This window comes from Vipera ursinii (genome assembly GCF_947247035.1).
Source record: "Vipera ursinii genome assembly, chromosome: Z".
NCBI classification, from domain to species: Eukaryota; Metazoa; Chordata; class Lepidosauria; order Squamata; family Viperidae; genus Vipera; species Vipera ursinii.
The window spans coordinates 27574728-27701274 of NC_139517.1; the positions used below are offsets into that span (position 1 = coordinate 27574728).

The 126547-nt window shown below is 41.1% G+C and overlaps 4 protein-coding genes and 1 long non-coding RNA gene across 7 annotated transcripts; 3 read left to right on the plus strand and 2 right to left on the minus strand.

The window, feature by feature from the left end:
- Nucleotides 1-654: 654 nt before the first annotated feature.
- BCL2L12 (BCL2 like 12) lies at nucleotides 655-19595 on the plus strand. The gene is made up of 6 exons (XM_083377564.1): nucleotides 655-1250; nucleotides 1643-2016; nucleotides 5256-5417; nucleotides 7869-7975; nucleotides 17663-17914; nucleotides 18840-19595. Exons 1-6 carry the CDS (start codon nucleotides 1096-1098, stop codon nucleotides 18885-18887), a joined length of 1098 nt encoding a protein of 365 aa, XP_083233690.1. The 5' UTR covers nucleotides 655-1095; the 3' UTR covers nucleotides 18888-19595.
- A 685-nt stretch (nucleotides 19596-20280) lies between these two features.
- Nucleotides 20281-34501, plus strand: RUVBL2 (RuvB like AAA ATPase 2). 2 transcript variants are annotated; one of them, XM_083376227.1, is made up of 15 exons: nucleotides 20281-20370; nucleotides 23145-23193; nucleotides 23736-23791; nucleotides 25468-25609; nucleotides 25763-25892; nucleotides 26975-27041; nucleotides 27182-27288; nucleotides 27794-27887; nucleotides 28238-28361; nucleotides 29801-29895; nucleotides 31060-31178; nucleotides 31708-31827; nucleotides 31987-32116; nucleotides 33083-33197; nucleotides 34176-34501. In XM_083376227.1, the coding sequence occupies exons 1-15, from the start codon at nucleotides 20356-20358 to the stop codon at nucleotides 34199-34201; spliced, it is 1389 nt and encodes a 462-aa protein (XP_083232353.1). In that variant the 5' UTR covers nucleotides 20281-20355; the 3' UTR covers nucleotides 34202-34501. The 2 variants fall into 2 exon arrangements, with proteins under 2 accessions (XP_083232353.1, XP_083232354.1); XM_083376228.1 differs by lacking the exon at nucleotides 34176-34501 and adding an exon at nucleotides 33800-34165.
- Nucleotides 34502-34888: 387 nt separating this feature from the next.
- PNKP (polynucleotide kinase 3'-phosphatase) lies at nucleotides 34889-60699 on the minus strand. Of its 2 annotated transcripts, none has more exons than XM_083378176.1 (17): nucleotides 60600-60699; nucleotides 58505-58644; nucleotides 49094-49140; nucleotides 48500-48943; nucleotides 47595-47674; nucleotides 46662-46719; nucleotides 46469-46576; nucleotides 43707-43778; nucleotides 43551-43599; nucleotides 43039-43109; nucleotides 41421-41513; nucleotides 40901-40997; nucleotides 39584-39645; nucleotides 39395-39504; nucleotides 39209-39296; nucleotides 36394-36455; nucleotides 34889-35178 (listed from the first exon to the last, which is right to left on the minus strand). In XM_083378176.1, exons 2-17 carry the CDS (start codon nucleotides 58641-58643, stop codon nucleotides 35058-35060), a joined length of 1701 nt encoding a protein of 566 aa, XP_083234302.1. In that variant the 5' UTR covers nucleotide 58644; nucleotides 60600-60699; the 3' UTR covers nucleotides 34889-35057. The 2 variants fall into 2 exon arrangements, with proteins under 2 accessions (XP_083234302.1, XP_083234303.1); XM_083378177.1 differs by lacking the exon at nucleotides 60600-60699 and adding an exon at nucleotides 59464-59625.
- A 165-nt stretch (nucleotides 60700-60864) lies between these two features.
- LOC310650389 lies at nucleotides 60865-77610 on the plus strand. Its single transcript, XR_014494362.1, has 3 exons — nucleotides 60865-60980; nucleotides 76735-76808; nucleotides 77497-77610. It is a non-coding gene; the product is annotated as an uncharacterized lncRNA (long non-coding RNA).
- Nucleotides 62989-113849, minus strand: TRPM4 (transient receptor potential cation channel subfamily M member 4). Its single transcript, XM_083378037.1, has 25 exons — nucleotides 113683-113849; nucleotides 113511-113578; nucleotides 111087-111264; nucleotides 110364-110544; nucleotides 107774-107940; nucleotides 107171-107348; nucleotides 100457-100521; nucleotides 99458-99640; nucleotides 95973-96072; nucleotides 93487-93602; nucleotides 91028-91372; nucleotides 89555-89683; nucleotides 86070-86199; nucleotides 83841-83986; nucleotides 81636-81748; nucleotides 79773-79871; nucleotides 78960-79316; nucleotides 78663-78795; nucleotides 77552-77726; nucleotides 75883-76051; nucleotides 74922-75103; nucleotides 74078-74210; nucleotides 71753-71825; nucleotides 67907-68003; nucleotides 62989-65351 (listed from the first exon to the last, which is right to left on the minus strand). The coding sequence occupies exons 1-25, from the start codon at nucleotides 113707-113709 to the stop codon at nucleotides 65347-65349; spliced, it is 3549 nt and encodes a 1182-aa protein (XP_083234163.1). The 5' UTR covers nucleotides 113710-113849; the 3' UTR covers nucleotides 62989-65346.
- Nucleotides 113850-126547: the final 12698 nt, after the last annotated feature.

Genomic DNA, 126547 nt, shown 5'->3' on the forward strand with positions numbered 1-126547 from the left:
CCCAAAGTAGGGAGGGGAGGGGCAAAGGGTGGGAGAAGAGATTCGGGCCGGGAGAGGCAATGAATGAGCCGCGGGAGAAGAAGCTAGAAATGCAGGTTTCATCCTGTCTGCTCTTCCCTAGAAATCCCGCCCGACTCATTTCGGTTTGCCTCTTAATCTAGAGGTTGCGTTTAAAGTTGAATTTCAGTTTCAGACTGAAACTGAGAAGTTAGGGATCTGAAAGTCAGAATCGAAAGATCTGATAGAAACCACCAGTTCCGGGTATTGTAAGTGTGATTTTATTGCTGCCGTTTCGAAAGAATAGGAATTACGATGACAGAGTTGAATTGTAAAGGAGGTTTTAAGAAATAGATGAAGGAGGCAAAAGAACAGATGTATCGGCTAGAGCAGTGTTTCTCAACCTTGGCAATTTTAAGATACAGGGATGTGGATGGACTTAACTCCCAGCATTCCCCAGCTAGTAGCTGGTTGGGGAATTCTGAGTGTTGAAGCCCACATATCTTAAAGTTGCCAAGATTGAGAAATACTGGATTACATGGTTGGACTGGAGAGGCCTATGTCCAGATCTCCCATTTGCTGTAAAGATAAAATCTAACAAAATTATGTAGCCCAAAATTATGTTTCCTGCTTTGGAAAAAATACAGGAAATAAATAAAAATCCTAAAAGAAGAATATCACGTGGAGCTAGGAAGGGTTCCCCCCCCTACCAACTCTTATTAAAAGTGATGTAAGTGTTGTTAACAGTATGTGTGTTTGTTTTTGTTTTGCCCAGCAATTATAGCATGATTCGATTCTGGATCCCACAGGATGGAAGAATAGATATGCCTGACTTCAGGCAGGCAGCTGAATAAGATTCTTGCAAATTCAGGAGAGAAAGGGAATATGACTGGTGTGTGAAGGACTGTCCAGGGAAAGAGTGAGAAAGCAGGTGCAAGGGATGATGAAAAAAGGCAGCCGGCAAAACAAAAGGCTAAAACAAAAGTATTTTCTGTGGGTTTATTTCCTTTTTTCTTTCAGAGGTGATGGTAGTTTCGAAGAAGAAAGGAGTCTTGCCTGCTTTGAAGTGCCAGCCCAGCCTTGCATAGTTCTAAGCTCATGGCTGGCAGTCCGGTGCCCCCTAGGAGGAAAGTGGTTGAAGAGACACGGCTGGTGTTGGAAGCATTCTTGCAAGGAGCATTAAATAGCGGAGAGGATGGGGCCCCGGGTCATGTGGGCCGTGGCTACCACAACCCCCAAAGTTACATGTCCAGGTAATGGCTTTGCAGTTGAAGATTCGGCTTACTTGCAAAGGAAGGAAATAAATAGAGCGGGATCTTTCAACCTTGGCAGCTTGAAAATGTGTGGCCTTAATATTATATGGCTAAAGGTTTCTCCCTACCTCAAATATTTAATCTTCCTAGCTTCATTTTTTAAAATAATTTCCCCAACCTTTTATTATATGTGTTGTTCTGCTGCTCCTCAGAAACAATTTTAGCACTTTCAGTTTCGTGGAGTCAATTAGCTTGGCTGCTCTGAGATACCTCTTACAGAATGAGTGAAGAAATAGGTGCAAATGAAAAATGACAAAAATCAGCCAAGGAGGTTGGGGAACAGAACAACAGATCATGGTTCTCATTTTCAGTGTGCTTTCTTCTGTCCACAGGTCCCCTGTGGAATATTTTCCGGAGTGTCCTGCCTGCAGCCCTGTCCATGAGGGAAGTAACTGTGCAGAAGGGAAAAAACATAACTTCCGCACTAGCATTAAGCACCTGTTGCAGAAGCGGTCCAGTTCTCGAGGACCCTCAGACAAGCTGCCCTCCCCTGGAGACTCCTTAAAGAAATCTAAGCCAGGACCTGAGGGGACCCATCGCAAGCGCCATTTCTCCTTCAAGGGCCTCTTGAAGAAGAAGACTGCGGCCGTTTCAGCAGAGATAACTGACCCCAATGCTCTCCCCAGGCGGCCTGACTCTTTGCCTCTCGTCACCTGCTATTGTAAAAAGCAGGCAGCTGAACCAGAAGAGGCCCAAACAACAGGCAGTACGAAGCTTTGCTACTTACTCTGTTTTCTCCTTGTTTCTTTATTGTGATGCTCAGTGCTTTTTTTGTAAAAGAAAAAGGTGCCGGAACTCACATGTCATACAACCCGCCTTGCCTACCCTACAAGGTTCCATCCAAAAAAGGTGCTGGAACTTCGTTCTGAGTGTTCTATGAGAAAAAAAGCCCTGGTGATGCTCAAGTCTCGCTTGGAAGGATGGATGGGAATATATCTTTACTTCTTGGAGGAAGAATTAGATAAAGTTATGTTTTATCTTTCCATTGTTCATTTTGAACAAAGATTTGAATCTGAGTGTCTCCAAGATGATTGCTATGGTCATTATACCACATTGAGCTATATGTGCTTACTTTTTAATATATTTTCAACTTTCTTGAAGCAATGGGAACTTCCTGACGCCAGGCTGGATGCAGCCCTCAGGGTCTTATTAGCCCCACTCAGGCCAAGGTAGAAGTCCCTCCCACTTTTCATAACCTATTTGAAGACCAGTTCAGATCATTCTCTGCATATACTCAGTTTTTACATTTTTTTTCACAGAATGACGGACAAAAAAAGCAGTTTTAAGCCTTTGGATTGGCTTAAGAATAGTAATTCCTCCACCAACCCTAACATTTGAAGTGTTGTCCCCATGCCCCAGTGCCCATGCCCCAGCTAGAAAAATTAAGAAATACAGGTAGTCCTTGACTTACAAGCATTTGTTTAATGATGGTTTAAAATTACAGCAGTAGTGAAAAAAGTGACCAGTTTTCACACTTATGACATCCCCACAGACGTATGCTCAAACTTTGGGTGCCTGGCAATCCGCATGTATTTACAATGGTTGCAGCATCCTAGGTCCTGGGATTGTCATTTGCAACCTTCTTAGGGAGCTTCTGACAAGCAAAGTCAAGGGGGGAAGTCAGGTTTGCTAAACGACCACATTATTCACTTAACAATTTTAGCGATTTGCTTAACAGTGGCAAAAAGATTGTAAAACGAAGCACGACTAACTTAACTGCCTTGCTTAGTAACAGAGACTGTGAAGATCAATTGTGGTTATAAGGCGAGGATTACCTCTAAATAAAATGTATAACCTCTTAGTATTCTAAAAATCATTAAAATCCTTGTTCTATAGCAAGATTGGATAGGTGCTAAATACAGATATTCCAGGAAATCTTGAGCTACAAGTAATTCTGTCTGTAGACTAAGAACAAAAACAAGTTTGATTTACTCCCTAAATTAGGGCACTGATGGACAACATGCAAGATTTTTGTGGAAGGATCAAATTCTTGGATTGAGGAAGTTATATTTAGGCAATCTTGTTCCTCAATTTTAAGTATATCCTTTCTACCTCTACCTCCTACTGCTTTCCTGGTGAAGCTCATACTTGGCAATACTAGTAGTAATTTATTAGGCAAATCTGAAGTCATTCAAAAATTCTGAGTATTTCCTAAATGTTGAATTTCCCCTTGACAATATTCATTTAACTTTTTTTTTAACCACTAGACCCCCCCAAATGATAAGCTATAATGTAAAAATAACATTCCTACTCCAATATTAAGATATTCATTCTTACAATCACTTCCCATCTTAAATATATTTTTATAATATGATATCCTGCACTTAGGACAGATTGATCCTTTGTTGAAATAAACATTTATTTTAGATTTAGAACTCAGGCCCATTCAAGAGCTCAAGATAATAAATAAGCACATCTTCCTCCTATATTTCCCCCCCAACAATAGTCTTATGAATTAGGTTGGGCTGAGAGAGAATGAGGGACGCGGTGGCTCAGTGGGTTAGGACGCTGAGCTTGTCAATCGGAAGGTCGGCAGTTTGGCGTGTCGAATCCCGAGTGCTGCGTAACAGAGTGAGCGCCTGTTACTTGTCCCAGCTTCTGCCAACCTAGCAGTTCGAAAGCACATAAAAATGCAAGTAGAAAAATAGGGACCACTCCGGTGGGAAGGTAACAGCGTTCCGTGCGCCTTTGGCGTCTAGTCATGCCGGCCACATGACCACGGAGACGTCCTCGGACAAGCGCTGGCTCTTCGGCTTTGAAACGGAGATGAGCACCGGCCCCTAGAGTCGGAAACGACTAGCACGCATGTGCGGGGGAACATTTACCTTTACCTTTACGAGAGAGAATGATTGGTCCAAAGTCATCCAGGCAGCTTCTGTAGTTAAGGTGAACTTTAACTGAATCTTTCTGTTGCAGTGGTTTTTACCCAACACCTGTTTATATACTAATCAAAAAGATAGGAAGACCATCCTTTTCCATGCTACTCTAGTTCAGGAATTCAATTCTTAAGTTATTGTAACAAGTAAATTCAAAACTGCTTGAAACACATTGCCTCTGTAGCACCCAACATGGTATCATCTTCAATATGTATTTGTTGTGACATTTGTTTAGTCACATATCTCATTGTCACTTGCATTTGCCTTTCTTCCAATTCTTTACATTTTCCTCAAAATCTCTTGCTTTCTGCACAGAATTTTATTTTACTTTATTTTATTTTTAATCCCATTTATATCCCGCCCTTCTCCGAAGACTCAGGGCGGCTTACAATTTAAAGCACAAAATGTGCTTAGCAATATTAGCAATATCAAATTTTAGCAATATCAAAATCTCTTGATATTTAAAAGTGAAAATCACCTCTTCCAGGTTATCCCCTCTAAATGGAATTTTCTATTTAAGTTCATCAGAAAAAAATACTATTTTCTCTTACATAATTCTAATTCTAATTGAAATGACTTTAAGTACAATTATTTCTGTATTATCAATTTTCAATGTAGGGTTACAATAGTGTTACAAAACTGCCTGTCTAGTCTTCTTCCTGATAGCATACAGTTTCCCAAGTGTTATATAGTTATTTGAAAAATAATCAAGTTACCTTAGCGGATGGCAATACTTAGCTGGTTTGGTTGATCTCAAAAAGCCAAGTAGGAGCTTAGTTCTTGATAGTAGCCTATCAGGACATTTCAAGTAAAATGGGAAGTAAAAAACATCCCAGAAGAAAGCAATGTAAAGATACTTCCATATTGCTTTATCAAAACTATACAGACTTATTCAGGTATTACTATGAATTGGACTGGATTTGATGGAATCTGTACTTTTATCATGTTAGTAGAGTACTGTATTCACCTTTTAATGTTTTACTGTTCATCTTATTTCTGTAACTTCCTTGATACAGGATTTGATTTTTTTTTGCACCTTGCTTGAATAACTTTGCATTCTTTATTCCAGATGGTGAAGCTGAGGGTGCTGAGTTTTATACTTTGGTGGCTCAGAAACTAGATTACTTGGTGAAACACCAACAACGGATCAGCCCTACAGCTGCAAAAAGCTCAGTTTCTCCCAAAGATCCAAATATTACAATTCCCACAGACAGAATCTCTGGCAATTCAGGTACTGCATTTTTTTTCTTGTGTGTTTAAGCTGCCTCATCCAAAAATTCTGGGTTTATAACAGTGATAACACAGAAATCCCTTCTTGATTTCTGAATCAGGTATCTCAGCTTTTCTGTACTGTATTGTAACCTTCCTGTTTTGTTGAGACTTTAACTTTCCAAAATTCCAGCCAGCTTTTTTTTTTTACCTGGACAGAGGTAGAATGAATTTTTCTTTCTTTTTCTTCCTTCCTTCCTTCCTTCCTTCCTTCCTTCCTTCCTTCCTTCCTTCCTTCCTTCCTTCCTTCCTTCCTTCCTTTCTTTCTTTCTTTCTTTCTTTCTTTCTTTCTTTCTTTCTTTCTTTCTTTCTTTCTTTCTTTCTTTCTTTCTTTTTCCATACATACAATAGTAATTTTACAACAAACGTGCTGTCTGAGTTTACATGCTATTACATATTTAATCCTGAAGTTGAAACTCAAATACTTTGGCCACCTAATGAGAAGGAAGGACTCACTGGAGAAGAGCCTAATGCTGGGAAAGATTGAGGGCAATAGAAGAATGGGATGACAGAGAATGAGGTGGCTGGATGGAGTCCCTGAAGCAGTAGGCATGAGCCTAAATGGACTCCAGAAGATGGTAGAGGACAGGAAGGCCTGGAGGAACATTGTCCATGGGGTCGCAATGGGTTGGACACGACTTCGCAGCTTACAACAACAACACATTTAATTCCTAATCCTTTTTTCTTTCCTCCAGCCAATGGTAAAATAAATTCCAGGTTTGATAATAGTCCGTTTCTTCTTTTTCTTTCAGTCTCATAGTCAATCTGTCCATCTCTGCGCATTCTAGTATTTTTTTAATTATTTCTTCATCTGATGGTATTCTTCATTTTTCTAGTGTTGTGCAAATATAATTCTTACTCCTGTTGTGACATGCAAAGTCAAGTATAAACTTCGTTTATTAATCTTTTCTGTCATTATACCTAATAGAAAAAGTTCAGGTTTAAAATCAACATGTTCTCCTAACATCTGTTCTAGCCAAATATGTATCTTTTTCCAATAATTCTTTACTTTATCACATGTCCACCAAACATGATAATACTTGCCTGACTTATGTTTACATTTCCAACATTTTTCTGACATATTTTTAAACTTTTTTGCTAATCTTGCTGGTAGCAAGTGCCATTTATAAAACATTTTGTATAAGTTTTCTTTATAGGAAGTCGACATTGTCAATTTATAGTTTCTTTCCCATAACTTTTGCCATTTTTCTAATTCTATATTATAACCAAAATTTTACGCCCATTTTATCATTGTTTCTTTAACATGTTCACTTTCCATTTCTAAAGCTAATAAAAAATTATACATTTTCTTAATTAGTTTTTCATCTGAAGTAAACAATTTCTTATCAAACACAGATTGTTTCTTATAAAATCCAAACATTTTAACATCTCTATCATATCTAGTTTGCATTTGTAAATATGTTCACCATGTTCAGTTGACACCCTGATTTTCCATTTCTTGTTTAGATTTTAAATTTAAATTTATTAAATATCTCTATATGTCCAGATTTTTTTAAAGTCCACTAAATTTGGGTGTACAAAGGCTTCAATTGTTGACAACCACCTTGGAATTTTTAAATATATTTTACTTTTTATTTTTTCTCATGTTGTTAACAGTGCATTTCTTATATAATGATTTTGGAAATATTTATGAACTCTATTTTTCCCATACCATAAAAAAGCGTGCCACCCCAGTTGTAAATCATGCCCCTCCAGATATAACAATCTTTTGTTTATAAGAATTATCCATTATTTTACCCATGTTAATACAGATGCTTGATAGTATAGAACCCACTCCGGTAGGCCAAATCCTCCATTTTCCTTGGCATCTTGTAACAATTTCCACTTAATTCTAGCTTTCTTTCCTTGCCAAATAAATTTCAAAATTAGTGAGTTCAAATCTTCAAAAAATTCCAGCCAGCTTTTGGCCAACATACGGAAGGCACCAGATTAGAGAAGTATGTTTTAGAGGAAGTACATGGTGGATCATATAGAAGGAAGGGTGACTCTGAATTTAAAATAATCTCTCCACCTGAAAAATGAAGCTTAGATGAAACAATTCATCTCCTTTTATAACAATCTTACAAATTTAAACAGATTCCTCCATTTTAAATTAAACTATTAATTTAATTCCATCTAAATTATTTTGGGAAAAGTAGTCTTCCTTTCAAGAATAGGCAGCCACAGGAGGATAGGGATCAAATGATGACAAGTACATCTTGGTATTATCACAAAATGATATGAATAAAATATTTCCATCAGATCTTAAGATGCATCTGACATTATAAAATCATACTGGTATTTCTGTGATGACTTTACAACACACATGCCATCATGTGGCTTAAAACTGATGACTGTTCTTTCAGGGAAATATTGTTTATATTTTGGAATCATAATAACATGTTTTACTCAGTTGCCTTGGAAAAAGTGCCAGAACAATTGGATGAGAAACAGAAAGAACAAATCCTTCAGAAATTGGTTGCCCTTCTGGAAGAGCAGGCTGCTGTCTTCAGTAAAAAGGTACATATGCAACAAAGAATTACCGCATGAAGTACTAACATTCAAACTGCAGAATCAGGCACTGGGTGTTTCGTGGCTGCTCTGCGGAATTTATCCTATGTAAGGTTGCTTTGCCAAAGATATTCTTCCAGGTTTTTTTTCCTGAATATGTTTTATAAATCTTGGATTTTTTTCCAAGTCTTCAAATAAGCTCTGTTGTCTATGATATTTCTGTTTTGACTGCATTTATTTTTATTATTTATTTATAAAATTTATAGCCTGCCTGTCGATACAAGGTTCCGTACTAAAGTTGTGTTAACAAGTATATACAAACTTGCACAGCTGAATCTCCTCACTTGCCTTTCTGTTTTGTGATCTATTGAACTTACCGTACTTTTAATTAGGTATGTGGAGTACTGCAGCTTAGGGCATTTTTTGGTAATATTTAGGCATTGGTTTCTTTTAGGGCTGTGTCTAAGGAGATTTTCAGTCACCCAGGTCATAGTTATCCCAAAGATGCTTTTTCACAAGGCAACTTGACTTTCGTGTTTTTCTTTTAAGATGTTTCGCTTCTCATCCAAGAAGCTTCTTCAGCTCTGACTGATGGTGGGAAATGGAAAGATTTATACTCTTGCAGACAGCTGCTCATTTGCATTCTTTTAGCCAGTTGTTAAAAGCTACCTGGAAGCTTATTTCTGTCTTCAGGATCACCTGAGTAGTGCAAATGGGTGTGGAGCCTTCTTGAAACTTTTGAGAGGACTGTGTTGTAGACTGGAGATAGATGATGTTGGATCTCTCCCCTTCTCTTGAGAGAGGGCTGTTCAATTTTGACATAGATGGCATCTTTGACCCCTCTTTCAAACCAGCAGTCCTCTCTGTCCAGAATGTGGCCTTTATAAAGTTGTTGTTTTGTTTCCCCAATGTACAGAAATTTGTCCACCCCAAGGATTAAACACCCAGACACAAATTGAGCAATGTGGTATATGCAGTACAATGCAGTGAGCCATGTGCAGATCTGTACATTGGGGAAACAAAACAACAACTTCATAAACATATGGCACAACATAGGAGAACAAACGCATCAGGACAAGAGTCAGCAGTCCATCTACATTTAAAAGATAAAGACCACTCTTTTACTATATTTTATTAATTTTTTATAATAATCTTTAGTGCTTAGTGAACAATGTGTTTTCTGGATTCATATATTTAAAAACAATAATAATTAATTTCTATAGTTGATTAATATGTTAGTTGATAATATATTTCCTTGACTTCTTCCAGCAATATTCTCATTTTGTCTACATTAAAGAAATATAATTCTTAATACTTTCAATACATATAGAGTTGGGTATAAACATTTTTCTAGTATTTATACATACGATAATAACATCAACATATAACATTTTTTCTAATCAGCTTAAGTTTCAATTGTATTTATAGAAGTCATCTTATTAAATCAGGTGTGTCAAACTGCCAGCCCATGGGCCGGATGCATCATAGCAAAACCACGTCCACCCCATTGCTAGCAATAGCAAAAAAAGCTGTGATATGTCGTGACATGTTATGTGATGTCACTTTAACACCTGTATTAAATCATTATATGTCCTGTTTTCAAGATTCTTATTTAAGCTTCATTTCCCCTCAGTATTGAAACCACTCTTATCAGTCATAATTTTCTCAGAATTCATTACTTTTAAATATCCAAACTTTTCATTCAAATACACCATCTCACCCCTTCATGGATTACTGCCTTGTCGTTGCGAAGGGGCTTGCGTAATTCAATGAAGCTATGAGCTATGCCGTGCAGGGCCACCCAAGATGGAGAGGTCATAGCAGAGAGTTCTGACAAAACGTGATCCACTGGAGAAGGAAATGGCAACCCACTCCAGTATCTTTGCCATGAAAACCCTATGGACAGTGTCCAAAAGGCAAAAATATGACGCTGGAAGATAAGCCCCTCAGGTCGGAAGGCGTCCAATATGCTACTGGGGAAGAGCAGAGGGCTAATACTAGTAGCACCAGAAAGAATGAAGCGACTGGGCCAAAGCTGAAAGGATGCTCAGTTGTCTTTTGAAAAAGCATCTTTGGGACAACTATGACCTGGATGAGAATCCCCTTAGATATTCCCACATTATTTAGCTAAATGGGATTCCAGCACATATAAAAGATACCCAGATTAGGGAAGGCTGATCTTTGTGACCTTTGTGAAAAGGTCAGCTTGTCCTTTTCTTTTGCTCTTTTCCCATTTGCTCAAGTTTCTGAATTTGCCTTTCTGTGCTTGCTTCTTCATCAGAGAGTCCCATTTCTTTGGCACCTTGTAAGACCCTCTCTTAATGCCTATTTTACTAAAAATAGGAATTTCTTAATCTTTGGGAACATAAACCAGGTCCTCCTAATAAGCAGCTGCTCAGACTAGAATTCAATATCCTCAAAAGAGCCAATCAAAAAGTCTCCCTCCCCCCCCAAAAAAAAAACCCCCCAGAAAGATCCAAACACTCCTCATCAGCAATAACACCTATATGAGCAGAGATTGACACAAAGATGAACATTAGACCAATAATCAAGAAATAAACAATACCCCAATCAAGGAACTATCAGCAAGACAAACAAACTAACAATAAATAACAGTCTAACCAAGGAATCACTAAGAACACTCTCACCAACACTGATAAGGCAAGTCACTAGTATATAAAAATAAGAGCAAACCCCACTCCCTCCTAGCATTGATGATGTTACCTAGTTTGGTAATGAAATGTCTGCAAGAAAGCCATCAAGCTCAGAGAGTGCCATAGATCTGTCAGGACCTGGAATTTAATATCTCTTTGAAGGTGCAACTACTGCACTTTCACTCTGCAAATAATCTAAGAATCTTTGATTCTGAACAATTCTAGCTACAATCTGCAATTCCCTTGCCAATGATCAGGGTTCTTAGCTAGCTCTTGGATCTCTGCTCATCACATGCAAAGCAGGATCTTTAGAGTAAAGTTTGCAAGAATTCCTAAACCAAGATATGAATGAGAGACAGGAAAGGATCAAACTTTCTGAGAAAATATCTTAAGACCCGTCACATCCTGGACATAAACTGCTTCAACTCCTCCCCTCAAGAAGCCATTGCAGGAGATTGCATGCCAAAACACAACTAGATACAAAGACAGTCCCACCATGCCATCACTCTGTTAAGCACCTAATTCTCACACCATTATCTTATGCCTAAGGATATTTACTCACTTGGTAGAGCTGTATTGTTATTCTTCTTCTCATCTTTCCTATTACCTTCTCCTACTGGTATGACTTATCACTTTGTATTTTATGATTTATGATTGTATCTTATGATTTACACTTTATTGATTTCTCACTTTGTATGCTGAAAGCTTATATACTGTATGCAGACTGAGAACTTATATTTGTATGTACATTGCATATTTGTATGTACACTGAGAGCTTATGGACCAGAGGCAAATTCCTTGTGTGTCCAATCACACTTGGCCAATAAAGAATTCTGTTCAGTTCTGTTCTCTTCTGTTCTGTTCTGTCCCATTCTGTTCCACCCCACCCTACCCGACACTACACTACAGTTCACTCCCATTGCACTCCACTCCACTCTGAAACATTTCCCACACCCTCCCTTCTGTGGACTGAGAAAGCTTCTACACACTAGTTGTCTATTCTGCAGCTCTGGTCTCCCAGAGTCATTCCAGCATACCATTATACAATATATTTAATCATTTCTCCCTTTTGCCAGATTAAAGTGTGAAAAGTATTCTTTTATAGAGAAAATATTTTAAAATCAAGCCAACTATTCCTGCATTATCCCTTAACCATTAACAAAATCTACAATTGGTAAGACTAGAAACAATGTGGAGAAGACTCCTGCGAGTCCCTTGGATTGCAAGGCGATCAAACCGGTCAATCCTAGAGGAGATCAACCCTGACTGCTCTTTAGAAGGCCAGATCCTGAAGCTAAAACTCAAATACTTTGGCCACCTAATGAGAAGGAAGGACTCACTGGAGAAGAGCCTAATGCTGGGAAAGATTGAGGGCAAGAGAAGAAGGGGACGACAGAGAATGAGGTGGCTGGATGGAGTCACTGAAGCAGTAGGCGTGAGCTTAAATGGTAGAGGACAGGAAGGCCTGGAGGAAGGCCTGGAGGAACGTTGTCCATAGGGTCTCAATGGGTCGGACACGACTTCGCAGCTAACAACAACATCATCTCAATATTTTTACACTTTATATATTATAAAAATATTATATATTTATCCCTCTTACTATAGGGCCCCTTTATGTCCAAGCTTTTGCTATTCTTTTGACCGTGTTCAAATAAGTATTTAATCATACAATACACCATGTGTACAATCTTACTATAGGGCCTCCTTATATCCAAGCTTTATATTTTTAACAGTATTCAAACAGGTGTTTAGTCATATAGTATTCAATCTGGTAAATTGAATCAAATCTCTTAAATCTAATTCTAATCTTTTGCCGGGTCACTTTCCACATCAATAGGAACTGTTTAGCTTGCCAGGTTGTATTTTTGTAGATACTGTTGGGGATAAAAAAAAGACAAAGTAGAATATTCCTTTTTTGTCTCACACGCTTTAATGATTCTCCTGACAGCTTTTTATTCCTTTTTATTAAATCTTCTTTTTTTGTGCTCATGTTTGTTTTGAAGTCCTGGAAAATAAAACAACTTTTTAAATTCCTTTGTTATAGCAAAATTTTGTGGATTTTCTTTCATATATTTTCTCCTGGAATATATTTGCTTTGTCATGAGTCATTCTTCCTGCAGATCTCTGATGTGCCATGCTGGAGTCTTCAGGAGGAGGTGTTAGATGTGGTTTTCTGTCACTTTTAGATAAATATACAACATCCATTTTGTCTCCCTCCTTTAAGAAGTCTCTCACCGGTGCCATAGTCTCTTTAATTAGCTTTATCAAACCAGCCAAACTTAAATTCCAAACAACTAAATCTTGTGTAGTTCTTATCTTTATATATAGTTGTTGTAATCCAATACGTTCTAATTATCAAAACACCACTGAAAACAGTGTTTTGTAACAGTTCTTTTTTTCAGGGATCCTATAGTTATCAGCCGGCCAAGTTTCCAGTCCAAAGTAGTAACTGTGAGAGGGATCTTGGAGTCTTAGTAGACAATCACTTCAATATGAGCCAGCAGTGTGCTGCAGCTGCCAAAAAAGCCAACACAGTGCTAGGCTGCATTAACAGAGGGATAGAATCAAGATCACGTGAAGTACTAATACCACTTTACAATGCTTTGGTAAGGCCACACCTGGAATATTGCATCCAGTTTTGGTCACCACGATGTAAAAAAGATGTCGAGACTCTAGAAAGGGTACAGAGAAGAGCAACAAAGATGATTAGGGGGCTGGAGGCTAAAACATATAGGGAACGGTTGCTGGAATTGGGTATGTGTAGTTTAATGAAGAGAAGGGTGAGGGGTGACATGATAGCAGTGTTCCAATATCTCAGGGGCTACCACAAAGAAGAGGGAGTCAAGCTATTCTCCAAAGCACCTGAAAGCAGGACAAGAAGCAATGGATGGAAACTAGTCAAGGAGAGAAGCAACCTAGAACTAAGGAGAAACTTCCTGACAGTTAGAACAATTAACCAGTGGAACAACCTGCCTCCAGAGGTGGTGAATGCTCCAACACTGGAGGTTGTTTTTTTTTTATTTAACCATCTGAAAGCTAATCTTCTAACTTCTCCTTTAGAAGACTAGCCAAAGGCCAAGGTTTTTCTTTCTCTGCAAACAGTTCTTAAACTTAAAAATGCAGTTCTGTGTGGTTATAATCCCAGAAGGTCAGCAGTTTCTAAACAAATATAGTTTCACTCTATATTGGTTAGCCAAGGGGTAGGCAACCTTGGTTCTTTTATGACTCGTGGACTTCAAACTCCCAGAATTCCTGAGCCATGCTGGCTCAAGAATTCTGGGAGTTGAAGTCCACAAGTCACAAAAAAGCCAAGGTTGCGTACCCCTGGGATAGCCCAATGCTTTGTTCCCAACTGTTTTTTGCTGTTTCTGGGTGTCTTGCCAAATTCTGAGTCAATGCAACTGTAGTTTTTTCTAGTCCTCCACTAGGTGTCAGTAGCCGTTCATTTTACAACTTTCAAAGCAAAGAGTTATTTTTATTTTTATTATATAATTTCATTAATACTTTTTCAGGTATGGAATTTTAAGATTTTCCTAGTTTTCAAATTTGTGCAGACTAGTATTTTAACCGCATTTTAATATATTTTTGTTCCCCATAAGAGTTTAATTTGCTGCTTCTGCCTATGGGAGGGTGGGGGTGTAGTTCCTCTCTTCTCACTTTGGAAGGATTTCTGCTTCTTGGGGATCTTCCAGGAAATCAGATAACAAGATAGGAGAGAGAAGATCGAATTCCTCATCCAGTTTCAATCACTGTGTTCACTGTTGTTCTGGTTGGTGCTTTTGGACTTCGGCTGCTGTAGTGTTAGAGGGCTTCCACTGGATCGAGCAGGACGACCGCTGTCGTTCCATGATCATTGGGGTGCCCCTCTTTCTTTGTTGCCTCTCTGGTGCAACTTTAGACCCTTTTAGGGTCCCCTGGCAGGGTGAAACTAGCAGTGGGGTGCAGACCTCCACAATCCCTCGGCCGTGCACTACAGCGCAAAATCGGAAGTCTCAATTTATTGAGTCTCAGACTTCATGCATTTCTACGTGTTCCAAAGCATTATTTTTTCTGAATCAAATTTGTAAAATCACAAACCCCTAATAGTTATTTAGGGATGATCCATTCTGAAAAGAGTACAGTTTACCATGGTTGCACTAAACAGATCATTTTTTCCTACCACTGTCTATCTGAATGTTAGTCTGCTTTTCAAGACTACCGTTTTCTCAAGATGGGAAAATAAAAAATAAAAATGCAATCAATTCAAGTCAGTTATAAAATGTATAGAAAGAAATTAAGAATAAGAGAATTAACAGAACATTACATGTAAAACTTTAAAAAGATAAATAGCGTTTGTGATAATAAAAAAGTACCTATCATAAAAATCTTTCCATTAAAATAGTTTACTTCTTAGTCCAGAATGTCAGAGTACAGGGCGACTTTGGTAATGTGTTGCCTTAGGGTAGGGGTGAGTTTGATTTAATCTCTTTCTCAATCACCTGGAGCAGGGGTGTCAAACTCAATTTCATTGAGGGCCGCAGCAGCATTGCGGTTGCCCTCAGGGGGCCGGGTGGGTATGGCCAGGTGGGCGTGGCTAGAGTGTGTATGGCCTACTGGGTGGGCGTGGCCAGCTCTACATCGTTCGCATCAAGGGTGCCTATGGGGGCCTGGGCAGGAGTGGGACAGATCTGAGGGTCTCTGGCAGAAGCAGGGTCTCTGGGCCAGGGCCAAGGCAGTGGGGGCCGTTCCCTCACTGTTTCCAGGATGGCTTCGCGGGCCACATGAAACCACTTCACGGGCCGGATCCGGCCCCCGGGCCTTGTGTTTGACATGTCTGACCTGGAGGATCTGGTATTTATAAATAAAGTTTTACAGTATTTAATAAAATAATGTATGAACGGATAACACGAGTATAAATGGCTTCAACTTAAAGAAACAAGATATGTTTATTTATAGATTGATTCTTTTCCATAATATTTATCAGTGCTTCTCTTCTTATATTGCAAAGTTCTCCTTTTAACTTTTTCCCCTCTTTGCTTTTGTTAAATGAGTTTTCTGCTGTCCGGCTGCCCACCCCTTACTGCTTCTCTCTTGTAGTTCATATAGCTCCCTGCCCTATTTGCTTAATAAAGAAATGCCCAGTTAATTTTACTTGCCTTACACTCAAGCAACAATATACCATATTATCACACCCCCAAAATTTAATATTCATAATAATAACCAGCAAATAGGGCACTTAAACTGAAGTTCCACATTGTATAGGGTTTGTATTTTTGCAAGAGACTATGTTTTATTTAACCTTTTCTCATCATTTTTAATAGTTGCATTATTTTGCACAAAGGACTATAGAGGCATGATTCAATATTGGTTTTTTAGACCTTTTCTGGAGCTAATGTGAATCCAGAGTTGCAGATCCCTTAGGAATACTCCAGTGTTCAAAGCGTTTAGGTAAAAAGTTACTAGAACTGAATTACATATGTAAAAAAAAATATATTTGTTGTGGCATTGATCAACTAGGTAATTGTGGGATCTTATGTTTTCTTCATTTCACATACACAATAAAAGTCTATCTTCATATAAATAAAGATTTCCCAAACATAGGTTGCTTAATTTGGGGATGAGAAATTCATCCCAAAATGTGTATATGCTACTTGGATTTTGTAACATTATAAAAGCAAAATATAATTGAAAATAGTAGGATTTATTGTATGCATGCTATTCAAATTCTTTATTTTCCTTTCCACTGATATGCTGGTTTTTTATTTGTGAAACCGTATTTTCCTACTCTCCAAGAAAGAAAAGAAAAAATCAAAGGGAAAAAAATGGCATTTTACTCCTGGACTAGATTGGACTTTTTAAATGATGACTCTTTGTTAAGTACATATTGTTTAACGAGTATGCTCTTGAGCAGGGCTTTTCAACCTTTTCACCCATTGTACCACTTCTAGGATATGGCAACATCTGAGTACCACCAGTTACCTAGCGAGGTGTCAAAAACTTGATGACCCCACCCCAAAAAAGAAAAAAAGTGAAGTACAGGTAGTCCTCAACTTACAACAGTTCGCTTAGTGACTGTTTGAAGTTACAATGGCACTGAAAAAAGTGCTCCCCAAGCCACAGCCAAGCAAGACACACCTGTCTGCCTGCCCAGCGGCATTCCTCCTCCTGTCCGATGTTTTCGTCGTTGTGAGCATTTCTGTTGAGGATTGGCAGTGGGGGTGGGGTGGGGGGTGTTTGGTTTTTATTCCCCCCCCATCTGCTGGGTGTTCGCAGCAGGTTTTGGTCACTTCACATGACCCTGGGACACTGACCATCATAAATATGAATCAGTTGCCAAGCATCTGAATGTAAATCACAAGACTCTGGAGATGCTGCAACATTCCAATTGATTGGCGCTTCCTCTGGGCTCAGCAGAAGTGCCGGGATCAGCTGGAGACTGGTGCTGATCCTGGTGCTTCCGCTGAGCCCTGACACCCCTGCAGCTCCAGCCATCTCTCGTTCAGGCTTGTGCGGTGCTGCCACCGGTTCAGCTCATTCCCCTCCCCCGCTACCATTTTTCTAGGATGGTTGCGTACCACCTGCCAGGTGGTACCCGTACTTCTGGTTGAAAAGCCCTGCTCTTGAGTTCCAGAAAGTTTCTGAGGAATAGCTTCCAAATGAAAGAAGAATAGTAGTAGAATGTTCCTAAGAAAGTTGTCTTATCCCACCCAGGCACCTCAAACAGATAGCTGTCCAGCCTTTATTTTTTTCACCTCTACCAAAGGAAACCCAAAGTCATAAGTCTCTATTGACAATAAGAAAATGATCCTATGTTTGTCTGTTCTTTTGCCATTGACACTCATTCTGTTCCTATCAGCAAAAGAAAATAAGTGTACTTCATCTTTGATGCAACAACTTTTCACATATTTGAATGCTGCTATTAGATTTTCTCTCAGCCTTCCAACTCAAAAGTTCATTATTGGGGGGCACAGTGAATCATTTCTGCTCAATTGCAGTTGTCCCTTTAAAAGGTTCCTCTAATATTTGAACTCTTGATATTCATCTCATTTTCTTTCATTGACAGATTGAAGCTGACCCACTGCTACGTAACACTATCTTCCGCCTCTCCTACCGCAGCTTTACTCACCTGGCTGAAGCCTTCACATCACGTACCCCACCTGGGGTTTCTAGCCCTCAGCTAGCCAAGCTAGCCCTTACCATGGAACTCACAAGGAAAGTGGCTGGCATCAACAGCCACGCAGTACATACCATCATGGGCTATAGTTTGCAATATATGGATATGTTCATACCTTGGTTGCAGCAGCAAGGTGGCTGGGTATGTGGAGAAACATGTGTTTTACATGCTAGGCCAGATCACATTAAAAAGGAAGCTGAAAAATGAAACCAAAAAATACTGATATTTTGCTTGAAATATAATTAAAATGACTTGAGGTTCTAGTTAAATACTTTGGGGGGAAAACAGTCATCTTTTCTGCAAATTGTCTGCTTTTGTGGGTTACAAAATTGGAATAAGACACCTATTTAGTTGAAGAGTTATACATTGTCTACAAGCTGTAACTAAGGGCTCACAGAGTACCATAAGAGCATCTTAGTTCTATGCTAGAAGAGAATCTGTATTATTATTTATTTATTTATTTATTTATTTTAATCCCATTTATATCCCGCCCTTCTCCGAAGACTCAGGGCGGCTTACAATTTAAGCACAAACCAATGTGCTTAGCAATAGTCTTCATTCTATGTATATGCCTGCTTATTAGGGCTTTCGCCCCCCCCCCCCCCAGCGGCATTATTACAAAGTCAGCTTATTGCCCCCAACAATCTGGGTCCTCATTTACATGTATAGTACAGGAACTTGTGTTCTCTATCCCTGTATTATCAAGTACAATTGTGTTTCTGGATAGCAGCTGACTATATTTTCCTACAAAAAAGAAAAGTTTCATTATTATATTTATATAATTATGAAAAGATGTTTTCTTGTGGCTGGGGGACTACATTTTAATATTTCTGGTCTCCCAAGGGGATAACAGTGGTGTAATTACATCACTGCATATATACTGGGCCATTTTTTTGTCTTCTAAAACCAGAGGGTTTCCCACACTATATGTCACAATTCTGTCGTCAGAGTTGGAGCATGACACAATGGAAAAGGGAGGGAAAGAAGAAAGCAAGCAAGCAGGGCTTAATGATGAAATGGAAGTGGCTATTCTTTATAATAACATGGGTTTTTTTTTTCTTTATAGGAGAACATTGTAGCCCAGGAGGAGATATTTGACTTGCAACTTGACTAAACAAACCCTTGTGCACCAGTGGCAATGCTCTTATGATGAATGTTTGCAGAAGACTGAGTGCTGGGTTGAAGTGCTAGCACTTAAAGGCCTTTGTGACTTTCCACCTAGGCTAAATCTAAAGGGACTTTTTTTTTAGTAGCCATGATTGGAACTAATTTTGAAATATTAAGAATTAGCAGAAACCAACTCTAATCTGTGCTCGGAGCAAATTGCAAAATTTGATCACAGTATGCCAAATTGTGTTGTCAAGTGTTCCTGCACAAGTGTGTAGTAGTTACTTCCTCTAAAACCTGCCAGTTGTCAAAAATATTTCTGAAAGGGCATTCTTCAGAGATACCTGCCACCAAAGGCAAGAAAAGTCATGCCCTTGGTGAGAACCTCTGTTCAAGTAAGCCCTGAGGAAGACTTGATTTTTCCCCCCCACCCAAGATGAACTTTTCTTTCCTCAGATTTTATACTTAAGATTAAATAGATAAACTGAAATCTTATTTTAATTCCTATTTTCCAATGGATAGATGAAATTTTCAGCTGCAATATTGTTAATATTTATTGTCTTTCCCTTTGCTTTGTTCTGAATTTTTTGTTCTGAATTGCTCTGAGAAATGTTGGGGGTTTTGAACAAGAATTCTTGATTTGCAGGATATTAATTTCAGTGGGAGTATGATTTGTGTAAATATGGGGAGAAAAGAAATATCAAACTCAGGGATATGGGAGTGTGTTTGTTTAACAGCAATAGCTTCCCTGAAGCACTGATTTTTTTTTAAAAAAATAAAAATTTAAAGATTCTTGTATTTTGGTGTCAAATACTTTTCCTAGCATCTGTTACTTTTATTTGGGCAAGCCTATTCTTTTGATTTGATGACACAAAACCAATTCTCCTTTGGCTGTGCTAATGTTCAACTGAAGTTTGGAAGTCCAAGCATAGCTTTAGTGCACCATATTGCAGAAGAAAAGTTAAACTGGTATTATCTAATGATTTAAAACTCGGGAGATCTTCGAATATAAATGTATATTTATTCAAAACACCGTGATAAGTTTTCCTGAAAGACGCCTGAATGAGTCCCCCCGATGATTGCGACTTGCTCCGTTCCTCATTTGATCCAAAACGAGATACGGGGCAATTCCATTTTTTTATTTTCCCCCCCCCCCGCCTTTCAGTACAAGCGGATCATAAGGCGCTTAGAGCAACGTCATTGCCAGGGGGCCCGAGGACAAGCAGGAGGCGGATTGAACGCAATCGTGCCTGCAAAGGACCAATGAAAGCGTTCAGAGTGCTTCCATAGAGAGCCGAGCTAGGGCGGTCGAAAAGCCACCCGAGAAGACCAAAGTGATCATAGAAACTCGACTGCAAATTCATCAAGCCACTTCCTGTTTCCGTCTTTTGCTGCCGGGCCTCCAGTGGTTTGGAGAAGGCGGAGCGGGCTGGAGCTTAGAAACGGCGCGAGAGGAGGGTTGCAGGAATAGCAGCATGGCAACGGCCGCGGTGAGCAACAGCCTCGTTTTCATTCTAGGAAGAGACACCATTAACTCTCTTTCCCCACACGAATACACTCCGGATCTTTGGTCATCACTGAGCTTCTGGTGGGGGACCGAGGCCGGAGTAACACCCGTGGGATGCATTAATGTGCCTCCTCATTCACTCCCTTCTAGAAAACACTAGGCTTCTCCTGCCTGCTCTGCTTCACATGCACTGGATTACAGCTCCCATCATTCACTCCCAGTCCACGTGAAACAGTAGTTCAGCTCGTTGGGAAGACAGCACTTTGCGGACTGGGATATATTTCCATATCGTGTGAATTGCATTTATATATAACTTTCCTCCGAGAAGTTTACTAGTTCTGTTTCACCACTTGCTAGTTTGTCCTTTAACTTCGCAAACTAGGCTGGGATTTCTGAAATAATACAGCAAGCTTTTTACCGGTGCGCTGACTTCTGTTAATCTGATTTCGTTTTGAGTTCACAAAATGTTAACCAGGTTGTTGAGACTTAGCAATAGTCTTTGCACAATATGTATAGCTTGACTAAGGTTATCCTTATGAATTTTTGCAAGAGTTTAACAATGGTTTAATGTATAGATTCTGAAGAGACATTAATTCAATTACTTGTTTAAGCATGTTGTATGAATGTAACCTATTGTCTTTTAGGATGGACTTCAACTCCCAGAATTCTCTGGTCTGCATACTGGCTGGGGAATTCTGAAAGTCCACTCATTTTAAAGTCATCAAGTTTGAGAAATACTGTTCTAGACTATATATCTACTGCACATTCTCACAACTTCTCTCTTATCCCCTTTCCTGAGTCAGTTATATCACTGCTGCTAGGAGAACGTTGAGACAGTGTTAACTTGTCTCCCAATGATTCTGATTAGTATTTCTACTTCTCTGTTATCAGAATGAAAAAGTATCCCCCAGCAACATCCAAAACAGTTGTTAGGTGGCTATCTGAGAATTCTTTTTGCCCCAGCAATTATGGGTCCTGTTAAACAACTGATACAAGTCTGACAATTTTGGGGGAGAAATTGGAATGCTATATAGTATATTGCCAGTTTGATGTAATGGTTAAGGCACAAGGCTAGAAATTGAAGGACTATACGTTTTAGTCTTGCCTTATGTGCAAAATCAGCTAGGTGCTCTTGGCCAGTCACACTCTTTCAGCCCTAAGAAGCAGGCAATGGCAAACCCACTTTTGTAATCTTGTCAAGAAAACTTGCAGGGATTTGTTCAGGTATTTGCCAGGAGTCAAAAAGTGACTTGGGGAAAAAAATGTCATGTACCTTGCCAAATCACATTTTGAACTATTTAGGAGTATTAATCTAGATTATCTCTGATATTAAACCACCACAATATTCTAAGCACATTGTTGTTTGCTCTGGCTGTCATGTTTACAAAGTCTTCAGCTTGTGTCCTTTCATTCAGTGACCATTTAAACTTATGGTAGTGCTGGAAAAAATAATGGATGTAGATCAGTCCTCAAAGTTCTGGCCATTGAAGTACCCCTATGGTCATGTGATCACAGTCCAGGCACCTGTGTGCTCTGCTTGTGGCAGGAACATTGCAGGGATCTGGAGTCACTGATCACAGTGCCATCTTCCCTTTGGGCTTTCTGCAAGTAAAGTCAGTGGGGAAGTCATTGGGAAAGGACAAAAATCATTTCTTGCTTTTTCTCCCTCTCACAGCACTTTCCTGCCCTTCTACAGCCTCTCCCAGCCCTCCATTGGCCTCCTACAACTCAAACAGAACCTGCAGTGGGCCTTCCCTGCCTTCTGTGACTTGTGTACAGCCTGCACTAGCCCTCCCCAGCCTCCCCACTCACACTCCTTACCGGGAACTCATACCTCTTTCTGCTTAGTGATTTTGTATCTTGGGGTTAGGCGGTATCACTGAGCAATGCAGTCACATGATGTCACACTTAGAACCACATTGCTTAGCAACACCAATTGCCATCATAACCCAAGGACTACCTATATGTGTGTTCACTCAAATACAACATTTATACAAATGTATGCTATCATTCATATAGCTACTGTACTGTATTCAGTTTTCCAGTCTGACCTCATTCACAGTACAATACTGCTTCAACTTGTCTATCTATCTCTTTGCCCATCTTTTCTTTTTCCTCTTTTCTTTCCATGTTCCCATTACATTTTATTTTGTTCCATCCATTTTGTTTCATTCCATATATATTGATTTTTTTAAATCAAGTGGTTGATTAAGAGTCATGTGTATATATGTATATGTGTGTGTGTGTGTATTTATATGTGTGTGTGTATGTATGTATTTATGTATGTATGTTAGACACAAACAACCACATCCAGACATGTATACTTTAAGGCAGACAGGTCAAACTCATGACGTCATGTGACGTCACGCGACGTATCGGAACTTTTTCCCATTGCCGGCAATGGGATGGGCGCGGTTTCTCTGTGACGCTCCGGCCCGTGGGCCGGCAGTTTGATACCCCTGCTTTAAGCTAATTGTATAATTGTGTTTGGAGTGATGTGATAACAAGAGAGTTCACATCTGGAATTTCAATACTGTAGCTCATTTTGCATTTTGTGGTTTGGATGCTACTCAGTTAACAGTATACATTACTTTATATGAGGTGTTTCCAAATGAGATATCTGTTTTGAAAAAAATATAGAAAGCGATCTGTTCTATGTCTACTTAGCTGAAAAATTCAGACCAAAATGTCTTACTTATTTGAGATTTAGGACAGAAAGTTTTTGATATATGAACATCATCTTCTCTCTTTTCTCAGGCTACGAAAGTTCCTGAAATTCGTGATGTTACCAGGATTGAACGTATTGGTATGTTTTCATTGCTGCCTCTTCCTAGGATGATTTCCAATTTTACCCCTATGGGGTAGTTTATTATTAAATCAATAATTACGGGACAAATTTAATAAATCAGTGTGGAAATGGCTGCCAAATCAAAAGCTACTGTAGAGTTAGATGGCTTTGTAATTTTGATTCTCATGGTATACAGTAAGGCAGTTAATGCTGAGTGTCAGGACAGATTCTTTTATTTGTGACTTCCAAATAAAATGGAAAAAAAATTATCTCCTTTATTTTGAGTGAGGAAAATTAAACATTTTAAATAGATCTTTAAATAGGCTTAATCTACTATCTGCAGACATCATCTTCCTACAAATTAAAAAAAATACAGCTTTAAAAAAAACCTTCCAAAACTGTCTCCACCTACCTACTTGAGATTGCCTCAATAACTTTGCAACTGTGGAAGTTGCCTTCCCCCCCAAAAAAATGTTAAGTAAAGCCTCCAGTCAGAAAACTGTCTACTTCCAGTGTAAAATGTCACTAACCTCTTTTCAAATAATCTGTCATCTTCACAGGCGCCCATTCCCACATTCGAGGACTTGGCTTGGATGATACCTTGGAACCTAGACAGGTACTTGAAAAAAAACAATTTTCAGAAAGTTTTGGGATTGATTGAAGTTGGGAGAAGAAGCAGTTTGTTCAAATGAGAGAGTAGAAGAATTTGTGCAATAATTGAGGAGAGAAATTTAGTGTTTAAATTTAAACTGAGAGAGAAGAAAAATTATTAGTCAAATTATTCAGTTAATTGGCTTCATCTATGCTGATGGGTTTTTCAGATAAATGAATTTCATTATAAATAAATTCTCTTTTAAAGATAAAAATATGTGAAACATATTTATTCAGTTAAGAAAAAAGTTATTTAAACCGTTGTATTATACCGTGACCGTGAGCCGTGACCAGGGGGGCTTTTGCCCAGGTTCGCCTGGTGCGCCAGTTGCGTCCCTATCTGGACCGAGACGCCCTACGCACAGTTACTCATGCGCTTGTGACCTCCCGTTTGGACTACTGTAACGCTCTCTACATGGGGCTGCCCTTGAAGATCACTCGGAGGCTTCAACTGGTGCAGAATGCGGCCGCGCGAGTTGTAATGGGGGTTTCCCGATACTCCCATGTAACACCTCTACTCCGCGAGCTGCATTGGCTTCCGGTTGCCCTCCGGGTGAAATTCAAGGTGCTGGTTATCACCTATAAAGCCCTACATGGCCTGGGTCCGGGATATCTGAGGGAACACCTGCTGCCGGCATCAAATGCCCTTCGCCCAGTGCGCTCCCACAGGGAGGGTCTGCTCAGGGTCCCGCCGGTAAGAGACTGCCGGCGGGTGACACCCAGGGATAGGGCCTTCTCGGTGGGAGCGCCTGCCCTCTGGAACCAGCTGCCGGTGGAGCTGAGAACTGCCCCCGACCTTCGATCATTCCGCCGGGGCCTGAAGACCTGGCTCTTCGAGCTCTCGGGCCCAGACTGAGGAGGAATTTTTAATTTGGGGTTCTTTTTAATTGACTACAGGGTTAATTTAATATTTTTTAATTTGGTTCTTAATTTTTGTATTTTGGATTTTTTAATTTCCTGTAAACCGCCCTGAGTCCTCAGGGAATAGGGCGGTATATAAATATAACTAAATAAATAAATAAATAAATACATATGCTATGATAGTCGCGGGTGGGGGTGAACTTGGTGTCATAACTTCGAATCTGAGTTATCTTTTAGGGGGCCTGTCATAACTTCCAATAGTCACTAAGTGACTGGTCATAAGTCAAAAACAACCAATACTATGATCTCTGTGTGTGGAGTTTTTTACACACACACATACACACACAGACACACATGGGAGTGAGGTTTATTTTGCTTTGTTATCAAGATAAAGACTGGTCAGCTTTGGATTAGTTTTTCTCTGGTCATTTTTATTTACAAGCACAATGTAAGTAACCTCACTACTATTTATTACTTGAATGTTTTCCAGGAAATTATTCATCTTAACAATCTCTTACTGTCATAGAAAATAAACAGTATAGATAAAGTTCTTGATTGTAATTTTGCAGTTTAAATACAATCAATATAGGGCTAAATCTGTAACCCATTACATGCAGCATTTGAATAATGTTAAATTGTGCATTTTAGGAGAGATTAACAGGTTAAGTGTTATAGTATGGGAATGCAAATGTGAGAAATACGCTTTGTGAGGATTGTAATAAAGGAAAGATAATATTTCCAATGTGTCCATTTTTCTTTCCCCCCTCCTTTTCCTGTTAGGTATCCCAAGGCATGGTAGGACAGTTGGCCGCTCGTCGAGCTGCCGGAGTGATTTTGGAGATGATAAAGGAAGGCAAAATTGCTGGTCGAGCTGTCTTGATTGCTGGCCAGCCAGGCACAGGAAAAACAGCCATTGCCATGGGTAAGGGCAGATTCTAGAAACCAGCAGTGAGTTGCTGATATCTTGAATGGTGATGGGTCTATCAATATGGAGGTTCCTCATTCTCAATTTCTTTTCTTGAATAATTCTGGCTGCATTCTCATAATGTAGTAACTGCGCTATTGTCTCTTCTAGGCATGGCCCAGGCACTGGGTCTTGACACTCCTTTTACAGCGATTTCTGGAAGTGAAATTTTCTCTTTGGAGATGAGCAAAACTGAGGCACTAACTCAGGCCTTTCGCCGTTCCATTGGTGTTCGCATCAAGTAAGAAGTTGCCACAAATTTGTATTCTTTGAGAATACAGGGTCAAGGGTTCCAACAGAAAGGACATTTCTTAAGACCAGAGAATTAAACGAGGAAATCAACAGCCAGGTTTCTTACTATGAGGGCAATTCAGAAATAAACCCCCATTTGGTTATCAATGACAGACACTCACAGATACAGAACTTTTATTATACACATTAAAAAACTACATTACATTACTTTTCAACATAATCGCCATTCAAATTGAGGCACTTAACATCTTATAAGGTTTGAAATTCTGTAGTAGTCGCTCGGCGCCAAGTTTGGGCTATGGGAGGGGGGATCAAAAACATCCCAATGGAACTTCTTCAAAAGCTCTTGGGTACGTCTAAGCAATGTGTGGGCAAGCAATGTCGTGAACCAACGCCAGGCTGGAAGTGGTGCCATAGAAAATCCCGCCAAATGTGAAGATGCCAAAGGAGCAACACTAGGGAAGTTCATGGAGTGTGGTTCGACCATCAATTCTATGAAACGTTACAAAAACTCGACGAGCCATCCATAACAAGTATTGGGGCATGCTGGCTTCCGGTGTGGTGTTGGTTCACAATAATACTCGCTGACACACTGCTAGATGCACCCAAGAACTTTTGAAGCAGTTTGTTGGGATGTTTTTAATCAAACCCCCCCCCCCCCATAGCCCAGATTTGGCACTGAGCAACTACTACAAAGGAATTTCAAACCTTGTAAGATGTTATGACAAATGCCTCTATTTGAATGGTAATTATGTCAAAAAATAATGTAATGTTGTAGTTTTCTAACATATATAATAAAAGTTCTGTATCTGCGAGTGTACAGAAATGTTTATACACTGATTTTAGCTTGTTAGCTGCAAATATTTTTTGTGTTGCTTTCAGTGGCATTTTGCTAATTACTGTGACACAATAAAACTACTATGGCTTTAGCTATTTAAATGGGAATTAGAAACAAATTAATAAAAAATTTCTTGATTGACTTTGAAATTATATTTCCACTTATGCAAAGGGAGTCTTTCTGTAGTGAGACGTGCTACTTTTTCTAATGACCATTTTAATGCCTTTTTACAGGGAAGAAACAGAGATAATTGAAGGTGAGGTTGTGGAGATTCAAATAGATCGTCCAGCAACTGGAACTGTAAGTTGATGCTAGAATAGAACAATAGGGGAAAGATGAAGTTGACTTGTCCAATTGCCTAGTACTGGTTGTACTTATAGAAGTGTCTTTGTTAAGGCCACACTCACTGGAGATTGTTGATTGCTCCCTTCCTGTTGCAGGGCGCCAAAGTTGGGAAGCTGACCTTGAAAACTACAGAGATGGAGACGATCTATGATTTGGGCACTAAGATGATAGAGTCACTTACCAAGGAGAAAGTACAAGCTGGGTGAGCTCTGGGCAAATAAGAGGAAAACAGTTGCAAGAGATAGCAACAGACACATGAAAATCAAGGGCTTGTACTAGATAAGCAGTGGCAAAGAATTTTTTTATTTGTCTGGTTTCTAGAGAGTGACTTTGTCAAAATCACTCAGTGAATTCATGGTCAAGTACAGACTTGAATGTCAGTCTTTCTGATCTGATGCTTTTAACTCTTCTCTGTCTGGTTTTCCCAGCGGACATTGGGATGAGTTGTCATTGCTATCATTGTGATTAATGGAGATCATACAATGAGAAGTGTGTATGTGGTAAAGCAAAAAGGATAGCAGACAGAGAACAGAAAATAAGTTCATCCTTAAAAAAATATATTCATTCTTCTTTCACTGGTGACTAGAAAAGAGAAATTAACTGGTACTTCTGATGTCACGGGAGACATTGAGTTTCTTAATGAAATGCCTTTCATTCATTGTGGAATGGCAGGCTCAATCCAAAGTTACCTCTGTTTGTTTCTACAGGGATGTCATTACTATAGATAAAGCTACAGGAAAGATTACCAAACTAGGACGTTCATTCACACGGGCCCGGGATTATGATGCAATGGGCTCTCAGGTATTGTCATGAGGCAGAAGGTAAATTTGGGGGAAGCTATAAAGAGACCCAAGGATCACTATGTAGAGAGGGGAGGCAGGGATTGGTACAGCTTTTACAGGCACTATAGACTGGCCAAGATGTAGAGGGTTAGCTTTGTCGGCAGAAGGTCTCTAGGCCCTGCTAAAGAATCCTGGGAAGCAGGAATCAGAAAATTCTTGGAGAGTAGATAGTGGTGGGCTTAGTTAGATGCTATAACAGCTTTACATGTATCCATTTTTCAGATGCTTTCTGTCTGAACTCAGAATTAAAGGGTTGGGTTGGGAAGCAGTTAGAGAGGATTCAAGTTTAACTATATCTCTTTGATTTAGACAAAGTTTGTGCAATGCCCTGATGGAGAGCTGCAAAAACGCAAGGAAGTCGTGCATACAGTCTCACTACATGAAATTGATGTCATCAATAGCCGCACCCAAGGATTTCTGGCCCTCTTTTCTGGTAGGAAGGTGGAGTGGGAGAAAATGGAGATTCTGTATCAAAACTCTGGTGTTTGGTATTTTCAGTTAAGGAAGAAGTCATAGTTATTACACTGGATTCAAGATGCTAAGATACCATAGGACAGTGATGGTGAACCTTTTAGAGACCGAGTGCCCAAACTGCAACCCAAAACCCACTTATGTATCATTGGGTGCCGGGTGGGCGTGGTCCATTGGGTGAGTGTGGCTGCGGTGGTAATGGCAGACTGGGTGGGACTAAAAAGTTCAATCAATCAATTCCAACTTTGTGAGATCTTTTTTTTCCCCACAAGAAGTTGAAATTGATTGATTGATTTGAACCCCCCCCCCTTTTTTTTGCACATAGCGGCGGAGGCCCAAAGTGAAAAGATTTTATAAAACCCAGCTGAAGGCCTAGGACTGGGGCGACAGCGCATGTGCCCACAGAGAGAGCTCTGCGTGCCACCTGTGGCACGCGTGCCATAGGTTCGCCACCACAGCCATAGGATATCAGATACATATGATATATGATATGATTTATGTATATACAGCATACATAAATATATTTTCTCTAAGTGTCTTAATGTAGCTTTTCAGTTTATGACAGATCACAAATCCTATTATTTTATGGTGGCTGGAGATTGTAGAAGTTGTAATTCACTATAGTTATATGATTGGCAAAAAATGATCAATAAGTTTAATACAGGACAGCAGTTCCTTTACAATTTTTATGTCCTATAATCCAACACAAATAATAGCATTCCAGTATAATGTAAATTTTGAGTGCAACAACCTGGGGGGGGAAAGTTCCATATCTTATAATTCTTTTAACTTTAAGCCTGTGGAATTTATGGAATATTTATTGTTATTAATAAAAATGTAAAAATTATGTTTTTGGCAGTTTATGTGCAGATGATATAGGATACATAAGGATTGTGATATTTATGTAATGGTAATTAACAGTCAGGGTTCGATAAGCCAGATAGGTTGTGTATTTTAACAAGTATTGAAATTATATCTGATAGATATATGGGAAATTTAAATATGGGATAACAGTGGGTATAATCTTCATCATTTACTCTTTTTCTTTTTTTTATTTACCTAAAAGTATTTTGGATAGTATTTTGAGAAATTGTAATTATTGAACCCTTTAAGTGAGAAAATATCTCCCAAGCCATAAAACAGAAAATGGCTTTTAGGGTGGGGAGTGGGAGAGTAATCTTGCATTTCTAAAAAATTGCTTTTTAACATTATTATAGTAATGTTAATAAATTTTAGTAAGGAAAGAAGTAAGAAACAAAGGGTAAATGATTCTTATATATTCTCTCCTTTCTACTCTTTGAATTAAAGTGAGGTATTTTTAGATTCCATCTACATATTGAGCTGAAAAGTATGGGTAACAGTGACTCATGTTTCCTCTCACTTCTGATCCTACATTTCCAGGTGACACAGGAGAAATAAAGTCAGAGGTGCGGGAGCAGATAAATGCAAAGGTAGCAGAGTGGCGAGAAGAAGGCAAAGCTGAGGTGATCCCTGGGGTGAGTTGTACATTTTAGAATGTGGATTAAATCTCCCTCATTTTGTAGTCCTTATCAACCATTTATTCAGCAACCAAACTTAAGGTGTTGAAAAAATAAGTTTATAACTAATTTATGACCATTTATGACCTTTCTAGTGTCCCTCAGTCACTTGATCATGATTATAATCAGTACGCATTGTGCTTGACCTGTTTTTTTTTTTTTTTGAGGGGGATATTTCCATTAACATGTAGAGCAGAGAGATTGGAAAAAAGGGGAGTTCAAGAGAGTAAGCCATTTGTACACATTAAAAGCAGTGCAGTTGCACCAGCGGCAAGCAAGGGAAAAGGAAATATTACCTACAGAAGTCACTTGCTTCCCACCCACAGAACAGAAATATTGGAGAAGAAAGGATTTCAAGAGAATAAGCTGCTTACACAATAAGAAAGATAACTAGTTCCTTGAGCAGTCAGAAGGGCAGAGGAGTGGTTAATAGACAAACAAAAGCCAAAGGTGTGAAACTGAATACCCTTTTCTCTTTTTAGACAGAACGCACAGTGACAGTCATGTAACTCCCCAATTAGTAACCACTTCATTTAGCAGAGGAGTTGCCAATCCTACTTAGAGTGAGGACTATTTATATTTTATTTCTGACTTGAAAGTTCTGTTGTGACTCAGGGCCAGCCTGTGGGTCCGACAGCCGGCTCCGACGTATCGGAGGACTCAGATGAGGGGGAGGAGGGAGACGAACCGGCTGATGATGGTTTGGAGGCTTTGCAGAGTCCTCAGCCGGGGACCTCTTCTCAGCTGCGTGAGCCCGAGAGTGCGGAGGATGATGACCCACAGCTGGCCCTGTTCAAGGACGCCCGACGCAGGAGGCAGTCGAGCAGGAACAAACAAAGAAAGGCTATGGGACTCCTCGGGAGGAGGCACAGGGAGACCACGCCCTGAGCTCTCTATAAAAGGAGTGTTTGGGGAGGGGCTGGTTGCTGAAAGCAACTTTTCCGCTTGAGAAGACAAGCTCTAGTGTTTTTGTTAACTGCGTAATTAAATCTTGGCAGAAGCCTTTTAGCCTTGGACGCTCTCCAGTCTCTTCTTTCTGATAAGGGGTTTGTTAGAAGAGGGCTGGTTCAGAACAAGTTCTGGAAGGATAAACCTCCCATATATTTCCTCCCTATTCTATAGGTTCTCTTCATTGACGAAGTCCATATGCTGGATATTGAGTGTTTCTCCTTTCTTAATCGAGCCCTGGAGAGTGACATGGCACCTGTCCTCATCATGGCCACCAATCGTGGCATCACTCGGTTGGTATCAGGCCGAAAGGTTTCACTGTGGAGAAATGCATTAAAAATCAACTTCTACAGTATCCAGATTATGTAGCAGTCCTGTTCTTCTTTGCCCTGCATAACTGATTGCCTTTGATAGGCTCGTTAGGGCTCTGAAATGATTGTAATGCTTATATGGATCATCACTCCCTTTTAACGAGATTAAAATTGAAATGCAATGAGAGTTTGCTCTGTGCACTGAAGGAAGACAATGAGATATTGATAGACAAAGATACAGTAAGTATTAGAGACGCTGGATGTTTTTAGTAAAGTCAGCTAAGATTGCACAGAAACTATTGTTCTCAAGTAATGACTTTTAATGGGATAATATCAAACAAAGGTGAATGTGATAACAAATGCAGTAGATTTATTTATATTCATTCAGAAAGGAAAACCTGTTGTCCAAAGATGACCCCTTAGCATTAGATCTATATGCTATTCTTTCTACTGGCTTATTAATCCTGTGGAACCCCCCCCCCCTTGTTAATTTCTTTTCCTTGCAATGCAGAATTCGTGGCACCAACTATCAAAGCCCTCATGGCATTCCTATTGACCTACTGGATCGTATGCTGATTATTTCAACCTCTCCATACAGTGATAAGGAGACCAAGCAAATATTGAAAATCCGGTGAGTACATTGTAAGAGTTTCTGCCCTGAAACAATGCTCCTACATATTTCCTGTATCACAATTGCCCCCTTCCCAACTACAACCCTTACAACCGTATATATTTTTCTACTTGAGATGAGGTGTTCTGTATGCTGATTATTGTCAGACTTCTCTTTCAGCTGTGAAGAGGAAGATGTTGAGATGAACGAAGATGCCTATACAGTACTAACCCGCATTGGTTTGGAGACTTCCCTCCGCTATGCCATCCAGCTCATCACAGCAGCCAATTTGGTGTGTCGCAAAAGAAAGGTAAGCTCAGACCTTGGTATGGTGTTTCAATGTCTTCTGGAAGGAGAGCCATATCACAATGTACCATGCTATTGCTCAAGATCTTTAGATGGCCAAGGCTATCCTACTGTTCTTCTCAATCCCCTCTGCAGTAAAAAATCTATAAACGGATCAGGAACTATGGATAGAGTTATATCACTATTTATGGACAGCTTTAAAATTTTCCCAGTATGTGATAAAATTAAAAGTTTATTAATGAAAAAGAACTGAGAGACATAAAGCAATGACAATTTGAAAATTTGTAGTGTAATTATAATTTTGAGATCTTGAGAGTTATATATTGAGTCCAAAAAATTCTGGATTTCCAGCTTGTTCCTTTTACTCAGAGACACAGACATGTGGAAGGAAATTGCATATCCATTTGTATTTGTATTGTTAACTCTGAACTAAAATCTCCACTTTTTCCACACACTTTTTATATTCTACAAAACTGAAAATGTTATAGGCTTTGGTTTGAATGCCAAAAGAATCAGTGTTGAAAAATATTTGTGATATCGTCTTGATTGCAGTGGCTCCTAAAGTCAAGATTCCCATGAATTTCTTATTTCCCACATTGGTTATTTCCATGTTGGTAGTTTTCTCACACCTCCCAGTATTATGGTGCATTATTGCTTCATCCACTTCACATGAAAACAGTGTTGTTTTGGCAACCCTTGTTCATAACATGTCTTCATAGTCATCACTGGGGAAACTTATTTTTTGAAAGGAACCTTTCTCCTTACTCAACACAAATACTGTACATGACATAAAACTATCATCAATTATTCTGTATCTTCACAATAGTTACTGTATACTTATTCTGACAGTGGAAAGTGTGGTCATGAGCAGAAGAGTTTTCCTACTTTAATGGTGGAGTTAGTGAGGGTCCTTTTCATGGGTTGTTGCCTGTGCACCAGAAATACTCACTCTTTCCTTTTATGTCCTCAGGGCACAGAGGTTCAGGTTGATGACATCAAGCGTGTATATTCTCTGTTCCTGGATGAGTCACGCTCCACTCAATACATGAAAGAATATCAAGATGCTTTTATGTTTAATGAACTCAGTGAGTAAAAGTATGAGTGAAGACTGATGAGAGCTCTCCCATCTTCCCTAAAACCATCTTCCCCTGTAGCAGCCATTTTCCCTAATGGCAACATTTGTACACTGCTATAACGCTTGAGTTAAAAAAAAAAGTAACATGCCAAATTATGAACTATCTAAGTACATTTTGACAATATGTTATATGAACTCAAATCATTCTATTGAAGTTAAGACTTGATCATTAAGTATATAAATTAATTGCAAACAATTTTTTTTATTGAAAAGTTTTAAAATACATTTTAAAAAACATCCTCCCCCCCCACTTCCCCTCCCCCCCTCGACTTCCCAGAGCTGAATACAGGGTATTAACTGTTACCAACCTAAGCTAAAATATGCTAACTAACAAAAAACACATTACGTTCTATCGCACTTTAACTCCTCTTAAACATAACTAAATAACCAAATAATAATGAGTAACTAATAATACATCATATAATACTAATACTTATTCATATGCTAAATGAAACTTTTTAGTCCCATATTATTAATTGCAAACAATTGAGCTAACTTAAGCCAGGCCACCAAACGTTTGGACTCCACATCCCGTTGTTTTTTCTTTTACAGTAAAATGAATGATTTGAGCATGTACCAAGCTTTCCCATAGCAAAAGACCACATTATGGTTTGACTGCCAAAGCTGCTAAACAGAATATGAAATGGGAATATAGAACAAGATGATCCAGGGTGCAGGCTGACAAGTACGGGCACACTTGATACTAATGCCCTTTATTTGGTCCTTGGTCTCAATTGCTGTAGACTTCCTAATAATTTGTAAAAAGAATTCTGTGATTATGTGGGAACATGAGGAATGTCATGGAGTTGAAATTTTAAGAACAGGTCCTCTTAAAACAACAACTATTTGTTGAGGATGATCTGATTATCCCCCAAATCAACTTAGTAGGGTTTCTCCATCTTGAAGATGTTTTGTTTTTATTTTTCAGGAGGGGAGACCATGGATACATCATGATAAGGCTTAAATACCCAGATCAGACGGAGTGTGAATTGATATTCCTTTTCTGGTTATTAGTTTTTTTATACAAATAAAACTGGATTTCCTGAATTTCTGCTTGTTTCGAATAGGAAAGGCAACAAAAATCACAGTTTATTTCAATAATTGTTTCCTGTGCAGTAATGGAAATCCATTACAGCATTGCTTATTGCTCTGTAAATATGGTTCTTTTCTCAAATAGATTTAAGTCTGTTAAATTCTGCAAGCTTTTTTTCCTGTGACCCAACATTCAGACTCTCATTAAAAGGATTATATATAATATTTTTATATATGAATGAATGAACCTTTATTGTCAAAGTACAACCATGTATACATTTAGCTGAGCCTCCCTTCGTGCTCCCACCCCCCAACCCACAGTGAGAACAAACCCTCCATCTTATTACACCATGTGAACTAATTGCACCACGCACCGGCCTCGCAAGTCAGTTCTGCATAAAGTTTATAAGAATTATTTCCTGTTCAAAAGCCTAACAGCCCACGGATAAAAGCTGTTTTTCAGCCTGTTGGTGCGGCTGGCTATACTCCTATATCTCCTATTAGCATTGTCTCTTCCTTTTTCCTCCCCAACCCATAAAATAGCCCATAATGTTGGGTGGAGAGGCTTATAAGAAAAGACAAAAGCATTTTGACTTTCAAAACTTTATTTCAGATACCTTCTGGGAAAAAGTCATTATAGGAATGCTTCTGCCCCTTTTAGAGTTTCAGGCCAATTACAAAGTTTGACCGCAGAGAGAGGCACTCCATACATGTGCCTTCTCTGGCAAAGGCAGGACAACAAAACAACCGTGTCCAATATTATGTTGCTGGTTTGATGTCAACCTTCTGAAAACTGCCGGTAAAGTGATTCTAATTTGGAGTCTGTAAACTGAGGCACAAAATTAATCTTGAGAATTTCAGAGAAACCCTCCTCAAGGGATGGCTCCACATACTTGCTCCTGTTTAAAAGAAAAATAATCATTAAGTAGTCCCCAGGGTTGGGAACATTTGCAGTTTTGTTTAGCCATGCTGTTGGATTTTGCAAGGATGGAAAGTGCCTAAGAAAGCAAAAAGTCAATAGTGAGAACCCATGACCTATTAGGCCATTCTTCTTTCTAGATGTAATATAGGTTTGCCCTATATTACATTTTCCCTCCTTTCACGAGAGGTCCAGTGACGTCTATCACTGCAGGTGGGAGGTAGAACAAAGGGGGAGACACACATTCCAGTGTGTTTCAAAGGACCCCCTCCTTCCAGAGATAAAGGTTTACCTATCAACTGCTGGTGGAAGGCAACACCCCCCGCGAAGCTATCTCTCCAACAAACACCAAAGTTGCTTCCTTGTCCTTCCTCGCCAGCCCTCACCATTAGAGAGAATTTACTTTTTGGCCTCAGTGCAAAGCAGCCAAAGGCTGATTGACCATATTTATTTTAATTCCATTTAATTTAATTCCATATGGACCAGAAGGAGGCAGGAAGAAGGGTGGGGGTATGTCCTTCCCATCTCCTTGCACCACACAACCTGTGTATTCATGGGAAGTATAATTGGAAGGCATGGCACTGAAGGGACTCACAACTTCCCCAAATTTCATTATCATGGGGATCATGGATTCTGGCATCCTGTATATTGGCCCATTAGAATTAGCTTAGTTGAATAACTGTTGCCCTATACTTTCCAGCTTCACCCAATTGAAGCTTACAGATGCGAGAGTTTTATTTCTTTATAGAGAAGTAAAGAAAAAAAGTTTTATTCTCAGATAACTCCTTGATTATTGTTGGGGGGGCAATATGCTGTCAACTGCTTAGAGAGAGCTATAAAGCACTGTGAAGCAGTATATAAGTGCTGTTGCTATTATATTATATAGAATGAAGGCTATTGCTAAGCACATTGGTTTGTGCTTAAATTGTAAGCTGTCCTGAGTCTTCGGAGAAGGGCGGGATATAAATGGGATTAAAATAAATAAATAAATAAATAAATATTTGGCAAGGAAAGCCTGTTGGTAACAACATCTCGAGAACTGCTAATTAGCCTTTTGAATCCAGCTTTTGGAAATACATGTTGCAGTAGCTAATTCTTCTAAATCTCCAACAAAAGTAGCTTTAGCTACTCTGAGAATAGATGCCCAGTAAGGAATAGTTTTCCATTCCTGTTCCCCCTCTTTTCAGAAACTTACTTATAGGTATTCAATACAATGTTATTCACAGGCACATGTTCTTTTTCTGTCATCTCTCGGAACTAAAAAAGTAAAAAGTAGGGCATTTAGTCAGCAGAACATATTAGATAGTACTTACATTTTAAAACGAATACAGTATAGGGAGTCCTTGACTTAGGACCACAAATGAGCCCAAATTTTGTGTTACTAAATGAGAATGTTAAGTGAATTTTGCCCCATTTTACAACCTTTCTTGCCACAGTTGTTAAGTAAGTCACTACAGTTAAGTTAGTTGTTAAGTGAATCTGGCTTCCCCATTGACTTTTCTTGTCAGAAGGTTGCAAAACCTGAACATACGACCCCAGGATACTTGCAACACTCATAAACCAATTGCCAAGCATCCAAATTCTGTCACATGGCCATGGGGATGTTGCAATAATTTGAAGTGTGAAAAACTGTCATAAGTCCCTTTTTTCTGTAACCTAACAGTTACTAGGGCTACCTGTAGTCCTCAACTTCCAATTGCAATTGAACTGGAATCTTCATTGCTAAGTGAGGCACTTGAAAAGTGCCATCACATTGTTTAGTGATGCAATCCCAGTTGCCACCATTAACTAAGGCAACTTCCTGCCTGGCTTTTCATAACCAGAAGTTGTGAATGCTTTAAGAAGAGACCGGACAACCATTTGTCTGAAATGGTACAGGGTTTCCTGCTTGAGCAGGGGATTGGACTAGAAGGTCCCTTCTAACTCATCATCATCATTATCATCATCCCAAGTCATTGGGGAAACTGCAAGTCCTAGGTAGCTCATATGTAGTTAGGCAGGTAAGTGGCTGCTCTGGGTGGGGGAGGGAGCAAGGGGATGTGCAAGGGAAGTGAGGTGAGGCTGGGAGAAGGTGTAAGGGAAATGCAACAAGGGTTAGGGTGTGCAGGAAGTACAGCGAGCGTTTAAGGGCATAGCATGGATTGGGGAGGGTATGAGAAGCAGGGAGGGTGTGCAAGTGGCCAGCGGTATGGAGTGTAGAGAGGCTGGGGGGTTCCGCAGTTAGGGGAGGCTATGCAATCTGCAACCTTCCCAATTGGCTTCTCCAGACTTTTTGGGGAAGTCAGCAGGGAAAGTTGCAAATGACAATCATCATGGAGCCCTGAAACTGATTGTAAATACAAGTCAGTTGCCAAGTGCCCAAAATCATATGATCACAAGGATGCCTAGAATTCTGAGAATCGGTTGTAACCACTATTTGTTCAGCACCATTATAACTTTGGTCACTGAATATTATAAATGAGGAGTCCTTGGTGCTCTCTGAGCTTATTTTCCTGCAGATGTTTAACTTCCTAAACTAGGTAACATCATGAATGCTAGTTTTAATGTTATCTAGTAACCTAGTTAGTGCTAATCTAATGCTACCTACTTTGGGTAAAGAAAACATGAAAGCTCAGAGAGCACCAAGGACCCCTCATGTCAACCCTGAGCTACAAATGTTCTTTATTGGAATATTATAAATCAAGGACTACTTATTCATTTAGAGAGGGACAGTAGAACATCACTTATCTACAGGGAACACGAGGTACTGATTTGGCTTATGGGATAAATAATTTTTAGGAAGGGCTTTGTCAGGTCTCATAAGATTCCAGAATCAAATATTTCACCTTCAAAGACAGAATACCTGCACTAGAAAAAACTGCAAGCTACCAACGCTACATTCATCTTTAGGCAGAAATGTGAATTATGGCAAAAAAAATTCTAGGGTTCTAAAACTATTCAGATCCAATGTAGAAAAGATGCATTGGTCTATCTCAGGGATAGGCAACCTCGGCTCTTTTATGACTCATGGACTTCAACTCCCAGAATTCCTGAGCTGAGCCATGCTGGCTCAGGAATTCTGGGAGTTGAAGGCCATGAGTCATAAAAGAACCGAGGTTGCTTACCCCTGGTCTATCTATATCTGTCAGTGGCTCTTGAAGCACATTCTTCAAACGTGAATAGGAGCACACTTCTAATCTACTTACAAACTGGTGTATTTTGGGAGATTCCACAATTTATACCTAGCTTGCTACTGCTCTGTGTCAAAGGTTCTAGTATGTACTGTAGATTCCTGGTTGGATTATAAGAGAAAAGGAGGGAATCCTGCAAGTCCTCAAAAGAGGAGTGGAGAAGGGGACTGAATTCAAAGAAATTTGTTTCCCAATTGAAGAAGGTATATCATGGTATAAGGCAGCAATTTTTAAAATGGGTGGACTTTTTAAAATTCTGCCTTTATTATTTTAATAATTTAAGATTGTGAACATGCCCAATACTCCTTCCTTTTCCTAAAGGTAAAGGTAAAGGTTCCCCCACACATGCGTGCTAGTCGTTTCCAACTCTAGGGGCCGGTGCTCATCTCCGTTTCAAACCCGAAGAGCCAGCGCTTGTCCGAGGACGTCTCCGTGGTCATGTGGCTGGCATGACTAGACGCCAAAGGCGCACAAAACGCTGTTACCTTCCCACCGTAGTGGTCCCTATTATTCTACTTGCATTTTTATGTGCTTTCAAACTGCTAGGTTGGCAGAAGCTGGGACGAGTAACAGGTGCTCACTCTGCTATGCGGCACTCGGGATTTGACCCGCCAAACTGCCAATCTTCTGATCAACAAGCTCAGTGTCCTAACCCCTTTAACAGCAACTCTGTGTGGTGAGTTGAATTCAGACAGAGTAACTGGCCTAAAGGAGGACTAGAACTTAGTTTGTTAATTTCTAGCTTGGTGCCTCAACCACTAGGCTGAGCTGGTTCTCTGGGAGTTGGTCCACCCATCTTAAAATTGCTGAGTTTGAGAAACAGTGATCCAAAGTACTTACTTTGTTGTTATGCTTGGCTTGTTCCAATGAGGCAGTAAAAAGAAAGCAGCGGCAGGGAACTTTGGCCTTCTTAGCACATTCAGTGTACCTAGATAAGGGAGCAGCATTTTAATTTCTCAACTTGTCCAATTATTTTCCAGCTTTGGGCTTGCAGCTTAAAGATCTGCTAAAGTGCGGAACCTTTACCTGTGTCTTGATTCCAGGTCAGGATTGGTATTATCCACTACTGCACTCTTTCCTGCTTGCAGTGATGTTTCACACAATGTCACACATTTCTTCCATGAACCAAGTGTGTCCTGAAGGGGAGAAAGGCAGGATATAAAGGAAGGAAGCAATAAAACATGGTGCGAGGAGTTTTAATCTCCCATTGCTTACCTGGTTGATGTATGCATATCCAGCTGAGACCAAATGTCTCTTCAAAAAAGTTGATTTGCCAGCTGGAGTAAAGAAAAATAAAGGGGAGAGGGAGTATAAACAGTAGAATAGAGCAGATTTCTAAGTCTAGAGAATTCAAGAAACATTGGCAATACATGCCTTAATATGGGCACACATTTCTTTAAAATGGCATCCATGTTCCTTGCAACATTCACAACTGGCAGTCAAAAGACATGATAAAAAATCCTTACTTTCACAATACGTGCACAAATGTAACCAGTTTCAACTGGGAAACTTATCATACCTAGACCAAGCCAAATGCTAGAGAATTCCTGGAAGCCTGGCACTCTTGACAAATTGGCCATCAATAGACATAAACATCTATATGCCATTCAAAGCAGACAATCAACAAGCGAAAAAGGGAATCAAGAGACCAGAATACCTCATCACCAGCAGACAACACTCATATGAACAAAAATTAACACCAAGATTAACATCAGACCAACAATCAAGAAGCAAACATCATCCCAATCAAGAACTGCCAAACAAGTTAACAGTAAACAGCCCAACCACCAGGATCACTCCCATTCACACTTGACAGGGCAGGCCACTAGATTATAAAAGGAGAGTAAAGGCCACTCCCTATTAGCACTGATGATGTTACCTAGCCCAGATAATGTCTGCCAGAAAACAATCAAGCTCAGAGAACACCAAGGACCCCTCACTTCAACCCTGAGCTACAAATATTTTCTTATCTGGTAGGGCTGTGTAACATTCCAGATTCCCACTAGAAAAAAAAAGATTCACGCTAGATGTAAGGCTCATCGTGGAATTTCCTTACAAATTTTCCAGTAACTTTAAGGACTTGCTAATAGTATGCATCTCAGATCTGTTCCAATCACTATTTCTCTTTTGAAACAGGATTACTGCATTTCTTTATTTCTAAACACCGACAATTTATTTTTCAGAATATTCCTCTTCTACAGTACAAAAAACCTCTTCTGTGGAGCAGATTATCTCATGTTCCTGGCTAATCAAGGGGGGGGGGGAAGCTTAAAGAAGTTTCTTTACACAACACATTAACTCATGATTAAATGAACTATGGTTTATTGAATTCCAGGCTTCATAGTCCACTCTAACTAGCCAACTACTTGTTAAACAAATGTACACAAAGCCCATCAAATGGTTGTGACTGAAACTAGTTCTGGGCTCACCACTTGACCATATGGAAATCTAGCAGATGACAAGACCAGAAGTTCAGAGAACTTGAAGTCTTCATGTTCTGCAGGCTCCTGAGGTGCAAAGATGATCACTCACCAGCAGGGAAGCCAACAGCCACAACCAACTCCGAGGAAGATGAGATCAGGCAAGCATTGGGGGGATCATACAGTTGAGCTTTAGGATCCACCGCCCGCTAGATTAGGGTGTAAAGAGAAAAGCAGTGTTTTAATACTAAAACATTAACTTGAAACCCGGATTTGCCCTGCAAATCTTGATTGTGCCTAATATTTTTTTTACCTGTACTCCTAGTTTTGCAGTTTGTTAGATTTTACTGGGCCCAGTATCGTTAATGTCAAAACCCACATATTTTTCAAGAAGCAGAGTATTAATATAATGTGAACGTAAAAGAACGTAGTTTAAAATAATGCCTAGTTTGTGAAACAGAACAGCATTTCTCTTGTCGTTTTCAATGACATTGTTTTAACCTGGTGCAACTTCTAGATCAGGGGTTTTACTTTTTATGATAAAACAATAAATAATATAAAAAGAGAGATACAAACAAATAAATAAATGCTGGAAGAGAAGCGAGTTTAAAAGAGACAGAAAAGTGACTCACAGGGTCAAAGTCGGGAAGTGCAAATGGTGCCTGTTTCCAACCCAGGAAATATTCTTCAGGTGTGTGGAAGGGAAGCCCAGCATTCAAAGCAAACTGTGTGAATAAGCAGGATAGCTTTTAATGTGGAGAAAGCAGTTTTCTGGCTTCCTGAAGATATGTGTGCTCAAATCCAAGTACATCCAGTTGGCCTCTGATCCGGTTCATTTTGCATCACTTGTTTCTAGGTTTGCTGAAAATCTGAACCTGGGACCGGACCTGAGATAATGCATATAATCCCTCACCTTCAAAGATTTCACTACTGATACATTATCTTCCTTTTTACAAACTAAGAGATAGCAGCTTGTTTTAAAACAAAAAGGTTCAGACTGGCCGCCAAATTTCTTACTAAAGCTATTCTTTTTAGTTTTAGAAGTTTGTTAATTTTTGACACAGAAAATAATTGCTGTAGCTCTTAAAGCAGTGCTGGGAGATTTATTTATTTTATTTTAATTCCATTTATATCCCGCCCTTCTCCGAAGACTCAGGGCGGCTTACAAGCTTAGCAGTAGCCTTCATTCTATGTATATGCCTGCTTATTAGGGCTTTCGCCCCCCCAAGCGGCATTATTACAAAGTCAGCTTAATTGCCCCCAACAATCTGGGTCCTCATCTTGGCATAATGCTGAATCCCAAATTGAGCAGCTCCAGAGTCATAGGATTCCTGCTCATACATGAAAGTGAGTAAATTGGAAGGAATAATGCAGATGTGAAGACTACCAACACATAGTTGTATATTCTCTGCTGGTGCTATTCTAGCTCTGGCTGTGGAGAAATGCATATTCATGCAGCTTTTCTGCACTTGTTCCCAGCAATAAACCCCTGCAAATTCCTCTTTTTCACTGCTTAGACTGCCAAACCCTTCCTAGACCTCTAATCATCTTTGTTTGCCCCTAGAAATTTAATGTTACAGCCCTGTTTAGCTTAATTATGACTTCTATGTTGTTGTTGTTGTTAGTTGCGAAGTCGTGTCCGACCCATCGCGACCCTATGGACAATGTTCCTCCAGGCCTTCCTGTCCTCTACCAATGACTTCTATAATTTAGCGTAAATATTTTGAAGTTTAGCAATTCATACATTCAAACAAAGCAGTGATCATATATATAATTCTGGCTCAGTTTTCCTATTTATTATAGGATATATTAGATATTTAAAGAGGGGGAAATAAAATGAGAGAGGTAAAAATATATTTTCCAATTTTACTGGAAAAGTATTAAAAACTGCCTAACAAGCTTTAGAAAAAGGGGCTAGCATTTTTTGATTTTTTTTAAAAGTTGGGTTTATTTTATCTCAGGGGAAAAAAATAAATGTATAAACTCTGAATCTGACTGAAAGCAGAAAGGTAAACCTACTGTCACACTGAATCCTCCACACATAGCCCTTGTGTCAAACTATCATATCATTGACAACTAAAGGCTACAGAGACCTATCAATCATCCTGAAAGCTGGATTAAAAACAAAAGAAGCAGTAGGGATATGTGTGCTCTCAAACTGATTATATTTTCATCCCAAAAGTTCAAAATGATTAATCCACAGATAAGAAAGACTGTAAGATGCACGAAGGAGTAGGTTTTCCCTCTTACCAGACGGTCACTGCAAGAAAAATCTTTCTTCTTTTGCCCAGGGGCCCAGTTTGCTGGACGTCCAGCAGCATCTATGGAAGGGAAGAACACATCCATTAGCATGAGATGGGAAACTGATCCCTAGGATATCAATAATAACTTTAAAAACTGGGCTTTGACTTTGAAAGCCTAGAAATATCATTGGCTAGGACAACAAAAGTAGATTCTGGGAGTGAGTCAAATCTACTCTTCTATGTTACATCAAATGGCTTTCCTGGTGGCAGAACTCACCCTGATGGCACATGGTTAGAAGGTAGTATTGCTAGCTAACTCTGCCCACAGCCATGAGTTCAATCCTGACGGGCTCAAGGTTGACTAAGTCTTCTATCCTTCTGAGGTTGGTAAAATGAGGAGCCAAGTTTTTGGGGGCAATATTCTAACATTGTAAACCACCCAGAGAGTGCTGTAAAGCACTATGAGGTGTTATGTAAGTCTATGTGCTATTCCTATTGCTTCCTTTGTGCTTGACTCACCTCCTACATAGAAACTTTCTTGCAAAGACACTTCTAAGCCACCATTTGCCTTGAAAGAAAGGGGAGAGAGAGAAAAAGGGAAAATCCAGACATGGAATAGCAGACTATGCTTTTGCTCTTCCCAGCCCTCTTCATACACACACCCTCTTTTAGTACCTTTTTGCACAAATAATCCCACATGCCAAGGATAGGTTTGCGGTACATTCCTGAATTGGTTGCCACAAAGACCTGCAGAGAAAAGAAGGTAATAAAAATGAATACTCCAATTGGTCCTGGATCCCATCCTTCTCTCAGAAGCTGATTCTTACTTTTAGCAATTACTATTTAGATCCCAGTCCATGACTTGGATTGAAGCTTATGATAATTATTCCTTAATTATAATTAATAATATAATTAATTAATAATTGCTAGTATACTCCCAACTGATCAATTCCTCACAGGTGACATAGGTGAATGAGAAGTTGGAACATTTCTGCAAGATTACCCATCTGGGATACCTGATTCATCTTTTATCACCTCAAAATGACAGTGTAGCTGTAGCAATTGTAAGAGACTACAAGCGGGCAAGCAGCAGATACAGCTTTAGAAGAGAACAAGCAAAGCAGCCATTCATTTTAACTGAGGGTCAATGGCTATCATTATTTCCTTCCTCCCTCCCTCCTCCCTTCATTGCAACCAAAATATAGGCTGTATAAGAACATAACTTGGAGAGATAAGAAACTTCCCTGATTTTATTTTACATAAAAACCTACTTTCTACTTGAAAATATTTGTGGTATAGTTTTCCTTTAAATCCGAATGGATGCACAAGACTATAAAATAAAATAAAAACTATACTATTAAAGATTTTTAATGGAAGAAAAGCACATGACTAGTATGAATAACATGCAAAATAAAACATACAAAAATTAGCTGAATAAGGGTTACTTATTACCTTTAAACTTTCTCTGAAATAGAATAGAGTTCCCTAACTTACACTCCCATGTCAAATATTTGGAATGATGGAGTTGCAAATTCAACCCATCTAAAAAGGACAGCAAATGAGACAATATAATGGAAATGTTATAATTTGTTGCTTGAATTCCTAAGTAGAGAGAACAAAGCAAACCTCTCTTCCTGGAAATCACTACATTTTTTAGGCGCTACAACCCAGAAAAACTTACCGTATTTTCCGTCGTATAAGACAACTTTTTAACCCATGAAAATCTTCTCAAAAGTCAGGGGTCGTCTTATACGCCGGGTGCTGAAACTTTAGGGATAGAGCTGGCTGGAAAACCTGGAGCAGATCTCCCATTTAGTCTGCGCAGGGAAAGTGGGACCAATTGGAGAAGAAGCTGCAGTCTGTGATTTTTTACAGGCTGGGGTCTGGGCGTCTTTCCTTCTAAAGTTGAAGAGCAGCTGTAACTTATCCCAACTTGAAAGGCAGGTGGGGAATGCAGCCAGAGCAGCTGCTTAGCTCTAAGGACACATTTGACTCAGGAACTGGGCGGGCTGGCTGGAAAACCTGGAGCGGATCTCCCATTTGGTCTTTTTTTTTTTTTAATCCCATTTATATCCTGCCCTTCTCCGAAGACTCAGGGCGGCTTACAATTTAAATCACAAATCAATTTGCTTAGCAATAGGCTTCATTCTATGTATATGCCTGCTTATTAGAGCTTTCAACCCCCCCCCCCACAAGCAGCATTATTACAAAGTTAGCTTATTGCCCCCAACAATCTGGGTCCTCATTTTACCTACCTCGGAAGGATGGAAGGCTGAGTCAACCTTGAGCCTGGTGGGATGCGAACCTGCACTAATTGCAGGCAGCTGGTGTTACTTAAGGCTCTGCGCAGGGAAAGCTTTAGAGTGAATTAGGAAAAGTGAAAAAGTGAATTAGGAAAATAGGGAATGGTTGCTGGAATTGGGTATGTGTAGTTTAACGAAGAGAAGGGTGAGGGGTGACATGATAGCAGTGATCCAATATCTCAGGGGCTGCCACAAAGAAGAGGGAGCCAAGCTATTTTCCAAAGCACCTGAAAGCAGGACAAGAAGCAATGGATGGAAACTAGTCAAGGAGAGAAGCAACCTAGAACTAAGGAGAAACTTCCTGACAGTTAGAACAATTAACCAGTGGAACAACCTGCCTCCAGAAGTGGTGAATGCTCCAACACTGGAAGTTTTTAAGAAGAGACTGGACAGCCATTTGTCTGAAATGGTATAGGGTTTCCTGCCTTAGCAGGGGGTTGGACTAGATGACCTCCAAGGTCCCTTCCAACTTCTTCTTCTTCTTCTTCTTCTTCTTCTTCTTCTTCTTCTTCTTCTTCTTCTTCTTCTTATTATTATTATTATTATTATTATTATTATTATTATTATTATTATTAAGTTTAATCCACTTGCACTGTTTTATGTTTACATGTTTGATGACAAACAGCCTTATGTTTATAAGTGACAGTTTTCCTACTAAGTACCTGCATGTCATAAGCATTTGAATTAAAATTACCATATTAAAATCAAATCTGATGTTTTTTAATTTTTATTTGGTGGAAGAGGGGTAGTCTTATATGGTGAGTATAGCCCAAACCCTATAATTTAACAGGAAATGTAGGGGGTCGTCTTATATGCCTAGTCATCTTATACGCTGGAAAATATGGTAATGATTTCCTATCGTTTTCCTTCTGGGTCCAAATCTTAAAGTTTTACCAAAACCATATTCTCTCTTCCACATTTTCTATATTCTATGTACCATGACATGCAACATAACAATTATTTAACTGCTGTTAGCTGCCCAAAGTTGTCGTGATGAGATGAGCAGCCATAAAAATGGAAAAATATTTCATAAGACTAACTGGACTTTACCACAGACATCCAAAGCCACCTCTGATCAACCTGCTTACTTTGCCGAGCAACCTGAGTGAGATACTGTCTCTCCTACCAACTCACCTGCAACAAGACACCCAATTGCTCAATCACTGCTTCTACTTTAGCTTTGAAAACTTCAGGCCTAAGGCGCCCACGGCCAATGCCCAGTTGATTGGTGAAGATCACAAGCTGCCCATGAGATGGAAAAGAAGAGATTACTTACAGTGAGACGAGGGTAACACAGAAAATGGATTTGAGACAAGAAGGACCATACCTTGTATCCTTCACTCTGAAGTTGTTTCAACTTGTGAGGTACTTCAGGGTACAGGATCCTGCAAATCAGGGGAAAGGTTATATGCTTGTGCTATTACCATCACTAGAAATATGTAATCCTTAATGCAGAAATGGCACTCCAAATTCCACTTTTAGTCCTTTACTCTGCAAAATTGCTATATATTTCTTACACAGTATTTGATCTTTCCTAATGCAAGCATAACTAATCCCCATTCTTCTTTTTCAATTTTGTTTTTAATATTCTATCTGACTTGAAGGAACTCCAGGTGATGTAATTCCCTTCTTCCTTCATTTACACCAATGAAAATGCTGGCATGTTGGGTCAAGGCTAGAGAATGAGATAGGCTTAAGTCTTCCAATGGCTTCAAAGCTAGCTGAGGGCTTCATGCCAATTTTCCGTGGCAGGACAATAGTGACTTCAGAGGCCTGATGATATTTACATGGCTGCCTCTTTAATAAATATATTCTCTGGTGACCAGTCATCACGACAATCAAACTAAAGTATTAAAAACACAAAATAAATGCAAATTAAAACTTTCCTTCTAATAAAGACAGTTCAATTAACAACATAGATAAAGAATCCGGATTTCCTTTACAACAGCCTTCCCAATGTAAAGGACTGTAATTTCATTTTGTAGTTCAAAAAATTTGGAGGGAATCAGTTTGTAAAGAGTGACTTATACCCTTTCCCCTTCCCTTATTCGAAGGAGCTCAAGGTATAGCAACCTGCTGCCTTTCTTTGTCAGCCGTCATCTCCGCAGCAGTCTTGCAATGTTAAGTCGAGAAAGATTCCACAGGTTTCAAAGAAAATAGTTTCAAATCTAGCACTCTCCACCTAAATGAATTTCCACACCAACTAACTGGCTGTCTAGAAATCTGTTCCCCCTTCTACATTCTTTAGCTCTGTACTTACCTCCAGTCATCAGGATTTATAGGAAACACTTTTCCAGATTGTGTTGTGATAAGGGTTCCATCCAGATCAAACCCTGCCACCTGGGTGAAAACCATCCATTAAGCCTCACATCAAGACTGACCAACCATCCAAAATCAGCACCACTTTGCCTGATTTTTTTATTCATATATTTCTTTATTACATTTATCCCATCTTTCATTCAGGTGCCCATGGCAGCGCATATAATGTTCATCTCTTCCATTTTCTACGTGACAGCTCTTATGAGATAAGTTGTGCTGAGAGAGAGGGAGAAAGAGCAACTGGCCTAAAGTCACCCAGTGGTTCCCTAGATTTTTCAGGCATTTCTGCAGACAAAAAGGAAAATGTCCAGACCTTACAAAAACAGGACATTGCCTGCCATAATCCTAGTGACTGCCTGTAATTATGATTGTATAGTAATAATTAAAATTGGAGCTTCCTCCAACAGAAATATATAATTATATATATTTGGAACTTGCAACTAAATATTATATGGGGTCTTTGGTGCTTGCTGAGCTCAGCTGTTTTCTTCTACATATTTCATTACCCAAAAGTAGGTAACATCATCAATGCTAGCGAGAATCCCAAAGTTCAACTCGTGAGGTACAAGTATTCTTATCTATTTGTAAATACTTTGTTAACTCCTTAATCTATGCGTTGCATTTGTAAACAAAGAGCAAAAACACAATAAACTATTTTATTCTGTTTTTAAAAATAGATTTCCATTCTATATGTATAGCTCTGGACCAGTTACATAAATCTTTACTTTATATTTCAAAGAACTAGACAGAATGCAGAAATAGTCTTGTCTTTTCTTTTCTTGAGCAACACCCAAATAAGCAGTATTCTTGAAGCTGCATTTCAAAGTAATAGGCAAGGAGACTTACTTTAGTACTTGGTACTATTCCTTTTTTGGTGAAGACCAGCAGCTTGCCATGGTTCTCCCAGGAATCACTGAGCTGGGGGGCCGGCTTTGAAAGAGGCTTTTGAGGAGAAGACTGTGCCTGTGCTGCCTGCGCTGCCGTCTCTTGCAGTTGCCTCAGTTTCTCAGTTATAAATGAGTCATCATCATCATCCTCTTCTTCAGAAGGACAGGAAACTTTGAGACGTTTGATTGTATGGGCCTTGCCATCTTCTTCTGTCTTCTTCGGAGCCTCCTTGCTGCAGAAGAATTCCAGGGGTTTTTTCTTTGCAGAGTTATCATCTTGTTCAAAGCGGATGCAATAAGGATATAGTCCGTTTACCAGGCACAGAGTCTCTCCTTCTTGGAGTGTTGTGCTGTCTCCACAATGCAGGTGTATCTCTTCCACAGATGTGGGATTTATACCTCGCTGCCAACACATAATAATATGAGAACGTCATGCACAGTCAGTTGGCTCTTATACCCAGGAGAGTGGTTAATTTTGAAACTGCCCCTTCTTCTGTACAAGAAGCTCCCTTTGCAATCAAACAGGATACTCCAAAGTTTTTTCCCAACTCACCTGTGTGACTCGAACTGACCGGTAGGCATAATTTGCCAGCAATTCCACTATGAGAACATAAAAAGAGAAGACAGTTAATTTTCAGGGTTATGCAAATATTTCAATGCTTAAGCTTTTTGATCCTGAAACTATTCAGTTCAACTTTCCCAGAAATGTTTCAACTAGTCTTACAGTCTGCTTCAAAGCTGGGGCAAGATACATTTATGAATGAAGGTGGATGGATAGACGTGTCCCAGGATAATGTTGTAGGGTCCAATATGGGTCAGTCACCGGGACCAGCGGTTTTGTTTTCTGAGTTTCTGGACTCGTGCTGGAGCCCCCATCCTCTCAGGGAACTTCTTTTTAGCAGTGTGTGTGCTGTTTTGTGTGTGGTACTTACAGTGCCTGTTGTGTTGATGGCTGGGTTTTAAATTGTTGGGTGTTGTTTGCTTATGCTGCTCAGCCCTCGCCTTCTAAATACTGGATAGGCTGGTGGTAAATCAGCATTCCTATTACTGACGAGGGGCCTGTTTCCCAGGCTTCAATCACTTCCCTGGCTGTTTTTGTGCTTACTCATCCAACAAATCTTAGTAGCTGCAAAATTGAATGTGTGTCCTTGTTCAAGATTGGATCCTGCAAGATACTTTTCAAAATTGCCATTCAATGTATAAAGCAATTCAGGAAGAATACATATATACATAAGACAAGACCAAAAAAACTCGAGAGACAGTATTTTTTTAAAAAAAGAAAAGAGTGGCAAGCATGTTGGGAAAGAGTGGAATAGAGAAATAAACAAAAAAATAAACAAATGTGGAGAATAAAGGAAGGGAACAAGAGCAAAACAAAGGTTATTTACCTCATTTACTCAAATCTTTGGCATTTTTAGTAGATTTAGATTTAGATTTATTAAATTTATATACCGCCCTTTCCCGAAGGACTCAGGGCGGTTTACAGGGCATTTTAAAATCACATCAATATAAAATACAAAGTTACAAGAGAATTAAAAGATTAAATTATCCCTGAAAATAAAACCCCAGTCAGTAACCCTGACCTCAGTTTTACCTCTATCATCTCCTTCTCTTTAACAAAACAAGTGGCTAACTAGTTAACCACCACGGTGTCTGCAAAATATCCAAAAGTGCACAGAGGATGTCTGTATCCTTGAAAGCATTGTTGGGAGGGCAAATGAAAAACCGTGGCTGACTAATGAGGTTCACAAGATGCTGAAAGCACGGAATGTGGCTTTTAAATCCGGCAACAACGCTGGCACTTAGAACAGCCAGAGCAAATTTAAAAAGCGCCATGAAAGGTGCAAAGCAAGCCCATTGCCAGAAAGTTCAGAACTTTTTTCAGGACCCAACAAACACCAGGCGAATGTGGCAATGAATCCAGGTCATTTCAGATTATAAGGTGACCCCATCGAGATGCAAGGACGACACAGACTTCCTAAACAAGCTGAATACATTTTTTTGGAAGATTTAAGGCATCAAATAGAAGATTTAAGGCATCAAGCTGTGCCCCATCCTGACGAGCAAGTGCTTAGCTTTCGTGTCACCTCTGTCCGGAAAACACTGTGGCAAGTTAATTGTCAGAATCCATTTATATCATATTCATAAATGGAATGTTTCAAACATATCCCATGGATTCTGCCATCTCCCGAAAAGAAGAGGATAGATGTGTATTGAACCGGCAATAGGCATTTCAAAGGAAAGGAGAAGCCTTTTGAACTGGGGAAACAAAAAGGGGGGCTAGCATCTGGCTTTTGTCACGGTAGACAGCAATAAACAAAAGGGTCCTAACTTCCTTTTTCCCACGAGATGGATGATACGAGAGGAAGGATGGGGGACTGACCAAATGGGGATTAAGGGGGGTTAAACCGGGAACTCTTTATAAGGGTTTACATCGTGGAACCATTAAGCCCTGTCTCATTTCCTACAACCAAGCATGTCATAGTAAAAATTTCTTTTGGATTAAAAATTTGACTCCAAGAGTTTTTGTCTTCCTAAGACGTGGTTTGGGGTGGGTCCTGACATTAGACAGGGCTTGCAATGAAAGTCAACCCGGGAAGAAGAACCTTACCGGGGGACTTTGCAAATAAATATGATGTCTGACGATGAAGCAAGAAGGGAAGAAATCCCCACGGAAAAGGAGCCTTCCTCCCAGCCGAACTCCCAGAAACATTGGGAAGCTGAAGCATCATATTCCTCCTGGGAGGAAACGGCAGAGCAGCACGAACAAAAACCCCGGTGGTCGATGGGCGTTGGAAGGAAAAGTGAGTGGGAAAAGGCTTCGAGAGAAGTGACCCTGAGACGGAGCGACCACCAACCGGAATGGAAACAAGAGATGGAGAACGCCCTGCACGCCAGTGAGGAAGAACGGATTCTGGAAAAAGCTATTGACTTGATGAAAACAACCCTGAGCTCACTAAGGGAGGAGAGAGCTGGAAACCACAACACCTGGGGTCGCAACTGGAGGGGTAACGGAAGGGATCCAACACCTGAAACCCCAGGGCTGTCCAATGGAACAGAAGCCGCTGACTCAGCGGTACCCCCCCCAGACCCACAGATGGGGATCGAGATGAGGAGCGATACACTCTGCGGCGCAGACAACGATCCAGCCAAAGATTCCCACCCCTGGAAGCAAAATTCAAGGGGGAGCCATCACGACTGGGATTTTTTCTAACCCAAGTCCTCAGCTACATGGAAGAGTATGGACGGGACATCCCCAGTGACAAAACACGCATCCGAATTGTGCAATCTGCCCTGGACGGGACGGCTGCAGACTGGGTGGTGAACCTGCATGACTCCAACACCCCAGAACTCAACGACTTCAACCGATTCATGTCATCCTTGAGGCGACGATTCGAGGACCCTTTGGCTGACTGGAAGGCCTGGGAGAGAATCAAGACGGTGAGGCAGGGCAGGAGAACAGTGGCCGAATATACCCAAGAATTCCGAGCCATCGCCAGCAAGCTGAACTGGCCAGAAGACATTCTCCTCAGCCATTTCAAAGACGGTCTAAACTACGACCTGTATGACGCTTGCCTGCCTCGGGGAGACCCCTACCATCTCGATGACTGGTATGTCCTGGCAGAGGAAGTGGAAATAGACCTATTGAAAAGACAACGCAGAGGAAAACCATGGGGCCGCCCGCCACTCGAGCAAACACATGAGGGGGAAAACCCACCGGCCATGGCTAAAAAATCAAAGGGATGTTTCAATTGCGGGAGAGAGGGCCACCGTGCTGCAGAATGTCGTTCGAAAGCCCCTCCACGCAAAACAGAGGCACCATCTTCCAAAAAGCTGGGGAAGTCTCAAGGCAACCCAAAAGAATCTTCCATGAAGGGGACAGAGGCTGTAGAGTCCACAATTCCTGCCAAAACCTGGGATTGGACTCCGGCCTACACTGCAGGGGCGGTGGACACCTCGGAAGACAGCTCAGAGGGAGAACCTTTGGTAAGTGGACCTCTTCCACCCATACTTAAGACAGTAACTATATTAGCTTCCTCTGCACCAAAAGCCAATGAAATAAAAGCTCTGATAGACTCTGGCTGCATCCGCTGCCTCATCAGCCCAACGCTGGTGGAGGAACTGAGCATCCCAGTGAGGAGGCTAAAACAACCAATCTCCTTCAGTCAATTAGACGGGTCTATAGCAGGGGGGGGACCAGCTACCCTAGCCACTCTACCACTCCACATGTCCCTGGGGTCCCATGAGGAAGACATAACATTTATAGTGGCCCCAGGCATGGCATGCCCAATGATTTTAGGACTGGAATGGCTGAAGAAATGGAACCCCGGGATAAACTGGAGGACTGCAGAACTCAACTTCCCAAAAGGGGAACAGGAAAACGTAAAACCCCCAAACACCCCCCCCCCAACCCAGAGGGAGGAAAAAGCAGCAGTGGGGGAAGAGAAGGGGCTGAGATACCGGAGGAATACAGGGACCTGGCTGAGGTTTTCAGTGAGGAAAGAGCAGATGAGCTCCCCCCCACCGCCCCACAGACTGCACCATAGAATTCAAACCTGGGGCAAAACTCCCAAAACCCAGGATGTATGCCATGAGCCCAAGGGAAATGGCAGAAATGGAAAGATTCATAAAGAAAAACTTAGAAAGAGGATTTATTGAGCCCGCCAAACCCAAAGTAGCCGCCCCGGTTCTGTTCAGGGAGAAGAAGGATGGGTCTTTTCGTTTGGTTGTGGATTACCGAAACCTAAATACAATTAGTGAATGTAATCTGTACCCCCTTCCCCTAATGAAGGATATGCTATCCCACCTATCGAAAGGAAAGATTTTTACCAAACTAGACCTGAGGGAAGCATACTACCGTATTAGGATTAAGGAAGGAGACGAATGGAAAACTGCATTCAACTGCCCAATGGGGTGCTATCAATTCAAAGTATTGCCATTTGGACTGCAAGGGGCCCCCGCAGTCTTTATGCAATTAATTAATGACGTACTGAGAGAGCACCTATATAAGGGGGTCCTGGTTTACCTCGATGACATCCTTATCTTCACAGAAACCAAAGAGGAACATATCAAACTAGTCAGAGCAGTCCTGAAGAAATTGCGAGCTGCCCATTTATATGCTAAATTATCGAAGTGTGAATTCCATCAGGAAAAAATCGACTACCTGGGATATCGCATATCCCCAGAGGGCATCGAAATGGACCCAGAGAAGGTCAGGGCAGTACTAGAGTGGGCACCCCCCCGCACACGGAAGCAATTGCAAAGTTTCCTGGGGTTTGCAAATTTCTACCGCCAATTCATCCCTGCATTTGGCCAAATAGCCATGCCCCTCACAAATTTGTTGAAAATGAATGGGGGGTCACCCGTGAAACCCAGCCAGCCTCTAAAATGGTCAATGGAATGTCAAGCAGCATTTGAGAGGCTAAAGAGACTCTTTTCTGCGGAACCTGTACTTAAACACCCAGATCCCAACAAACCTTTTGTAATACAGGCAGATGCGAGCGACGTAGCAGTCGGAGCCGTATTACTACAGGAAAATGATGAGGGGGCGTTGCAACCTTGCGCATACACATCCAGGAAACTTACAGAAACTGAACAACGATGGCCAATACGGGAGAAGGAAGCATTCTCATTAAGGTGGTCATTATTAACATGGCACCAATTTTTGGAAGGAAATAAAATACCTTTCCAGGTCATAAAAAATTAGAAGCACTAAAAACACCCAGGAAACTCACTCCTAAGCAAGCCCGCTGGTCCCAACACTTTCACCGATTCAATTTCACTTTCAAACACTTACCGGGGGGAAAGAACTTCCTGGCAGATGCATTATCCCGCATGCCCCAATATAACAGCACAAGAGTTACTGACTTTAAACCACTTGTACCGGAACAACAACTGGCAGCACCAGTCACCACCAGGGCACAAGAAAAAATGAAGCCGAAGGTAGATAGCCAAACTGAAATAGAATTCAGGAAATCTTTGGAAAGTGATGAATGGTTCCAGAAAAATAAACATGTGTGCACAATTAAAGATGGACTGCCGTGGGTGGGGGAGAAGCTATATATACCGGCCACACAGAGAATCAATTTCATGCAACTGTGCCATGATACAAAATCAGCAGGACACTTTGGCTTTGTAAAAACCTTACACTTAACTAAAAGGCAATTTTGGTGGCCATCTATGAAAAAGGACATAGAAAGCTATGTGGGTAGCTGTCAAATTTGCGCAATGGCCAAGAGGTTACAAGGGAAATCGCCAGGACTGTTACAACCAGTGGCGAATCCCTCAGCCCCATGGAAAGAAATAGCCATGGATTTTATTGTGGAACTACCAGAAAGCAACGGAAACACCGTTATCTGGACTGTTACTGATCTGTTCTCTAAGCAAGTCCATTTCATACCTTGCCCAAAAATTCCAACTGCAAAAGCATTAGCAAAACTTTTTGTACAACATATTTACAGATTGCATGGGGCACTACAACGCATCATATCTGACAGGGGGGTGCAATTTACCTCAGCATTCTGGAAGGAATTTTTATCTCTGTTAGGAACTACCCAAGGACTGACATCTAGTCATCACCCTCAGGGTAATGGGCAAGCAGAAAAGGCTAACTCTGTACTTGAACAATATTTAAGATGTTATGTACATTTTCAGCAGAACAATTGGACAGACCTGCTGCCTTTCGCAGAAGTGGCATATAACAACGCAATTCACTCCAGCACAGGTTACACTCCTTTTCAAGTAGCCACAGGCCAGAGCTTCAACCCCATACCTGATCTAACTCCAAAAGAACCGGTAATTCCAGAACTAAAGGAATGGATTGCTCAGTTACAATACACCTGGCCTATTGTCAGAAAAGCATTAACAGAGGCTAGATTAGCACACAAGACACAGGCAGACAAGAAAAGATCTGATCCCACACCGTTCAAGGTGGGAGAGATGGTATATCTGTCTACAAAATACCTTAAGTCTCTCCAACCCTGTAAAAAACTAGGACCAAAATACATTGGACCTTTTCCAATTAAAAGAATCATAAACCCAGTAACAGTTGAATTAGAACTACCTAAAAATCTTAGACGAATACACCCAATCTTTCACTGCAGTCTAATAGAGAACAACAATCTCCCCTACGAACAAAAATTCCACCACCACCACCTCCCATCATGGTGGAAGGAGAACAACATTTCGAGGTGAAGGAAATTCTGGATTCCAGGAGACACCATGGAACAACTCAATATCTAGTGGCTTGGAAACACCTCCCCTCCTCAGAAAATGAATGGGTCAGCAAACACCACATTAAAGCACCAAAGCTGCTTAAGAGATTTCATACAGAATATCCAAACAAACCGAGTTAACATTTACACATGTTTTTTTTTCTTCTCTTTTCTTTTCTCCCCCTACAGATGGACACATCTTTCTTCTAAGGAGAGCGGACTGTCAGAATCCATTTATATCATATTCATAAATGGAATGTTTCAAACATATCCCATGGATTCTGCCATCTCCCGAAGAGAAGAGGATAGATGTGTATTGAACCGCAATAGGCATTTCAAAGGAAAGGAGAAGCCTTTTGAACTGGGGAAACAAAAGGGGGGGCTAGCATCTGGGTTTTGTCACGGAAGACAGCAATAAACAAAAGGGTCCTAACTTCCTTTTTCCCACAAGATGGATGATACAAGAGGAAGGATGGGGGACTGACCAAATGGGGATTAAGGGGGGTTAAACCGGGAACTCTTTATAAGGGTTTACATCGTGGAACCATTAAGCCCTGTCTCATTTCCTACAACCAAGCATGTCATAGTAAAGATTTCTTTTGGATTAAAAATTTGACTCCAAGAGTTTTTGTCTTCCTAAAACGTGGTTTGGGGTGGGTCCTGACATTAATATTCGGAAAGCAGCAGGCCCAGATAACATCCCTGGACATGTCCTTAGGGAATGTGCAGATGAGCTGGCTTGTGTACTCACAGGTATGTTCAATCTCTCACTGCAGCAGGCAGTGGTCCCATCGTGTTTTAAGATGGCCATCATTTTGCCGGTGCCAAAAAAGTCCACAATTACAGGCCTTAATGATTACCGTCCAGTTGCACCGACATCCATCATTATGAAATGCTTTGAGAAGCTGATACAAGGACATTATAGCATTTGACCCGCTTCAGTTTGCTTACCAACCAAATTGCTCTACGGAGGACGCTATCTCTTCTGTTCTCCATCTGAGCTTGGGGCACTTAAGAGGCAAGAAATACTCGTGCGTTTGTTGTTTGTTGACTTCAGTTTAGCATTTAACACAATCATTCCCCAGCATCTAGTAGACAAACTGGGCCTTTTAGGCTTAAACACTCCTTTGTGCAACTGGATGCTTGATTTTCTTACTAACAGGCCCCCCGATGTGTGCAAGCTGGAACAAATATTTAAAACACCGTTTTCTTGAGCACAGGTTCTCCTCAGGGCTGCGTCCTAAGTCCGCTGCTGTTCACCCATGACTGTAGTGCTAGGTTTGCCACTAACCACATTGTGAAGTTTGCAGATAATACAACAGTAGTAGGCCTTATTCATGATGACAATGAGGGTGCTTACTGCAAGGAGGTTGAGGGTTTGGTGAACTGGTGTAAGGAAAATAGCCTAGTTTTAAATACTGGAAAAAACCAGAGAAATCATTTTTGATTTCAGAAAAGGCAGGCACAGCCACACTTCTCTATGCATTAAGAATTGACCTGTGGAGATGGTTACCAGCATCAAATTCCTGGGTGTGCAGTTTTAATAAGTAGGCTGACTTGGTTGCTGAACAGTGAGACACTGGTGAAGCGGGCACAGCAGCGCCTGCATTTTCTGCATCACGTGAGAAATGCATATCTTCCTTCCCCTGTCCTGACCACTTCCTACAGAGGGATGATCGACAGCATCCTGTCATACAGCATCACAGTCTGGTTTAGAAGCATCACTGCTTCAGACAGGAAGGTGGTGCAGAGAGTGGTGAGGATGGCTGAAAAGATCATTGGTAGTTCCCTCCCTTCCATCCAGGACATAGCACATAAGCGTTGTTTGAGCAGGGTCCACAAGATTGTCTGGGACACTACACATCCTCTTATAAACTGTTTTCTTTGTTACCTTCTGGGAGGAGGCTCCGTGGTATCCGAAGTAGAACATCCAGATTCAGTCACAGCTTTGTTTCATACAGGATTAACCTTATGAACTCTAAAGTTTCCTCCTTTCGTTATGTATTCAAGATGGACAGTAATTAATATTTATATGTTACTTATATGTAAGGGTGCAGGTCTATACATATGTTGTATATAGTATGCTTTAAATGTGTGTTATGTATGTTTACACTTGAGAGCAAGCAACTAAATTTTATTTTTAATGAGTGATGTTGTGCCCACAAGAAAAAATGACAATAAAGGTTATCTGAATCTGAAACACTGATGAAATTTGTATTGCATACGAAAAGATAGCCAAGATAAGAGAAAATAGGACACAGAAAATATTAAAGCTTTTGTATTTCTAAAAGATAAAAAACATAGGAGAAAAATGCAAGCTTCTGTAACAGCACAGAGAATTGAATCTTAGCTAATTTTTAACATGTTTTATACAGAATACCAATTGTTTTCCAATTGTAATATTACACAAAGAGAATTTAAAAAATGGTACACAACTTCAGCCACTCCAAATGTTATGACAGTCAGTGAACTAACTGGGGAAGAAGAAGAAAACTTCTATAAATACCACACAAGACAGCCCAAAGCACGCACTTTGCTAGAGAGAAGTTCCTTGGAAGAGGAGCTCCAGTACAACTCTGAAAGCTCGGAAGACAAAACTGCTGGTCTTGGTTACCAACCCAGACAGGATCCTGCAACATTATCTTGGGACACATATATTTGCCTTCATTTGTAAGGAAAAAAAATGCTCCTGAAGGCAATTTTTTCTACTAACAATGATACCTTTTCAAAAAAATAGAAAACCTACAGACCTTGCGTTCGAGAACATTTCTTATCAGTGACAAGGGTTTCTGGACCCCTTCCTAGAACTACAGTCACACCATCAGGCAGAAGAACTGGATCATGTCGCTTATCTCGACTGATGAGAAAGCACTGCATACTGGTGAGCATCCTGCAAGCAACAAGAGACATTTGGCTTCCAAGCAACAGTGTGATGCTTAGTTTTCCGTGATCCCCTATATAGTAAATCCCACTGGAAGCATGCAACAAATACATCCCACACTATGAACATGGTTGAGAAGTTGTTGCAAGAGAAAGAGCTAAATTTATAAAGTATTGTTCTCAGAGGTTTTAAATCAGTGTTTTTTAACCTTGGCCACTTGAAGATGTGTAGATTTCAACTCCCAGAATTCCCTAGCCAACATGGCTGCCTGAATAATTCCAGGAGTTCAAAACTCTCATGTTCAAGCTATCAAAGAATTTTTCTGCACTTATGATTCCTTCCCACTTTTATAAAAACTATAGAGGATCCCAAAACACTTTTGTTTGTATGGGGCATATTTATCCATTTTCATCCTAATAAAAATTTGCAAAATGCATTTGCAGAATATTTATTGAATCATGTAAAATATTAAATTCATAGGATGTTAACATAAAGTATTTTTCACAAAAACGCTATTTTTTAAAAAAATATATATAATGATTGTTTTAAATGTTTGCAAATATTTTCAATAGCTGGCAAATCATTTTGATTTCAGACCCGTAAAGAGTCTAGGGGAAGCCCAAGAGTCCTCCAGCCACACTTAAAAAAACATAGTTCTAAATGATCTAAAATTCTGGGTAGCAGCCAAGAAAAGGAAATAATTCAACCATCTGGACTGGGATTATATACGCCTAAGCGTTTAGAAAGGTCTTTTTATGAAAGGGAAGGTAAAACCGCCTTTCAGATTCTGTCGCCCACATGAAGTGGGAAGCAAAAGCTCCACCTTACCAAGGCTCTTAACTAAAAGGGACCATAACACTCTTATTCTGCATCCGCAGAAACATGAAGAGGTAGCTGAGACGTTATTCTAGAATAAGAAGTCCGAAAGGTGGAACAACACCTTCCACAAATCCGAGTAGGAAGTGAACTTCATCCGCCCTCAGACGAAACAGTTTATGTAGCTTTCGTCCGAAATACTCCTTTTTCTATAGAGGTAGGAAACTAGAGACATACACACTGTATACACGGAGAGGAGAAAACGAAAGCCATCCAATTTTTATGTTCTAAGTATGCAGTGTCATAAAGCTGGAAGAAAAATAATCCGCTTTTAGAGGGTGATTGTCCATTAGTCTCTAAGGTTGTAGCCCGGCACACCTTTGCCCAGGAGAAATCCGCACTAAGTGTGCACAAAATCGGAATGCCACATCCCCTTTCAGAATCCAACCCTTCCGGATTCATTCTATATAGGGAGAATCAATCAATCAATCAATCAATCAATCAATGTATCTATCTATCTATCATCTATCTATCTATCTATCTATCTATCTATTTATCTATCTATCTATCTATCATCTATCTATCTATCTACCTACCTACCTACCTACCTACCTATATCCATCCATCTCCGCAGGGAATGATTCTACATCGCTAGAATCTTCTGATATTTTTCCCACCGCACGCACAAACGCAGATGTGGGAAAACAAAGAGTTTGCATGCAGTTGTTGATTGAATCACCAACACAGATTGCAGGGTAAAGATTAAAACTCCTTTATTCTCATGTGCTCTTGCTGCCATCAACACAGCAGCCCCGCCCTCCGCCGCCATCAGCATCCCTCAACCTGGTGCTCTCCAGATAAAATTACAGTTCCAATCACTGGCGGGGAAGTCTGTATTGTCCTCCAACGCATCTGGGGGGAGGGCACCAAGTGAAAAAGGAAAGCGTACCTAGCCACAATGGAGAAGGAAAAGACACTGATTATTCAATTGGGCTCACAATGATGTAGTTAGAAACCTCTTGTAGGGATAGATCACCATTGAGAAAATGATCTGTGGGATTGCTAGGATTCAAAAACGATTTGATGGTATATAATAGTTTTTAAAAGCTGCCCATCGAGTAACGACAAATCACCCTCCCCAAACACACCTTAGGCTGCGGCAAAGATCGGTCTAGTCAAATGGTTTTCCTGGCGGCCCATCCAGCCCAATTTCGATGCTGACCGATCCGCAGAAGCAACAGCCTCATACTCCACGGACTGGTTGGCGGCAGACCAGCCGACTTTGCATTTTAAGTGAAGCACAGTCACAATTTGGGCCAAGTCGGAAATAGTATACGACTCTTTTCCTATCTCTACGGTAACCCGGTGCTTCGATTAGGCCCCCTTCCGGGGTACACGAGAAGAACTGGAAATGAGTTCCGGAAACTTTGGTTCCCTTTCAAGTTGTTCCCTGGGAGTGAAGGGGCTCCTATGACAAAAGAATATGTAATTTGCTAGAAATGGCCTGCGTCGTTCTGAAAGGATAACCGGTAAAATAGCCTGTATTCTTTTTTAAGCTTGATGCTGTTACAAACAAAAAGATGTTCAACATGGGAATGGGGAGTGGGGACAGGAGGGCTTAAATTTGTAAAGTGAGAATTAGCATGTATGATCATGTCACTCTTAACAATCTGAAATTTTAGTGTAACTGTATAGGATACTAACCGGGGAATTCTGGGAACTGAAGTCCACATTTTTAAAATTGTTGAGGGTGAGAAACACTGAGGTATGCCTTTCTTTCTGCCCTTTTTTTGGTGATCTGTGATTAGATTCCATGCTAAGGTCATTCTAAATCTGAAGCAATTTACTTTATGGAGGGAATTTCATGGGGATGATGGTCAGAAATTATTGTACAAAAAGATTTGAAGGTTTCTGGATTAAAAAAAAATGCTTAACTTTTTATGAAATGCATTTAATTATATTATAAAATATCACATGATTAATAGCACTAATTTCCTTCTGTTTATTACAGTTCCAGACATAAGCATTCTAACACTTTTATTATATACAGTGGGACAAAAAAGTATTTAGTCAGTCACCAATTGGGCAAGTTCTCCCACTTAAAAAGATGAGAGAAGACTGTAATTTTCATCATAGGTATTCCTCAACTATGAGAGACAAAATGGGGGGAAAGAATCCAGGAAATCACATTGTAGGATTTCTAATGAATTAATTCGTACATTCCTCGGTAAAATAAGTATTTGGTCACCTACAAACAAGCAAGATTTCTGGCTCTCACAGACTTGTAACTTCTTCTTTAAGAGGCTCCTCTGTCCTCCACTCGTTACCTGTATGAATGGCACCTGGTTATCAGTATAAAAGACACCAGTCCACAACCTCAGTCACACTCCAAACTCCTCTATGGCCAAGACCAAAGAGCTGTCGAAGGACACCAGAAACAAAATTGTAGACCTGCACCATGCTGGGAAGACTGAATTTGCAATAGGCAAGCAGCTGGGTGTGAAGAAATCAACTGTGGGAGCAATTATTAGAAAATGGAAGACATACAAGACCACTGATAATAATCTCCCTCGTTCTGGGGCTCCACGCAAGATCTCACCCCGTGGGGTCAAAATGATCACAAGAACGGTGATCCGTTCCCAGAACCACAAGGGGGGACCTAGTGAATGACCTGCAGAGAGCTGGGACCAAAGTAACAAAGGCTACCATCAGTAACACACTATGCCGCCAGGGACTCAAATCCTACAGTGCCAGACGTGTCCCCCTGCTTAAGCCAGTACATGTCCGGGCCCGTCTGAAGTTTGCTAGAGAGCATTTGGATGATCCAGAACAGGATTGGGAGAATGTCATATGGTCAGATGAAACCAAAGTAGAACTTTTTGGTAAAAACTCAACTCGTCGTGTTTGGAGGAGAAAGAATGCTGAGTTGCATCCAAAGAACACCATACCTACTGTGAAGCATGGGGGTGGAAACATCATGCTTTGGGGCTGTTTTTTTGCAAAGGGACCAGGATGACTGATCCGTGTAAAGGAAAGAATGAATGGGGCCATGTATTGTGAGATTTTGAGTGAAAACCTCCTTCCATCAGCAAGGGCATTGAAGATGAAACGTGGCTGGGTCTTTCAGCATGATAATGATCCCAAACACACCGCCCGGGCAACGAAGGAGTGGCTTCGTAAGAAGCATTTCAAGGTCCTGGAATGGCCTAGCCAGTCTCCAGATCTCAACCCCATAGAAAACCTTTGGAGGGAGTTGAAAGTCCGTGTTGCCCAGTGACAGCCCCAAAACATCACTGCTCTAGAGGAGATCTGCATGGAGGAATGGGCGAAAATACCAGCAACAGGGTGTGCAAACCTTGTGAAGACTTACAAAAAACGTTTGACCTCTGTCATTGCCAACAAAGGGTATATAACAAAGTATTGAGATGAACTTTTGTTATTGACCAAATATTTATTTTGCACCATAATTTGCAAATAAATTCGTTAGAAATCCTACAATGTGATTTCTTGGATTCTTTCCCCCCATTTTGTCTCTCATAGTTGAGGTATACCTATGATGAAAATTACAGGCCTCTCTCATCTTTTTAAGTGGGAGAACTTGCACAATTGGTGGCTGACTAAATACTTTTTTGTCCCACTGTACTTCTAGCAATGTCAGAAGAAATATTAATTTAGCCTTAAAATTGATTTGATATAAATGGCTTGACTTGTAAATACACTTTCAGTAACCATTTGGTTCACAAACCAGTTCAGTTTAAAAATCCTAAAAAGACTGAACTTAACATTGAAAACTCAATGCTATAATTATTCTCTTGAACAAATTTTATTTTCTAGCAATATAACATCATTCTGCAATTATCTGTAACTACTGTACTACTACTGTTACTATCTGTAACTGACCTTAACTACTGCTTTCTCCCCTTGCTAATCTCCAGAGTCCTGGGAAAACACCCATGATTAAAAACAAAGCTAAGAATCAATATTCTATTAAGAGAGCAGCAGGTTTTTTTTGACCTCAGGTCAGGGCATATCAAATATGATGGAGAGCTATGATCCTCTTTGATAGGACTGATTGCTGGATTTAAGAAACAAACTTTAAAACAGCTTTGGAAATGGGCAGGAAGTAGCAGAGTTCAAAATTATTGTCTTCATAAAGCTGCTCCTAATGTAGCCAGGAGGAAATATATGACCTGATACCATAAATATTGATTTCTCAATGAAATTAAACACATTTGAAACAATTTTAACTTGAGAATAGTGCAGGAGAAAGACTAAATGCCTGAATCTCAATAACCCTTTGCTCACTTAACTTTGCATAGCCATGGCTATTTTTAGTTTTCTGTCTGAGAGACATCTAATGTATGCTGTTATATGTTTTTTTTAATAAATAAAAAAGTAGAATTTGTCTTACTGACCAGACATCACCTATGTTAAAAGTACAAAGAGGGGAATTCAGATTAGATAGTGAGGATTGCTACCTTTTGTCTGTTTGCATATAAAGGATCTTTAATTATGTGCAGGTTGAAATAGATAACAATATTCTTTGTATTTCCCAGAACTGAGTAGGTTAATCAAAAATCTTGGGTGATCTTTTTTTTAAACCGTAGAATCCTAATCTTCCAGTAATATATACTTTTAAATTATAAACCAACCAGGTTTTCTTCTGAAGCAAGATACAAATGTAATTTACATGATTAAGAGTGTATCCTTTTGGCTTGCAAGTGTCAACCATGCTGTTGTCTGTGAATCCCAGCCTGTAGAACTGGTAGATTTATCATCAATTAGAAAAGTTCTAGTTTCTATGCATTGTTATATTAGAAAATGGTATCGCACATGACTTCACTCACTCACTGTTCTTGTACAGTAGCAAGTTCATGGCCCCTTGGCTGGTTGGAAGATAACTAGGAATGAGATGTCAAGCAAACATGCACTTGAAATTAATGTCAGCCTGGATTGCCCATGTGAAGACTTATGGAGCTAATTATTTTAAGGATACAGAAGCTGTTTTGTAATAAGTCATATCATTGCATTTTCTGTTTTCATTGATAATAGCTTTAGGGTTTTCAGGCAATAAGAAAACTGCTACATCAAGATTCTTTTGACAGGAATGCCATGGACTGGGCCTTCTGCATATGAGGCATGGGCTTTCGTTAATTCCCAATTATTCCTTTAAGGCATGGTATGTCCTACCATTCCCATTAATATTACACCAGGTGTATCCAGACTTCCCTCAAAAGCTCTGACCACCATACTGGAACTACAATTTCTCACTAAGTTACGTCAGGAATCATGGGAAAACCACAGTATAGCCAATAAAAAAGAACATTTTCCTAAACACCCCCCCAAAACTAGTGTCATTTGGTTTGCATCATATTATTTCTTGTTGAACTTTGAGGAGCTCAATATAATTGTGGCCCAGCCATCAAAAGATTGCCCATCTCAGTGGTTACACAAATATATATAGCTATATACCACTTATATACCATCCCATATAACAGCACTCTCTGAGTGGTTTACAACGCTCTGGGTCTTCCATTTTACTGACTGCAGACAAAATTAGCAGCTGATTCAGGTATCAATATAAATATAGGATAGGATGGCTATCTATTGTTTTTGCATGTCTGGCATATCAGTTTTTTTAATTGTCCACATTACTTTCATTCTCATTGAAATACTGTGAGGTAGATAATTCATATTTCCAATGAAGGGAACTAAAGTCAGACGTTAGGGTACTTGTAATTGAAATGAAACATGATCCTGCATTCTCTTAATTATTTCCTGCTGAAGCCTTATTTTAATTCTCTGAGGCATCAGGTGTTGAGACACTTTGGGGATTTTGTGAACAGCAGCAGCTGATACTTCTTCACTGTCTTTTTTCATGTGCCATGGAAAAGTTCAGTCTGTAAGAAGAGAGATCAACAAGATTCTGTTACATCCAAATAATCCATTAGGGGGCAGTGTATTCTCATTAGTCTAACCAAGTTGTAGGTGAGATTACCATTAGTTATACAGGTAAAAACTATAAATTTATACAGTTCATTTAATGACTCTTCAAAATTACAGTGGCACTGAAAAAAGGGACTTATGGCCATTTTTCACATAATCGTTGAAGCATCCCTATGGTCACATGATCAAAGTTGGGCGACTTGGCAACTGATTCATATTACAATGGTTGAAGTATCCCAGCATAATGTGATCATCTTTTGCGATCTTCTGACAAGCAAAGTCAACGAGGAAGCCAAATTCATACAGTTGCTTAGTTAACAGCTGTAATGATTCACTTAACAACTGTAGCAAAAAAGGTCATAAAATAGGGTAAACTCAATAACTGTCTCACTTAGCAACAGGAACTTTGAGCTCAATTGTGCTCATAAGTCATTCTGTTGGGGAGTGTTTTTCCCCAAAATAGAACACTACCTTCAACAGTGAGATTTTCCTCAGCAGAGGAATTTGATTTTTCTCTTCCACACTGGGCAACTAGCCTGATAGTTAGCAACCCTTTCCACCCCTCCAAGTGATCTACTTCAGACATGTGAAACACAAGGCCCGGGGGCTGGATACGGCCCGCAAAGTGGTTTCATGTGGCCCACGAAGCCATCCTGGAAACTGTGAGGGAACGGCCCCCACTGCCTTGGCTCTGGCCCAGAGACCCTCCTTCTGCCAGAGACCCTCAGATCTGTCCCACTCCTGCCCAGGCCCCATAGGCACCCTTGATGCGAACGATGTAGAGCTGGCCACGCCCACCCAGTAGGCCATACACACTCTAGCCACGCCCACCCAGTAGGCCATGCCCACCCAGGCCACACCCACCCAGCCCCTCGAGGGCAACCGCAATGCTGATGCGGCCCTCAATGAAATTGAGTTTGACACCCCTGATCTACTTGGTCTTTACCAAAAGAACTTGTGGAAGAAATAAAGAGGACTAAGGATCAAGAAGACGTGAGGTGCCATTGCACCTAATGATTGTTCCCTTCAGGAACTTCAGTAATCTAGCTTAATTGGTCACATTCTTCTAGTGGAACTCAGATTGTCCAGTGTTACTAGACAATCTAGTTAATCAAGAGGGCACGCCATCTACATCCACACAGCGGTTGCTGTGTTCCTTTTCACCACTACCTACATCCATCTTTGTTTTGCAAAGGCAAACAGATAAACCCCAGTGCAGATGCATTCAACTAAAAAAATGAGACACTTTTCTTAAACCTGTATTTCAGGCTCTACTGAACATAAAGCCAAGAATGTGAATTTTGATAGTATAGAAATAAATAACATCAATTGAATGTACAGTTAAAGCACTGTGTTTTTTTTAAAAGTATAATTGCTTTTTTAAAATGGTAACACTTTCTGGAGATGAAGAGCAGATAGAAGTAAAACTACTCTAAATCACTACTATGCACATCTAGAAATTTCAGAGCCACTCAGTTCTTCAGTGGGAATCCTATGACAGAGAAATGTTTATTCATGTTTCAAGGAATACCATGGCAGTATTAAGATAGATTCAATTGTTTTGGATTGCAATTATGTAGCACCCCAACCTTCAGATTATTTTTCCCCATTCTTCTCTTGCAAGAGCTGTGAAAAAAGACTACTTCAGATGGGGAATTCTAACTTATCTGTGTTCACAATGAGGCAGTGGGAAGATCTATAGTGGTTCTTTACCACTATCAGAATTCATAGAATTAATTCTGGTATAAAGAGCCCTCCAAAAAGCTATGTAGGAGGTGGCCCAAAAGAAGATGGAAATCATGTAGATCTATAGCTATTGTGACACACCTTTCCTAAGAAGGCCGATAATAAGAAAAGATAAAGGATGCAAATAAATATAATGACATCAAGTGAAGATATTGGAACAACATAGCCTAGCCAAACAAAAGAAAAAAGTTCCTGTTATTTTTTCCTATCTGTTTTGTTGGTCTGAGTATGATAGAGCTTTGGAATAAGATGGTTCCTTCAGCTTTGGATTTCACCACCCTTACCAATAAGGAAGCTTCCAGAGGAATGTATTTATTGAACTCAACATATTTTGCATCTCTTCAGAGGGCAGTGAAAACAAACCTCTGGGCTTCTAATTCTCTTGCAAAAGATTCTGTTGCATGGTAGCCTCATCAAATCTAGAGAGAGGCCTTGGAGCATTCTTCATTTTTTTGCCCTCTAGATGGAAATATGAAAAGGCACTAAGTATCCCCATCCCTATGAAGATGTTCAGTAATTTGCCAATTCTTCTGTAGTTCATTCCCCACAAGTTCATTCATGGCAAAATATGCACATAGATGATATTAACTCATAACTCTACTACACAAATAGTAGTAGAGTCATAAAGTTTGCATGTAGCACATGCAAACATGTACATTGAGAGATCTACATTGATAAATGCTATCTTGTACTCAGAATAATGCTCATCTATCCATTAAGTATACATATCCTTAAGAATTTCTGAATTTTCCTGTCTACTTACCTTTTTTCAGAATAGGAGGAACTTGTTTTCCTTTTGCTATGTCACTCTGGGCCAAGATATCTACTATCCAAGACAAGGCACTGGTACAATACTCCGTCTAATGGGAGTAAATACAAGAAACACGTTTGGAAAGTAGTGTTTTTGAAGGTTTATGGGAGTAGTTGTCATATTATGCCACATTGTGATTTCCTTGTTGTTGGCTTAGCATACCAGTGTGGCTTTTTTAAAAATACAGAATTGTTAAAATGAATTGTGATTTTCTTAGCTGTATTAATCAATTTAATAAAAATACCATTTTAGTCTTAGAAGAGAAATCTGTGGTTGGTGAACTGCAACACCCAACAGCTCTGGTTGGTATGGGTGCTGGAAAGGAAAAGTCAACATGTTGAAGGCCAAAGGTTCCCCGTCCTTGAATTTTCTAGAATAGAATAGAGTAGAGTAGAGTAGAGTTGGAAGGGACCTTGGAGGTCTTCTAGTCCAACCCCCTGTTCAAGTAAGAGAACCTATACCATTTCAGACAAATGACTGTCTAGCCTCTTCTTAAAAACCTCCAGTGATGGAATGCTCACAATTTCTGAAGGCAAGCTGTACCACTGGTTAATTGTCCTTACTGTTAGGAAATTTGTCCTTAATTCCAGGTTGCTTCTCTCTTTGTTTAGTTTCCAACCCTTGTTTGTTGTTCTGCCCTCTGGTGCTTTGTGGCAGCCCCTCAAATACTGGAACACTGCTATCATATCACCCCTATTTCTTCTTTTCTTTAGACTAGCCAAACCCAAGTCCTGCAGCCATTCTTCATATGTTTTAGTCTCCAGGCCTTTGATCTTTTTAGCTGTTCTTCTCTGAACTTTTTCCAAACTCTCAATATCTTTTTTTGTGATATGGTGACCAAAATTAGTTGCAGTATTCCAGGTGTGGTCTTACTAAGGTTTTATAAAGCGGTACTAATACTGTGCATGATCTTGATTCTATGCCTCTGTTTATACAACCCAGGATTGTATTAGCTTTTTTGGCTGTGCCTGCACACTGCTGGCTCATAGTCAAGTGATCGTCCACTAGGTCCCTGCCACAGTTGCTGTTTTTGAGCCAGGTCTCGCCTAATCTGTACTTACACCTTTGATTTTTTATGCTTAAATGTAAAACTTTGCTTTTATCCACATTAAAATTCATTTTGTTGGATAGGGCCCACTGTTCAAGTTTGTCAAAATCTTTTTGGATCCTGAACTTGTCTTCTGGGTGTTGGCTAATCCTGCCAGTTTAGTATCATCTGCATATTTGATGAGTTCCCCTTCTATTCTCTCATCTAAGTCATTTATGAAGATATTAAAGAGGACTGGGCCTAAGGGTCTTGTGGTATCCCACTGCTTACTTCTCTCCATGTGGATGTAGTACCACTGATGACTACTCGCTGGTGGTGATGTTGTCTATCCCACCTTTTTCTAGCTTACTAAGCAGCATGTTATGGTCTACTTTGTCAAATGCCTTACTGAAACCTAAGTATAGTATGTCCACAGCATTGGTCTGTAGTTTCCTGGTTTTTTTTTTTCCTTTCTTGAATATGGGAACCACATCAGCCCTTTTCCAATCCTCAGGTACTTCCCCAGTGCTCCAGGATTTTTGAAAGATATGGTGCAATGGTTCTGAGATAACATCTGCTAGCTCCTTCAGAACTCTGAGATGTAATCTATCGGGTCCTGGTGATTTATATTCATCAAGGTCGGATAGGTTTTTCTCTTACCATTTTCTTGCTTATTTTAATTTTTGTTTCTAGTTTGTCTTTTGCAGTAGTTTTTTTTGGTATTTTGAGCTATAATTTCTTTTTGTGTGAAAACTGAAGCAAAGAATGAGTTAAGCAGCTCTGCTTTCTCCCTGCTGCCTGTTACTTCCTTGTCATCTTCTCTGTTTAGTGGACCTACAGTTTCCTTGACTTTTTTCTTGTTTTTAATACATTGAAAGAAACTTTTTTTTTATTGTCCAAGCTTTTGTTTTCCATCTTTGCATGTTTTGGCTGTCTGCTGATAATCAGCCTGAGTTATGTGTCCTCTGTTTGTCAGAGAGATCTTTGTGCAGCCATGCTGGTTTCTTCTTGAATTTCTTGTTTTTCTCTTTCAGTAGTATTGTGCTGGTCTGGGCTTTTATGTATTTTTCAGAATTTCCCATGCTTCTTGAGTTGTTTTCCCCTTTAGGATTTTATTCCATGGAATCTTTCCTGGCTTCTCTCTGAGTTTGTTAAAATCAGCTCTTTTGAAGTTTAAGACACTAGTTGGATTATTTTCTATTTCTTGTGTTTGCATTATATTGAATTTCAGTATGACACGGTCACTTTCATCCAAGGTTCCAGCAACTTCAACTCCCTCTATCACTTCTTCTCTATTAGTAAGAATTAGGTCGAGTATAAGTTTACTTCTAGTTCCCTCCTCCACCTTTTGGATGACAAAGTTGTCGGCTAGGTTGGTTAAGAATCTATTTGATCTCCCACTCGGTGCAGAGTTTGTCTCACAGTTGATATCTGGATAGTTGAAGTCTCCCATTATTATGCTTCCTACATAAGTTTGTTAACTGGTTGGCAAAAAGTTCATCTATTTCTTCTGGCTGATTGGGTGTCCTGTAATGTACACCTATGGCTATGTCATCTTTTTTTCCTTTTATATTGACCCATTTCTGGAGGGATTTTATCTTTGATCACACGCATTTCTGTAGATAAGTAGTGCTGTCTTACATATAGTGCAACTCTCCCTCCTTTTTTTGTAGATCTGTTTCTTTTGAACAATTTGTATCCACCCATGAGTACATTCCAGTCATGGGTTTCTTCCCACCAGATTTCTGTAATGCCAACTATGTCATACCTGCACTCATGTACTATTGCTTCTAGTTCACTCTGTCTGTTCCCCAAGCTTTGACCATTTGTATAGAAGCATTTAAGACTTTTATGCTTGTCTGTGGGTATGTTTCCTTCATCTCCTGATTGTTGTTTGAGTTTTTCTTTTTTCTCATCACTCCTTACCACATTGTTTGATTTGTTTTCTTGGGATTTATGATTGGTTTTGTGTTCTAGAGATTCTAAAGATTGGTCACCCTTCCCCTTCCATTTTAGTTTAAAGCCCTATTGATGAGCTGGGCCAGCCTTTTTCTGAATACATTTTTCCCTGTTTTCGTGAGGTGCAGCCCATCCCTTGCCAAGAATCTTTCACGTAGGAAATGCAGTCCATGGTCCAGGAAACCAAAGTTTTCTTGGTGACACCACCCCTTTAACCAGTGGTTTATTTGTAGAATTCTTCCCCCCCCCACCCTCAATGTGTGTTGGCTTTTCATTGGGAGTTCTTATGAGAACACCACTTGTGCTCCTAGCTCCTTAACTTTATTGCCTAGTTGCTTATAGTCTCTCAATACTGTACTCTGGTTCTTTGTTGTGTCATTTGTCTCAATGTGAAGGAAGAGGAAAGGGTACTAATCTGTGGGCCTAATTATTGGTTAGGTTCTCAGCCACATCTTTGATTTTTGCTCCAAGGAGACAACATACCTCCCTAAATTCTGTGGCAGGCCTTTTTCATCTCTTGCTGCTACTTTTCACCTTAGCTGCTAATGCAAAACCTTAGCTGCTTGCTGCCCGGCTGCCGTGCTCTGTGCGGGCTGCACCTGGGGGCAACTGTCCTCTGGGGGACTGCTGGTGAGGAGGGGACTGTGTGGGGAGGCGGGGCTGGAGCAATGGTGTGTGTGCCCACAGAGAGCGCTCTGCATGCTGCCTCTGGCATGGGTGCCATAGGTTCGCCACCACTGTCCTATAAGTTCCCAAAAGATTCCATTTTCCTCCCATTTCCCATTTCAAAGGATTCGTTACTGTTCCCATACCTGCATCTCAAGGGTCTTCAGACGTCGCTCTGATTCTTTGATCTCAGAAAGCTGCTTTAAAACCTGATCGACTCTGCAGAGTTAGAGGTGTGAGGCAGTTAGGGAAAAAAAAAGGAAATATTCAGCCTTTTTCTTCCTCTATAGGGGAACTAAACAATCTTTTATCCTCTCTGATAGTCCCTTATATTTGATTCCAAAGCTCTCATTTTCCCCACATAAGGATGCTAGAAGTGTTTCAATAAACTTTGGAAAACCTGCTCTAATTCCATCTAGACAAAAATATTGCATTTTAGGAATTTGTAGACAGGCTTTTTTTTTTAAAAAAAGTATTTCTTTCTCCTGGAAGGAAGGGTGAACACTTTCCAAAGCATATCTCAGTATTGAGTATAGAAATTGGTTTATGCATGCATTAATGTCAACAGTTCATACTTAGAGCCATGGAAGTGAACAGGACAAACTAGTAATAACTAATATAAATCCCATGGCTTATAGTGGGCCTTCCTAAATATGGGAATTTCCATACCATATCAGTAACACAGACAAGGTGAAGAAAGTGTTCTTACTTAACAGGACAAAGCACCACCCAAAAAGTCTGCAAGGCTACAGCCCCCATTCCTCTGCAGGCGCACGCGCGCGCGCGCACACACACACACCGCAACTCTGCGATGATTCTGAATGCAGCTTAAGGCAGAGGTGCCCAACTTTTTTGGCACCAGGGACCGGTTTCATGAAAGACAATTTTTTTAGAAAAAATCCCATTTATATCCCGCCCTTCTCCGAAGACTCAGGGCGGCTTACAATTTTAAGCACAAACCAATGGACCTATGGGGCGGGGAGGAGGTTTCAGGATGATTCATTATATTTATTGCAAATTTTCTAAATAAAAAATATTTAGAAAATATTTCTGTTATTATTACATTGTATATTTCTATCATATACAATATATAATATTTCTATTATTATTACTTTGTATTAGATTAGACCGGTGATTTTCTGCTTCTGAGAAAGTGGGAAGGAAAGAGGCAGTCCTAAACTCACGACTTCCAGGAAAACAAGCCAGAGACCCTTTACACGTTGAGGAAGTGATGCAAAAAAAGGGGGGGCAGGGAGGGAGGCCACTGTGCAAGTGAGCAGCCTTGGCAAAGGTGCAGATGAGACAGGGATTCTCTTGGAGACACAGGGCTTAAGGAGAAATGTAGCTTCTCCCCTCCCTCTCCCCCCCATTGCAAGCCGGGTAGAAGCGTGCTTGGCTTGCAAACTTGAGAGCTGCACAAAGAAAGGAGTGCGAAAACACACACACAAACCACAAAAAGCAGGCAGGAATTTGCCAAAACATGAGCACCCCCACGAGGTTTTGGGGAAGCCCTGGTTGCAAGCTGGGCTGGTGCGCACCTGCCTTGCAAACTTGGCGCGAAAGGAGCACGAACTCAGCTGGGTGCCGAGAGGGAGAAAAGTGAGGAAGAGGAGGAGGAGGAAGAAAAGGTAGCAGGAGGGAGAGGAAACAGGAGGAGGAAGAGGAGGAAGGACGCTGAGCTCAGAAGTTTAAAGCCAGTTGCAAGCGGCAGCTACTGGAGAACCTTTGCACTGAGCAAGCAGGCTTCTGCCCTACCACTCTCTGGCCCCTGCCCAGACCCCTGCAGACTCGCTGCATGCCTCCAGCTGTGTGAACTGGTTCCTAACTGGCCGCAGACTGGTACCTGTCCGGAGACCGGTGGTTGGGGACCCCTGGCCTAAGGCCCCTTCCAGAAAAGTTGGACTGCATTTTACCACTAGTATTAATTTTAGGAATGGTTGATTACTAAATAGGGAAGATTTTCCAGATGTGGTACCATTAGAAACTTTTGTTCTCATTTCCCAAGCAATATCTTTGGAAGAAGCTACCCAAAATATCTGAAAGAAATCAGGTTTAGGAAATCTGTCTATAATGTGATTTTCTTCTGCACCAGCTAAAGATGGGTATGAAATGTGATCTCCTCAAATTTCAGGGCAAACTGATTTGATCTGAACATTCTGGTCAAACATAGTACGACTCTAAATGCACTTATTTTTTGGATTTTGCATTTCTTTGCATTGGATGAAATATTTGTGATTCAGTACATTTTAAAATTTACATTTTGAAATTAAATGATTAAATTGCACTTTTAAGAAAATCTTAAAATATCTATTTTAATGCAATTTTCACGCATTTTTTGAAAAATTCAGTATGAAAAAAAACATAATTAACAGAAAACTGATTCAAATTGGACTTAAACTGATCAGTCCTTCCCTAATCTCAATTTATGTCTTCTTCTTTTCTCTTTATTGTCTTCTATTCCCCAGTCTTACTTTTGGGAAGTTCTCCGGAGTCGCTCAGTGTTGGTGTCACGTTTCTGTCGTGCCTGGGTTACTAAGTAATTTTCTTTCTGTACCGATTCCCACGTCAGTAGTCGCCTGTTTTGGATCTCGGAGAGTTCTAGCACTATCCAAAATAGATTAATTTTTGGTTCATAAACTAATAATGATTCAGGAGTCAGTATTGTAAACAGCTACCTGCATGTCTATCCATTACTGGTGAAAAAAAGTGATTCCTCACCATTTGATGTGAAATACAAGTCACTGCCCTAATGTGTCAAGAGATCAGATAGTTATAAATTGGAAGTAGTTCTGAAATTCTTGAAACCATATCTCTCTCATTCCAGTAAACCTTATTAATGGTTCTCACAGAGGGAGAATCTTGCTTGGAAGAAGTGGAAAACTTGGGAAACAGCCAAAAGTTGGATAACACATTAGGTGCAGAATGAAGGAGATAATGATTGATAATGACATAGAGTTAGAATTAATCCTTTTTGACATTCACAAAGAGCTGATGTAGAACAGTGATTTCAGCATTATACTTGGAATGTGGAGGCCCAGTTCCCTCAACTAGAGAATTCACTACATAATGCTGAACTACCGGTAGTTACTTGCTCCTCCTCTGTAAATCTACCTTGTGGAGATGAACTTAGAAAAGGGTCATTTATGCCACCTTGAGCTTTCAGGTGAATGGCAAAATATAAAGACAACGAATGAATGAATGACCTTCAACATCCCTCCCATATCTGATGTTCCCTAGATTGGTTAACATTTCAAGAGTTCCAGCATTCCTAGGCAGGTTATCTCTATCTATCCCACAACTGTCTTTAGTACTCACAGAAGTCATGTCTCTTTGCCGATTGCACCTTGCAGATATGACGCTTGAAGAAAAGATGTAGGTGACTGATCAAGATGAAGGGTGGAGCTAATGCAGGCCGGCTATGATACTCCAAGATAAGGTTGTAACGCTGTGATTTCCAGTAGATATCACTGTTGCCTTGCACTTTGGAGAATGTGTAACTATTAACAGGGGAAATAATATGTTAGTCCCACCTTTCTCCAAATTGGGGGAGTCAACTTCAAACTGAATGGGTGATCCCTCAGCCAGCACACAATCATAGGCAACATAGGATGTTTTTCTGCATTTCCTGTTCTACAGGAAAATCTCTATTCCCAACTCTTTCGCTCCTCAAATAATGTGTATTTTCACTCTTGATTCTAAACTGAATGCTGACTCTTACCTTTTCCTAATGCTCAAAAAAGGAACCTTCATTTTAGCTCTGTTTTGTTTTACAATTGTTTATTTATCAGGACTGTAACTATCCCAAACATCTTGGAACTCAAAAAAAAAAGAACTGGGGACCATGCTATTTAATCAGCACAATTAAGGGTGAGCTAAAGAAAATGAGGGCGTTCAGCCCTCCTGCCCCATCAACCATGGGCTTTATATTTGCTTAGCAGCCAATATTTTTCAACTGCACAAAGCTGAAAAACAGCTTTCTCCTGAACTTGAACCATGGAAAAATTTGTAAAAACATTGTGAATGTATTTTCACAGATATATGACACTGCCAAATGTGAAGTATGAATCATATAGTTAGTTCAACTGAGCTTATTCTTCAGTTGAAAACTAAACTTGAACTGGCTAAGATAGATACAATCTAAATTTCTTTTGAAAAGTATAATGTCGCATTGAACTAGAATTTTATTCCAGATTCTTTAAAAAAAAATTATTGTGGAGCTTTTTTTATTTTTTAGATTTTTTTTATCCTTCCTTGCTGGAATTGGAGGTATTGATACCTGAACATTGCGATCAGCAAGTTGAGGAGCAGAATATTGGCTACCAACAGGAAGATCACAAGGAGAATGAGCACCAGCCAGTTAGCATAGGTATTGGTACAAGGGTTCGCGTCCTCCATCAAGATGGCTAAAGGGTCATAGGTGCAATTCGAGGCTATGATCTGGGCAGCTAGGGAAGAATACAAAAGAAAAAATGGGATGAAATTTATAGATTGTGGAAGAAACAGTGCATGGAAGTCTTGCATAGGATTGATTTAGCCCTAGGTCAGGGGTAGGCAACCTTGGCTGTTTTATGTCTCTTGGACTTCAACTCCCAGAATTCCTGAGCCAGCTGGTTGAGGAATTCTGGGAGTTGAAGTCCAAGAGTCATAAAACAGCCAAGGTTGCCTACCCCTGTCCTAGGTAGTTTAGTGTTTAATTAGATTTCTCCAGATTTGCTTTCTTTCAGTTCTTTGAGTTTACAGATTATTGGGTTTACAATTCTCATCAGTCCTTGGTCCTGGCTGTATTGGTTGGGACTGATGGGAGTTATAGCCCAGAAGTTTTGGAGTAGCTCAGGTTTTGAAAGGCTGTTCTGGAATAAAAAGTAAAACCCTAAAAATTATCTACTGGATCAGATTAGCCTGCTGAATGCAGAATACCATTCCTATCAGTGGCCATCCAAAACTTTACACAGGCTATACGTGTAAAGTACCTAATGAAGACCCCTTCATAAAAGTGATATTGTCTCTCCTTATTTGCCAACTAGCATTTGATATTTTGAAATATACTGCTAAGCTTGTATAAAAATATGAAGGCCTGGTGGGAAGAAAAAAAAATAAAAACTTTAAAAATATTTCCATTTATTTCCAGGTTTTTACAGCTCTAAGCTTGCAGAGACAGTAAAGTTGTCATGGCCAATAGCTCTTATCCAACATCATTTTAAGGTAATCTAATTGGTCAATGTTTTATAGTTAATGGATTTCTTATATTCATATCCTTATATGAACAACTATTTCTTTATTCCCTTTCATAAGCCTATTCTTAATTTTTGGTTATTTCCATGTTTTTTTTAATCAACACTTTCAATTGTCTTGCTTTTTATATTTTCCATTCTAGATTATCTCTGTCATATATTTAAAAATTAGTTTAATCACTATAGGTAACCAGATATTCCATATAAGTGAGGGAGCAGAAGAAAGATGAAAAACACTACCTTTTTCCTGCATTCAGCACAGCACAAAAACCAAAATAATTAATAATAATAATAATAATAATAATAATAATAATAATAATAATAATAATAAGTTGGAAGGGACCTTGGAGGTCATCTAGTCCAACCCCCTGCTCAGGCAGGAAACCCTATACCATTTCAGGCAAATGGCTGTCCAGTCTCTTCTTAAAAACCTCCATTGTTGGATTATTCACCACCTCTGGAGGCAGGTTGTTCCACTGGTTAATTGTTCTAACTGTCAGGAAGTTTCTCCTTAGTTCTAGGTTGCTTCTCTCCTAATTAAATGAGTCTTTGTAGATAAACAAAAAATAAACTACGGTAGTTGTTTAACAATCCTCAGCTGGTAATTGCCTATTTGATGCTTTATCCATAAGCCTGCACTACATTTTCTTGGGTTTCAGCAATCCAGAGTGGATGAGAATCAGAGAAGTCAGCAAGCACCCCCAAAATACACACCATCAATTTCAGTGAGTGGGATCTGTCCAAAAATTTGCAAATAAGGTCGGTAGAAAACACGTCGAAATATCCAAGGGATTCTTCGATCGTGGGGGAGAAGGAGACCCTCAGTCGTGACCCCATAGGCTACCAACCATACCCCAAGGAAGAAGAGAAAGAGAAATACATCCTTCATCTAGGAAGAGAAGAAGAAGAGAAAAAAGGAGAGAGACAACTCTAGGTTACTTGCAACCAGATAAAAGCAACAAGATAAAACATTAAAATAGCCATTTCCAGTCTTAGATAGTATCTCCAACTTGCAGCCCCACAAGATCGTAAACTTTTAACATTATTATGTGATTTCTTTTAGTCATAGTTACCATGTTATATTATTAATATTATTAAATTTATCTGCTGCCCTATCCTATCATGGGCTGCTCTAGGCAGATTACAATAATAAAAACACAAAGAAATAAAAAGGTTTAAAGAAAGCAAAAGTAAAATAATAATAAAAAATAAAATTTATATATTTTATATGCGGCCCAAGATGATTCCTCTTCACTCAGTGCAGCTCAGGCAAGCAAAAAGTTTGGACACGCCTGTGTTAAAACATGAAAATAATAAATATTAACATTAAAATTGGCTTAAAATTAACAAAGATGGCACAGAAGAGAGCAAGACGCACGTGGGAAGGAGGTGGGGTCTTATCTGCATGTTAATCACCTCCAGTATGCCATGCTCCAGCAGTGCCAGGTTTTCAGGCCTTTTTGGAAGGCCAAGATAGTGGGGACAGATGTTATCGGGGGGGGGGGGGAGAACATGATGTTCCAGAGGGTGGGAAGAACAGGCTTTTCTTCTGGATCCGGCCATCCAGAATTCCTTGACCAACAGGTCTGCAGCATGCCTCTTCTGCCAACACCGGTGAGGTGGGCCAATTAATTGCCATATTGAAAGATAGTTTGTTCTCCTACATTAGCCCAATGGCTTTTGCATTTCTATTTCATTTGCACTCTGGCTTATATTTTTTTTAGACAGCTTCTATTCATTCTTAAACAATCAAAAAATTGCCCTGCATATTCAACAATCTTTTTTCTGTATATTATTTTATGTGCATTAAAATGCACCTTCTCACCATCCTGGCTACGATAATCATCTTGGGTCCCAATTGTTTGTTGACTGCAAAGATGTGGATGAGACGAAGGGTGAAGATCATGAAATCCAGACACAGAATGGTGCGTCCTGATTCATATGACGAAGGAAACAGCCTGTGATAAAGACAGTGGTGTAAAGACAAAAAAGAAAGCAATTCTAAAGCGTACAAACCATTCCTTTTTATCTCCAGCAGTATTAATCTCTCTTTTGAGCTCACTCAAAAACGTCAGAATAAATGAATAGTGCTGAAATCTCTACAGTACAAAAGGGCGCTTACCTGCACACTAGTCCTATCATGAAGAGTAGCAGGGCTGTGATATCAAACTGATTCCATGTGTCCAGGAAGTACCGACGTATTCTCTGCAACAGAGGACGGGAACCAACAAAACATCCTTGGCGCACCTCTTCACAGACCAGTGTGAAGACCCAGATGTACAGGACTATCTCAGTGGCAGATGGACCTTTGGGAGGTGGAGGTTCGAAATCCAGCAGCAAGACGTAGGAGAAGAGGAAGAGGAAGAGCAAGTACATCACCACATTGCCCAGGAATGCTGTCACAGGTGCCACCCAAAATTGATGCCACCGTCGTAACCAGAGTTGTCGAACAGAAAGAGGGGAGGGAGGTTCCAAACTTCTGAATCAAGATATGAAAAAGAAAAGAAGGGAGAAATGTTTTGAGTTCCACTGATAAATTAACTCTATTACTTGGAGTAATTAATTCATTAAATAAAGGCTTATATATTTGCATATGAATAAGTGTTTGTGAGCAACTTCAAAATGTCTCTTCTGAAAAAGGGCAATCTTAAATAAAAGTTTTAAACAAAATTTAATATCCACCAGTTCCTAGGCAGTGGGGAATGCTGGAAGTTGCAGTTCATCTAAATTTCAAGGGCCACAGTTTCCACTTCTTAGTTTTAATTACTTTTTTTACAAAATCTGGATATTCGCAGGCAGAAAAATAAACTAGAATATCCTGAAGAGATCCAGGCTGCTCATCAGTCCCACTGCATGAACAGCCTTAATTTATGATAGACCATACTTCCATCCTCCCACAGGCCCATGTTCCCAAGATGAGGACTGTTCCCCCTACTCAGACAATATGTCTCCAATGGTACTTTTCACATCTGTATCAAGACTGTCCAGTTCAAACTGTTCCAAGGAATCCAGCCGCAGATCCTCATCCATGCTCCTGTTAAAAGATCATACTATGGATCAGAATGACCACCTGGCCACATTTTAAATGCAGATGCTAAAATTTAGCCATAAAATTTAATGTTAGAAAATAAATTTACTGCTAGAAATTCCAGGGACAAGGACTTAAAATTTGAATTTATTTGTTCCACTTGTTCTGGCATTGTCCTCTAGCACAGACATGTCAAACACAAGGCCCGGGGGCCAGATCCGGCCCGCGAAGTGGTTTCATGTGGCCTGCGAAGCCATCCTGTAAACAGTGAGGGAACGGCCCCCGCTGCCTCGGCCCCGGCCCAGGCCAGCCGGAAGCCAATGTACAATTTCGTTGTGGTCATCTATGCTGAAATACATTCAGTCTTAGCTCCACAAGGCCATCTGGAAACAGTGAGGGACTGGCCCATGCCGCGTCAGCACTGCCCCCTGGGCGCACGCTGGGGAGCTATCACCCTTTGTGAGGAATGAAGAAATGCACCATCGCCTGGAAGTGGTCAGCAGATGGCCCTGCCTACTTTGGTCAGGCTAGGGGCTGGGCAGTGTTGCGCTTCTCTTCAGATTCATGCCACCCGGCTCAGCCTCTCGGCACTCTCAGGAAAGTGCCCCACTGCCTGCCAAAACCGGGCAGGCTGGGGGCTGGGCAGCATTGTGCAGGTAACATCGGCTCTCATGCTGCTCATGGCATCCCCTCCCCCAGAGCCCACCAAGCCGGATATGTGAAGTAGGCGAGGGTCATGTGCTGGCCACTTCCAGGCGATGGTGCATTTCTTCATTCCTCACAAAGGGTGACATTTCCCCAGCTGCATTTCTTGCCTGTTTTTCTCCCTCCCTCATCTCAAATATTTTCCTACCACTCTGTTCTAGGAAGGAAGGAAGGAAGGAAGGAAGGAAGGAAGGAAGGAAGGAAGGAAGGAAGGAAGGAAGGAAGGAGAGGGAGGGTCTGAGGGAAGTCCTGCCTTAGTCCTTTCCTGCTGCCCTTTCACCATCCCCTTGCCCCCTCCTCCTGGCCTATCCCGGGGGGGGTCTCTCATCCTATTGCTAAGGAAGCTTTGGATACAAAGCCAGGTTTCCTCACATAGAGAGGAAGTGGGCTTCCCTCTTGACTTTGCCCTTGTACCCATGATGAGCAACCTGGCTAAGGAGAGCAAGCACAGCAGCAGCAGCCTTGAGGAGGTGAGTGCAGCTGGGCGCCACCTTGAGGAAGTGGAGCTGGGCTTAGTGCCGTGGGTTCTTGATGGCTGGGCTGGGCATTTGACCTCCACGCCACCATCCAACACCCCCCCCCCAAGGCCTGAGAGGAACAGTGAGGGTCCTCCAGCAGACCATGCCTTGGCACTTGCCCCAGTCCCATCTTCTTCTGCCAGAGACCCTCAGATCTGTCCCACTCCTGCCCAGGCCCCCATTGGCACCCTTGATGCAAATGATGTAGAGCTGGCCACACCCACCCAGTAGGCCATGCCCACCCGGCCCGCCAAGGGTAACTGCAATGCTGATGCGGCCCTCAATGAAATTGAGTTTGACACCCCTGGTCTAGCAGGTCAATCGCAGGTTTTGAAAGGTCTGCTCAAAAGAGAATGATTGCTTCGGAGCTAAGGAAAGTATATCCATTCATGTTCTGTTATATAAAGGAACACCCACTCCTTTGATAGTCAGGAATTGCAGTTACTAAATAACTCCAATAACAACACTGTAGGCTACCAGCAGTGCACAAGCTCCTCCCTCTCTGCCACACTATTGTGTAAATCAAACCACGCCCAGTAGCACCCACCTGAATGTAATGAGCTCAGTAAAGATGAGAGGGGGGCAAAAAAATGTGAGAAGAAGCTTCCAGACAGAGGTACTTCGGTCCATTTCTCCCCACCAGTTTTGGGTGAGCAGGGACTTTTAGAAAAACACAAGAGAAAGACGGCACTGAAAAATACTGAGACTAGCCATACTGTCAGTACTGTATGTAATTCAATAATTACCTTAAGAAGGTGCTTATTAATATCTGTACTAGTTAGTTTCTGCTATAGCCAAAGCTTGTCAACTGAGTGAAAGGGGGGGGGTTATACCAGTGATGGGATTCAGCCGGTTCGCACAACTTCGGTAGAACCGGTAATTCATATTTTGTTGCCCAGGCCCAGAATGGACGTCCGGAAGTGGCATCCACACAGAGAACCAGTTGTTCACATATTTGAATCCCACCACTTGGGTACACTCATTAAGGCGTTTTGTATGCCTATTGGTATATTTTTGAATATGGGCCTTCAGAGTAACCAAAATATTATGTCCTTTTTGAAACCCTGCTTGCTTTGAAGAAAAAGTTTTATTTCTCCTTCCCAATCGTCTAGTTTTAGAAAATGTCTGACATAGAGCTTAGAAGAAATACCTAGCACATTAATTGGGTGATACCATAATTAGCAGGTTCCTGCTAGTTGCGCTTTTAAATGATTGGTATTTTATACTTCGTTTGTAGTCTGGAGATTCATGTTTTATCTATCTCTAAGAAAAATCCAGTCAGGATGGGGATCCATCAGGAATCGTTCATCTTGTCTGTCACTGGAAGAATTATCCTCTGCAGGAGCTTTTGTGAGGTTGAAACCAGCTGTTTACATTCAGACTTTGAGACACCTGGCCATCTGGAAGCAGGCTTAATTTGGTAGAGACTGTTGCTAGTTCAGTATGTCACGCAACTCATAGTCATCAATGGGAAGTAGGTTCATCCTAAGCCTGGAGCTTCCTCAAACAACTGGTAGAATGAATCCAGGATTCAGAGTATTGTAGAAGTGGAAAAACCTCAACAGTAATTTAGTTTATTGCTTAAGCATAGTCAAACATTATAGCATATCTAGTAAATTACCCATCCGATTTTGATTTAAAAACCTCTAATGAAAAAAATATTTCCACTGCCTGAGGTAGCTTGCTCCACATGCTACCAGATTATTTTAATGTTCAACTGTTTCCTTCTTTCTGTATTGTGAACATGTTGGATTACAGTTTTCTTCATATCTTGCCTGAATGGCCATCATCATCTAAGTGATATTCCTACAAATATTTGAAGAGAGCAATCATGGCAGGCTTCAAACATCTATCTCTATTCTAGCCTAGTTTTGTTGAAATCTATTTACAGGCATTGATCTGACCCTCTTTGCTGCCTTCAAATGAACAATCAAATACATACAGTATAGGTAATTCTCCCTTAATGACTGCCCTGTTTAGTGACCTTTTTGTTGCAAGGGTGCTGAAAAAGTAATTTTGTGACCGATTTTTGCGCTTACAACCATCTCTTTGTCCCTGCAGTGACTTGATCAAGATTTGGGTGCTTTGCAATCAGCATGTGTTTATGACCCTCACATTGTCCCATGGTTACATTATAGCCATTTGCGTACTTCACAGCTGGTTTCAACAAGCAGAGTCAACAGAGAAGCGGACAGTAAAATTGCTAGTCACATGATATCTCACTTAAACAACCCACGATGACTCACAAAGACCATGGTAAAACTGAGGTTGCAAGTCTGTTATGGTCACGTGATATCTCACCTAACAACCTTGTCATTTAGCATGGACATTGGCAGTCCCAGTTGTGGTTATTATATAAGGAATACTGTAGCTTCTGCTCTCCTGTAAGGGCTAGCCTGCAATTTTGAGTTGTATAATATTTTGGTTGTTTTTCTAAAGCGATTGTTTTCCCAGTCTTATATAAATGTTATTCCATGGAAGCTTGATCCTAGGCAGATAATTTCTAATAAGTACAATCCCACTATTGTATTATTTGGTATAGGAACCTATGGTCCTCTGCAAGTCTTTTGCACCATTAATTATTCATCAACTTCTGGAGGCCATAATTCCCTGCTGAACATTATGTTTAAGAGGTCCAAGGGGACATAGTCCATATCCAGATCAAATATAAGGTGGAATCGAGAGACAATATTCATCCTTAAACAGCAAGCACCTTCGGAACCCAGTTCAGTGAATCACTGTGTGGCCATACCTGCACACCATCCTGTGCAAAAAAGAGGCGGGCATCAGCCTGGTGAGCCAGATGGAGGATAGTGGCTCCACCCCAGAGGTGAGAACAGCGCACCAGTAGTTTGTAGGCCCGTGGCTCACTATTACGGTAACATTCACTGAATACTCCTAGAATTGTGGAGTTAAAAAGGAGGAGAGAGATATTTGAGTATAAAAAGTCAAGGCATTATAAACATTTGCACAATTCTTAATTTAAAGAACTCTTAATTTAAAGAACTGTTAATAATACAGCAAGATTAACATTAATACAAAGACTCAAAGATTTCCAAACAACCAAACCATTGGTTTGCTGCGACTTTGCAACTCATGACCACATTAATTTGTAATAATTCTGAGCTGTCTTTGGATCTTTCCTATAATCATACTGATAATCGTATTGTTAAAATCATGTGCAAATTTATCCTTTTGCTAGTCTAGAGCTCATAGAGAATATCAAAATCAGAGGTTTTCCCCTTTGCTCCTAAATAGGTCTGTAATCAATTGTCCTTTGAACCTGCTAAGATGTTCTGCATGCTAACAAGAACTGTTTGAATCTTCCAGTTCACAAAAATAATATAAAATCATTGTCCCATAATACTACAATACACACATTCCTGTATATTTGTATACATTTGCTCGCAACCATCTAAGAAACTTAGAAATGAAGGCAATGGAAGATTAATTATAATAATAACAAATATTCCTGGATATAGCAGCTCCATGATAATATAGGAATTATCTTAAACTCAAAAACTATTGTCAAGTAGATAATTTGACACCAAAGCTTCATTCAAAAACTTTTCATTAAACAACTGCAAGGAACTGCAAACATGACATCAAACCTTCACATACAAGTTCTTTCAAATGGTGAAAGTAAAGAAATGAATCAGTTGTAAAAATGCTATGCTTTCCCACTTTTCAGAAAAAAATGAGCACCCAAAGCTGAATCAGGATGTGGGATGGCAAGAGGTTGCTCCTATGGAAAACATCCATTTGTTAGGGTGCCCATATGCTGCAAAAGGTTTTTTTGTTTTTGTTTACAATACACATGATGATGGGCTAAGAAACACTAGATTTGAGATGGAGCTGCTTGGACATCATCTTGCCAGTCAGAAGATAGGACCTACTATTGGTGGATTGAAAAAGAAACTTGAAGTCTGCAAAAGGCTTTTCTCCGTTCTCACAAATTCCATAACTGGTCCACTTACATCAGTTTTGCAAATCAGTGGAGACGGTCAGTGCAAAATATAATCATCCAAAACCAGCTAGTAAATCTGTATTTGAGTAATAAAGGATTTGAAACCTATTTCAGCTAAATGCTAAACTACAATTTTCAATTTTCAGGAAAAACTGGGAACCTATCACTGGGTTTCTCCATAAAGTGTTTCATTTCATGAGTATTACAACCTACTTTCCCCCCCTCTCCTTATAACTCTTTCTTCTTCCTATATTCCCCTGTGTGAAGAAGTACATGTTGTATTATGCCAATAATCTCTTCCACTTTCCATTAACGTAGATTCCATCCTATTATGTCGTCTGGATGGCTTGGAAGTCAATTCTCATAATGTCGATGCTTGTTGTTATGGGGACAAGTAGGTCAGTATATCTAGACCAGTGACTTTTAGAGACCGAGTGCCCAAACTGCAACCCAAAACCCACTTAGATATCATCGGGTGCCGGGTGGGTGTGGCCGATTGGGCAGGTGTGGCCAATTGGGTGGGTGTGGCCCATTGGGTGGGCATGGTTGCGGTAGTAACGACAGACTGGGTGGAACTAAAAAGTTCAATCAATCAATTCCAACTTTGCAAGACCTTTTTTTTCCCCGCAAGAAGTTGAAATTGATTGATTGATTGATTGAACCCTTTTTTTTGGCACATGGCCTAAAGCGAAAAGGTTTTATAAAACCCAGCTGAAGGCCTAGGACTGGGGCAACAGCGTGCGTGCCCACAGAGAGGGCTCTGCGTGCCACCTGTGGCATGCGTGCCATAGGTTCGTCACCACGGATCTAGACGGTTGGTCTAGACCTGTGTTTTTTCAGTCTTAGAAATTTTAAGGTATGTGGAATTCAACTGAATTTTGGAAGTTGAAGTCCAAACATCTTATTGAGTTTGAGATACACTGGTTGAGATAAATATCTTCAGTTATATAAAAAACCCAGCCCTCTTTCCCTTAAGCAATCATGTTTCCCCTAACCCCTTTTCTCATATCTCACCTATGGCCAAATTTTCAAAATGCATTGCTAAATCCTTCATGGCTGCCACTTCCTCTGTTTCTGTCTCTAGATGTGAAAGTTCCCGCAGTATTTTTGCTGCTGCCAGTGCCCCAGCCACGGCATCAGGAGCCTGGGTTGAAAGAAAAAGCAAATTATACTGGAGAAATTGGCAGATTTGCATGGGTTTGTAACCCACTGGTGTGATATCTGCTTTGACGCAAACAAACGGCATATGTTCCAAAATATCTTCTTGCCGTGTATTTTTTTTCTAACTATGTTTACAGAAAATGTTTTGGGCAATTGTGACATCCCTGCATTGTGGAATACTGTTTGTTTCAAAGCTGTGGTGCATGTAAAATACTTTTTAGAAGAAATGCACAATAGCTACTTGCAAAAACAAAGAAAAACAAGCAAAAAAATTAATCAACCCTGTAAAGCTGACCAAGATTTCAAAAATTGAGTAATATTAGGTCTTATCTAATTGTGAGACAAACAGTCAAAGTACCAAAGAAACAGTTGGAGGAACTTGCCTCCAATCTTTTCTTTCTCAAGAACTTTATTTCTTTTCTGTAAAATAAACTGCAACAAATGCTGAGAGAGAGAAAAGGATTATTTGAGTTTTCCTATAACTGCAGACAGGAAAGTGGGTAAAAATAATGAGGCAAATACACCAGCAACAGAACTCTGCCACCGCAATGCTATTAGTCACCAAAACACATTACTGTTATAGCATCTTCTATTCCTTTGACAATTACAATGTGTTTTTGTTTTATCTGCACTTGCTTGCTGAGCAGCCATTTCAGTTTGGAAAATTAACACTACTGCAAAACCTCATACATCCTGCTGCAGAAAATTTCTGTTAAGAAGCATAGACAAGATTGGCATAAAAGATAAGTCCTTGACTTTTATTCTAAGCATATTCTTCTGCTTTCTGCCGTATCCCATCCAGTCCTGTCCCCAGAAGGCAACTAGATGAGAGCCACAGAGTCATAGTTAAAGCAGACACATTTTTAAGGGTAAGGGCAGCTGAATTAATTCACTGGCATTTTTCTCTTTCCCTCTGTACCATTCCTGCATTTGACTTACTCCCCCACCCTCTGACTACTACTTGATGATGGAGTTACAGAAGCCCTTTTTTTAAAGGGAGAGAGAGTGAGAGGGAGGGAGGGAATTAGAAATGTTTTCCTGAATTGGTCTCACTCATCTACACTCCACAATGGTAAAGGCTTGAGTGAGTGTTGAGAAGAGATTTGCTAACAATTCTTCTGGAGCTGTAGGGTAGGGAGTTTCCCATTTCTGGAAACCTCATCCTCCTTGTTTTTTGGCTTCTGGATTAAAGTCTCTCCCTTCTGTTGCCAAGATGTCTCATCTTTATCCATTCCCATCCATTCCTAGTCATTCTATTCCTATCCATTGTTATTCCACCAGCACTATGACATTTGTAGGTGGGCTTGTTTTCTTTTCTTTCTTGTTTTTTCACCGCAAAAAGCAAATGTAGCATGAGAAGAACGACTGCCATCCCTATATCCTTCTAGCCACAGCATCTACATGCCCCATTAATCATTGGGACATTTTTAAATGGATGACCCAGTGACGTTGATTTTGTCTCAACCCTAGCCTACAAGAGAAGCAGCTTAAAGTTGTCTTAAAGTTGTTCCACTTTTATTTATTTATTTTTATTTATTTTATTAAATTTTTATACCGCCCTTCTCCCGAAGGACTCAGGGCGGTATACAGGGCAATAAATATCAAAATGTAAATACAAAAGTTAAAAAAGAGTTTAAAAGAATTAAATAATTATGCCCAATATAATACAATAATAAAAGTGTGTTAAAACTAAATCCAACCCCAAACCCATCAGACCAGGCCAGATTGTTCAAATAAATAAGTTTTTAAATCGCGCCGGAAGGAGCGAAGGTTGGGGGCCATCCGGAGCTCAACCGGCAAGCGGTTCCGCAGGTCTGGCGTTCCCATAGAGAATGCCCTCCCCCTGGGGGCCACCAATCGACATTCTCTGATCGGAGGCACCCTGAGGAGGCCCAGTAGTACTTGTAGTACTTTCCCTCTTCTCCTGATATGTGATATGGCTTTTGCTATGGATGTTATCTAGGATGCTTCATCAACAATGTAGTTGATGATGTGGCCAAAGTTAGGATCTCCTCAGCTCCTATTGACTGCTAGGAAGATATCCTCCTCTAACCATTGGGTGTTATTCTCCAAGGTCATTTTTGTTTGAGCTGCTGGAGGAACCAGACACCTAGCTTCATGGCGGATCATGCCCCTAATACTTGCCTGATACTTTTCAAAATACTTGTGAAGTCTTTTGTAGGGTCTTTATATACATGGGTTTAGTGTCTATGGAGATTCTCAATCATCCAGGTCATGGTTGTTCAAAACATGTTTTTTTTCCAAACGGCAGCTGGACTTTCTTGGTTTTTTTCCTTGAAAATGTTTCACTTTTTCTTTAAGAAGCTTCAGAACTAAAAAAAAACCTCTAGTTGCCTTTTGGAAAAGCACTTTTGGTACATGGGTTTAGTGTTTTTTGAAAGAGCACTAGACCTGTGTCCAGTAGTCTTGCAATGTACAAGAAAGTCAACTTAAACTGGGAGCTGGGTTCTGCTACCTACATGCTGTTGCCACCAATAAGTGTGTTCAATGAATTTTTACTACACCAGCAAGCCAGTAAGTGAGTTAACAGATTTTCTTCTGCTTCTGCTGGCAAAAGATTTCGTGCAATCATAGTTTTCACTATTTTTATTACTTTAGGGAAGGATAGTACTGGTGCTTTACTTATTTTTTGGCAGCTGCTAGTGTTATCACTTGGTGCTGCATTACTTTGCAATACTAATTGAGGAATGAACATGTTTGATATTGATTGGCCCTTTTACTTTACCCTTACCAAGCTCATAAGAACACACGATGAGGGAGAGAAGTTTACTAGATAGATTGTAAGAACTTCCTGTTGCTTCGTTTCCTGCTCTTTCTCCATATTTGCAACCTGCCAGACAGACTTACATTTAAATGTGAGTTTAGTGCTCTTTTAAATGAATAATAAACTCATGCTCAGAAATAAACTGATTGACTGGTCACAGGCATAGTGTCTGTTAATCAGGCAACTTGACTGTTGACCAAGCATGACCTCCACAGCCTCTGCCTACACTCCTAATATCATCCTGCCTTCTATTAAAGAAAGCCCACCAATTATTTTGTTTAACTTCTTTTGAATTTAAATGGGAGGGAAAGTACAGGGCTCAGCCATCAAGAGAGCTCAATTTATGCTGGCACACTTCCCCCCCCCCCCCGCAAACTTGAAGCAATGTTTTCTTGCTTTTTTACTGTAAGAAAAGGGCACCTGGGCAATCAAGTTCTGGGATGGCAGAGGAATTCATTCATATCATCCTCTCTATCGATTTACAACATAATGTTTCTACTCTGTAATGAGACATTGCCAAATATTATTGCAAGATTCATATCAAAATACAGACCATTTCCCAGAAATAAATTGCCATCTCCTTTCGATTCAGCAACACTGCCCAGATAAATAGATCAGTCCAGGGGTTTGGTGACAGCTTATTTTGGTATGTGGAATCTCCATTAGGTAACAATCCTTTTTTCTAGGCAGAGAAGACATCTTGATCAACACAAGAAAGGAAACATTCAAAAGACACACATTCTTGTCTTCAGTTGGTTTCATACATTAATCAAAATTCATTATTAAAATTGAAACAAAAGCCAAAATTTACCCTTAGCAACATCAGAAATCCACAGAGATTTGGGTTTTTTTGTAAATTTAATATGTTCCAAACGTGTCAAGCATTAAAGCTGTTTGTAAAACGCTGTCTGTTTCTTTTCAAAAAAAATTCCCCACAATGAAACCGGAAACTATTTTAAAAATTCACAAAATTTGATATTAAGAATTTGTTTCAGCCACAACAAGCATTGTGAATTATACATCCTTGAACTTCTACTATTACTAAAGATATGATTATAAAATAGATCTATTTTTCAATTTTTTAAAATCAATAATTATTTTACTAATTCCTTGGAATAATAATGCAGCATAATAAGTGATTTTGGAAACAATGCATGCAATTTGGTGGAGCCTTGGTGGAGCCTTGGTGGAGCAGTGGGCTAATGTCTCCTTAAGCAACACCAGCTGCCTGCAATTAGTGCAGGTTCGAGTCCCACCAGGCTCAAGGTTGACTCGGCCTTCCATCCTTCCGAGGTAGGTAAAATGAGGACCCAGATTGTTGGGGGCAATTAAGCTGACTTTGTAATAATGCCACTTGGGAGGGGGGTGAAAGCCCTAATAAGCAGGCATATACATAGAATGAAGGCTATTGCTAAGCACATTTGATTTGTGCTTAGGTTGTAAGCCGCCCTGAGTCTTCGGAGAAGGGCGGGATATAAATGGGATTTTAAAAAAAAATAAGTTCAAAGTGTTAAATGCAGCTAGGATAAGCCAGCCCTTTTAGGAGCATATTCATTCTTTTGCTGATAGGAAGAATGATGTAGGGAGGAAATTAACTGGAAAGATTTCTTGAAATTGACACTTAGGGAACCACAATGGTTCCTTTCCCATTTTTAAAGCTTATTTTATTTAAAATGCTCCCCTCTTCTAAAGAGAAATAGGCTCAAAGTAGCAACCATAAGAGAAACATATTTATTTAATTTATCTCCCACTTTCCCTCAGAGGGTCAAGCTGAGAAATGAGCAGGGTGTAAACTCCGCATGTGTTATCCTCACAACAACAAAGCAGCTGTGAGATAAGCTGGGCTGTGAGAGACAGCTAGTGAACTGCATGGTTGAACAGGAATCTTGGTCTTTCTATTTTCAGTCCAATATCTTAACAACTACTGTAGAGTGCCTTGCTTGCATGCTTCCCAGCTCTCAAAATATCCTACTTCTCTTCATGTACTCCCTTCCTAATCGAATGTACACAGAATATTACCACTTACCCCTATCCCTCTGTGGCCAGTAGGGTATAATCCTGCATAAAAAGGAGCACAGACATTCCCTAGTAGTTCATGCAGAATAAGAGCCACATGAGATAAATGGCAATCAGGCAAAGATCGTTCCAGCAGCCAGTCTTCAGAAGGGGTGGATGGCTCAGAGCCTGTCCCTTGGCATCGCTCTAAAAGCTGGTGGAGCAGTGAGACCTTGGGGGACCCAGCATACAGCTTTTCCAGCTTTCCCCATGTCAGGAACTGTCCTATATCCAAACCATTCTCCACAAAGAGACGCACTAAGTCAGTTCGATTACCTAGCAAGGCATCACGCATTGGGTTCTCCAGCAGGCTGGGCTGCAAGAAACAAAAGAGGAAGACAGAATAAAATATTTATGCCTCAAGAGAATAGATGTCTGCCACTACTTAGAGATCAAAGTTGGGTCCTTCATTAGATAAAGTGTGATAATAGCAACTTGCAGGGTTTTGGTTACAACAAGCTATTCTTCCATGAATCCATGATAGCTCTTCTCTATTGGAGAGCAGTCTTTTCACACGTCACTGAAGGCTGTTCCTTCAGCTGTGCTGGGGGACATTATTCTATTACCAGGACTGAGATAAATTTAGCCAGTTCTGTTTCTGGGTACCATTCCATCCTTCACCTTAGGCAACAGCATTTGTTGATGCAGCCTTGATGATCATTGGCAGTGTCATTCTCAAAGTCAGTAAGACTTTTGACAGAACAATCATCACACTTTAACCATCCTGGAAAGGTTTTGGACTGAACAACGACCATTGGTTGCGCTGGTGAATGATCTCTGCCGGGCTCGGGACAGGGGTTGTTCCTCTTTTCCTAGTCCCATTAGACCTCTCAGTGGCTTTTGATACCATCGCCCATGGTATCCTACTGTGGCGTCTCGGGGGGTTGGGAGTGGGGGGCACTGTTTTACAGTGGTTCTCCTCCTACCTCCTGGGCCGCTCGCAGTCGGTGTTGACGGGAGGGCAGAGGTCCGCCCTGAGGCCTCTCGTTTGTGGAGTTCCTCAGGGGTCAGTCCTCTCTCTCCTCTTGTTCAACATCTATATAAAGCCTCTGGGTGAGCTCATTCGTGGTTTCGGGGTGGGGTATCATCAGTATGCTGTTGATACCCATCTTTTTCTTTCCACCCCAAACCAACCCAGTGATGCCCTCGACGTGATGTCCCATTGCCTGGAGGCGGTCTGGGTTTGGATGGGGAGAAACAGGCTTCATCTCAATCCTGCCAAGACTGAGTGGCTGTGCATACTGGCATCTCAGACTAACCAATCTTTTCCATTGTTAACTATGGGGGGTGAGGTGTTACCCCCCGTTGATAGGGCCCGCAACTTGGGCATCCTCCTGGATTCATGGCTCAGTTTTGAAGATCATATAGGAGCCGTGGCCAGGGGGGCTTTTGCCCAGGTTCGCCTGGTGCGCCAGTTACAGCCCTATCTTGACCGAGATGCCCTACGCACAGTCACCCATGCGCTTGTGACCCCCCGGCTAGACTACTGCAATGGGGCTGCCCCTGAGGACCACTCGGAGGCTTCAGCTGGTGCAGAATGCAGCCGCGCGAGTTGTGATGGGAGTCTCCCGATACTCCCATGTAACACCTCTTCTCTGAGAGCTGCATTGGCTTCCAGTTGCCCTCTGGGTGATATTCAAGGTTCTTGTGATGACCTATAAAGCCCTAAATGGCATGGGCCCGGATTATCTGAGGGAGCACCTGCTGCCAGCGTCAATTTCCCATCGTCCTGTGCGCTCCCACAGGGAGGGCCTCCTCAGGGTACCACCGATCAAGGATTGCTGGCGGGTGATCCCCAGGGGGAGGGCGTTCTCTATGGGTGCACCTGCCCTATGGAATCAACTGCCAACGGAACTCCGGACTGCCCCTGACCTTCGTTCATTTCACCAGGACCTAAAAACATGGCTCTTTGAGCTATCTGGTCTGGACTGAGGGGTTTTAATGTTTTTAAATTGTGATTTTAATTTTTTGGGGCTAGACTTAATTTAATTTTATTTTAATTTTATATTTTATTGTTTTTAAATTTTGCCTTGTAAACTGCCCTGAGTCCTTCGGGAGTAGGGCGGTATATAAACCGAATAAATAAATAAATAAATAAATAAATAAATAAATAAATAAATATTCTGCCTCTCAAATAAAGGATTCACCTTGTGTAGCCTATTATCATTTCTATATTCTGCTTCTTCCCAAGTAATTTGTGGCTAGTCCTCAACTCATCTCTTTCTTCCTTGTTACATAACATAGCCTCATCACCCCAGCATAATTTTGGGGAAAAAAATCCAAGGATCCCTACATAGAATGGGCAGAGACCTCCAAGTTTTATATATCTAAAATAATTCAAGGCTATTCTTCTCTATTCCACATTCCTCACACACTTCTTTTTTATGTTACAGCAAAGGATTAAAACCTAAAACAAATCTGCCAACCCACCTCCCAGACAATGTCTCCACGGAACAATTCTGTGCTGGCAATGTCCACCCTATTCCAGGCTACAGCCAGACGTAGCTCATCCAGATAACAGGTGGCCTTGCTTGACCGCTTACATGCTGCCAGGAGGAGAGAGAAGAAGAAGTATAACCATCATTGTTCACAGTTGTTTTAATTTAAATGTCAGTTATTTTTCTGTCTGGCTCATTATCAGTAAAATAGCTACTGCACTTTTAAGGTAATTTTTGCAATGTTTACAGGTAGTTCTTGACTTACAAGGCTTAGTCATGGAGTCAGGGATAATTACGACCCAGTTCGGAAATTCCAACAGCCACTCCCTCACAGTCACACGACCACATTTGGGATACTCGACAACTGACTTGCCTTTATGGTTGTTTGCAGCATCCCGCAGTCACATTACAGCATGTTGTCTTTTTCTTAAAAACTGTCAGTTACTTGTTTTCTATGGTCCTTACTGAACAACTGGTTTGCTTAGTAACCGCTGCATTCACATATCAGTTGTCGCAAAAAAGGTTGTAAAATCAGGTTGATCAATTATGACCCCAATGAGCAGGTTTCATTAGGATCATAAGCTGAGGATTATCCATATCTTTAGTGAGAAACAGATAGAAATGGGTGCCTGCATCTGATGTAATCTATGCATGACATCACCTCCAAGTTTTCCTCTTTTTTTATTGCTAGTACATTCTCTAAATCTCCCACTGTCAAAGGTCTGTCATAATAACTAGTCACTGTCTAGTCATTTAGGAATGTCTAACTACGCTGTTGAAATCATGATAGGATGTTATGCCAGGTTGATTTCCATGGGTTCATATGATACTATCTCATCAATTAATCTCAAATAAAGTAAGGGCTTTATACCAGGGAGTTGAGAAAATCTGAGGGAACATCTGCTGCCGGCATCAAGTTCCCTTCGTCCAGTGCGCTCCCACAGGGAGGGTCTTCTCAGGGTGCCACCGGTAAGAGATTGCCGGCGGGTAACACCCAGGGATAGGGCCTTCTCAGTGGGGGCGCCTGCCCTTTGGAACCAGCTGCCAGTGGAGCTGAGGACTGCCCCCGACCTCCGTTCATTCCGCCGGGGCCTGAAGACCTGGCTCTTCGAGCTCTCTGGCCCAGGCTGAGGATTAATTTATTTTAATTGGGGTTTTATTTATACAGGGATAAATTTAATCTTTTTTAAACTTGGTTTTTAACTTTTGTATTTTTGGTTTTTAATTACCCTGTAAACCGCCCTGAGTCCTCCGGGAAAGGGTGGTATATAAATGTAATAAAATAAAATAAATAAATAAAAATTGTATTCTAAGACAGCCACAAAGATGTTTACATATTTAAGAGCCATGTGTGTTCATGGCTGTGCCACTATTTACAAATACATGTTATTGCCAAAGTGGCAATACATGGTAGATGAAATAGACTTGCCAGGGAGATTTCTTATGGAGTTCACTCTTAGGATGTTTATGATATTTCTTATGTAGTTGGGAATAGCAACTCTGGGAACTGGAATTTAGTGAATCCAGCAATGAATCCCTTTTGGGATAAGGCACAGCTAAAAAGACCCTCATGTCTAAATATTCCATATAACATTAACTTCTATTATATTAAAATAAGAAGACACAATTACTGTTTCTCATGATCCTAAAAAAACCATAACTGACTGGAACTGAATTTGTTTATTTAAAAGGATGGGTAATCGTATTTATTTTACTGAAGCGCCCAATTTACCTGATCCAGTCATATGCCAAATAGTATGTGGAGGTGGGCATGGTGCATTCCTTTATCTGAATGCCTTCTGCATATGATCAGCTTAGAATCTACAGTAGCTTTATGCCAGAACAGAGTGCACAGAATGAAGCTCACAATCATTTCCCCTGATTTAAAATTAAAAGGAATATCATCTTATCCGACTAAAAAAAATTCTTATTAAAAATCATAGGTTTTTGTGAGCTACCCAAAAAAGCTTAGGTCTTTTAATATGTGTTAGTTAGATTTTGTGTCATCTTAGAGTAATATTGAGTTATAGCTTGCTTTTCTGTTTAAATATGTATTTAAATATGTAAAATATTATTTACTATATTTTGTTTTTATTTATAACTGATGATGGTATCTATAAGGTGTCTTCATGGGATCTGAATTCTGAAATATGGGATACACATACTGTTTTTTTAAAGACAGAGAAGGTTTGATAAAAATGGGAAATCAAACTCGACAGCTAACTAACAAGGTCTGGCATTATGTTAAGCTAACACATTATAGAAACACACACATCAATAGAACTAAGTCTTGTGTGAATTCAGTTATTCAATGAGATCCCAGCCATAAGATTGCTTAATTTTGGGGGGTTTGGTGATGTTAGGTTTTTCCTGATTTCAATTTAATCTAAAAGTGTCCACTGTACGAGACTGCATATTTTTGTCTATTGCTACAGTGCGAAAAAGCTGCCCATCTTTGATTAGTGCTGAACTAATTACCTTTCACTAGAGCTTTAAGCAGGACAGTCTCAAACTCTTCCAAACCTTCTTGGTCTGAATAGACAGTCACCAATTCCCTCAGATTCCCAATGCTTTCCACCTGACAAGAAGACATGTAAACAGGTCAATACATTTATTTTGGAATAATCATACACACACACACACACACACACACACACACATAGAGAGAGAGAGAGAGAGAGAGAGAGAGAGAGACAGACAGACAGACAGACAGACAGACAGACAGACAGACAGACAGACAGAGACAGACAGACACATTTCTCCAGAGCCAATTTTTTTTGACTTTTTGAGTTCTGAAATGTAGTCTAGAGCAGGGCTTTTCAACCTTTTCACAAATTGTACCACTTTTAGGACATGATAATATTTGAGTACCACCAGTGCTTAGCAAGGTGTCAAAAACTTGACTAAAAAAAGGGGGGGATTTGGGTTTTTACTGCTTAGATTCATTTGTTGTTATAGAAATGGCTAATTTATATTATGGAAAAGCAAAAAGTTGAGGTTCAATGTTAATACTTCCTTCTATTGCAGGGGTGTCAAACTCAATTTCATTGAGGGCCGCATCAGCATTGCGGTTGCCCTCAAGGGGCCGGGTGGGTATGGCCAGGGTGGGCTTGGCCTACTGGGTGGGCGTGGCTAGAGTGCATATGGCCTACTGGGTGGGCAGGGCCAGCCCTACATCGTTGGCATCAAGGGTGCCTATGGGGGCCTGGGCAGGAGTGGGACAGATGTGAGGGTCTCTGGCAGAAGGAGGGTCTCTGGGCCAGGGCCAAGGCAGTGGGGGCTGTTCCCTCACTGTTTCCACATGAAACCACTTCGCGGGCCGGATCCTCCCCCTGGGCCTTGTGTTTGACATGTCTGTTCTACTGCAACAGAGGAAGACTGTTCTTTTTCCCTTCTCCCCCTCACTTTCCCCCCGTTTTCCTCCCCATTTTGTCCTACTATTTGCTTTTGTATTTTTGTATTTTATTCTATAATCTAATAAAATATTACAAACTGTAGAAAAAAAGGAAAAAAAAGTACCAGTTTTAGTTTTTTCAGTGGCTGTTCCTTTGCGGAATCACTTTCCCTTTGCACTGACAAATGTATGATGAATCTATCCATGTTTATTAATATGCACCACTATCAGCTAGCTCAGGGGTCTTGGCACTTTTAAGACTTGTGGATTTCAACTCCCAGAATTCCTTAGCCATCATGGCTAGTTGAGGAATTCTGGGAGGTGAAGTCCACAGGTCTTAAAGTTGCTAGGTTTGTAGAACCCTGAGCTAGCTGGTCAGTCCTTCTTCTTCCCTCCCTCTCCTCTTCTTCCTCCCTGCCTTCTGAGCTCTCCTTCCATAGTGTAATAAGAATGCACCTCCCCCCAGTCCCTTCCCTGTACCCTTAAAGACACAGGAATCAAGTGCAAAACAAGAAAGGCTCCCCAAAGCCTCCCAGAATAAAGAAACACATAAACTCCAGGTTTTTTTTCCTTTAAGCTAACTCAGGCACATGTCAGAATGTTGCATTCCAAGACAGAAAGGCTCTGACAATTGGGAAAAGCTTTAGCCTTAAGTTAAGCCTGTTTACTTTCAAAGAAAACTTTCTAAAAGCCATAGACAGACTCAAGATAAGAAGGTAAACCTAAAACTAATTACATTTGGGATTAAACCTATGGAAGGCAACACTTTGAACTCATTGCTAGCCTTTCTGAAACAGTCTAAAATATTCCAATAACCAAAGCACACAAACTGAGCCTCTGAATTACAAAACGCTGTAAAAACTGCACAAAAATCCTTATGGTAACCCAATCAAATTGCCAGCTGATCCAAAACTAAATAAACCCACCTCCTTTCCAACATACTTGTCTCCCGGCTTTTCATTTCATCAGTGCTGATGTCAAGCCCTATGGGCTCGACACTACAAGGGGAACCAGGGGAGCACTTCCAACAATGCCCGCGCAGCACCGAAGGCCCAGCCGCGCCCGCACCCCCCAACTGTTCGGCGGGCGAACGCCAGACCCGCTGCCGCACTAACAGCTGTTCGGCGGGCGAACTCCAGACTGGCGGCCACACCAACAGCTGATCGGCAGCCGGAGGAGATTGTGGACGGGTGCGGAGGGTCCGCGCTGGCACAGACAGCTTATCGGCGGCTGAAGGAGACTGCGAGCGGCTGCAGAGGTTCTGCGGCCGCACCAACAGCTGATCGGCGGCCGGAGGAGATTGTGGATGGGCGCAGAGGGTCCGCGTCGGCACAGACAGCTGATCGGCAGCTGAAGGAGACTGCGAGCAGCTGCGGAGGTTCCGCGCCGGCACAGACAGCTAAGGGGCGGCCAGGGACGTCTACTGATGGTCATGCAGCGCGGTCAGCTGAGCGGCAGCTAGAAACAGCCGCCGGCGGTCGCACGGGCCTCACAGGACTTTGCGGGACCAATAGCGGCTTGGAGAGTGTGGACGTGAATGGCTGCTTCACGGACCTGGCGGTTGTAGTGGCATGCAGGCTTGCGGCGACACAGGGCGCTATTCAGTTGTGCCCGGACTTTGGGGACCACCAAGGGGCCATGGGTGTGGCGCAGGGGGTTGCAGTGGTGGAGGGGAGCACAACCGGGACTTTAGGAGAGGGGTGGGCTTGTGTCTTTTTCCACGCTGGGAATCATGGTGCCGGTAGAGGGAGCTGGGCGTGGGTTAATGGAGTAGGGGGGTGGAGTATTTACGCAGGCCAGGCGGATGCTGGTCTGTGTGGGGGAGGGGTGGGGCCTAAGGGTGGGGCTGCTACCTAGTTACAGGCATAGAATAAAAGGCGCGTTGGAGCGTGTGGCTCTCAACGCTGACTTTGCAATTGCTTGGATTTCCTGCTAGTAAAGGTACTCTCGCAGTCAACCGTACTACGTCGTCGTTTTTGCTTGCTTGCATTTCCCGGCGTAGACGAGGATTTGACAGCTGATTGCATTCTCCTGGCTAGAAAAAACAAACCAGAGAGCTTTTCTGCCAGCAAAAGTTGCTGCTTCTTCCCTGTCTCTTTTTCCTCTTTGCCTGCTGAGCTCTCCTTTTACAGCTTCTTCTCCATCCCCTTCTCTTTCCCTGTTGTCTTTTTTTCCCCTTTCCCGCCAAAACCACCTGCTTTTATAGCCTCTCTTCTCCTCCTCTCCCTTTTCTTCATCTCACCTCCAGCTCCCTGCTGTTTTCAGAAGTGCCAATCAGCTGGAGCCAATCAGGTGAAGCTCTGCCAGAGCTCCTGGGGCTTCTGCCGAGCCCCAACAGTCCTGCAGCTGCAGTTGCCTCTCCCCTCAGGCTTGGGTTGCTTCGGCTCATTCCCCTCCCCCACTACACTTCTCTAGGATGGTCGCGTACCACCTGCCACCTGCCAAAGTACCACAGGTGGTACGCATGCCGCCGGTTGAAAAGCCCCGGTCTAGAGCAGAAGGAAATAGGAATGCAGTTCTGATTGATATAAAAAAGAAAGGAGTGATGGAAAGCATCACTAGGTTGTACCTGCTCAGCCAACTCCTCCAAGTCATTGTCTGGGAATTTTCCCTGCATTTTCTTCATTGCCAGAGTTTTCAGGGACTCCCCAGGTTGTGTCTCTTCCAACAATTCAGCCAAGCAGTCTGCTGCTCCCCCAGATCCAGCTAGGAGAAGACAGGGAATGGAGGCATGCACAGCCTCTGATACACGCTTAGGAAATGAACAAGACAGAAGCAGCTGGTATGAGTAGTGTGCACTTCAGGAAGGAACTACAAAGCCAGCCTTCCTCAATCCAGTGTTTCATCTTTTCCCATCATCCCCAACCATTCCTCATTGTCATTCTCTTCATCTTTGACCTCTGCATTTTTATTTGTTCATGTCTGATTAGGTTTACTGCTGTTCTTAACTCCCATGACCTCAGATCTTTAACTCTTTCCTCTCATTGTTATCGTCCCACCTATCTTTACAAATTCAAAACCTGGATATATTTTTCCCCTCACACTTTCTTCCGTAAGGATAATTATTTGCTATCTCACATTTTATGATCTTTCTCTCCATCTCTGGATTTGTTTCCAGAATGCCTTGGCCATTTTCTATTGTCAGAATATTTCCTTCCTCTTCACTTTTTTTGAACGCAAATGAATTGCATCATAGGTTTTACTCATCCCCCCCCCCCCATATTCCATATTTTATGCATAAGAAGACCAAAGTTTCCATCTTGGTTTGTTCCTTACTTCAGTTCTGTGTTTGTTCTTTGTCTTCCTAAGCCCACAGCAATTTAGGTAACTGCAACTTTGGACTTAATGACCTTATTATTACTTTCTCCTGAAATTAATTTTTCCCCTCTCCCAAAAATTTTATGGAGCACTCGTTCACTGGAAAAAGGGTTACATTCCTTCACATCCAAATGTGGTGACTTAACCCTGTTATCCTTGGAGTGGAACTATGGACCACTTCCCTAAAATCTGATTTCTATTTCTTTTCAAGAACTCTCCATCTTCTTCCACAATACCTCAATTCCTTTACCTTGAATATGGCTGAGTCCCCACTGATGAGCAGCAGCAACACAGGAATCTCAATGCTCCCTTCACCTATAGAGTGGAAGAATGGCAAAATGGGGGAAATTAGTTAAGGGAACAATGGCCAAACCAAGTCCAAGTAAAATGATGTTGGAAGACCAAATGTAAACCTTTTTGCTACCACTCTGGGAAGAAACTAAGGCCAAGATAATGATCTCCTCAAACTAAGTTTGAATCATAATACATGATAAAAATGCATCATATTGTATGAAAGTTACTTGTCATTGCTTTCTACTGGGGTGCTTTTTTCCTGCTTTTCAATCTTGCCTACAGTAATGGGATTTTCTGGAGTCCCAAAGATGCTTTTTTTCCGAGGAGGCAACTGGACTTTTTTGTGTTTCTTTTGAAGAGGTTTTCTTGGATGAGAAGCAAAATGTCTTCAAAAGAAACACAAAAAAGTCCAGTTGCCTCCTGGGGAAAAAAAAAGCACTTTGGGGACAACTATACCTGGATGACTGAGAACCTCCATGGACATTTAGCTATGCGCTTTGGGATGAACACCCTTTGAATGGTGAGAGAGTATGAATAGATTTTCAGAAAACATTCCAGACTACAGGAACCATTTGTGCTTCAGTTTGAGATTCAGACAGCACAGACTCATCCCCAACAGCCTGTGCCTGTTTTCAACAGTGAAGGGACACAGAGCAGAAAACATTCTGCAGCTAGAAGGCTACACACACATTTGCACTACTCATGTGACCTTGAGGACACAGGTTAGACGCCCCAAATGGTTTCAATGACTCTAAAGCAGACATGTCAAACACAAGGCCCGGGGTCCGGATCCGGCCCGCGAAGAGGTTTCATGTGGCCCACGAAGCCATCCTGGAAACAGTGAGGGAACGGCCCCCACTGCCTTGGCCCTGGCCCAGAGACCCTCCTTCCGCCAGAGACCCCCAGATCTGTCCCACTCCTGCCCAGGCCCCCATAGGCCCCCTTGATGTGAACGATGTAGAGCTGGCCACGCCCACCCAGTAGGCCATATGCACTTTAGCCATGCCCACCCTGGCCATAACCACCTGGCCCCCTGAGGGTAACCGCAATGCTGATGCGGCCCTCAATGAAATTGAGTTTGACACCCCTGCTCTAAAGGAATGCAAATGACCATCTGTCTGCAAGCAGTATAAATCCTTCCACTCCCCACCATCTAGTTTGAGCTGAAGAAGCTTCTTGCATCAGAAGCGAAACATCTTCAAAAGAAACACAAGAAAGTCCAGTTGCTTCCTGGGGGAAAAAAAGCACCATATCTGGATGACTGAGAACCTCCATAGATTTTCTGGAGTCTCTTGTGTAAGTGATGGTGCGATGGATCATCTCTTGGGTAGGGTGATGGCTCAAAGGTTAAGAAGACAGTGGGTTTGTCAGCTGGAAAGCCTATAACCCAGGTTTGAGACACAAGCATCATGAAACAAAGTGAGTGCCCATGTTCACCTAGCAACTGCCCACTTAGCAGTTTGAAAGCACGCAAATTCAAGTAAATAAGTAGGTACCTGGGGAGGAAACAGTTCTCCATGACATCAAGCTGGCCACATGACCACAGAAACATCTGGCTAGCTTTGGCTCAAGGGCCTTGAAACAGAGATGAGCATGGCCTCCTGTAGTCAGCAATAACTAGCAGATAAAATCTGCAGGGACTCCTTTCCTTTCCTCATGTAAGTATTATCCTGGTTCAAACCTGCCTAGCTTTTCAAGGTCAGTGCAAAAGAAAAAAAAATTCTGTGAAAAAAAAGTTAACCAGGGGCATAAAGGAACAGGAAAGTGATCCACAGAATTCTGAGTAAATATGGATTAACCAGTCTAGCTCTCTGGTTATGGTCCAGCTTGGGAGTAATTATTGGAATTAATATTTAAGTGCAAAGGGTCTGTAATGAGGCTTGCCAGAACATTGTATTTCTTAAAGAATCGCAGGAAAGAGGATCATTTGATCAAAAGGAGAGATAAACTGTTGTTGTAGACACAGTGGAGTCAGCAAGCAGATTAGAGTTAGAGACTTACCAGTACAAAACAGGAGAGGTTTCTTCTCATAAAATAAAGATGCAAAAATGAAGGAAATAGAACCAGAGGAGACCATAAAAGTTGTGAGTCTGGGTGAACCCTCATCTCCAGGCAGGCACCCCTGAACACAGAGCTTATTCTTCACCCTGAGAAAGCTAGCTCTTTGGCCTCATTTTTAGGGGTGTAATCTGTTGTGTAGCCGGTTCTTTTGCAGGCAATAAGCGAGATGGAAGGTTCCAAACAGAAACATGCTTAATTGGAGTCAAGCAGAACAGAATTGAAACAGTGGCTGCTATGCAGCTACTTATACAGTTTGCCACTAGGTCACAGGTCTGCAGCCCGCGGCTCCAGAGCCGCAGGCGGCTCTTTCAGCCATCTCCTGCGGCTCCCAGTCCTCTGCCATGTGCAGTCCATTAAAAAAAAAGTGGGACTAAAAAAGTTCAACCAATCAATTCAAATATGCAGGGTAGGTGCATATCTCGCCTTGGCTCTACTCTTCAGTCAAACCCTGTTCTGCACATGCACGCATGTACACGCATGCGCACACAATTTTTGCGGCTCCCAGTTTTTCCTTTTGTGAGGGAACCGGTTCCGAGTGGCTCTTTCACTGTTTCAGGTTGCTGACCCCTGCACTAGGTGGTGGCCAATAGGTTTAAAATAATGCATTCCCGCCCCAAATCTGCCAATGATATTCCTGGAGACAACAAGTCTGGCTTGGTCCATAGCCGTTACACAGACACACCACTGAGTAACCATTAAGCAGCATTTAAACAGACACGTGAATCAGTATAAGCAAAAAAACCCAATACATTACACCCCTCCCCCCTAGAATGTGCACACATTATTTACTAACATAATCTTGAAGGTATTTCAGTGGTCTGTGAGACTGCTCAGAATGCCTGGGGGTTCTGGGAAACTCCCGGTCTACCTGCTTGCCTGCTGGGCTGGGTAGGCCAGGACTCTTGGGTTCAAGTGAGTCGAATTGACTCGAGTTCCTTTGGCCGGCCATTCCTGTTCGGCCCAAACCAAAGTCCATTGGAGTAGCTGGGCCAGCAGAGCTACTGCACAGTTCGGGTTGTCCTTCCCCATCTGGAGACCTAATTTGAATTTCTGGACTGTGTCCATCTACGGCCACCTCCCTGTTGTAATGTCTGAAAGAATCCTCAGAGCGTGTGAACTGCTCTGTTAGACTGCTGGCTAATGGCTCTTGTTGCAGACCCTCTGGAGAGTCCTCGGTTAGTGACTGTTCAGTAAACCGCCATCGCAGCTGATCAATATGCCGGCGAATGACTCACCCCTCTTCCAGGACTACCTCGTAGGAGAGGGGTCCTGAGATCTTAACAATTTTAGTGGGCACCCACAAAGTCCCATGCCCGTAGTTCCAAGCCCACACCCAATCACCCACTTGCAACCCCCTTGGTGCCTTTGGGCGTGCGATGTCTGCTGCTACTCGGTCAGGATGTCTTTGCTGGGTTTGTGAATCAGTCTATAGCTGTAGGCTGACATAAAAATGTCTTAACATTCTGGGGGAAAGTATTTGAGGCGTCTGACTGACTGTGGTAAATAGTCCAAGCAATGGCTTGTGGTCAGTAAAGACAGTGAATTTGCAGCCGTATAAATAGTCATGGAATTTTTTTATCCCGGCCACGATGGCCAAAGCCTCTTTGTCAATCTGAGCATAATTGCGCTCAGCTGAGGACAAGGTCCTTGAATAGTAAGTAATAGGGGACTGAGTCCCATCATCTGACAAATGGCTTAGTACAGCCCCAACCCCAAAAGGGGATGCATCACACGCAATACAAACTGGCAAGTTTCCATTAAAGTGTGTGAGCACTGAATTTGAGGACAGTAGTGATTTTACCATCTTAAAACTGTTTTCCTGAACCTTGGTCCACTTCCATGGGGTGTTCTTGTCTAAGAGCCGGTGTAACAGCTTGTTAGGAAGGAACACGTGGTAAATTTTAGGAGACCCAGGAATGCCTGGAGCTCTGCTTTAGATCTGGGGCTTGGTGCCAGCTGAATTGCCTTCAGCTTGGACTCTGTAGGATGGATGCTTTTGGCATCGGTACAGAACCCCAGGAATTCAGTGGAAGGGACCCCAATTTTGCATTTGTCCCTCCTCAGCTTGAGTCCCGCTGTGCAGAACCGCTGAAGGAAGGCTTTGAGCTGCCTTGCCAGGACCTCAGTGGACTCTTCGACGATGAGTACATCATTAAAATAGGGGCAGACCCCCCAGAATACCCTTGAGCATATGCTCCATGACTCCCTGGAAGATCCCTGGGGCTACACTAACCCCGAACTGGAGGCGCTTGACCTTAAACCTCTATGTGTCACAATTGTTTGTGCAGCCACTGTGGCCTCATCCACTGGTAAATGCTGATAGGCCTGTGTCAAATCTAACTTAGCAAACACACCCCCTTGCAGCGATGCCAATATGTGGCTAATGAGTGGCACTGGGTATGCATGCTGCTACAGTGCCCAGTTAATGGTGCACTTGTAATCAGCACAAATCCTGATCTCCCTGTTGGCCTTAAGTGGCGTAACAATAGGAGTTTCTCACTCCCCCCCCATCTACGGGCTGTAGTACCCCCTGACTGACTAGCTTGTCCAGCTCTGCATCGATTTTGTGCTTTAAGGCAAAAGGCACACGACGGGGCTTAACCCTAATTGGCATTATGGAGGGATCAAGCTTAAAGGCTATTGGAGGGCCCTTGTACTCTCCCAGGCTTGTGTCAAAAACATCTGCGAATTCCTTGCATACTGATGCCAAGTGCATCAAACCAATGAAGCCCAATGAGGCTGGTTCTCTGGCCCTCCACCACAACGACATCTAGGGCCCCCCAAAACCCCTTGAAATGTACAGCCAAAGTGGCCTCACCCTTGATGGCTACTCGGGAATTCTGGAAGTCTGTTAAAATAATATCAGATGGCAGAAGCTTGGCCCATCTCTTGCTGCGGCTGCACACAAACCAGAAAGTCTCAGGGAAAATAATGGATACAGCTGAACCAGTGTCCAGTTCCATCCTGCAAGAAATACCTTGCAGCTCGACTTGTAGTCAAAGTTTTTGTTTAAGGGGGCGGCAAGCTCCTGTGCGGCAGACACTCGTGCGGCTGGAGCAGAACCCTACTCTATGCTGCCTGGTGGCCCCGGTAGCTCTCCTGAACGACTCGTCCGGTTGGCGGTCTGTCTGGCAACCTCTACAGATGGCTGCGATGTGACCGGATTTCCCACAGGCCTTACACATGGCTGTCCTGAATTTGCAGTTGCTCATTGGTGGTGGCCGCCACAGCCCAAACATTGAAGGAAGCGAACTGCCTTGTAAGTGGGTCTCTGTTCCTTGTCTTCGTGTCGTTGAACCTTGTTGACTTCGTGGTCAGAGTTGATGTCTTCTCAGTGCTCGGCATCCTCATGGTGGACGGCTTCTTCATATAGTGTGCTTTTGGCGGGCCGCAACACCTTCATGGCCCCACCGGTGGCTTCATCCGCCATGACCTCTTTCAAAGCTTCTTGGAGCAAGAGAGTCTCCTTCATGAAAAGTTTTTGTTGGAGCTCTCTACTCCTGAGTCCACAGACAAGTCGATCTCAAAGTCTTTCTTCCAAGTCCGTGAATTGACAAAGATGCTTGTCTCAATGCTGCAATAAACTCCATGGCCGTCTCGCCAGGTTGTTGTTCTCGCTGTTCGAAGGCATACCTCCACGCTATCACTGACAGCTTCATTTGAAAATGGTCACTGAGCTGTTTCTTCAGGTCTGCGTAAGTAACAGACTCCAGCTGGGCTGGTGCAACCAAGTTTTCAGCGATGTCGAACGTTGCAGGCCCACACACACAGAGGAGTGTTCTGTCCTTCAGACCATCTTTGGCGACTTTATTTGCCCGGAGGTAGTTCTCAACCCTTGAAATGTAGGATGACCATCTTTCCAGGTGTGAGACATCAAATTCTTAGAGCTTTCCAACCTTCGACATGGTGAGAAGTCTTTGCAGCTTGTGTCTCGCATTGCCTCGTGCTGCTGGCTTCTTCGTAGGCCCTGGGACTGATCCTCAGGTTGGGGTGGTCTCCAGTGTGGCTTGCTAGGCAGACCAGGAGGGGGGGAACGCTGTCCCTACCAGGCACTGTGCTGGTTTCACCCCCTAGTAACTTCAGGTTCTTACAAAGAAGCAGGATCCCACCTTCATCGCTAGTGTTGTGTAGCAGGTTCTTTGCAGGCAATAAGCAATATGGAAGTTTCCAAACAGAAACATGCTTTATTGGAGTCAAGCAGAACAGAACTGAAACAGTGGCTGTTGCACAGCTACTTATAGGGTTGGCTACTAGGCAGCAGCCAATAGGTTTAAAGTAATGTGTTCCCATCCCAAATCTACCAGTGATATTCCTGGAGAGAACAAGTCTGGCTTGGTCCATAGCCGCTACACAGACACACCATTGAGTAACCATTAAACAGCATTTAAACAGACATGTGAATCAGTAAAAGCAAAAAAACCCAATACATTACATAATCCAAATATATTAAGTTGCAATTTAGATTTAGCTATCTAAGAATTATAGAAGCTGAAGCCAGACCCATCTGGAGTTAAGAAAATACTATTAGTCTGTTGCAGGGAGCATGATAAACAAGGTAACTTCCTGTTCCATATTTTATGTTCCTGTCTAGATGGAATAAGTTCCTCACCGCCAGCTCCCACTTTCTGTTGGGCAATATAGTGTTCCAAATGGGCTCGGAATGCGTCCTCTCCCCCTGCTCTGCCCAGTGTCCCATTGTCCACCAAGAAGAAGGCAGAATGGTTGGCATCTAGAGGGCAGAAAGGACTCTCAGGGTTTGTCCTGGGGTAACATGCTGGGAAGGAACCCTTTGGAATAAGAAAAGAAGTAAATTAATTCCAACAAGGTAAAGAAGGCATTATTGTCTTTTGTCACGTTGAGCTAAATTAAGAACTCAACTTTTGAGAGATCAAGAATTAAGTGGCAATCTGGGAGATATAGAACTTACAGTGCAAGGGTAAAGAAATAGATAAAGCCAGCACTATAATAGTTAACTGAATTAATTTAATCAAATTATTTAAATACAGTTAAAGTACCGTAGCTCACTGTTCATGTATTAGTTTCCTACTTTTTATATTAAACTTTAGTGGGGGCTCTTATGGACCATGTCTATAGGTTCCAGAAGGTGCCTATGGTCTTAGGACCTCACCCACCTCAATATGTAAATCTGTGTTAAACTTCCCAGCCTTAATTCTTCATCTCTGTTAGCATTTCCCTTCTGCAGCCCTCCTACCTTGGGGTTGACAAGACAATGGTGCTGCTCAACGATACCCCATGGAGCAATGCCCATTGCTACAACATGAGTGCTGCGGTTGGTACTGGCCATAGAGTGGTCTCTGACCGCTTCCCCCACGTAGCGGCCCACACCAGCTTGAAGTCCGCTTGTCATAATCCAGGCACCTATGTAGGAGTAATAAATACAGTAAGAACTACATAAGTGTATTGGCCATTTACGGTCTTTCAGTGTTTGGGAAAACATATGCACATTGAATTGAAGTTAAGTATTAAGTCAACTTACTAAATTAAGTATTATTCAGGGGTTTTTTTTAAAGAGACAGTTTAAGAAATCATGTTGAAAAACATGATCAGGCTTTGTGGAATCCTAAGCCAAGCTATCAGAATTATGCCTGAACATTTCCCTTATTACTATCACCCAGCTAGATCTATTATAGTAGCTCACATGACTGAGAAATGACCATGCATGACCATTAAACAAACTGCAACCTGAATACCTATTACAGTATAAACTCTTATCTCAAAAAGGTTCCCATTAAAGGATCAATCAGGTTAGAACCAGCCTTCTCAGTATCCACCCATCCACAGAGCCAGCGCTACCTTTTCAAACATGATTGCTGATTCACAACCAGGAACATCTCAGCATTTTTTTTAAAGGCACCCTTAAGGAAGGGAGAATTTGTCCATGTAAGTGTGTTCCCTGCTGAATAATCACACCCTCTCTCCACACCTTTCTTTACTCATGCAATAGGTTGTATCAGAAAAATCTTGGTCAAATATTTTATAAAATTTGCCAAGCATGGAACAAAGGTTTCAGTATTTCCCCCCCCCACACACAGACAAATATCTTGTTAGTAGATGTAGCTAGATTAAGCAGACAATTCACCACCCAGCAAACTGAAGACTTTAGTAATTGTTGCCAGCAGTATATACAGTCCTCAAATTCTATATTATGCAATGCCCTTGAACTTGATTTTTGTTCATTTTTTCTTTATCCCTACTCACAAAATTCTTCAAAATTTTAACATTTGTAAATCCAATATAAGAAAGATATCCACACCACTCCTTTAGCTTGTTATTAGCACATCCATTGAATTATTAAGACATCAGTTAATTTTATTTATATATCCAGTGTAGCACCTTTTTGCATGTATATTCTTATAGCCTATCATGTTTAAATCCACTTTCAGATCAATTTTAATCTTGTCCTTTGAAACTTTTTCCTTTTCCATAATATCTTTTAAAGATAGCCTATCTATAATGGTGACATTTTAAAAATCACTTCTGGGTCCATTGTTCAAAATATCCTTATGTCCTATGTTAAGTATTTTGTTCCATTCTGCATTAGTAAATCAAATTTAAATGTTCTTCCCCTTTAATTGTAATCTTCAGTTTCTTTGCATTTCCTGTAGTGTTCAACCTTCCCATCTTACATTTTTTTTAAAAATTTCAAAATAACAGCACTTTCCCACAGAAAAGATTCTTATAAGTAATTTCAGAATCTTATTTCAAAGCCACCTGGACTCTTATTGCAATGGCAACTTTGCAAAGTCAACATTCTAATCACCCTTCTGCTGTGTCTAAAACAAGATTTTAAATCCTTAAATATGTATTTCAAAACTTATTTTGCTAAAATATGAAGGGAACTCACCCAGTGCTATAAAACCTATCTTTCTGAAGGTTTCTAATAGCTGCAAAGCAGTAAACCAGCAGTTTCAATATGATTAATATGAAACTGATTTAATCATTAATATGATTTAAAAACTATGTAGCAGAACATACGAAGTCAGATTTGCACAACATTGTAAATATACTACTATAAAACATGCTAGATATTCCTATTCTTTTTATATACAAGAAATCTAAACTGAAAAGCATGTTTACTTAGTTTTACCTAGTTGCTATGTAATGTGTACACATATCTTTCAATGACTTTACATCCAAGAAAGCCTTTCTTACCCAACTGTTCTAAGAGTAAAGATACGCTAACATACCCAATCGTCATTATTCAATTTATTTATTTATTTATTTATTTATTTATTTAATTGGATTTGTATACCGCCCTTTCCCGAAGGACTTAGGGCGGTTTACAGGGAATTAAAACAAGAAATACAAAAATTAAAAAACAATTAAAAAGATTATAACAGTCCCTGAAAGAGTAAAAACCCCAATAATTAAAATTAAAATTAAAATAAATTAAAATTAAAATTAAAATTAAAATTAAAATTAAAATTAAAATTAAAATTAAAATTAAAATTAAAATTAAAATTAAAATTAAAATTAAAATTAAAATTAAAATTAAAATTAAAATTAAAATTCTCAGCTTGGGCCAGAGAGCTCGAAGAGCCAGGTCTTCAGGTCCTGGCGGAATGAACGGAGGTCGGGGGCAGTCCTCAGCTCCACGGGCAGCTGGTTCCAGAGGGCAGGTGCACCCACTGAGAAGGCCCTCCCCCTGGGCGTTACCCGCCGGCAATTATCCCACATCAAACTAGCTTCCCAGCCCTCCGTTCAAAAGCTTCATTCCCTTGTTCTACAGTGATGTTTTAAAACAGTTACTAAAATTAAACCAAACCACAGGAAGAGATTACCTGTACTCTGAGCTGCTTTAACAAGCCCCTTTCTCAGCACATCTTTGAGCCAGGTCCTTACGGGCCCCTCACCTTCGCCTCCCACCACTGATACCACCAAGTTGGGATGTGGGATTTTCCAGTGATGCGTTACTAAAGCATAGGCATTTGCAGGATCAGATGAGTCGGAGAGGCGAATGAACTGCAAGGGAGAAAAAAAAAAGGATAAGACCAAAGACACTACAAACCCTGAATAGCTTTTATCTAGAGTCATCCGTGCTTTGTAACACTTCAGGCATCTTACTCTCTGGACTCATCATCTTTCTCTTCAGGTAGCTGTTGCCCTATACGGCCCACTTTGAGAGACTTTTCCAGGTGATGCTTTATAAGAGTCTGGAGTATTTATCTGCAAAGGGAGGCAGTATGGCAATGCATTGCTACGAGCACCCATTCAAACAGCTAACTAGAAAGTTCAATAGCCAGCCAGAGGATATGGTCAATAAAAGAGTAAATTTGGTAGGAAGAAACAAGGGGGGAATCATGGATCCTGGTTCAGACCTGTGTCCTTCTGAGCTGCTCCTGCTTTATCCTCCAATATGCTATCATTAGGTCATCCCTGACTACATATGTCCTCCTTGTCATTACATTTAAGACTGGGAAATAGTTGCTTTGTCTTTAGGGCCACAGTCCTTTGCCATAATCCTGACTTCATCCTCTGGAATTCTTGTCCTGTCACAAGCTCACCTTGCTCGGTCTACGACCAGTGCCTAGAAATTCCACCTCTCCATACGCATCAGTTGGCCTCTCTGTCGTATGTTGCGCTGAGTCCCATTTGCTGACAATGGCTGCTCCAAAAGCATCTTCTATGGCTACTGACGTATGGTTTTTGCGAGGACTGCCACACTGACAGAAATTGGAGGCACTGTGAAAAAGAATGATGCGGAAGGGATCAAAATAAGGTTGCACCTGTAACTCCAAGGCCCAGTATAACAACTTGAGGGTGATGAGCAGTTTAGAAATATGAAGTATAAATAAATAAACTCTCCTTTATCTTTTATATAATTTAATGCTCTGTGGAGTGAGGTTTTTTTTGAGGGGGTATTTCTTTGGGTCAATGTTGACTCTTGATGACTGTACAGAACAGTCAATGCAATTTTCTTGGCAAGATTTTGGAACTGGTTTGCCATTGCCTTCTTATTAAGGCTGAGAAAGAGTGATTGGCCCAAGCTTAGACAGCTGGCTTTGGGCCAAAAATAGGACTAAAACTCATGATCTCCTGATTTCTAATCTAATGTCTTAATTACTATATCAAACTGGTTTCCCTAAAGAGCCTTGGTGGAGCAGTGGGCTAATGCCTCCTTAAGTAACACCAGCTGCCTGCAATTAGTGCAGGTTCGCATCCCACCAGGCTCAAGGTTGACTCAGCCTTCCATCCTTCCGAGGTAGGTAAAATGAGGACCCAGATTGTTGGGGGCAATTAAGCTGACTTTGTAATAATGCCGCTTGGCGGGGGCCGAAAGCCCTAATAAGCAGGCATATACATAGAATGAAGGCTATTGCTAAGCACATTGGTTTGTGCTTAAATTGTAAGCCGCCCTGAGTCTTCGGAGAAGGGCGGGATATAAATGGGATTAAAATAAAAAAATAATAATTCAGTAATGTTCAGATATAGGTAACTCCTAGCAACAGTCGGGGGGGGGAAAATATATATATAAAGCAAAAGTTTTGGAACAAATGCACTAGTTAATCAATCTGCACTGAGTCAGTTATTTTGTACTAGGCGTAGTGTGTTCAACTTTGACTGTGGCCTGAAGAAGGATATAGAACAAATCAATGGCTCTGTAGATGTTTGGCTTTAGTTCCTATCATCTCTGGCTACTGGCCAAAATGGCTGGGACTGAAGGAACTTGGAGTCAAGAATTTGTGAAGGTCAACAGATCCCTCATTCTTGATATAAGCAAACTGAAAGAGATTCAGGAAGGACAAAGAATTTGGGGCATTTGGAAATTTGAAGGAACAAGGTATACTTAACTTCAGAAAATGAAGACTCGAGGTGACCATGCTCAGAAAGTGATATTTGGCATAGGAACAGTAAAAGAAATGACAGCACACAAAATACATATTTTGGGAGCTATGCAATATAACGGTGTTTATGGGATAGGATAATTGTTGCCAAATACAAATACTTTTGAACATTACTACTATCTTTCAGAGGTGTTCATGCATTTTGAAATGTAATTCAACAACTTTAAAAAGAGAACGGATGGAGTTAAAGCAGCAGAACAAGGAGAGAAGTGATATAGAGTCGTGGATGAACCAAAAAAAAAAGATACTGGGAATTGAATTCATGGGAGAGTGGAGACTGTGTAGGAGAAAGAACAAAGAGAGAGCAAAGCAGAGGGAATTTGTGTGGAGGGCTTGTTTAGAAATAGAATTTTATTATCAAAAGAGAAGATGACAAGATGCCGGGTATAAAAATACAAGCAATCATAGTCTACCTTATGCAAACAACAATAAAATATTAAATCTATCGCACTTTAACTCTTATAAAATAACTACCCTGTATTGAGCTCTGGGAAGTCGGGGAGGGGGGAGGGGGAAGGGAAGGAGGGGTTGGGGAGGGTTGGGGAGAGGGGAGGGGGTTGGGAGGGGTTTTGTCTTTTTGAAAAAATGTATTGTAAAACTTTTCAATAAAAAAAATGACAAGATGCCATTCCACATAAAAATTGGTGGTGTTTAATTTGCATCTGGTTTCTGTATCAACAAAAATAATTCTCCACATCATCTGATTATTTGGGAAGCCAATACAAAGATGCAGGCCACACACAACTCTGCCTTCCAAAATAGAGGGATGGCCAGGAAAATAGCAGCTACCGTAACATTCTCTCCCAACCCACTAGCCAGATCCTGAGGCAATGCTTAAGTTGCAAAGATGACTAAAGAGGAAATTGCTGGAATAAAGCATGGCACAGAGGATGCCCTGCATACATTGAGCCAAAATGTTCTGCCCAGAGTTAGCGTGAGTGAAGCTTAAGTCTCACATGGGAATCATAGTGCAGATTTGAGAGATGAACTACAAACGCTAAACTGTAAATGAGCCACAGAGGAAGGTAGAAGTGCCTGCTTACATATATCTCCAAGGGTAGAAAAAAATCAAGCTTAACTCACCCTGTATCACTAGGTTCCTCAATGAAAGTTGTGCAGACTTTTTTCTTGAAATATTTGGGGATCCATGCCTGGAAATAAATCACAGTTATGAAATGTCTCAAGAAACTGTCAGCATCTTCCAGGGGTTTACGTAGCCCACCACACAGGAAACATCTGATTGAAGACCCAGTACCTGATCCTTCTGGTCGGAAGTGGCCATGGAGCAGAGCAATCAGTCACGGCCACAGAGTGGTTGGAGCAGAAGTCCCAAACCACAGTGCCTACTGTCTAATCTACTGTGCGTAAGTAAGAAAACAAGCAGGAAGAACAGTCAAAATCCAGCCTCTTGGTAGCAGCACCGCACCCTTTGCAGGAACTTGTTGAACTGGATAAGCACCACCCAGTGGGTAAAATGAAGTTCCCCAAGAGCTAGATTTTCAACAGTTATCTGCCTAGAGGATTATTGGTGGGTCTGTGTGTTTGTCAGGGTGTGTGCACTGAGATGTTCACAATGCAATCAACTCTAGTGTCCTCTCAATGTTATCCAGTTCATATGTCATCTGGTAACTCAATTTTCATATTCATAACAGAAGGAGGAAAGGAGCATTAGGTATGGTCTGGAAGGGTTTACCCCCACCCCCCACCCCCACCCTGCATTTTAAACAATCAAATCCTGTAATTTCCTTTAATTGGATATGGAGCGCTGAGCTATTAGTGGGTGGAGAACTGAGGTGAGCTGGTTCATTTTGGAGGTTTTCTCTCTTTTTTGCTGTCATTTTTAATTCCTTTGAGGGTGGAAGGTATTTGCAGCACATCACATTGTTATTGCAAATGGAAAAGGAGGACAGTAAAAGCTTTATAGCAAGGGTTGGCCTTTAATTTATTTATTTAATAAATTACAATATTTCTTAACCTGTCAATTGTAAGATATGTGAACTTCCTCGGCCAAAACCTTGCTTGCTTTACCTGATATTTCTATCTATCTATCTATCTATCTATCTATCTATCTATCTATCTATCTATCTATCTATCTATCTATCTATCTATCTACCTTTTCTTTCTTTCTTTCTTTCTTTCTTTCTTTCTTTCTTTCTTTCTTTCTTTCTTTCTTCTTTCTTTTTCCTTCTTTCCTTCCTTCCTTTTCTTGTCCTCTTTTTCCTTCTGTTTCATCCTTTTTCTCCTCCTCCTCTTCTTTCATCTTTCTTCTTCCTACTCAAACACTGACCTTATGCATACATACCTATTTAAATGAATAGATGTGCAAACAAGAAATGACTGCTGTATAATTTCAGTAGAAATAAAACACAGTTCCTCATAATTTTGAAAGCTGTAAACAGGTGTCCAGTTCACTTTGATTTCTGATACATTCCCTTTGCAATGTCAACTGGGAAGTTCTTAGTTTCCTTTCTTCAAATTCTGTAGTTTTAAACCCCAACCTTGAAGTGGGAGGTTCTTCAAATACACAACTCAAAAGTGACTGTTTGACATCCCCAAGAAGAGTATCCACCAGCTAGTATTAACATGCATCTACCCTGGTATTGAAGGGACACGGTGGCTCAGTGGGTTAGGACGCTGAGCTTGTCAATCAGAAGGTCGGCAGTTTGGCGGGTTGAATCCTGAGTGCCGCGTAAAAGAGTGAGCGCCTGTTACTCATCCCAGCTTCTGCCAACCTAGCAGTTTGAAAGCACGTAAAAATGCAAGTAGAAAAATAGGGACCACTACAGTGGGAAGGTAACAGCGTTCTGTGCGCCTTTGGCGTCTAGTCATGCTGGCCACATGACCACTGAGACGTCCTCGGACAAACGCTGGCTCTTCAGCTTTGAAATGGAGATGAGCACCAGCCCCTAGAGTTGGAAACAACTAGCACGCATGTCCAGGGGAACCTTTACTTTTACCTTTACCCTGCTATTATTAGCAGGTTTATCAGGGTAAGCTGATCCCCTGTTCTCCTCTCCTACATAAAAAGTTCCTTTAAAAAGTATGTAGGATGAAGGGTTAACAACAGAGCTGATGTTTTAGGAAATCTATGAACAATATAGAGAGGAAATGATCTCAGTAAACTATCCTGTCCTACAAAAAATCTTGGTTATTTGCTCAGGGCAAATGCGTGTCAAAATCTGGAGGGAAAGGCTTCAGCTTCCCATAATACAGGATTGAGTTCTTACTCTAAAATCTTTATTCATCTCACTTGCTCTGAAACAGGGATCAGAGGTTTTTTTCCCTGACAAGTTAGGGAAAGCATGCAGGACTTTGCATTTGGAATTCTTTCTATTCCAGCTGAAACAGGTCAGGGAAAGGAAGATCTTAAGCAAAGTAATCCCCCCCCAACTTACTCATCTTTGGAGGATTCCAAGACTACAGATACATTTAAATATGAGGGGGGGAAATGATATTATCTACCTATATATAGAACCAAGGTGCCTTAAATGGGCTAACTTACAGAATATGTCCAGAATCAAGGACCCTTGGCTCCCAAGAAACTGAAATGTGACAAATTTTATAAAACATTTCATGACATAAACATTATTATGAAGCAGTTTATGATGTGATATAAAATGTCATAAAACATTTCTTGAGAGAAGATTAAATGGTGGCATTTTATCATGGATTGACCCCATGTTTTTGTTCTTTTAATGTTTAATGTTTTAATTGGTTGTGTTTTAAAGTCTTTAAATGATTTTATATTTCTTTTAATTCCTGATTGAGAGCTATCTAGAGTTGGTTGAAAGATGGGTGGCTATATAAAAGTTATAAATAAAGTAATAAATAAATAAATAAATATCCTGTGCACATATTTCACTATGTCCTACAGTTCAACATTTCAACATGGGCTATTTTCAAGGCAGATATATCTCTGAATATATCACAGATTTTCCAGGGAACATTGTACACTAGAAGTTCTGTCATTATTGAAGGCATTTAGAAATCTGGTAAGGAAATATCTCTGAAACTATAATCCAACCGGCATGATTTTTCTTGTTTACCTACTACTAAAACTCTTGTTCCTGTAATTGTTAACTAGGTGAAACAATGCACCACAGGGCAAAACATTTTGAACCAAGGTACCTCAAATGGGCTAACTTACAGAATGCATCCAAAATCTGGAACCCATGATTCCTGTGGGATTAAAATTTGGCAAATTTAAAAAAATGTGATCCAAATATTATCATAAAATAGTTAATGATATAATACAACATATTATGAAACATATCCTATGCTGATGTTTGACTGTGCTGTACAGGTCAACATCTGCTATTTTCAAGGCAGACACATCCCTGAATATATTCCAGTCTTTACAGTGAAGGCAATACATTAGAATCTTTGTCACTGTTGAAGGTAATAAAGAATCTGATAAGGAAATATTTCTGAAAGGATGACCTAAGGGTCACAGATGGTTGTCTAGTTTCACATATAATCATCACCCTTTACTGGTCAAGAGGGAGTAAGTATATCTGCCAAACAGAACTGTACCAGCACAGCCCTCAACTCTGGAGGCTTTAGTTGGGGCCCAATGCTCCATGCATTTGACTAGGAAGTCTATAGATTAAACATACCAGATGACCCAATATCTTCATTTCTCTTATAATCAATGTGTTAATGACATTATTATCTATCTGACCATGTAGATTCTGTGATGTCCATTCATTTGTTATGCCAGAGACTTTTTCTTAATACCCCATTTGCACTCACCCAGGAGCCTTATCCTCTCTCTGCTCTCAATTGTAGAGCACAGATTGATTACCAGTCAAGATCTAGCTAATTGTTAGGTGATAATGTCTTACATCTGTTGTACCAGGGGTGGCCTTTTTTTTTGGGAATGGATCATCTGGAAGGCATGGATAGTGAGAGGGATGAATACATGCTGCTCAGCATCATGTGACTGGAAGGAGGGAGGGGGCCTAGAATGGAGAAATTGCCAATATTCCAAGTAGCTATGCAACAGGAATGGTGGGGCAGATTTTTCAGTCTTTTCTATTGCCCAAAGACAACATTGTATTGTGGTTAAAGTGCTGGACCTGACAGGGCCACGAGAACTACAGTAGATTCTAGTCTGCCCTTAGCCATGGACACTTATTTGGTCTCCCTCCCATTCTCTCTCTCTCACTCACTCTCACTCTCACCCCCCCCACTCTCCCCAGCTGTATGTATTTTTTACCACCCAAACAATAGGCTACTTGTCCTACTGTAGTTTAAAAAACAAACAGCGACATAGTAAATATTTGATATATTGTGTAGTTTTGTCCTTGGATCATAACTGCTGCAACCAGCCTAAGAAATATAATACGGAGTCTATACACTCAGGCGAGAGTTTTGTATGGCAAGGGAGGAATCATATTTTTAAACAGTCTATATTGCAATTTTTAAGAGAAGTGGGGGAACTATATTTTAATAAATTATTCTTTATATGCTATTTTTCTACCTGCAGGTAGCTTTATTTCCCTAGAGAAATTCAGTTAAAATGATTAACTACAATTCCATTGGTGTACTTTAAAACTTAGCATTACAGGTTGTTGTATGAATTTGGATGTGTGCCTGGGGGAATTTGGGATGTGTGTTCAGGGGGGAAGGGATGCCATTGATTGGACAATAAAATATCGCAGACAATAGGAATGGACTGTATGTCAATTTCATTTTCTCTCCATTTGTTATTTTTGTGAACTGCAGGATATTGTAGCAGTCGTAAATGTCCTCCACTTTTGAAACACCTGAATCTCAATCACATGGTTGCAGGGGTGTTGCAATGGTCATAAATGCAAGAACCAATTTTAAAGTTATTTTTTCAGCCCAGTCATTAAGAAAGCACTACCTGTATGTGTGCATGAATTTATAATTACTATCCATATTTGGGGTGTAAGAATCTATTGGTCACTAGATGGCAGCAAAGAATTATAAGAGATTCCAATTCTTATAGCCCACGTAGTAATTTTTCTGACTTTACAATTCACTTCTAATAGCATTTAAGTGTGCAACCATTTGCTGGACCTCTTTTGAGGGAAGTTGTTGTTGTTAGCTGTGAAGTCATTTCCAACCCATCGCGACACCATGGACAACATTCCTCCAGGCCTTCCTGTCCATCTTCTGGAGTCCATTTAGGCTTACACTTACTGCTTCAGTGACTCCATCCAGCCACCTCATTCTCTGTCGTCCCCTTCTTCTCTTGCCCTCAATCTTTCCCAGCATTAGGCTCTTCTCCAGAGAGTCCTTCCTTCTCATTAGGTGGCCAAAGTATTTGAGTTTCAACTTCAGGATCTTCTAAAGAGCAGTCAGGATTGATCTCCTCTAAGATTGACCAGTTTGATCACCTTGCAGTCCAAGGGACTCGCAGGAGTCTTCTCCAGCACCATAGTTCAAAGGCTTCAATTCTTTGGCGCTCAGCCTTTCTTATGGTCCAACTTTCACAGCCATATATTGCAACTGGGAAGACCATAGCCTTGACTATACGCACTTTTGTTGGCAGGGTGATGTCTCTGCTTTTTAGTGTGCTGTCTAAATTTGCCATGGCTTTCCTCCCCAGGAGCAAGCGTCTTTTAATTTCTTGGCTACAGTCTCCATCTGCAGTGATCTTGGAGCCCAGGAAAATAAAATCTGTCACTACCTCCATTTCTTCCCCATCTATTTGCCAGGAATTGAGAGGGCCGGATGCCATGATCTTGGTTTTCTTAATGTTTAGTTTCAACCCAACTTTTGCACTCTCCTTCTTCACCCGCAACAAGAGGCTCTTTAGTCCCTCTTCACTTTCTGCCATTAGAGTGGTATCATCTGCATATCTTAGGTTGTTGATATCTCTCCCGGCAATCTTAATTCCAACTTTTGATTCATCTAGCCCTGCCTTTCTCATGATGTGCTCTGCATATAAGTTAAACAGGCAGGGTGACAGTTTACAGCCTTGCCGGACCCCTTTCCCAACTTTGAACCAATCAGTGGTTGAGGGAAGTAAAAGGTTATAATACAGAAAAGCTATAGATAAAGCCAGCAAGCATTTTTCAGATGTGTTCTTCCTTACGTTTTGTACTTGCCTATTTTTTTAAAATGTGTTCTGTATGATAAATCTACAGTATTTACAAGTTTCCTGCCTCAGAATGTCGGGTAATATAGCTGCTGATTTTTTTACCATTACCATTACCACTTTTCACTATTTTTTAACAATTTGCTAAAGCTGGGAGAAAGCTTTTGGATTGGAAAATAGAAATGCACAGGCTGTTTGATGCTTCTAAAATAACACTTGCCACTCTAATTTGAGTAATTCTTCTCCTAAAACTGTTTTTAAAAATCAGTTGGATAAATTGTCTTCATATTTTTTCTTTTCTTCACCAAACTTTATGGATTAATGTTTTTTTAAATATGGCAGCACTGAAAGTTATGTTGCTGTATAGCTTAACACAGGGCTATACTGGTTATCAGAGAACATATTTCTCTTGTGAAGCTTCCCAAGGGGAATTATTACTGGATAATCACTCTACTCTTGAAATGTAATAATCAGAAAGGGCTAGAGCAGTGCTTCTCGATCTCAGAAGGTTTAAGATGTGTGCACTTCAACTCCCAGAATTCCCAGCCAGCCATTCTGGGAATTCCACACATCTTAAATCTGCTGGATCTGAGAAACACAGGCTAGTGAGATAGGCATGATGATCTTTCATTTGTATCCTCCTTTATTTTCCCAATAATTATTCCATTTTATTATTGTTAACGTGGGAAAACTAGATCAGCTCCTCAGTGTATTTTGATTGGTAACACTGAGAGAAAAAAAATTCTTAAGGCATTCCTGAGGTTTTGTTTTATTTCAGCAAGCTGTGTGGGTCTACCTTTAAATCAGGGGCATCCATAATGCTAATAAAAAAAGCATTTTGGTCTACTGCCAGGAATGCTTGGGGATCCTTAGGAAAAGCAATGCCCATCATTGTAAAATAGGACTTTCAAACAGTTCTAGACGGTGGGGAGGTTGAGCTCCACCACATGTTTATTGGATCCGTGCCCTTCCTGGCTGGTTTATGCAGCCAGGGAGAGGACACGAGGCTGGTTCCAGGTGGTTATATCTGCTTCTTTGAATGAGGGTAATTTCCCCACCGTCTTGAAGGAGGCGGTGGTGAGACCTCTCCTCAAGAAGCCTGCCTTGGACCCAGCTGTCTTGAACAACTTTCGTCCAGTCTCCAACCTTCGCTTTCTTGCGAAGGTTGTTGAGAGTGTAGTGGCGCATCAGCTCCCTCTGGTCCTGGATGAAGTGGATTATCTGGACCCGTACCAATTGGGTTTCAGGCCCGGGTACAGCATGGAGACGGCATTGGTCGCTCTGGTGAATGATCTCTGGAGGGCCCGGGATAGGGGATATTCCTCTGTCCTAGTCCTATTAGACCTCTCGGTGGCTTTCGATACCATCGACCATGGTATCTTGCTGCGGCGTCTCAGGGGATTGGGAGTGGGAGGCACAGTTCTTCAGTGGTTCTCCTATCTCCTGGGACACTCGCAGTCGGCAGGGGGGCAGAGATCGGCCCCTAGGTCTCTCGTTTGTGGAGTTCCTCAGGGGTCGGTCCTCTCGCCTCTCCTGTTCAACATCTACATGAAACCGCTGGGTGAGATCATTCGTGGTTTTGGAGTTGGGTATCATCAATATGCCGATGATACCCAACTTTTCATTTCGACCCCAAACCACCCCAGTGATGCCCTCGCTGTGATGTCCCATTGCCTGGAGGCGGTTCGGGTCTGGATGGGGAGGAACAGACTTCAACTCAACCCTGACAAGACTGAGTGGCTGTACATTCCGGCATCCCGGGACATTCAAAATGTTCCATCACTTTCTATGGGGGGTGAGTCTTTACCCCCCGTAGATAGGGCTCACAACTTGGGAGTCCTCCTAGATTCACGGCTTACCTTAGAAGATCATGTAGTAGCCGTGACTAGGGGGGCTTTCGCACAGGTTCGCCTGGTGCGTCAGTTGCGGCCCTATCTAGACCGGGATGCCCTGTGTACGGTCACTCATGCGCTCGTGACCTCTCGTCTTGACTATTGCAATGCTCTCTACATGGGGCTTCCCTTGAAGACCACTCGGAGGCTCCAACTGGTACAGAATGCGGCTGCGAGAGTTGTCTTGGGAGTTTCCCGGTACTCCCATGTTACACCTTTGCTCCGCGAGCTGCATTGGTTACCAGTTGTCTTCCGGGTGAGGTTCAAGGTCTTAGTGATGGTTTTTAAGTCCTTACATGGCACGGGTCCGGAATACCTCGGGGACCACCTGCTGCCGGCGTCGACTCCCCTCCGCCCTGTGCGTTCCCACAGAGAGGGCCTCCTCAGGGTGCCTCCAGTCAGAGAATGTCGGCTGGTGGCCCCCAGGGGGAGGGCCTTCTCTGTGGGCGCTCCGGCTTTGTGGAATCAGCTGCCGGTTGAGCTCCGGATGGCACCGGATCTCCGCTCCTTCCAGCGTGGGTTAAAGACCCATTTATTTGAACAAGCTGGCCTGGCCTGATGGGGAGTTACTTAGGGTTTTAATATTTATATATATTTTCTATTGTTTTTACTGTGGGCAATAATTTAATTCTTTTTTAACTTTTGTATTTTTGTAGTTTTATGATATGCCCTGTTCACCACCCTGAGTCCTTCGGGAGAAGGGCGGTATAAAAATTTAATAAAACCTAAACCTAAACCTAGTCAGAAACCAATCTAATTGGTCTTGATCGGATTTACTTCGCATTAAGCATGAATGGAAGTACACCTTTCACTTAGTCATGATCTGTCAAGGTTGTGGGAATGCTGCCTGGCTACCTGATGATCTGCGATGACCGTAAGCCATTGCCTTTGAAAGCCATGTTCGATGGACGGCTGGAGAAACTTGCCTATTTTCTGAACCATCTACCTGAAGCGGCATGGAATAGCAGTCCCGGATGAAGGGGCCAATGTGAATGCCATTACTGTGAATCTGGAAGGGGAAGCTGATGAATGGCTGGTGATGCTCCACAGTGAGGGAGCTCTGGAATTGGGAAATGTTGACACCTTTCTAGGGGGACTCCAGATTCAGGGATTCCATACAAGTCCACTGGGTGGAATCTAGTATCTTCTCCATAAGGCCAGGGAACCAATCCATGGATGAGTACATTTGGGAGTTTCTCAGCCTGGCCAGAAAGCTGAGAGGATGGCTAGAACACCTGGTGGTCTACCAGTTTTGACATGGGCTAAACAGAGAGGGGTACCAGAATTGCTTGCCCTGGGAATCTCTGATGATCTCTGAACATGATATCAACTGACCACGACTGTGGAACTGGATCCAATGGAGTATCGGTGACGGGCTGCGCCAGAGAGCCACCCCTGTCCAAGACAAGAGAAGCACCCGCCAACACATAAAGGGGGAGGGGCCCTCCGATCACTAGAGAGGGCATGAGTTGCCCTGCAGGAGCTTACTTCCAATGTGGGAAAGAAGGCCACAGAGCGGCCAATTGCCTGGCCTGCCAGTCCACGTCGATGCCAAGGTTTTCCCAGCCAGAAAAAACAGAGCTGGTTTTGCCTCTTCAGTTCTGAGGTGTGTACTCAATAAAATTGATCTTTTATGGCACTTGAAAGCCTTGAAGATTTCTTGATTTTGAGTTCGCTAGTTGGATGGTTGACATTATCATTTCCTTTATGCTTGTGTCGCTGATAAACTTCAGCTTTGGTGACCTCATAGGAAATGATTTTCATTTGAATTATACAAAAGGTGTACAAAAGCAATACTTCCAAGCACACCTATTGCGTGCCATCGCTATCTGATACTGCAGGTTATTTTAAGTAGCCACTATTCGCTGTTGCAAATTCTCATTTGAAGAATCATCTTTCAAAGAAATAAGGCACAACTACAATCCATAAAATTCTTTGGGGTAGGATTTGCAGCCACATTGTAACCTCTTATCAAGAGACACTGCAAACTGGAGTTTCAAAAGAAGAATGCTAAACATGCTGCGTGGACGGGAGGCAGGTCATTTCAAGAGCAAGAAATTTGCCCTTGAAAGGTGGCTACAAAAGGGATTACAGAGGCTAAAAATATTTATATGTGGTGGTGTAGAATATGAGTGTGTATGTGTCTTATATGATGTTTAATTTGGTGAATGTGTAACTTTGGTGAGGAAAATACTTTAATAACTTTTCTTGTGCTTACAGATACTTTTCTTTGGTCTGTGGATTAAGTAGGGGTAATTCATTTGTGTTTAAAGAGAGTTTGTGTGAAGGATTTTTCCTGTTTGATACTCTTACTTGATTCAATTAATTTCAGCTCAGCTGTCAATTATTTAGGCCTGATTCAGCAATCTTTTGCAACGTTGTGTTTACCTTTGAGGAGCCCTTGGTGCTCTTGAGCTTGGTTGTTTTCTTGTGGACGTTTCATTACCCAAACTTGGAAACAGCATCAGTGCTTATCAGCCCTCATTTCATCTCGAGCTACAATATGAGTATTTACCTTTGCTTGCAACATTGTTTCTTTTGTTGTTGTTGTTGTTGGTTGCGAAGTCGTGTCCGACCCATCGTGACCCTATGGACAATGTTCCTCCAGGCCTTCCTGTTTTCTACCATCTTCTGGAGTCCATTTAAGCTCACGCCTACTGCTTCAGTGACTCCATCCAGCCACCTCATTCTCTGTCGTCCCCTTCTTCTATTGCCCTCAACCTTTCCCAGCATGAGGCTCTTCTCCAGTGAGTCCTTCCTTCTCATCAGGTGGCCAAAGTATTTGAGTTTCAACTTCAGGATCTGGCCTTCTAAAGAGCAGTCAGGGTTGATCTCCTCTAGGACTGACCGGTTTGATCACCTTGCAGTCCAAGGAACTCGCAGGAGTCTTCTCCACGTTGTTTCTAGTCTTACCAATTGTGGATTTTGTTAATGGTTAAGGGATAATGCAGGAATAGTTGGCTTGATTTTAAAATATTTTCTCTATAAAAGAATGCTTTTCACACTTTAATCTGGCAAAAGGGAGAAATGATTAAATATATTGTATAATGGTATGCTGAAATGACTCTGGGAGACCAGAGCTGCAGAATAGACAACTAGTGTGTAGAAGCTTTCTCAGTCCACAGAAGGGAGGGTGTGGGAAATGTTTCAGAGTGGAGTGGAGTGCAATGGGAGTGAACTGTAGTGTAGTGTCGGGTAGGGTGGGGTGGAACAGAATGGGACAGAACAGAACGGAAGAGAACAGAACTGAACAGAATTCTTTATTGGCCAAGTGTGATTGGACACACAAGGAATTTGCCTCTGGTCCATAAGCTCTCAGTGTACATACAAATATGCAATGTACATACAAATATAAGTTCTCAGTCTGCATACAGTATATAAGCTTTCAGCATACAAAGTGAGAAATCAATAAAGTGTAAATCATAAGATACAATCATAAATCATAAAATACAAAGTGATAAGTCATACCAGTAGGAGAAGGTAATAGGAAAGATGAGAAGAAGAATAACAATACAGCTCTACCAAGTGAGTAAATATCCTTAGGCATAAGATAATGGTGTGAGAATTAGGTGCTTAACAGAGTGATGGCATGGGGGGACTGTCTTTGTATCTAGTTGTGTTTTGGCATGCAATCTCCTGCAATGGCTTCTTGAGGGGAGGAGTTGAAGCAGTTTATGTCCAGGATGTGATGGGTCTTAAGATATTTTCTCAGAAAGTTTGAACCTTTCCTGTCTCTCATTCATATCTTGGTTTAGGAATTCTTGCAACCTTTACCCTAAAGATCCTGCTTTGCATGTGATGAGCAGAGATCCAAGAGCTAGAACCCTGATCATTGGCAAGGGAATTGCAGATTGTAGCTAGAATTGTTCAGAATCAAAGATTCTTAGATTATTTGCAGAGTGAAAGTGCAGTAGTTGCACCTTCAAAGAGATATTAAATTCCAGGTCCTGACAGATCCATGGCACTCTCTGAGCTTGATGGCTTTCTTGCAGACATTTCATTACCAAACTAGGTAACATCATCAATGCTAGGAGTGAGTGGGGTTTGCTCTTATTTTTATATACTAGTGACTTGCCTTATCAGTGTTGGTGAGAGTGTTCTTAGTGATTCCTTGGTTAGACTGTTATTTATTGTTAGTTTGTTTGTCTTGCTGATAGTTCCTTGATTCGGTATTGTTTATTTCTTGATTATTGGTCTAATGTTCATCTTTGTGTTAATCTCTGCTCATATAGGTGTTATTGCTGATGAGGAGTGTTTGGATCTTTCTGGGGTTTTTTGGGGGGGGGAGGGAGACTTTTTGATTGGCTCTTTTGAGGATATTGAATTCTAGTCTGAGCAGCTGCTTATTAGGAGGACCTGGTTTATGTTCCCAAAGATTAAGAAATTCCTATTTTTAGTAAAATAGGCATTAAGAGAGGGTCTTACAAGGTGCCAAAGAAATGGGACTCTCTGATGAAGAAGCAAGCACAGAAAGGCAAATTCAGAAACTTGAGCAAATGGGAAAAGAGCAAAAGAAAAGGACAAGCTGACCTTTTCACAAAGGTCACAAAGATCAGCCTTCCCTAATCTGGGTATCTTTTATATGTGCTGGAATCCCATTTAGCTAAATAATGTGGGAATATCTAAGGGGATTCTCATCCAGGTCATAGTTGTCCCAAAGATGCTTTTTCAAAAGACAACTGGACTTTGTTTTCCCTTGAAGATGTTTCACTTCTCATCCTTCAGACAGAACAAAAGAAGCTTCTTGGATGAGAAGTGAAACATCTTCAAGGAAAAACGAAGTCCAGTTGCCTTTTGAAAAAGCACCTTTGGGATAATGTGGGACCAATGTTCCAAAGACATCTGAAGAGTAGCAAGTTATGGAAAAGAGCAGACTATTCATCAGGTCCTGTTGCATGAATTTTTGTTTTGTGGTGATATTTGGGGACATCTACATCTGAGTAGAGGGACGTGGTGGCTCAGTGGGTTAGGATGCTGAGCTTGTCGATCAGAAGGTCGGCAGTTTGGCGGGTCGAATCCCGAGTGCTGCGTAGCAGAGTGAGCACCTGTTACTCGTCCTAGCTTCTGCCAACCTAGCAGTTCGAAAGCACGTAAAAATGCAAGTAGAAAAATAGGGACCACTACTGTGGGAAGGTAACAGCGTTCCGTGCGCCTTTGGC

Coding starts and splice junctions, on each gene's coding strand:
- BCL2L12 (XM_083377564.1), top strand. CDS start 1,096: ATGGCTGGCAGTCCGGTGCCCCCTAGGAGGAAAGTGGTTGAAGAGACA. Junction 1,251..1,642: donor CCCCAAAGTTACATGTCCAG/GTAATGGCTTTG, acceptor TTCTGTCCACAG/GTCCCCTGTGGAATATTTTC. Junction 7,976..17,662: donor CTGCTGTCTTCAGTAAAAAG/GTACATATGCAA, acceptor TTTCATTGACAG/ATTGAAGCTGACCCACTGCT.
- RUVBL2 (XM_083376227.1), top strand. Junction 25,893..26,974: donor TCCATTGGTGTTCGCATCAA/GTAAGAAGTTGC, acceptor GCCTTTTTACAG/GGAAGAAACAGAGATAATTG. Junction 32,117..33,082: donor TGGTGTGTCGCAAAAGAAAG/GTAAGCTCAGAC, acceptor TTATGTCCTCAG/GGCACAGAGGTTCAGGTTGA.
- PNKP (XM_083378176.1), bottom strand. CDS start 58,643: ATGCTCACCAGTATGCAGTGCTTTCTCATCAGTCGAGATAAGCGACAT. Junction 46,577..46,661: donor TTCAGAGTGAAGGATACAAG/GTATGGTCCTTC, acceptor TCTCATGGGCAG/CTTGTGATCTTCACCAATCA. Junction 36,456..39,208: donor AAGCCAAGCATAACAACAAA/GTAAGTACTTTG, acceptor TTACTTTTTTAG/TTCCGAGAGATGACAGAAAA.
- TRPM4 (XM_083378037.1), bottom strand. CDS start 113,709: ATGGCCACTTCCGACCAGAAGGATCAG. Junction 110,545..111,086: donor CTGGTCGTAGACCGAGCAAG/GTGAGCTTGTGA, acceptor TCTCCCTTGCAG/TTCATTCGCCTCTCCGACTC. Junction 99,641..100,456: donor GGGACTCAGCCATATTCAAG/GTAAAGGAATTG, acceptor TCATTTCCTAAG/CGTGTATCAGAGGCTGTGCA.